At 45.4% G+C, this 108,459-nt stretch overlaps 2 protein-coding genes across 2 annotated transcripts; one reads left to right on the forward strand and one right to left on the reverse strand.

Moving 5' to 3' along the window:
- Window positions 1–18,729: 18,729 nt before the first annotated feature.
- On the reverse strand, window positions 18,730–60,198 carry LOC135400791 (uncharacterized). The gene is made up of 9 exons (XM_064632712.1): window positions 60,057–60,198; window positions 59,875–60,002; window positions 56,746–56,916; window positions 52,164–52,259; window positions 51,243–51,318; window positions 35,631–35,758; window positions 30,654–30,775; window positions 28,438–28,506; window positions 18,730–19,019 (listed from the first exon to the last, which is right to left on the reverse strand). Exons 1-9 carry the CDS (start codon window positions 60,067–60,069, stop codon window positions 18,845–18,847), a joined length of 978 nt encoding a protein of 325 aa, XP_064488782.1. The 5' UTR covers window positions 60,070–60,198; the 3' UTR covers window positions 18,730–18,844.
- Window positions 60,199–61,093: 895 nt separating this feature from the next.
- Window positions 61,094–85,249, forward strand: LOC135400801 (uncharacterized). Its single transcript, XM_064632723.1, has 8 exons — window positions 61,094–61,126; window positions 63,816–63,899; window positions 63,960–63,998; window positions 68,275–68,330; window positions 72,483–72,637; window positions 83,816–83,901; window positions 83,968–84,051; window positions 85,007–85,249. The coding sequence occupies exons 2-8, from the start codon at window positions 63,860–63,862 to the stop codon at window positions 85,150–85,152; spliced, it is 606 nt and encodes a 201-aa protein (XP_064488793.1). The 5' UTR covers window positions 61,094–61,126; window positions 63,816–63,859; the 3' UTR covers window positions 85,153–85,249.
- Window positions 85,250–108,459: the final 23,210 nt, after the last annotated feature.

Genomic DNA, 108,459 nt, shown 5'->3' on the forward strand with positions numbered 1-108,459 from the left:
TACAATCGAAATTATACCGGACTCTTTCTTGCTTCGGCGCTAAGCAGTGAACGACGCTCCAGCTCGTGCATCGGTGTTATTATGGTTTTTAGTCGAAGATGCGATAAATGTTGTCGGTGGAACATTCGCGATAACTGTGAGCTACAATTCAGTGAATCGGTAAGGGTTTATTCACTGACGTCATCTCGCCGCCATATGTAGGTCCCTCGAAGTTACCCGCATTCGTACGCTGCCATATGCTTTGTGGATGACTATTAACGTCGGAAACATGGAAATTACTTGGATATGCTACAAATCACACAGCACAATAATTTTGAAACGCCAAATATACGGTGACTGCGATGTGGGTAATGACTTGGAAGGGACCTACTATGGCGGCCGACGGCAGAACATCTGCTTGCTGGGAGAGGTTTTTCGCAGTAGCTTCCAGAAGGGGAGCCCTCTTTACTGACCTAACCGGCGGCAGGCTCACGCCCGCACCGCCTAGTGCGTGCCTGGGGGGGGGGGGGGCGCCCCCCAGACCCCCGCCCCCAATCTGTGAAACCCAAACTGACCTAACCTCACTAAAGTGAGGTGAGCCCCTTCTGGAAGCTACTGCAAAAAACAAAACAGTGGTGGTCTCCTACGGATGACGTCATGTGAATAAATCCTATTCGCGATTCCAGCGAAGCCGTGGACATTATGCCGGAAAGAATGTATCGAAATCGAAAAGAGGAATTTTGCACTACTAATTTCTTCTCAGCCTGTGGGAATACCCCACGCTTTCTTTTAATAGTTGTCCAATCAAGAAGAACGGAACGGAAGCCCCATGTGTCGACCCATCGCACCAGTTTCCTGATCAACTCTGTCACTATGATTTTATCGTAATACAGAACGAGGAACCGGAATTTCTTTGTCGTGTTGACATGTATGCAGTTTCAGACGTCAGGCAAAGTGAACAATATCACAGCGATTGGACCCGTTCCAAATCCACACATGCGCGCGCTTCTACTGCTGTCTCATTGGATGCTGCCAATCTTTGCCTCCTGGGGATCCCATTCGTTGCCGCCAAAGGCGGCTATGTTTTCATTGCGTTCTTCCTCTAAACAGTTGCGTTGTCTGAACTAATTTTGTTTGCATTATATTAATTGAAACACAGACTTTTAGTTGAGAGCAAGTTGTTTTTGCATTTTAGTGCCCCTTTAATAAATATATTTTCACCTTATACTTTTTGTGTATGATTCTTCTAGTTCACCATAACTCTTTTGCATGCTAATATCCCGGCGGGAAAAACAACGTCGGCAAAATGCCGGGCCGACGTCTACTTCCAACCTAAAAGTTGTCGGGCCAAGCTTGCAAAAAAAAGCTTGGGCCAAGGTTGGGGATTGACAATGGCCTCACTCGGGCCGACTTAGCCGGCACAAGCTCGGGCCAATGTAGATGGCCGACCTGACAGATAGGGTCGATGTCTGGCCAATAAGGAACCAAGCTTGGGTACTGATTGGGTAAACGTGGGCCCTACAATGGCCCATAGAACAACACCTGTGCATGGGCCAACCACAGCCGTTGCAAAAAAATGCATGACCCAACTATTAAGAAGCGCGCCGTACCATGCAGCTTTGGCTGCCCTCTAAGCAGAAAAACGACGTCGGCAAAATGCCGGGCCGACATGTGCGTCCGACCTAAAAGTCATTGGGCCGTCCTTGCAAAAAAGGTTGGGCCAAGCTTGGCAATGACTATAGGCTGGCCTACTCGGCCTTGGTTGGTGCAGCGGCCAACGTTTCATGATACGGGTCTGTACCCTGTCCAATGACTTGCCTTGGCAAGCCTGCATTGTGCCAAGTTAGGCCAAAGCAGTCTTGTGGGGTCGCTCGCACTCATACTCAATTGTGTCGCGGCTTTGGGGAACTGCGTAGAAGGATGAGAATCATAAAAGCTCGCAATATGCCCGAGATCACTAGAATCAAACAGCTCACTATAAAGCAAAGAAATTGCATTTCTTTCCTGAGGAAGAACACCAGATACTATACATAGGTTTGTCTCGTGAGCTTCCACAAATTTGAGAGTCCTGGATCGCGTGTGAGTCAAAATGAAGGGTGAGGTCTAAGTTTAATTTGACGCGTACACAAACAACACTGAAATGAGGAATTGCTTGTCGTATTAGCTCACCATGAAGATAATGTCTCTGTTTCTTACTGCTTTTGGTTTGAGACAATCAGTTGGCCAATCGAAAGTTGAACTTATGCAGTGCTACACCTATCCGCGTTTCCCTCTCCCCAAGGTCACACACCGAGATTGAACCAAGCTTGGCAAGAGCTTGGCTGGCCAACCGAGCCGTGCATGGCAAGGGCTTGGTCAACGAGTTTGTTTCTTGCAGATCTACCCCTAGCCGGAGGCTTGCCAAACCTCGCTCTGCCTATCACTATGGAACATGCGCCAACATTGGCTCGCCGAAAGAGTCGTTGGCCAACTGTCACCCGACTTTTTGCCAATCGTTAAATTGTCTTTTCTTTCTTTTTGTTTCAAGTAGTAGCTGCATTGTTTTCGGGTTTGTTTGCAGCGTAGGGCCGACATTGGCCCGTCTTTATTATGCCGAACTCTCAATACGCGCGCAACACGTCGCACAACGTTCTCGGCCCAACGTCGTTCACCAACCACCCAGTCGGCAATTTCCTCTTGGGATACCAGCATGTTGGTGGTGCACGTAATCTTCCCCCATGGGAGAGGGTCATCGCGGTGGGGCACGCTTCCTCCATGGCACGTGGTGGCAGTAGTAGTTACTGGACACAGACTGTCCGCAACGCTACAACGCTTCTGGGCTCGTTTAATTAGCAATTAGAGCTAATTGGGACCCCCCACATTAATCAGGACCCTACAGGGAGTCATTACACTAATTGAGGAGCATCTAAGACGTGTCCAGACCACCCTGTGCGTTGCCGACAATCTGTGTCCATAAAAAATAAAAAAATAGATAGAGATAGAGTGGAGAGAAGGAGTTTAGTTTAGAACGGCCGGTGACCGTACCTTGGCGACGGAGCACAGAGGCAGGCTGCAAAGCATCGCAGCTATGACCACCAGTTCCGGACATCCTGTGACGTCAGCTGTGACGTCATCATGGCATGTCTGGGCAAGTTAGGACAGCTCTGGACATGCAAGGAGAAAAACACTCATAATACAGAGGTTGGGAAAGCAAGAGTAAATATGCAAACCATCAATAGCTAACAAGAAAATAGAATTAGTTACACAACAAATGATCCCACCACAACAGGAGCGCAAAATGATGCGACTGCTCTATCCGACAGCCAGGCAGAGAACTGACTCGTAATGGTTTTTTTCTCCTGTATAAAGCCCTGCAGCTGCACCCCCTAGGGGTTACTTTCTCAACTAATCTCACAACAAAATTATTAAGAATCACGCCAGCGCTACTCCCGTTCCCAAGGCAGAAGGAGATAGAAAATGGTGGGGATGCCCGGACAACAGCAACCAGCACCCGACGTGCACTGGCACGAGAATCGCAAACAAAGCGGGAACAAAGTTGGCGAAAGCATTAGTTACACAACAAATCAGCTCACCACAGCAGGAGCGCAGACCTATGCGACTGCTCTCCGCGACAGCCAGCGAGAAACTGACTGGGACGCCGCTCTCCTAGTGCTCTCTGGGGCGACCACCTCCGAGAGGCTAAGAGAGAAGAGCATTCCTGCGCCCCCTGCTGGCCGTTCTCATTGGTCGTGACGTCATCCTGTTGTCTCAGGGCTACACTGTTTTTTTTTCCACTAATGCTCCTTTGGACAAGGTCAATCTACAATGAAGCCATGGCATGATGTCATCATGCACCTGCATGGCTCAAGGACGCGTACACTCTAGACAGGGGACCTATTATTATTGAATCACTATCCCAAGATTATTTCCTTTATTCTTCTATAACGATTGAATAGGAAACTATTGCAGAAGAGCACCATGCATGAAAGCTGATCGTAGGAATTCCAAAGTCTTACTAAATGTGACTTGCAAAAGAACAAAATATCCTAACACATAACTCCATCAACGGCTAATAAGAGGACTAGGCACTCAACAAATCAACACAGAGTACGGGTAACCAGGAGCGCAGAACTCAGGGCAGCACTATCGTCAAGGCAAGAATGTTCCTTGTCAAAAAAGAAAAAATACAAAGCGTCAACAAAGGAAAGCATGCATATCGGGGCATGTCAGAACACGTCAGGACAAATCGCACGACTGCTGGGCAACAGAGGAAAACAAAGAGACACTTGAACAGAGTGAAAAAGACACTCACCATCATTTTTCACGTTCACAGCATTCCCTCATTGTAAATCCGCTCGTCACAAAATCAACCAGCATGGTCGAACACCATTCACCAGTGACGAACCACACATCCGCACCCCATCAGGGGCAGACAGAACCCCAGCGAAACTAAGCTCTTCCACTGACGGCCAACGCAATTGCCAGGAGCAGAATTAGCGTGCCCACACCAGTCAGTGTCCAAGAGAGAAGTGAATCCTTGCGCCCCCTGCAGGCCGTTGTCATTGGTCGTGACGTCATCCTATTGTCTCAGAGCTACACTGTTTTTTTCCACTAATGCTCCTTTGGACAAGGTCAATCTACAATGAAGCCATGGCATGACGCCATCATGCACCTGCGTGGCTCAAGGATGCGTGCGCTCTGGACAGGGGACCTGTTATTTATTGAATCACCATCCCTAGATTATTTCCTTTATTCTACTATAATGTTTGCATAGGGAACTATTGCAGAAAAACACCATAGACAAGAGGAGATTGTAGCATTTCATTCCCAAAGTCTTACTGTACAGTGAAAAAAATGGTTCAGCAAGACATGTCCATCCCAGCAAAGAGCCATGCACCTAACTGAATAATGACGCTTTGTTCCTCCTGAATAAAGTCACACACTCTCTGAACTAAATGAATCGCAAAATTATTAAGAATAGCTCTACTCCCATTCAAGGCAGCACTATCGTCATCGTCAAGAATATTTTTTGTACAAAAAGAAAAAAACTACATGTAGAAGGAAAGCATGTCAGAACGGGCTCAGGCATGTCAGCGCATGTTTGTCAGACAACAAGGGGGAAAAAAGCGAAAAGAAACAAAGAAGAAAACCAGTATCAAACTATTTCTAAGCACACGCACTCCTCTTATTCAAAAACAGTGCTCATCATAAATCCGTCCAGGGCAATACACACCATTTTTCTATTGCTACACTTTTTTCCAGTAACGGTCAATGCATTGCTACAGACTGCGTGACGTCATCACATCATGTCTGAAGAAGAAGACAGCGGCAAAGACTCCTATTATTTATTGAATCGCAAGATTATTTCTTTTGTTCTACTCTTAATGACATTCATTCTCTCATTAAAATTCAACAAAAAAGCACCCTGCATATTAACGATTTTCACCCCAAGGGCACATCATGGTCATTAGAATTACAGTAAACTACCACTGCTCTTTTAAAATAATAAGTGAGACCACTCAACATCACCTCCAGGCTTATGTAATACATGACCCTTTCTATGCTCATACATTCGTTGTCTGAGGCTACACCTGCGAGCAAAAAGGCGCGAAAGCCGGGTGGGCAAAGTTCCATTCGCGCATTGCGTGCAAAAAGGCGCGAAAGCCGGGAGCAAAGTTCCATTCGTGCACGCCAAAGCACAAGACACAGAACGCCTTTACGGGAACATGATAACATTCCCACCATATTAATCATTTTCTACCTTGCATTGCAGTTTAGAACAACTACTATAAAACTATAATTTTAGGAGCCCATTAAAATTCTACTTTCTATGGAAACTATAATTGCCCTATTACTTGGATCGCTATTAATGAAGCGCTCCAATTTTTTCTCTCTTCCCATTTCAGCCTTGTCATGCAGTGAAGCAGACTCACATCCAAAATAATTAATTTACACTGAGGGTGCCGTGCTTCAGGAATTCCTATCCTGCGCTCAGATGCAAGCATTTCTTCACGGATACCTTTAGCAGCTGACTTCCTCAACATACCGAGCTCCTAACAACATCTAACAAACAATCAGAGAAACCCTCTTCTCAGCTGCACCATGCGACTTTCTTCTGTGTAAAATCGGTGATTTGAGGAAGAGAGCAGCGAAAAATTGCGCGCACTTGTGCTTGACTTAAAAAACCTGAAGCATATGCTAATAAACTAAGAGAAAGACACTCATGTCTGGTATCTGATAGTGCCACATACACAGATGCATAGCCCTTGCGCAAAGAAAGCACAGGACAGGGATACACAAATTTCCTTAGGTGAGCAGGGAAAAGGCTTAAGACCTCAGGTCACCACACATCGCCACGCGGCTAGCACAACATGACACCAACAAGATACTAGCAGCGGGAAGAACTGCAACACTGCTAAACAAGACCATGCAGACATGCCATGATGACGTCACAAATCAGGAAAAAAGCACACGCACGCACAGAGGACAACGGATTAAACACACGGAGCGCTCAGGAATAATCGTAGCATTACCGCACATCGCTGCGAAGCTCAACGTCTAACACAAGACGACAGCAACAAGATATTAGCGAAGGGTAAAAATTGCAACACTACCGAACAAGTCCAGTCATGCGACATCGCATACAAAACACCAGTGATGGCCAGTAGTTAACTACATGTAGTTAAACTAGTTAAACTACCAGATTGTAGTTAAAAAGTAGTTACCAACTACTTGCAGAAATGTAGTGGCAACTACTAGTTAAACTACTATTTTAAGTAGTTAACTACAGTAGTTAGGTTACTGAAGGCGCGAACTACTTCCGATTTTGTCGCAAGCTTGTGCTTCCGACTTTTACCTTGAGCTACTTGTTTGATGAGAACGGAGGTGCAGAGCAATTGTGTCGTGCATGTGTACTAAATCTTCACTTTCAATGCTTGTCCAGCAGTGTTGCGGATTTAACGAGTCAAATCGGATTTAAATCAAATCCATGTTTTTCGGAACACTGCAAATCAAATACAAATCAAGTCCGGATTTAAACTTGAGGCGACAAATATCATTTTAAATCCGGATTTGTTTTTGGTGTGCTAAATCAAATCCGGTTTTAAATCAGGATTCATCAAATCAGTCAACGAATCCGGGGGCTAAAGTTCCCGGAATAACTGTAGCATGCAGCTGACCATGTCTACAAGGTACCATTACTGAATGCATTCGCTGGATAAGACCCGTGACATGGTATAAACACATATAAATCTCACCTGTAGCGAAGAGTATGAACAGCCCACATAGCGATGCAAAGGTTGACACTGACATTTTATTTTCACGTGGATATCGGAGTGACATATTTGTCAAACACTGCCGGGAATTATGTTGTGTTAAATGTGACGGCTGCGTGCTGCACACCGCAGTTGTGTTACAGTTGAACCTCTCAATAACGAACGTCCATTTAACGAAATCCTCCGTTTAACGAAAAATTTCCGTTGCACGAGCGCGTCCCCATAGACGCCAATGTATTTTTGAGCTCGATTTAACGAAATACGTTCGTTTGGTCGCCTCTATTTAACGAAGTCCCCGGGCTCTCCTGCGCGTGTCTTTACCCCTTAACCACAAAGAAAAGGAGGAGAAACTTTCCTTCTCCGTTGGTTTTACGCGAGTTTTCGTTGGTTACTTCGGTTGTCACGTGCTGGGGGCGCGAACGTGCCGACGTGTGCTTCGCCTCTGCCGGTAATCGGTGCGCCGATGCTGTGCGCCGCGACGGTGCGTCGCGCCGGCGCGAGGCTCTCTTCGCACCCGTTTTCGGACAAGGAAACACGCATTGCTGACATTTTTTGCTCACGCCTCGCGAAGTCTTATCTGCTTGTGTTGATGACGACGACAGTACGTTGTGGTTTTGTGCCTTTTCATTGCTTTTGTTTTGTTCGCGCCGCTAATGCTGACAGTGGTAAAATGGGCATGATGCCGCTGCCGTTCAAGGTTCCATCGGCGCAGGCGTCTACGCGACATGTACCCATTTCTCGTTCTTTTCGGTGGCGTACTATTGTTCTTTCCGGACGTCATGAGTGAAAGTGAACCAAAGAAACTTCAATACGCGAGCGCGTAGGAAAAAGCAGTCGAGGTTCATCCGGAGTTACGAAGGTAATGAACGCTCAGAGCGACACTGTGCACAAATTACGTGTTACCTAGCATTATGTAATGAATAAAGCTTGATATTTTGTGCCCTTCTTACCTTAGTACCTGTTTCATGACAAATGACGTTTTGCGGAACGCGCGGCGCTGGTAGTGCGGCGGCCATCTTCGTTTAACTTGGCGTGTTCCATTTAACGAATATCTCGATTTAACGAAACAAAGAGTCAGCATTTACTAATTCGTTATATGGAGGTTCAACTGTATAACAAACTCAGTAGTACATCCGCCCAACACGCGTAAGCAGTCTTATTCTCTCAAGTTCTTGTTTAGAAAGACCAGCTACTCCAATGTAGCTTGGTGCAGCCTGTTTCTTTTCGTGGTCTTGATCAGGCTGTCTGCAGAGAGCACTCGTACAACTGCTCCAGAACTTGCAGGTACTGCAAATACATGTTTCGCTACTTCCGAAAGCAGCGGGTAGCGGGCCACTGCGGACATCCAATAGCAGAGAGGCGAAACATCATCATCCTTTACTGTACACTCGCTTAAATAGAGGATTTCGTCGTTCGTTTTTGCGGTACGAGTTCTGCGGTGGCACCAAGTTGACCATAAGCAAGCCTCTATGAAAAAGGGCAACCAACATTCACATTCCTGTTCCTGGACACAATGACCTCATACGACTGGTTCTCATGTGGACATTTTGGGACTTATTTTAGTAATCTCTGGGACACCAGAACGCGACATCAGTCGCAGTTCAGAGCCAATAAAACAGACAAAATACGTGTATGGTAGTCCTTTTCTCGAACGTACATTGTCTGAGCTCAGTGGACCAGTGGTGCGCTTTCTCCAATGCGTTCCATTTCTAAGAAATCATAGAAAGCTGTGATACCGTTGTGAATTAGACGTCGAACTGCCCATGTGATTATGTGTGAGACTATTGCATGACGTACCTTGCTCGGAAGGGAAGATGGCTATAGGCCTTGGAGGTGGTCTGTCTGACAGACAAACCACCTCTTAAACTTGAAACAGTCTACAAACAGTGTCCGTAGACTGCTTCACGCAATCAAAAAATCGTGGCATTTCTTTTTAAACGAAACACAACTTTTAGCGGGACATTGGGAACCGAGATGGCGGGATGCAAGGCAAGCCATCTCAAATCCAAACACTTTTTAGACCTTCTCCTGATTAAGAGTTGCATTGCATCATGTGTAAACATATGTGAAATGCAATTCAGCCAAATGTCTTGTAAAAACGTAATTACAGAGACGGCCTCAGTTACGACTGACAAAGAATCTGCCCGCCCGTCAACGTCAAGTTTCGTAGCAGTCAAAATCCAACCATTTCCCTTCAGGAGCTTGACCAAATACACATCTAATTCTGTCGAAAAAACAACAACAAAAACTCCAAATCCAAATCATCTGCCAAAAGTGTGATTCAATCAAAATCAAAATCATCTGTCAAAAATGTGATTCAATCCAAATCCAGATCGTCGCCATATTTTCTCCGTAAACCAAATCCCAAATCAAATTCACGAGCCCTTTGATGGATTTAAATCAAATCCCCGGATTTAAATCCGCAACACCGTTGTCCAGTGAAGCCTCATTTGCTGTGAAAAATTATGCAACTCAGTTTATCGCGTAGGCACAGAAAGAATCCCGCCGCAAGCTTTGTATTTCACGGTCGTAGCAGTGGCTTGAGCCAAAGTTTATCATTGCTTGTGATTCATATTTAGGAGTCCAAGAACACTACAAGAGATTGGTGTTGATGGACAACGTTAAGTAGTTATAGGTGTAGTTAAACTACAATGCAGTAGTTAAAGAAGTAGTTTTAACTACTCCCCTGAAAAGTAGTTGAACTACTAGTTAAACTACTCCATCACGAAGTAGTTAGTAGTTATAGTTAAACTACTGTAGAAGTAGTTAGTGGCCATCACTGCAAAACACTGCTCATCGGGGAAAAGGCCTAAGCTTGCGGCGGATCATCATAGAGCATACACAACTTCATTTTTTCTATTTTGCGTAAACTAAACGCGGTCTGCTTGGAAAACGACGTACAAATTTTCTTAGGGAGCAGAGAAATATAGAAATTTCTACTCCGTGCTCAGATACCAGCATTTCTGCTCAAAAACCTGCAAAATTAAGCACTGCTTACTTCGTCAAGATATGGAACACCCAACAAGATCAACCAAACAACCCCACTTCCACTGATAGAACACTATTCAGCTTTTATGCAGGAGGCTTTCTTCTACATAAAAGTAGAGAAAATAAGAAAAGAGCAGCGAAAAATTACACACACTTTTGCTCGCATAGCTATAAGAGAGAAAAAATAAAATAAAATATCGACGCACACGCTAATAAACTGTGACAAAGACACCCATTTCTGCTATCAGATAATTATTCCATAATGCTAAATACTCATTTGCATTGTCCCTGCATGAAGAAAGCACAGGACAGGGATACACAATTTATCTTAAGCGAGCAGGGAAAGTCACTTCTACTCGAACAGCTTAATACCATAAAGTCTGAATTTTTGCAAAGCAAATAAAGCATGAGCAGCGCTACGAACGTGACAGACACAAACAAACAAACAAACAAACAAACAAACAAACAAACAAAAACAAACAAACAAAAACAAACAAACACTTCTATTCATTTCTATTGATAAAGGCGTAAACCACACTACAAGAACAAAGCACGCTGCTTCAGGAAAGCGTATCAAATGCATCGCAACAGGACCGGCTCTCATAAAATAGCCTGCCCAAAACGAAGACTTCACCAGGTTCGCGAGGTAATTCCCATTAAAAACGCTCTCGGTCTATATCCTACAGATAGCAATGCAAGCGCTGCTACCCTTATTTTTTAAACCAATATTCCACGCAATAGTACATAAATGTATCACTCGTGTTACATGAAAAGGCACACACAAAGAACTTACTTGTCAAGTGGGATCCCTGGTTCAGGAAAGCGCGCGCGCCGGCGCGCACACACAGACACGCACTCACATTTTCACACTCACAAACACAAAGTCTATTCTCACAACCACATAAATCCATATTATTCCTCAGGTCAATAATTATCCTACCATCGTCAAAAGATGGCTCACTCTTGTATGCGATCGCAAAGCGATAGGTCCTCGTTCCGGATGTAATAGGATATCGCCACTCGACCGACGCGAACCAAAAAAGAAAGAAAGGAATGCACGTTCGCTATACCTCCACAAAGAAAACGGTGCCGTGCTTCTACGCAGTGCTCATCATACAGGAGTGAATTGTCTTCTTCGTTTTCCTTTTATTTTCTTGCACCCATATATTTTGCAAGAATACTATAGAGACCCAACAGAGCAGTGCGCTCCCATCAACACAGCTTGGGCTGACCTTACACACCCGAAGCCTTTTCTGAATACATTCTGCTGGCGCTGGAATAAAAAGATTTATCGCCAGGGTACAACAATGTCAGCTCTGCTTCCGTTTAAGTGATAAAACAGTGCGCACGAACCGCGCCACACGCGAGCCGCACGCGGGCCCGTTCTCGCGGTTTGGACACGCGACGCGCGAGATTCCCCGTGCGAGCGCAACGCGGGCCTCGCGGTTTGGACGCGCGCGATCAGTTTCCCCGAGCAGGCGCACTGTTTTATCATCCACCGGAAGCTGCCATTTACGCAATGGTCCAGGGAAAATGGCGGCCGCCCAAACCATGTGATCCCCAGGAGCCACTCACAGCGTCTCCGCTGGCCAGCGCGGGAAAAAAGCTCGGGCCCAGTGCGCATGCTCAGACCGACCTCCTCTCCCAACCTCCTTCCCCTTCTCTCCTCGGGTTTTTCGTCTCTCCTCTCGTCCCCCGACCACCCCAGCCTCGTCCGTTTGTGGTTTGTCTTCGGCGCTTGCTGTCTTGCTGTAGAGCAACGATCATGCTGTCCCAAAGCAAACAATCAAAAAGCGATGGTGTATGACAAATCAACTTTATTTGTCCTCGGGAACTGCCTCGAAAAAGCTACAGTACATATCTTTTTACGTCTTGTAACAGGCTTCACTGGAGCTTTAGGTGCTTCGACATCGAAGGGCAGTTCAAAAGCCAATGCTGAGCTATGTGCGTCGTTGTTGCCGATGGCTGCGGGATAACTAAAACAAAACAAAAATATATTGATGATCCGTAATTCTGCACGAAAATCACTGCTATGATAGGCAATCGATCTTGATTTCGTATTTGAACACCAAGGCATTCGTCACGAATGTTCGTAGATCACAGTGAATGAACGGCTGCGACGCGTATGAGGGGTAGCTAGCATAACCACACATAATTTGATTAATGGCATATCAGAAACGTACAAGTTACGGCAATGCACTACACAATGAAACGCCGCTAACGTACTGAGTGACTCGTACATGTTGAACGTATTACACTTAACGTGATAAACCTGCATTACTTCCTTCAGTCACAAAAAAGTAATCAAACTTGTCTTACCATTCACCTGCAGTACGTCGGAAAGAGTGCAGACTTCCTCTCTGACGATTTCTGCGTCCTTTGGTGGTGCAGGGATTCCATGTCATGTTCGTCTTCCCGCTGTTGTGATGATGAGGTGGATGTGCCATTCCGTTCTCACATTAGCAGTTCGCCACAATCTAAATCTAAAGCATTCAAAGCTCTAAAACTACCCCCTAGCATCTGCGTGCACAACGGTTGCAGTCCGAGAGAACACGCGTGGCCGGACAGACGCGATGTCTCCTCTGTCGTTTTTCTTTCTCCTCCGTTCGACTGCTTCCGTTGAGCGGTTCGCGCGTTCGGATGCTCGCTCCTAAGTCAAATGACTCTCGCCCAATCAGCGCGAAAGAAACTGACGCCAGTTTTTTAGACCAATGAGCATCCAAATATTTATACATATATTGCGCAGCCAATCAGAGATTGTTAGCGTACGCGCGCCGGTGGCGACATTATTTTGGAGGCGGTGCGTTTCGCTTTAGAGCCGGCGGCTGGTTTTATCACTTAAACGGAAGCAGAGCTGACATTGTTGTACCCTGGCGATAAATCTTTTTATTCCAGCGCCAGCAGAATGTATTCCGAAAAGGCTTCGTGTGTGTAAGGTCAGCCCAAGGTGTGTTGATGGGAGCGCACTGCTCTGTTGGGTCTCTATAGTATTCTTGCAAAATATATGGGTGCAAGAAAATAAAAGGAAAACGAAGAAGACAATTCTCTCCTGTATGATGAGCGCTGCGTAGAAGCACGGCACCGTTTTCTTTGTGCAGGTACAGCGAACGTGCATTCCTTTCTTTCTTTTTTGGTTCGCGTCGGTCGAGTGGCGATATCCTATTACATCCGGAACGAGGACCTATCGCTTGCGATCGCATACAAGAGTGAGCCATCTTTTGACGATGGTAGGATAATTATTGACCTGAGGAATAATATGGATTTATGTGGTTGTGAGAATAGACTGTGTAAGTGTGAAAATGTGAGTGTGTGTCTGTGTGTGCGCGCGGGCGCACGCGCTTTCCTGAACCAGGGATCCCACTTGACAAGTAAGTTCTTTGTGTGTGCCTTTTCATGTAACACGAGTGATACATTTATGTACTATTGCGTGGAATAGTGGTTTAAAAAGTAAGGGTAGCAGCGCTTGCATTGCTATCTGTAGGATAGACCGAGAGCGTTTTTAATAGAATTACCTCACGAACCTGGTGAAGTCTTCGTTTTGGGCAGGCTATTTTATGAGAGCCGATCCTGTTGAGATGCATGTGATACGCTTTCCTGAAGCAGCGTGCTTTGTTCTTGTAGTGTGGTTTACGCCTTTATCAATAGAAATGAATAGAAGTGTTTGTTTGTTTGTTTGTTAGTATGTGTCTTTCACGTTCGTAGCGCTGTTCAAGCTTTATTTGCTTTGCAAAAATTCAGGCTTTATGGTATTAAGCTGTTCGAGTAGAAGTGACTTTCCCTGCTCGCTTAAGATAAATTGTGTATCCCTGTCCTGTGCTTTCTTCACGCAGGGACAATGCAAATGAGTATTTAGCATTATGCAATAATTATCTGATAGCAGAAATGGGTGTCTTTGTCACAGTTTATTAGCGTGTGCGTCGTTATTTTATTTTTTCTCTTATAGCTATGCGAGCAAAAGTGCGTGTAATTTTTCGCTCTCTTTCCATTTGCGCACGCCAAAGCACAAGACACAGAACGCCTTTACGGGAACATGATGGCATTCCCACCATATTAATGATTTTCTACCTTGCTTTGCAGTTTAGAACAACTACTACAAAACTATAATTTTATGAGCCCATTAAAATTCTACTTTCTATGGAAACTATAATTGCCCTATTACTTGGATCACTATTAATGAAGCGCTCAAATTTTTTCTCTCTTCCCATTTCAGCCTTGTCATGCAGTGAAGCAGACTCACATCCAAAATAATTAAAATTCCTGGGGTTCTGTCTGCCCCTGATGGGGTGCGGATGTGTGGTTCGTCACTGGTGAATGGTGTTCGACCATGCAGGTGGATTTTGTGACGAGCGGATTTACAATGCGCTGAATGCTGTGAACGTGAAAAATGATGGTGAGTGTCTTTTTCACTCTGTTCAAGTGTCTCTTTGTTTTCCTCTGTTGCCCAACAGTCGTGCGATTTGTCCTGACATGCCCCGATATGCGTGCTTTCCTTTGTTGATGCTTTGTATTTTTTCTTTTTTGACAACGAACATTCTTGTCTTGACGATAGTGCTGCCCTGAGTTCTGCGCTCCTGGTTACCCGTACTCTGTGTTGATTTGTTGAGTGCCTAGTCCTCTTATTAGCCGTTGATGGAGTTATGTGTTAGGATATTTTGTTCTTTTGCAAGTCACATTTAGTAAGACTTTGGAATTCCTACGATCAGCTTTCATGCATGGTGCTCTTCTGCAATAGTTTCCTATTCAATCGTTATAGAAGAATAAAGGAAATAATCTTGGGATAGTGATTCAATAAATAATAAGTCCCCTGTGTCCCCTAGAGTGTACGCGTCCCTGAGCCATGCAGGTGCATGATGACGTCATGCCATGGCTTCATTGCAGATTGACCTTGTCCAGTTGTGTCGACTGTGTGAAAAAAAAAAAACAGTGTAGCCCTGAGACAATAGGATGACGTCACGACCAATGAGAACGGCCAGCAGGGGGCGCAGGAATGCTCTTCTGTCTTAGCCTCTCGGAGGTGGTCGCCCCAGAGGGCACTAGGAGAGCGGCGTCCCAGTCAGTTTCTCGCTGGCTGTCGCGGAGAGCAGTCGCATAGGTCTGCGCTCCTGCTGTGGTGAGCTGATTTGTTGTGTAACTAATGCTTTCGCCAACTTTGTTCCCGCTTTGTTTGCGATTTTCGTGCCAGTGCACGTCGGGTGCTGGTTGCTGTTGTCCGGGCATCCCCACTATTTTCTATCTTCTTCTGCCTTGGGAACGGGAGTAGCGCTGGCGTGATTCTTAATAATTTTGTTGTGAGATTAGTTGAGAAAGTAACCGCTAGGGGGTGCAGCTGTGGGGCTTTATACAGGAGAAAAAAACCATTACGAGTCAGTTGTCTGCCTGGCTGTCAGATAGAGCAGTCGCATTGTTCTGCGCTCCTGTTGTGGTGGGATCATTTGTTGTGTAACTAATTCTATTTTCTTGTTAGCTATTGATGGTTTGCATATTTACCCTTGCTTTCCCAGCCTCTGTATTACGAGTGTTTTTCTCCTTGCATGTCCAGAGCTGTCCTAACTTGCCCAGACATGCCATGATGACGTCACAGCTGACGTCACAGGATGTCCGGAACTGGTGGTCATAGCTGCGATGCTTTGCAACCTGCCTCTGTGCTCCGTCGCCCAGCGACGGTCACCGGCCGTTACGGACCGCTTTCTTCAAGATGGCGTTGTTGATCTTCAACTAAACTCCTTCTCTCCACTCTATCTCTATCTATTTTTTTTATTTTTTATGGACACAGATTGTCGGCAACGCACAGGGTGGTCTGGACACGTCTTAGATGCTCCCCAATTAGTGTAATGACTCCCTAGAGGGTCCTGATTAATGTGGGGGGTCCCAATTAGCTCTAATTGCTAATTAAACGTGTCCAGAAGCCTTGTAGCGTTGCGGACAGTCTGTGTCCAGTAACTACTACTGGTGGATGATCTGGGGGTAAATTGGAGCATCTGGCCGTTGCTACAGAATTAAATGGGCCCCGGCCTCCTACGACCCCCCCCCCCCCCGTACTACTCTTTTGGACTGGCCAGAGCAGGCGACCTCAAAAACAAATAGGAAGCAGAATGGTCATAATCACGTTTGTTTTACACCACGATAATAATCCGCTAGCACCCCTATTTGAAAGGGGAAGGCTGACCGGACCTAAGCAAAAATAACTGTTTCACAGAGTTCACTGTGATGTATACGTGACCCTTACCCCAAACGGCTCACCCACTGGCCCACTCAAGCAAACATCAACATGAAGTTTGGATAGTTCTGTGGGAATGAGGTGTTGAACACTCCCAGCATCCAGCGTCTGCTATGATGGGGTATTTCTGTAAATTCCTCAAACACTACTATTTTGTTATTCTGAATGAAACCTTCCCTGCAGCATATCTACAGCATGTACTCGTAAACACGTTTTTTACACGCTGTTTACGAGTCCCACTGCCCAAACTGCCCAACCTGTGCAAGGCCGTTCTTCAAGCCTACGCTGAAGTAGTTTTCCAATTTTTTTTTTATCAAGGCACTGCGAGTGATGCTAACAGATGCCTACCAGCAAAAGCAGTATGCCATCCATAATTTCAAAGAAGCCTTACTTATAGCACATGTAGTGAATAACGGCAAAGAGAAACAAAAATTCAACAAGAAATCTTTTTGAAACTAAAATCTTTTTTTTTTAATTCTCCGATGCTACATCAGGACAACAGAAAATTTCAGAAAATGCCAGCGCTCCTTGCACACATTGCATCCTGGGAGATTGTCATGAGAAAGGGAAAACAGTCCTCCACGCTTTGTTTTCGCTTGTTTTGCTTTGTTTCCTTGACAACTCGTGGACAAGAGGAGAAATCGAAAAAGTTTGGGGACCTCCTCCTCCTTCCTGATAAGCAAGCTTCCATTGTTCAAAGCGACCCTAAGCTCTCTGGGATTTTCTGAAGTTATTATGACGTTCTGCATAATTTGTAGTGCTCCTGTAATAACGAAGAGTCCTGAAGAAGTCGCATTCACTGCACAACAGCTGTATGTTATTTTTTTTAAATTCCGTGCTAGCCCCGCGAAACAACTGTGGCTACGAATGGCGTACAGACATGGACAGATGGAGAGAGGACAACAAGAAGGAGTAGGGGACAGGGTGTTAGTGTGCGTCCAGGGCTGACTTCACGGGGAACTGTGCTGACATTCGTCTGGAAAGTCTTTGGGAAAACCCCGGGAAAACCACCTCAGACAGCACAGTCGGTGACAGGACTCGAACCCGTGTCACCTCCCAGTCTCGAAGTGGAAAGCGATAATCTTAACCGCTATGCCAGGGGAGCTGGTGTGTATGTTATTATACTTGCAAAATACACAAGTACCAAAAGTAGACATGCTGGCACTGCCCCTGGGACAGATATGAGTATGTATGTATCGTTCAGTGGCGTCAGAAGGTGAGAACTGGGGGACAACCGTCCCCTGATCTCAGGCTGTGGAGGCCTCGCCCCACTCCTGGAAATCGGGAACAAGTCTGGTAGCTGAGCATGGCATCGGGCAAGTCTCGTATTTATCAGAGTTCGAGGTAACTCGTTACTGCAACTAAGTTCCTTTTTTTGGTAACTTGTAACTTAACTCGGTACTTTTGTGCCGTGGTAACTTTCAGAGGAACTCGTTTCTTTTTCAGGTAACTTTGCCAAAGTAACTTAAGCCAAGTTCCAAGTTACTTTTAATTAGCTTTTTACTCGCGTCACACATATTTTCTTGCTTTCTCTCCGGTTCTTTCATGGCATCTTATGCCATAAAACGTGATATTCAATCAATGACAGTATTCTATCCAGGAAGTAAGAACCGCTGCCATTGAAATGAAGCTGAACAATTGTGCGCCCACAGGGACTAAGATGCGAAGCGTTCGAATTGTTGGACATAAATCAAAACGATCTAAGTGGTGTTGCGCTCCTCCGTAGGCCACTCAAGATCTAACTCAACTGCTCACGCATGCTGCACCTGTGTAGTGCTATTTTGGGTCTGAAGTAACTTGGAAGTAACTCGTTCTTTTTTTAAGTAACTCTGTAACTGCGAGTTACACTTCAGGCTGAAGAACTTCGTTATTAACTTCGTTAAATTTTTCACACGGTAACTTAACTTGTAACAAGTTGTTTTTGACGGGTAACTTTTTTATCTATGGTATTTATAGGAGGAAGTTTTTACAGGATTTGCATGTTCACCAGCATGAACTTTGCATACTGCATGTGACGTTTGTTTAGCACTACACCTCTGACATAAAGCACGGAGAAAGAGCAGCCATTTCCCAAGTAACAGAGCGCCGTAAGTAGAAGTTCCTTGACATATCTGGAGTCATTCTGCACTGCGTGTACCATGCATGTGTCATTATATTACGCCGTCTTTCTGCACACAAAGTTCTGACAGTACCAGACTTTCGAACTTCAGCTCGCCCGTCCTGTGATGATGGACTTCCGATGCCCCCAATGTCGTTAACCTTTTCCCCTATGCACAATTCAGAGTTAGAAAGCACATTATTCAAAATGGGTTTATATCCAGTTGAATGAGTATAAAAATACTTTGCAAAACATGTACATAAAAAGAAACCAGCAATAACAGAGAGTAAACATACAGCCAGTTATGACTTAGGAGTAGTACGCCGCCGTGACTCTCCTGATATGATCGGCTTCCGTCTTTAAGCTGCCATATTCCTCAATTTTCTCGAAAATCCAGGACTTGAGCTGCTTAAACTTCTCCAAGGTCTCCTTCATTTCTTTGATATTTTGTTTACAGAATATCATCTTTTTTTTTAGTTCCTTTCTGTAATGGAAATTGAAAAGACATGGTTCATTAATATGATTAAAGGAGCTCGGAACAGGTTCATCAGAATCGCCAAAAACTGTGAAAGCTGTACCCTTCGTCACTCATGCCTCTGTTACGGCAAGCACTGTCATAGAAAATACAGGCAACACGAGTTGCTAGTCTGTTGCATGTTTTCACGAACGCCTCGTTAGCATATATACAATCTTGAAACGGCAACATTCCTTCCAGTTTGAGGAAGGAGTAAAATGTACACACACCCAGAACTGGATAAGACGTATAACGCGGAAAGATTTTATACGGTTCCCACTCAGCTTTGGAACAAAAATTAGAGGCCATTTTTAAGGCTCTGCATCATTTTGCCCAAGATGTAAAACATGATTTATAGCCAAGAGTTCAATATTTCACACATACACACAAGAAAGCTACAGGTATCACACGGCCGAATACCTTGGGACTGTGCAACAGTGATCCGTTCGATACAAGAAACGGTTGCTGAATATAATGAAGGACACCATATATTTCTTGCAATTCTGGTTTACTCTGGCACTCCTGGTGCTAATTCGTGTGGTTTCCAAATTATAGTTCTGACTTTGAACAAACAGAACTTGCACTGCATCTCCGCGAGATTATGAAAAAGATGCAAAATCATGGGTTTCCAGAGGCTGGAAAATTCCAGGGCTTCCGCAGACATGAAAACAGCATTTTTGAATTCCGGGATATTCAAAGACACAGAGTTTCACCCGACGGAATTACTCCATTGCCCAGCAAGGTTGAAGCCATTGTGAATTATCTACAAGTTCAGACGCAACGGCAATTACGACGTTTCATATCAACAGTTTGAAGGATCAATGGGAACCACGATTTTACTTTCATAAAGGGCAGCTATGCTAGGGAAAGGAGATCACAGCGTGAGGGCAGCAAAGGAAAAGCAGGTTGGTCGATACAGCAGTTAGGACCATTGTGGATGCTCCTAGGAGGATACAGGATGACCCATCCTTAAAGGAGCATGGAAATGATCGGAATAAAATATGACGGGAGAAGTAGAAATTACGATTCTGAGCCCTGTGATACATATTCGCATAAAAAGTTTGAGCGTAGCGCGCAATCCTGGAGCGCGAGGGAGCTTTGAATCTTGCGGCAGAAATGCCCCCTCACTCGGCTGCCAGCCGCTGACGTCATATGGCCGTGGCCGTCTTTTTCTTTCTTTTTTGCGATTTCTCCGGCCTCGCAGCGCCGGCAAGCCGACAGAGCAGGAAGCGTTGTTGTTCATCGGACGTCGTAGAAAGGACAGGTGATGAACTGAACACTCTTTAGGCGACACGTCTGCTCTTCTTGACGAAACGTTTTATGGAGTTGGACCCTAAGCTCCGCCAGTTTCGATTTCGCCACACGAATGTACCGGAGGCTGGTAAGTGATGCTGCTAAGTGTGAACGAACATTCGGATTGACATATAGTGCTTCTTCTTGGTTACAAATGCATAGTCATGAAGACGCGGCGCAGTGACCAGTGCTTTCACTTGAAGAGGTCGTCGACCATTATGACTTCTGCGTGTTGTAGTCAACACTACGGGCTCTGAACCGCATGGACACTGGCATCTCCGAGGCGAAAGAGTGGACCGATGAATGCATAGCTGTGTAACATGGCGCTTACCATATCTTACTGATACCAGGAGCGCAACGTCTCCACAAGCACAACAACACGGATACCAAAATAAAGTCAGTAGAGTTCATGTGCTAGCGATCTGTGGGAAACCCCCAAATACATGGCCAAATAAGCATTTTCTTTTTTGAATGGCCATACGCAGCATACAACAATGGAACATGGAATAAATCTCCAACTGACAGGAATGTATTTACCGTAGTCGTATCATATGCTGCACACACAGGCACAATACTGTTCACTAATTAACGACACCTCAGCACAATCGGAACAGAAACCACAACCGCGTACGATCCAGCTCAACCAGGGCCGTCACGGCAACACAGAGGCCTAGCCACACCTTTTACGCTGCCCCCAGTCTTGTTTTATGCAAAACGTACGAGACAAATCATGTAAGAACGCAAGTGAATGTCAAACGCAAATAAGCAGCAGCGTCTCAGTCGGTAAGTCGCCACGATTCCGGAGCTAGCAGACGATTCTGGCGGGGAGCGGACGCTTAAGGTAGCCAATGAAGTGGTCGGCCGCCTGACGTCACCGCACGCCAGAATCGGCTTGAGGGAGACTGTCGCCGCGGAGCGCAATCTTGCAAACTAATTTTCTCGGCAAATTCGCGCTTTTCGAAGGAAATATTTTGCGTGACAGTTTATGAAGGTAGTATGTTCATATCAAGTGGTGAAAAAATATATGTTCCAAATGATTTCCATGCTCCTTTAACGGTGTGGACAGTTCTTGTCATGGACCAGAGTAGTTTACAGTGCTTGCAGGAGTGTGTACGCTATGCATTTTGCTATTTCAGAACTAGGTAGGTTCTTTCCAACACTACAACCACATGTTCTTTCAGATTATTGGGCCTGTGCGAATAGTGATTTTTCAGTTCGTATCGAATACAAATCGAATCGAATACACGACAAATAATGCAGGGTAACCAAAACACAATGTACTTTAATTCAGAAAATACAAATACAACCGTTACTACAGTTCAAGCTGCCCGAATTCTGTCAGTCAGACCTTGCTGCCGTGGAGAAAAACCAACTGTTCGTTCAGGCAAGAGGTCACAACGACGGTTTGTGACAGTGCTGCTGCAGGTAGAGAAAAGTCGTTCGCTGTCAACCTGCGTTGCTGGTATGGAGAGGCCTTTGGGCTGCTCTTGCAAAAAGGGGGTATTTCTGTTTTCCGGTTGTACCCCACCATGATTGACCCTTAGTGGTCTCTTGGGTTTTGGAATAATAAATAAATAAATAAAAATAAAGGATTTTCTTGTCGAGGGAGAAGGGGTGACACCAAGTACTGACACAGCTGGTCATTTATTGGTGCCTCTTGAAGGTACGCACCTTTTGCGTTGCCAGTTGTTCAAAGATGCCCCCACAGCCGACTTCTCTGTGCCTTCTACATTCTCTTGGCGAGCAGGAAGTCTTGCAGGTTCCAAAGGGTCAGAAAAATCTCTCTCAACAGTTGTGCATGTCAGCGTCTTGATGTACCTCTTTTCTGTTCCCGTTAAGAAACAGATATCTTTGAACCTCAGGTCAAGTACAGTAGCTACAAACCAGCTCTGGGTACAAGACCATGACATCCTCAACTGTTCTGGGACAACGAACTTGTATCTCATGTGTAAGTGCTGTACAAGCTCTTTCCTCCATGTCGACCCTATCATCCCAGAACAAGTTCATTTTCATGGCCTTCATGTGGGGCCGAGACAACAAGAAGCTGTATTCTACGTCGTCCATTACCAATGCCATGGCGTGCATAACTCGATTTATATACGCCAGTTGCCCATTCTCGTAAATTCCGGCAAGCCGTATCGTAACCTGGACGACCATTGGATGTCCGATGAATACCTTGTTAGCCCTTACAAGGCTTCGATTTACAATGCTGACTGTTGCCCCACTGTGCACCAGGACTTTCGTTGGCCATCCATCGACCAGCATCGGGACATATACGAGCTTCTGATTAAGGAGTGGAGGAGTTGTCTTGTAACTGGGGAATTTTGTTTTTAAGGATACTAGTTGCAAGTTCTTTCCAAAGGTGGCACTTTCATTATCTCCACATGCCAGTTCTTTTTCAAGTACGTGTACACTGTGCACACAGTGCAGAAGAGGGATAACTTCTGATAGTGTGGGATATGTCGCAGAGCATGCGGACGTTGTGGCTTCGTTGATTGGCTTCAAGACAGACACATAAGCAGATGCCTTCTGCCACTCTGCAGCAGTAAGGGTCTCGTGAGCACCAGTGGAAGCAAGGTGCACAGCAATAACGGCTCGGAAAGCCGAAAGACGTCCGAAAGACGTGACAGCATGAGGAATTCACTGCTCCAGCGTGTGGGCACATCTTGAACCCCTTCGAGTTCTTTTACACCCATTGCCTTTTGAATGTTATGCAGTTTTGCTCTAGCATGAGAACTTCTCTTATAGTACCCAACAATTGCCCTGGCCTTTGAACAAATGTCCTGAAATCCAAGTGTGGTGTTCTTCGCATCATGCACGCAAGGTTGTAACGTGTGCGCAAAGCAGGCTACGCTCGTCCACTTGGTGTGGGCGATAGCGGCAACGAAACTGCGCGCATTGTCCGTGACAACGTAGCCAGGAAGAGACACGTGAATGTGCCATTCTTCGATGACGATTTCGAGTAAAGTCTTCGCTGCCGAGTGCTCAGCCTTCATATGTCGGCACGCTATCACGAAATTCCGCAGCGTGAAACCTTGTTGTACGAGGGGCGTTCAAGTCAAACCGGGACTTTCTGTCCCCTGAGTGTACAAATGGCTCAAGCTACTTGTTTTTTGTCATTTTCACGCGCGACACTCCTCCGCGTTCACCACGTGGTGGTCCAAAGTTTGGGCAAAACAGAAGACACGTGCTGGACAAGATGGCCGACAACGAGGAGAGTGCGCACATCGAACAGCGAATTGTCATGAAGTTTCTCGTGAATGAATACGTAAAGTCATCTGAAATTCACAGAAAACTTCAGGCTCAGTATGGTCACGATACACTTAGCCGCAGCGTTTGAGTGGTGAAAACGGTTCCGAGACGGCCATACATCAGTGCTGGGCGATCCCGGCCGGGGCAGCTCAGAGCCTAGTGCCAGAGTTCCTGAGAACATCCAACCTGTGGAGCACCCGATCCTCAAGGACCGACGGATAACATGTCTCGATATCAATAGTGCGTATATTGCTATAAATAGTGCATATTACTGCCAGGTTCTCGGGGATGTGCATAAGGTGCTGAAGCAAAAGTGGCCGGACCTCATCACCAAAGGAGTTCTCCTACAGGACAATGCACGCCCGCATACCGCGCATCTCACGACATGCACCTTACAGGAGCTTGGCTAGGAGTTGCTCCCACATCCCCCCTTACAGTCCAGACCTCGTTCCCAGCGATTTCCATCTCTTCGGGCCACTGAAGGCGTTCCTTGGGAGCCGCCACTTCAGCTTCGACGACGACGTCAAGAATATATGGTCCGATCATGGCTGCTACGCGCCGGTAAGGATTTTTACGCCGCTGGCATCCAAGCCCTCCTGAAACGCTGGGACATGAGCATTAGTGCAGCTGGGGATTACGTTGAAAAATAAAAATAATTTCTCCTCTGCAAGTTCATTTTACTTTTGCGAAAAATGAAAAGCCCCGGTTTGACTTGAACGCCCCTCGTAGTACCCATGAAGCGTTAGGGAAACATAACTGTCTCCGGCTCTTGAGGTCCAGCCGTCTGTTGTAATGGCATAGCAGAACACAGACTCTTCAAAGATCGAACGCAGTTCACACTCCACGCACTCTTTAGCTTTCTCAGACATTTCTGGCACGATGGGTCTTGAGAAAGTCGTACGTGCTGGCACAACATATTCGGGAACAACGCAGTTCAAAAGACTCCTGAACGCCTGTTCTTCAACAATACTGTAGGAGTGCATGCCTTTTACAATGAACGAGGCAACCTTCTCTGTTATCAAACGTGCCCGCGAGGAATTCGGTGCTAGTTTCGGTTTGAAACCACTGAATGACGCAATGTCGTCTTGCGCGTGCAGCTTCTTCACTGCGGGATGAACGGTGCAGTTTGCGACTTCAAACCTTTAAAGCATTCAAACTCGGCAGGATGTCGTCTTAAATGGTTCAGAAGCGGAGTTGTTTTCGCTGTCGGCGGTTTTAACGAGGTGCCGCACGTTGAGCACTTTGACTCTCCATTACACCGCACGAAAAACTTCCAAATGAGGCTCCTTCGAGCCCCATCCCGTTCATCAGTAGCAGTTACCGCTCAAGTCAGCAAGAAACCACCGATCACACTTACAAGTTACAGCATGCGGGTTGACCGGACACAGATGCAAAGGCAACTTTCAGCAGTCAGTGAACAGACGCGTGTGCTTGTCGCCAGACACGGCGTGTGCACAGCAGTTCTCGCGACGGCGATGAGACCATCTCGGAAAACAGCTTTGGCAGTTGTTCCTTTCAGCGATTTCTCCCCAAACATTTTGTACGTAAATTGAAGGATTGACGTGCGTTTTTCAATTGATGTTACAAAGGCAAACTGATTACATGTGCACAGCGGTCATTTTGATATAGACAACGTGCATTATTCGAAAAAGTTATTCGAAGCTATATTTGAATATCGCTATTCGATTTCGAATTTAATATACAGTTATTCGATTCGATATTCGAAAATTTTGAATATTCGCACAGGCCTACAGATTATCGTTTATGCATACATACTTATGTTTTCGTGATTCATGTATTTTTTAAAATTGGGTTTTTATTTCAGGAGCTGTACAACGGTAAAATTGGGCGATACAGTAAAACCTCGTCAAGTCAACCCCAGATAATTCCGAAATTCGGATAATTTGGACTGTCCGCACAGTACCGGCAATCATACAGAGGTATAAGAATGGACGCTCGCTAATTCGGAAGCATCTGGAGCGATTAGGGATAATTCGGCACTCCTGACATTTGCTTGCAGGTCCCATGGAGTAAAGGTGCATGAACCTGACAAGATGCTTTAAGTGGTGGCACCAGTAAACAGCAGCAAAGTGACCTGATGAAGCACCTATCGTCATCACTATGATCATTGCCGTCACGTGGTGCCTGCCCTTCGGCATTTGGCATAAATACCTCAACATGTGTTTGCACACCTTTGTGTGTTTGGTCTCTGCGGTCTCGTGAAACTGCTGTTGGCACTGCAGTTTCGTGTACCGAGCGAGCCGTGAGGCGAAAAGGCTGGTGTGGATGAGGATGACGATCGAAATTTTGAAAGTTTTCTGCCCGCTGCAGTGCAGCTTTCGGATTACTTTGCTATCGACGAGAGAGTCGCCGCAGCCGGGCTGTTGATGACGCCCTGGGCATCAATGCGCCACGCTGCATAGAACAACGAATGTGAGTGGGAGAAACATAACGTTCCGCCTCTCTCATAACGTTCCACGCCCCGTGTACTCACACGGGCGACATGCTCACAGAATATTCAGCTGGAAGAAAAAGCGAAAACACTGTTCACAGAGCCGAAGTTCCATCTGATGTTATGTTGAGCATTCATACGGTGCGGAATATCGGGACCGACGTACCGCGCATTTAGCAGACGACACTTAGCAGACAACACCGTCAGTGTGTTTCCCTCTCATTTGCTACGGAATATCTTGTGGCTGTGTAGCAGGATATTCCCCACAGTTAGCAGTGCATGACGTTGAGCGCTCGCGCTCACGTGACAGCAGAAAGCTATGACGCTTTTCGCATCTTCCGCTTCTGGGGGAATGTCGCTCATGTGAATACACGAGCCATTGCACCATCCAAGAAGCTGCAGAGGATCTTGCCATCCTCGAGGACTTTTGCAACGGTACACTCGAAAGCGTTCAGGCGCACGAGAACCTATCCGTGACTGTTTTCAACGTGCAGATTTTGTCCCGAAAGCAAACAATGATTACGCATTTTTTTTTCTAAATAAACCTGCGCTGACATAGGCAGATGTAACTTCGTTATTACGACATTCACATACTTCGGATGTTGGTCATAGGTCCAGTGAGATCCGAATTAACGAGGTTTTACTGTAATGGGTGGAAAATTTTAAAAAAAGCATACTCCTCGCATTTTAGATGAATATGTGGTGAACAGCAGCCGTGTTGAATGTGCAGCGCTTAGCATCGTCCAATACCTTTATTGGTGGCAGAATTTGCCCTCTGACAAGTTCGTTTTCGGGGTTTCTTCCTAAGTGACGATGACTCAAATCAGAGGGGCAAAACGGTTTATACCGGGCTTAAATGAGCACAGAAGGCGCTTCAGTCACAACCATTTTTTTAAACCAAGCCGTTAACCTGACTGCTACAACACACCATGCGAACTGATTCACTCGACAGATGCATACATATCGCGGAATTCGATTTTGAAAATCGCGACCGCGTGCAACAGTGGCAATGCCTACAACTAGCCGCCAGAGTCACTTTGACGTCATGGCGGTGCAACCTGCTAACTGGTTCGCTTGCTTGGAGAAGCGTCGTCTGCTACACAGAGACAGAACTGGCAGCAGAAAAGAAAAAGAAAAAAAAAACTGCGAAAAGTGCCGACTGGAGCGCGGTCTCTTTTGTAACCATGATGACATCACAATCATCCTCCTCCTCGTTTCGGCCTGCAGAGTGAGTCGAGCGGGAACGCGCGTGTCGATGTTCGGGGGCATTTTATCCCAGGTAAAATACAGAGTACAGAGAATTTTTTTTTTTTTTTGTTAGTTGTCACATCAAATTACGTCCTTTTGTAGTTCGCCAGAAACAGAAAATCTTTTGGATAGCTTTCTGGGCTCCTTTAACCCTAAAACACAAGGCACCTGCCCATTTGCCCAATGCACTGTACACAACAACTAAGAGATATAGAGTAAATTACTAATTTATTACAGAGTACAGAGGGTTGTGTATTAGGTCCTTGTTAGGATTAAATTCCTTCAGGATTAAACCCAGTAAAACTCCCAAAAAATAACTTTGCAAAGTGCCCATTCAGCCACTAATACAAACACTAGAGGACGCTAAGCACTGCACATTGAGCACGGGTCTACCACATCCTGTGTTCATCAAAAATGCTAGAAATGCTCTTTTTTATTGTCTACCTGAAAATCTGCTTTTCCACACAATTGCACCCAATTTTACCTTCTTTCACGGCTCCCGAAATAAAACCCTATTTTTACCCCAGAATTTATAAAAACACAGAAACTGAAATATAAGGCCATATAAGTATGATGCTTGCCACATACAAAAGGCGATACAGGATGCCTGAAAGAGTTGAGGGGAGAGAGCTCACGTTCCACCAAATAAGCAACCAAAGTAACCCACCTAAACCCACCTTTCAGAGAGCATGGTAGGTGATATGAAAGTACAGGAGCAGGAACTTTCCCAGCAACCCCTACCCTAAGATCTTGCAACCCCCCCCCCCCCCAAAAAAAAAAAAAAAACGTTCCAGGAAGTTTAAAAGGCCAGAAAAGCAGCACATATGGGTGTCCCCCACCCTACCCCTTATGGGACACCATTAGGTACATCAAACCTAACAAAGCTGGCTCTGTTAATAAAAATTATACATTACCCATTTTTTTTGTAAACAACCAAGAGAAGATCCTACCATGGAATGGGAACCCGATAGCTTCTATCCATAGCCCTCCTATGTGACCTCGTGAACGTACACAACATTTCTAAATCCTTTTTCATTCAGTACATACATCTTTCTTACTAAGCAAGGCAACTCAATTCAGGGAGCAGGAAATAAAACACCTTGTGCCCATTTTGTGCAGAGATTATATTACAGAGCACAATACCTTATGTGTGCAAGAGCTTCCACTTTCTCCTTGGAGTAGATGTCAACATACAGTTCATCACAGGTTAAACTGCAAAAAAGCAAGATGCAGGTTTGCTATGGTAAGACTCATAGATTGAGAAGCTACCCATGAAAAAGAACTTGAACAAGTTAAGTTACTGTGTGAAAAATGTAACTAAGTTTATAATGAAGTTCTTCAGCCTGAAATGTAACTCGCAGTTACAGAGTTACTTAAAAAAAAAGAACAAGTTACTTCCAAGTTACTTCGGACACAAAACAGCATTACGCAGGTGCAGCACGCGTGAGCAGTTGATTTAGACCTTGAGTTGCCTGCTGAGGAGTGCAACACGATTATATTGTTTTCGTTTATATCCAACAATAGACCTCTCCCTGTTTGTAAACAAATGACGCCATAATGTTCGACAGTGCCACAAATCTGGTAGAGTTGAACTATGCTCGAGCTAGAGGTGGACAAGGTCGCACCCGAAAGCCATGGTCATGAGGAGATTACAATGGTCCCTGAAAGGGACGCGACCTTCGGTCCTACTTTTCTTTCGATAGGAGGCAGCGAACAAGTGCCCTTTCGTGGAACCCAGCCCACTCCTTCAGATTTCTTTCGGTTTCAGTCTGTCTACATGGTGCCAACGTCATGATGATGTTTCTCTGGTACAGGTCGATTCAAATGCTTTGCATCTTACTCCCTGTGGGCGCACAATGGTTCATCTTCATTTCAATGGCAGCGGTTCATATTTCCTGAATAAAATACTGTCATTGATTGAATATCATGTTTTATGGCAAAAAATGCCATGAAGGAACCGGAGAGAAAGCGAGAAAATATGTGCGTGTGAGTGAAAAGCGAATGAAAAGTAACTTGGAACTTAACTTAAGTTACTTTTGCAAAGTTACCTGAACAAGGAACGAGTTCCTGTGAAAGTACCGAGTTAAGTTACAAGTTACCAAAAAACGGAACTTAGTTACAGTAATGAGTTACCTCGAACTCTGGTAAGACTCCCTTTAAGAATCCCATAAAAATAACTTGCATGAAATTGATATGCAATGGAAATTTTGTATAGTAAAGTTGGTTGGACTGCAAGAAAACTTTGCTAATCAGTAGCTCATGGTTGGGGTTTCAACACATGGGGCCACATTTTTACATTACTACAGCTCTATCTGCATGCAGGTTCACTGTATAAAAATTCTACTGGCATGAGATATTCCATAAACATCCTTACCATGAGCTCATGCAAGCTCTGCATTGTTAAAGGGGCACTAAAATGCAAAAACAAGTTCATTTCAAATTACGTTACACACTATGTTAATTTCATACTTGTTATCATAATTCAAAACTTCGACTCTGTTACGAAGCTACAATCAAAATTATATCGGACTCTTTTCTTCGGCGCTCAGCAGTGAACGACGCTTCAGCTTGTGCATTGGCGTTTTTAGTCCAAGATGCATGTGACACGCCATGGAATAGTCCCGGTGAAAAATGTAGTGCGCATTGCAAAGTGGACTGGCGTCGCTGTCCGAAAGACGTGAAGATAAATGTTGTCAGTGGAACATTCACAAAAACTGTCGTGGGCTACAATTCAGTGAATCGTTATTGAAAAATGCAGCAGTGTGCATCATGCTGCGCATATATGGAACACTACGATTGGACCCGTTCCAATCCACACACACACGACAGGTTTCCATTTTTCACTTTTGCCACTGGCAGTCATGTCTTTAATCCGCTTCCTGTTCTTGACTAGAACTGACGTCGTTGCTGGCGAGACACCGAACTCATCCGCAATTTGTTTTCGCATTCATGACACTTTCATTCTTTACAAAAAAAAAAAAAAAGAACACATGCAAACCGCACAGCACAAGTGACACAAACGTGCAGAGGCGCCATTGAAGGCAGCAGTGGCAATGACGGCACATGCAGCACCACCACTAAACAGAGTTCTCTCCATGCCTTGTTTTGGCATTGTGGTCTGTTTCTCCTGCTCCCATGCCTCTTACGGTAGCGACCACACCAAATAATATTTGTTATAACCGGTATCTTGAGTCGTTGTGGTTTACGATATCCAAGCCATACACCGTACAATAATTCAGCCAGGACTGGTGCTTGCATTTACAATAACCAGGTTTTTACTAAAAGCGGAGTTACAATAACGGGGTTCTACTGTAGGTGTGTGTGGACAGCGCATACATGTGGATATGATCCCAACTGACCTCATTTTGGCTAAGAAGCAGACAGTCTCATCCCTCAGACATTCTGCCTCAGTTCCTAGACATTCGAGAGCTGCGGAGGAGACTGGGGCCTCGACATTACTCTTCAGATGGTCTTCCAACACCTGTTATTAACAAGCCAGAAGTAGTAAATAAAATAAAACAGAAAATAAAGCACATACAATCGTGTAACTTTTGCGAAGTATCTGAGCTGTAAAATTTTATAGCATGCACCATTTGTGGCTTGCAAACAGTGTGACTCAAACTTTGTGGAAATATGCTTCACTGGAAAAAAGAAAAGAAAACGGGTAATTCAGAAGGTAAAGACCGCTTACGCATAATTGCTATGCAAATCATTCTCTTTCCCAAATTGAAGGTTGATCTGTTTTCCTAACCTGTGTTCATGGTGTTCTGAAAGTCATGTGCCTTTTCTGCATTTTTTTGTGAATGCTGCATGCCATTAAAATGAAGTCTACTGTACAAAATCCTGCCACCCATGAAGCATGGAGTGCTATTCCATTCTTGAATCTCCAGAAAGTGGATGCTCGGATATTGATCGGCAGTATTAACAGCTGACATGCTGTGATACAGTAATTAATGAATGGGATGTGGGAAAGTGGTGTGAAAGGTTTAGTATTGGATAAACAAACATGCATGACGAAGTTCGACCAGAGCACCCACTACTTGTCACACAAGACCTGAAGCATGCTGTGAACGACAAAAACGTGCAAGACAAAAACGTAACTCTTGATGAGTTGCATATTGTTTTCCCAAACGTTAACGTATTGTGTTTAAAAATATAGAGGGTGTTCATTTTTATCAGTAATATATTTTTTATTTAAAAACTTACATAAACTAGAGAGATGCCATTTATGCAGTTCAGTTATATGGCCAGGCGGACATCCTCTAGAAGAGAGTATGTAACTACAAGATGACTAATTACACCTAAAATTCATTAATGAACTCTTTCATTAGGGTACATCAGGCAAAAGCCATATACTAGCAGAATGGGGCACAATCATCACTGAAAGCCATTCCATCTTTTAAAAATGGTGAAACGAGCATGTGCTGTGAAATATCCATAAGATGATTTCACATCAGAGTCAGGCAAGGTGGTCCAATTCCTCTCCGATTTTTGTCTTTGAGACATATATCAAAGCCTAGCCTTTAGGAAGCCTATTGGCAGTGAAAGTAATTGAAAATAGTTGGCAATTATTTTTTAATGAATTACCATTCAGATGCAGACGTTTCAACCACAGCGCTTCTTATGAAGTTTGATGCTGCATATCTTCGAAACCATTGAACATATTTAGCCAAACGTTTTTTCGCATACTGTCAGCGGTGGGCCGTATTCTATCTTAGGTTCAGAATATTCCAAGGTCTGCCTTTGTCCAGTTAAAAAATCGCAAAGTTGCCTCATTTCTAAAATTTGGCACTTTTTTGGCACCCCACTGATATTCTTTCAGTTATGATACCTAAAGGTAATTTATATCATTGTGTTCGCTTCAAAGTGCCCTTTCTTCTCGTAGCAAGCACATCATTTTGTGATTTGGGGATATGCGCCCAATGGCCGTTTCGTGAAGGGTGCCTCGAAGCGTTCTGGCGCATCTACTGGCACTAGCAAAATCGAGTTTGAGCACAGCTTCGCAATTCACCGTCCAAGGGCCTCGGGCGTGTATGATTACTCATTTATGATGTGGAATGAACGTTTTCCATGCCCAGTAGCCATTCCATGCCCTAGAGCTGTTCTTTATTACCTGGAGCTCGCTCCAAAGTGCACTGTTACGTGAAAAAAAGGCCAAATAGGGCTTTGAGAACATTTATTCAACAAACGATATTCACGTTAAAGAGAAAACAAATTACAGACTGTACAGAAACATGATATGTGTGGGTTCTGTATAGGAGGAGGAGGAACGTACAATTTGTGACTGGTGAAGACGGAGACCGAAGAGAACTGCGAGTGCGACAAAGAAAGACTCACTGCCAACATCATTGAAGTCTGGCTGGATTGAAAATTGGCCCATCGCATCAACAATTACCTACATGTCCAATGGGGCAGTTGCCCATTTGAAGAATCTGTACGGGCTGTACAAACTTTTAAATACACCAAAATGGGTATTCACTGCAACCAGGTGTGACAAGAGTGCATGCGACGGAGTCGGAGGGGTTGTTAAGAGGGCATACCAGTCCAATTTTTGAACAACCAGATGGTGCCACGCATTTGCTGTGCCAGAATATCCAATCCAATCCAATCCAGCCTTGCCACGACATTCAATGTCCGCAACACTGTACTACAAGCTTAGGTCCAATGCAGCAAAAGCTATCAGAAGTGCGCCCAATTTCGTTACTTGCCTCACCCTGAAACTCACCAACATCGGCGTGCTTCACCTGTCATCATGAAGCATCAAGACGTATCACATCACCAAGAAGGAAGAATAGAAAAACCTCCCACTGGTGTCAGGCATACACTCGTCTCATGTCTGGATATAGGTAAAACAAATCACGATGGCGTCCATAAACTGTTCATAGCTAGGACGTGCAAGAGCCAATAGAGAAAGTGCTTTTGTATCGAACCTTCTCTGTCACGCCCGCAGTCCTGCTCGGTCTCATCTTCACCAGTCACAAATTGTACCTTCTTCCCACACAGAACTCGCACATATCATGCTTCTGTGCAGCCTCTTCAATCTTTTCTCTTCAAAGTTGAAGTCGTTTGTTAAATAAATGTTCTCAAAGCCCTATTTTGCCTTTATTGCACATAACAATGTACAGTGAAACCCGCGTATAACGATATTGACGGTAATCGCGAATTCCATCGTTATACGGGGTACATCGTTAAACGAGGGCTGACCTCAATAGCGCGTCCCCGAAAAGTCGAGCGCCACCCGGCGTGTAGCAAAAGAAAAAGAAACAGATGCTAAAAGAAAAAAAACGCGAAGCTGTGTGACATCGCAGAGGCTTGGGAAAACAGCGATTAGAACTCGTGGAGGGAACCAGACAACATAGCAGGACAACTTCTGGCAACACTACACGTCACCATTCCGCAAGTCGGCTTCACCTAACGCCTGCGTACTCTAGGAGAAGCTCGCTTTAGAACACGGTCGTGCTACTCGCGTTTGGAACGCACGTGCTAGGCCTTTTGAATCATCTAGCGAATTTGAGCAGCATTGGCCAAATGCGGAGACATAAAAGCGTTACCACCTACCTCTTTCACTGACAGTATTGGAAACTGAACAGACGCTGCTATTTTCTTGCCTCAATTTTTATTTTGGTTTAATTATTTTGATGTGAATTTCGGATTATACGAATTTTTTCCGCTACCCCGTGAGATTCGTAGCATCGAGACTCTACTACATGTTATCGCGGCGAAAATCGCCGCGTGGTTACGCGCACGGGACAGCGTCCAACAACGTTATACGATTACTCGGAACCGCGGTCTCCATCGCTACACGCGGGTCGTTTCCCCATAGAACCAATTTTGACGGTATTTTGACGGTAAAATCATGAACCATCGTTTTATGAGAGATATCGTTATACGCGATATCGCTATCCGCGGGTTATACTGTACTTCTGAGTGAGCTGCAGGGGTACTTTGCACCTCTGAAATGTAGCTTCGCCCATTTCTGAAGCCAATTTTCGTTTTATGTACTATTTTGAGTCGTCTAACGTGAACGACGTCACGAGTGGGCATATATGGGAAGCGCACTCTTGAATTTTGGTAGACCACCCCTCACACAAGACAACCGTTGGGAGTGTTGTCCTAAATCACAAAATGACGTGCTTGCTACAAGTAGAAATGGTATTTTAAGGTGAACACAATGATATAAATTACTGTTAGGCATCACAACTGAAAGAAGATCAGTGATGTGCCGAAAAAGTGCAAAATTTGATAATGAGGCAACTTTGCGAATTTTTAACTGGACAAAGGGAGACTTTTGAATCTTTAGTACCTAGATACAATAAGACCAACCACTGACAGTATGCAGAAAATTTTTTTTTGTTGTTGACTATGTTGAATGTTTATGAATGTGGGGTCAAACTTCACAGGAAGCGCTGTGGTCAAAACGTTCGCATCTGAACTGCAATTAATTAAAAAAGAACTACAAACTCTTTTCAATGACTTTCACTGCCAATAGGCTTCCTTGCGACTAGGCTTTGATATATGTTTGAAAGAAAAAAAATAAGAGAGCTCCACTGAACCACCCTGCTTGACTCAGCGTGAAAGCACCCCATAGCCAAAAATTCGCTACGCCAATGAGCCCAAACCAAAACCGCGCACCTCAGGAGCACATGACCTCGCTGACAGAGGCTTATCCAGGCCGGAAAGCAGTTGATCTTGCCAGCAGATCAATACCTACTCCAATCATCTCCATCGCTCCAAAGCATGTGGCCCTCTGGCATGGAATGAGTGCTGTGCTCCCTGCACTCCCAATCGGTGCTGTTTCCGCTTTGATTCATTTGCATAGCAAAATTCGGTGATGGATATTTCAATACACCTGCCAATTCCAGGATTTAAAAAAAAAAAAATGAAACTGCTCTGAATGAGGATCATCCCCCATTCTGCTATCTTGCGTTTGCCCAAAATCCCCTAATTAAAGAGTTCATTAATGACTTTCGGTTAATTTAGACATCTTGCATGTAGTTCCATACTCTCTTCGGGAGGATGTCCGGCTGGCCATTTTACTCAACTGCAAAAAACAACATCTATGCTGCTATCGTAGCTTTTTTTCTTTTTTGAAAATCTGTAATGGATAAAAATTAAACCCTGCATGTGTGAAAAGGACGATTCCCGAGACAAACAGAAACAACACAACATACACAGTTTCTCTGTGTCTCTGGTATCATCCCCTTCGCAGTTATGCACCAGCTGGTCAGCACCCTTCTACTCTTGTCAACCCTGCATGTGATTGAATAACAAAATGTTTTCTTAATTTTGTGCTACACGTTTACTGGCTTTGTCTTCTAGCACAAGGGGAAAAACACCTGTCTGAAGGAGAGGAGCATCCGTGCATGTTCCAGCCTCAAGATCTGAAGCTGTTGTCGGAGGGACTTCATATCTTCCACCATGGAATTGACGACATGTTCCACTTCATCGACGCTGTACAGTGCATCTGGCAGGAACGAAACAAGCACTATCAACATGAGGCATGCACCTCTAATTTCAATTTGCGAACAGCGAAAAACCGCATCTTGTGTGAATGCTTATATATAGTGTTGACTGAGAGCTGGAACCGGAGACACGGAATTTTCTCTGAACACAGCAACTGTTGATTATGAACCAAACGCTTATACTCCTAAAAAAAACTCCGAAGTGGGGAAAGGGGTATGAACGAGGGATTACTTACACAGTTTCCCCTCGTGGCAATCTCCCAAGATTCTTCCAACCTACTCATGGATGCTTAATATTTCCTGATCTCACACTGATGTCCCTAGATGGTCTCCGTTGGCGGTATGCCAGAGACAATGCGAAGCGTCTTCTCCCGCATTCCAGTTCCCATTCCAAAATTGTAAAAATGATATTGTGTTTTCGTTGTTGAGAGCTGCCACCACAAAAAGCTGTATTCATTGTATAACTTCTAGCTCAGAAAAGCAGTGTAATAGATTGCTCCAAGCTGGTTACGATTTTCACATGCTTTCTTCTCGGGCTCTCTTTGAAATATGGCGACTTTCCTCGTGTTCTTCCATGCCACATGAGAATGTTGACAAACCGATGACAACTGTCGTCACTCTCTATGATCATTCCATCTCCCATAATATACTGGCTGCCACGAGAATTAGAATTGTATTTTCTAATGCTTTTAAACTGAGCAGGTTGTTGCCTTTTAGTTCTGCAAAGACTGGTTGTCTGGTCACCCATAAAAAACATTTTGTGTGCTGTAAGGAGAATGTCGTATACTCAATTCCTTTGGAATGTGGTTTTTGTTGCGTTGGTCAAACTGGCCATTGTATCAATGAGGGTCTTACAGAACACATGCTTAGCACCAAAGGAAGACAGTCATCATTTCCAGTGAACTTGTGGGCCACCTTCAGGAGTGTAATGGCTGTCAGCCTATTTTCAGTGATACTTCTGTTTTGCATACAGAAAGGAACAAATGGAAACAGTTGTTGTTGTTAGAAGCTTGGGAGATTGCCACAAGGGGACACTGTGTGTGTTCTGTGCGAGGGGAATCCCTCGTTCATACCCCTTTCCCCACTTCAGAGGGTTTTGGGGACATAAGCGTTTGGTTCATAATAAATAGTTGTTGTGTTCAGAGACAATTTCGTTTGTTCTTCCGTGTCTCCCGTTCCAGCCCTCAGTATGCACCAGCTTGTCTGCGCTCTTTCACTTCAGTTAGTTATGTATAGTCTGTTTCTCTTTCATGGCTGCTAACAAAATTGCAGTGTATTAACACTGGATGGGTATTGTCTCACTTTTCTTTTTCACCATGTAAGGTCTGACCTCTCGCAAGCATCGTAAATGAGTACTGTGGAAGGTTTAAAGCTAGGGGTGTGCGAATCCGAATATTTTAAGTCGAATCGAATATCGAATCGAATTGGGGGGGGAATTCCGAATATCGAATATCCGTGCAACATTTACAATATGTGACTTTCGCACTAAACATTTCCATTTTGTGGCCCGTGGCTTTAGTGTAATTTTTCTGGCATTAACTGTCACAAGAGAGACATGCAATTCTTCTGTTTAAAGCCCCTACTCTTTAATTTTACATCAGAGTGCTTCCTGCTTTTCAGGTGAGCCTACACTCACTGGAGTACTGCAGTGGTTGCCTTCATTTCAAAATTTTATGTCATGCAGTAGCATGTTATACGGATGAGGCTGTAATTGTTTCAGACAACCACAGGCCATTTGTGAAACAAACGAATTGGCATCCTGCCTCAGCTTTGCCATGAACACCCTTTAGTTTCTGTGCTCTCACCCGAGGAAGTTGCACAGCTGAAATTTTAGACATAAAGGACATCTTTAAAACACTCTTCTTGTTTGTGGGCTGTAGTCATCACTCAAGAGGGTTTTATTTCAGCATCCGTAAAACAGGGCAAAATCGGGTGATATCACGAGGAAAAGTACATTTTCAGGTGGAAAATAAAAAAGGAGTGCTTCTCGCATTTTAGATCGCCATACGATGTGAAGCAGCTGTGCTAAATGTCCCATGCTTAGTGTTCTCCAGTGCCCGTACTGGTGGCTGAATTGGCCTTCTCAAAGTTCATTTTCGTTTTTTTTTTTTTTTCAGGTTTTACGGTAAGTGATTATGCACAATGGGGGCAAAAACGGGTTTTACCCTAAAACAAAGGCCTTATTTATGAGCAGAAGAAACCCCTTTCCCGCTTCTTCTTAAGAAGCACGATAATGTGGAGAGGCCGCAGATTGGTTACCTCAAATGATCTCCCACGATGGTTAAACCAGGAGCTTGAGGAGGCCAATGAGAGCCCACTCTGCATTGCCAGCATAGGGAAGGGTCATTCCATTCCAGATGATCCAATGACTGTGTTCGACCCCCGCCGGTTTGATATACAAAAATCGTCATGGATACCTTACGCTGTACGAAGTCACTTCCCGGAGTTTTCCAGAAAAATATTAGACTGTTTCTGATCTACGCGGGCGTGAATTTTGACCCAAGCGCAAAAACGTTACCTTGAAGAATAGTGTCTGGGAGGCGAACTTTTCCACTTGGCCAGGAGATTATGGCATCGAATAAGAGTATGAGGTCCAGACAGTCAGCTGAAGTCCATTTTTGTCCAATGTTTTTATCTTTTGCCTTCCAAAGCTGTCCATGTTGCAGAGTTATTTCAAGAATGTTTGCAATATTTTCAGAATACATTGCAGGCATGCTGGAAACCCACGAAAATTTTAATACAGTTATCACATTCCATATGAGAACAAAAAAAAAAAAAAAACATTATGTAAGGTGAACTCGCATTACCTTTTAGGTTACTGAGCTTGAAATATGCCACTTTCATCAAAATAGGACATTTTCGTGGCCATTTTTTAAATAAATGAAACGGTCAACGGAGAACAACCGCAATGAATGCAGGTGACGCATCGAAACTCCATCTAAAACATTCCAAAAAGGCACAGGTGAACCTTTCTTGTAGCGTGAGAAAATAGTTTTTATGTTGGACATGGTGTCAAGCGGTCTCTGACCTTCGGCGCATGCCGCTGGGCCTGCTGGGCCTAACAGCCACAGCGCTGCTTCAACAATATAAAACGTCGTTTTTCTGTTTTTTTATTTTATTTTTCAAATTAAAACTAGCACATTCAACAGCTTTCTGCTGAGAGGTCATCAGATTTGTGGGAACAGCTTCGATCGGCAGCACGGAGGGCATAGAATAGCACAGTATGACATACAGGGTGTTTCAGTTAAATCCCCGGGCTAAATAATTCACGAACGGGTGCACCAATCAAAGAACTTTCTTTTTACGAGTATCAGTCTGATACCACCTACAAGCTGCACACTGTGTGAATGTGTGGGAGGAGCTCAATTAAATAAAAATTCAAACGAGTTTCGTGGAAAGAGATTGATAGCTTATAGCACGGGACACCAGCAGAATTTCGTCACCTTCCATTATCAGAAGTCTGTATGAGTTTGCTGTATTAACAACCAGTGACCCAGGTATATACAGGGACTCCAAGCAAAGTGTGAACATATTTTTTAAGTATATATATATCATTTTTCCAAGATGAAATCAATTGCAGTATAGTATATGCTGAAGGGTACTCCTTAGGAGGGCATTAGCAAACTCCTAAGACAACAATGTCTTAATTAACTTTCAATAATTTACTTTTTAATCACAAAAGCTACAAAGTTGTCCCAATGAGAACATCTGTTCCTTTCTGTCACCTGATATCGTAGCCATTTTCAGAACAAAAATCCATCGGCAGATTGTCCACAAAAAAATTGTGAAGGAACACCGTTGCTTTCTTTATTTTGTTCATTGCGCATCTTTGGAGACGTGCATTTCCTTCATCCCCAATGTGAGAGGGGGAAAGAGCACACTATCGCCTCTTGCGTCCTGGAAAAAGATTAAAAGAAAACAGAAAATGCAACACAGATAAGGGCAGCTGTCTGTAGAGTCACCCGATACATTTGTTTTTGTTTTGTTTCCACAAGTTATAGCTCATCTTCGACGCATGAGGCGGCACTGTGCTCCTTCACCCTCTCACATTGGGGATGAAGGAAATACTCGTCTCCGAAGATGTGCAATGAACAAATTTAAAAAAAAAAAACGGTATTCCTTCACGAAATTTTTTGCGGACGATCTACCGAACGGATTTTTATTCTGAAAACGGCTACGATATCAGGTGACCGAAAGGAACAGATGTTCTCATTGGGACAACTTCGTAGCTTTTGTAATTAAAAAGTTAATTATTTAAAGTTAATTAAGACATCGTCTTAGGAGTTTTTGCTAATGCCCTCCTAAGGAGTGCCCTTCAGCATATGCTATATTGCCATTGATTTCATCTCGGAAAAAATGATATATATATATATTTAAAAAATATGTTCATACTTTGCTTGGACACCCTGTATATTCCTACGTTTTTATTCAGGGTGTCTATTAAGCCGTAGCCTTCAAATTCCCTGACTTTTCCAGGTTTTCACTGACTATTACAAGTGAATTCCCTGACCAAAGCAAAGAAAACTTGGTTCCTGCTGCTACATTTTGATACAGATCCTTCATAAAACAGATCATTTATTGAAAAATTAGTAAAACTGCCCTACTTTTCTGCCTCTGAGCTTGTCGGATTGGAAAACTGCTACTCGTAGCAACGTTGCTGGGGTGGGGCACTCAACTACTCGTCAGCACTCGCGATTCACTGCGCATCATGACAGCACATGTCTGTGATTTTCCCTTACTTCAGCTGCCTTTTTGGCAAATTCCCTCACAATCCCCCGACTTTCCCATTCACATCACAATTCCCTGATAATTCCCTGTTTTCCAGATTGGTAGACACCCTGTTATTACATCAGTCACAAAATTAATGCACCAAAATGCAAAAGGAGAGCGATATCTATCTCCCAGAACCGCATGGAGCCCCATAGCTTCCCGATGGTTCCCCTTAGGCCATGCTATGCTGCTGCAAAATATGTGATCTCGACGACGTACACAAACAAGTTTACCCTTTCAGTGTTTTCTTGTGACTGCTCTACGTGTATAGTGTAGGCACTGCGTGTACCGGAGAGCCAGTCATAAAGTAACCTGAAGTGCCCAAACATGGACTTGCTAAGCCAGCTCCAATGCCACAAACATATTGCTGGAAACATATTAGTGCCAGTCCTTCCCTTATACAAAACATAGGAAGCACAGTATGGCTGCACGAACTAATTTGCAACATAAAAATTGTTTTCTTGCACCATTCGAATGGAAGAATGGGACTTTTTCTATGCGTTTTTTTCTTTTTTTTTTGATCCACCAGAATGCTATTAAATGTGCAAGCTTTCAATAGCAAAAAAAGAAAAACATGAGGTTATCGCAGCACGGTGGCTGTCAGGCCCAGCGGCGTGCGCAGACGGTGAGAGACTGCGCAACACCGTCAAACAATGTCCAACATAAAAATTATTTTTCTCACACAACAAGAACGGTTCAGTTGTGCTTTTTTGGGGGATGTCTTAGATGGAGTGTCAGTGCATCCTCTGCATTCATTTTCTTTGTCCTCCGTCGACCGCTTCATTTAAAAAAGTGGTTGCAAGAATGTCCTATTTTCATGAAAGTGATATATTTAGAGCTCAATAACCTAAAAGGTAATGCGAGGTCACCTTCTGTAATAGGTTTTTTGTAGTATGGAACGTGGTAACCTTGTAAAAAATTTTGTGGGTTTCCAGCGTGCCCGCAAGGTATTTAAAAAAAATCGCAAATGCACTTGAAATAACCCCGTAACCAGGACAGCTTTGAATGGCAAAAGATAAAAACATTAGACAAAAATGGACTTTGGCTGACTGTCTGGACCTTATACTCTTAATTGAAGTCATAATCTTCTGCCCAAGTGGGCCTTCAAGGTAGGGTTTTCGCACTCTTGTCAAAATTCATGCCCATGTAAACAAGAAGCAGTTGAATATTTTTCTGAACTCTGAGAAGTGACTTCCTACAGTGTAAGGTATCCATGATGATTTTTGGATACCAAACCGGCAAGGGTCGAGTACAGTCGTTGGATCATCTGCCATGGAATGACCCTCCTGAGAAGAAGAGGTAGAGGGAAAGTGTAAACTGTGGTTTCTTTTGCTCATAAATAGGGTTCTGCATTTGTCGAAAAATGCCAAAAGGCACCCGTCGAATATTTTTTCGGAAATTCAGCATATTCCGAAAAACTCCGAAATATGCTCTCTGCTTATGGTGCTACACGCCGAAAATGCCGGTACACAATTGCATTTTTTTTTCCTCCGAGGAATCAAGTTTTCGTGTTTCCTTCACCTCATTCCCAGGTGGGACGCGGGAAATACCGCCCTACGGAGCTGCTGGCCTCTAGGCCAGGGAAAGAAAGCCCTTTAGTGGAAAACCTTCCCCTGTAACGCTTTTATCAGAGGGTCAAGAGGGTTCAAGTACACATGGTACACTCCAATAAAGGAAAGGATGTTCTTTACGTTCTCGATGTCCTTTGACTAAGCTGCCCCACGAGTCATGAGCCATTCCATGAGTCACGCCTGCACCTGTCATCGGTCAACGAGTAGTGACGACCGTACATGCTCAGATCAAGAGTAGGTGTATTGGGTTGGTTCGCGTGAAATGGGAATGAAGCTCTGAAATGGGATGCAAGAGGGAAGCTCCTAAAGATTATGTGAAAAATAAGAAAACGCTGATCTTGAAGTATTCTCTGCAGAAAGAATTGATAGTTGGATATGCAAGTATTGTCGGAATACGCTTAAGAGCTAATCTGGAAAGACACTCCTGCGTATATCCGATCACCTCAGCTCTGCAAGACACCGCGCACAGAAAAAAGCACAAAGAAGCTCCGCCTTATCTGAATATATATTTTTTAGTTTTAGCGCAAATGTTTGAAAGTGCCGAAAATATCAGAATTTGATAAAACATATATAAATGCTGAAAAGCACCTGCCAAATCTCTCCAGGAATAAATGACGAAAACGTGGAACCCTACACATAAACCACAAACTACACAATCGTGGACCCTGTTCCTTTTGTGTTGGTGTCAAAGTACAGTCATGTCTCGATTATCCGGACACCTCGGGAGTCGTCCCTTTTCGTCCGGATAACGAATTTCCGGATAGCCGGACCAAGCAAACTTCAGCGGAAACCTGAGAAATTTGTGACACCTCTTTACTAAAGAAAAGGAAACAAGGAAAAGATCGTCACTTCAAAAGTTCCCGCAAAGTGAGCTGCTTCAAATTAGCTGCCACGCGTGCGACAGAAATTCGGTCACAGCCAGGGCGCTCGCTGTGTCACCCTGCTGTTCAAAGAAGGGTAATGTCTTAGAAAGTTGGTCCCGCACATGTCTTTGCCTTTTTGCAAATGTATTTGGCATAGGCCAAAAGACAAGCGAGGCTTTCGGAAGGCCTGGACATTGATGTTCACGTGTGGATTTCTAGCGCCCATTGGATACAGGGTACCTCTTTCGCTTATCGTCGACCATCTGTACCGTGCGCCTGCACACACCAAAAGGGAGTGACCTCCGAAGAAAGGGGAGTCAAACAGTACAGAATGCCCCAGTGATATGTGACCCTATTCCGGAATAATGCGAACACAGCACATGCCAGACACTAAGGACGTTCACGCTTTTCCGGATAAACGAATCAGAATGACAGTACAGTTGCCCAGATAGATAACACGTCAACAGAAGCCAACAAGAAGTCAAAAAGAAGTCAACAACGCATAAACGCGTGTACCACTGTCAAAAGTCAAAATAAAAAAATGTGATTCACCTATTTACCACGAAGGATTACCTATTTTTCTGATGTACTGATCAGCAAGCATGTATCACTTTAGAGACAAACTTTGAAATCCACTTGTTTTTCTTTCTTTTTATTCTTTTATTCCGTGTTAGCGCCGCGAAGCAACTGTGGCTATGAGAGGCGTACAGATGCGAACAGATGCCGAGAAGACAACACAGACAAGGTGCTAGAAGGTGCATCGTACGCTATCGCCTTTCATACGTAAGGGAAAGCGTTGGTGGTCCCGCACATGCGCAAAACGTAAACAGAGCCTCGTACAGTGCTCAGAACCACCAAACTCTTCCTTAGTACGCTCAGGCAATAGCCAACATTGCACTAAAACTCACTATTATCTTCGGACGGTGCCCTTGTTTGGTTGTGCTTCAACACTTATAGAAGGATGACCTGGTTGTGAGGTCTGCTATCGCCAGGAAATGTTTGGAATTCCCAACGCTTCCAAAAGGCAATCACTGACTCCCTAGCCTTTTAGCTCGACTTTATACTTTTTGAACTCTTCTGGCTACACCCCTCCAATAATGACTTCGACTCATCCTTGTTTCCGTTTCTGAGGCCCGTTAGCATACAGTCAAGCCAGCAAGACCTTCGTCTGGAATTGAATAGATGCCCGCATTTGGACATTTATTTTCAGGGCGGAATATCGCTGCCGAAAGAATCCGATCCTTAGTGAACCACGTAAATGCCGACAAACACCCCCTGAACTGTCTTGAAAGAAAATGCTGAAAACCACAAACCCTAGTTATAATGGCCACACTTAAAGGAAACATACAGTTATACTGAACAAGTAGGGAACGACCATCAAAGTTTGCATTAGTCCTATGGGACCAGCAGCATGGCTGAGTGGGTTAGAGTGTCCTCTCGCTGGTCGTGCTCAAGGTTGTGCTGAAGACTGGGAGGTAGTGGGTTCGAATCCTACCACCGAGTGCTATCTGAGGTCTTCCCTGGGTTTTCTGGCAGACTTCCCAGATGAATATCAGCTAGAGGTGTGAATATTCTAAATTTCAAATAATGCACAATTCTAAGTGCTTTTCGAATCGAATAGTCATATTTGAAAAGTATTCGAAAGTTTGTATAATTTTTCGAATATCCGCTCCAAGGCACGTCCAGGTAAAGCTGGTGTGGACCCCGCTGGCACTGGGAAGCAACTGTCACGTGGCCTGCCAGCACCCTACCGGTCTGCCGGCCAACCGAAAGAACAAAATTCTCCACAAGACTGACACGGACGCAGGCCACGTATGCGCTCCACATGTTGTATCGGCATTAATCAGGGACAATGGAACGTGACAACAGCAGCACGGAGACCACTCCCCAAAAACAGCAGAGTATTTTGTGGGATTTCTTTGAACAAACATCGTCATGTAAGGTCAAATGCAAGGCCTGCTGGCAACGTTAAAAACACTGAAAGAAACCACTACACCTCTGCTCAATCATCTGAAACGTCATCCTGCTGCCTCCAAGTCGTATGAAGCGACGCTGTCATTTGTAGACACAATAAAACCCAAAAAGATCAAGACAAGCCAGAAGTCACTGAGCCCCTACATGAAACCAAAACTGAAGGCCACGCATGCCAGTTCAGAGTTGCTGACAAAGAAAATTGCACTGTTCACTGCCAGAGGCCTTCATTCGTGCTCCATTGCTGAAAAACGTGGGTTTCTGGACCTAATTGGGAATGCTGCACGGGAATATGTTGTTCCGAGCAGGACCACATTTTAGCGCGCTGTCATCCCAGAGTTGTACGAACCAGAAGTGCAACGGGTCAAGTCCGAGCTATGTCGCTGTTCACGGGTGGCATGAAGTGTTATTCCATTACAACTGACGGCTGGACTTTGTGCGGCGGAAACAGTTATGTGTCCATGATGTGCCATGTGTTGGACGCGAATTTCGCCGCCTGCAACTACACTTTGACTTACGAGAGTGTACCCCAGGGACACACCGCCGGTAATTTGCACATTTTTCTTGAAAGCGTCTGTGTGGAATGGGACCTTCCTGATGACCTGTCGATTTTTGTGCTCATGGATAATGCGTGAAACTTAATCGCAACCGTCGCGCAGTGCAAGTCGTTCACCGGCATCCCTTGCTCTGCCCATACACCGCAGCTCTTCCACCCACTGCAGCTCTGCATTGAGGATGCTAAAAAGGGGACATACGTATTTAATGAAATTTGCGCCCGAGCAAGGTCAGTGGTTGGATATTACAAGCACAACTCCCAAGCACAATAGTGTTTGTGGAAAATACAAACAAACAATCTTATACATCTTATCTTCAAACCTTTTCAATCAAACAATGTTTATGGGAGCCGGTTGCTAGAAAGTTACGGTATCAGATTGTGGAATATGTTGCCATGCGACTTAAAATACAGCAACCATTCTGCGTGCAGTTTATGTCGCTATGTGACGAACACCTCAACCGTGTTGTTATCTTTTTAATTATTTAGCTGTAAGAGTATGTGAGTAGTAGTTCTAATGTTGTTTCATTGCTTCTCAGTGTCTTTCTATGCGACTGTAAACTTACGTTATTGAGGATGAGCTTCGGGGAGTCAATACTAGCACGTGCTAATGACACCCAAAATTCCATCCTTAATCTTTTTTATATAGTAATTTCAATTTCAATAAACATGGGATGTGCACCGCTGGAACGACGTTCCAAGACGTTCCCACAAGATGGAACAGCGAGCACATGACGATTTCCTGTCTCTTCGAGTTGCGGTCAGCAATTTCACTGGACCTTTCAGAAAATGACAACATTGACAACTTCAGCAGCAATTAATGGCATCAAATAGCGTCAGTGACTGATGTGCTAAAGTGCATCGATGAGGCAACTACGGAAGCCTGCATTGAAAGCAGTCCTACTCGCTCACTTGTCATTCCTCTGGTTCACCGCATGTCCTCACTGCTACCAAAAAAGGCCCAAGAAGGTGGCACAGTGTCATTTGCTTCAAACCTTCTTCATAGCATGAAAACAACGTTTATAGACATAAAAATGATGGACACTTTTGCACTTGCAGCACTGACAGACCCAAGATTCAAGAATGTCTGCTATATAACTCAGACAGAGAAGAAGCAGTGGGCTCGGAAACTCTTGGAAGCAGGAGTGGAGAAGCAGGTTCAACTAGCTTTCACTGTGATACAACGGAATCATCTGAGGAACTTGCATCAGTGCCCTCTACATTATGTGCTGTGTGGAGTGTGTTTGAAGAATTGGCATCTGCCTCAGGTGTTCCCACTCAAAGGACCCAAAGGCTGCCAACACTGCAAGTGGAGGAGTACCTTCGTTGTCCCGTCTCACCACACTCAGAAAACCCACTACTCTGGTGGTGGTCTCACGGCAAATCAAGGTTCCCCGCAATGGTTAAGGTAGCACAGCCATACTTGTCCATTTCTGCAACTCAGGTGCCTAGTGAGGGACTGTTTTCTATTTGTGGCCTTACTGTGTCCACAAGATGGCAATCTTTGTTGCCTGAACACGTTGAACAGTTGGTGTTCCGGCATGATAACATGAAGTAATAAAGCCTATGCCTAACTAGTTCCTGTTACCGTATTTTCACGCGTATTAGCCGCGGCCTATGCGCGATTTATATTTTTCGCGGACGCTCTGCGGCTTTATCTGGTGACTATTTTTCCCTGGTACTTTCCCCGTACCCCGGGTTAAACGAAAGGGCCAACAATGCCTCATGTTTTTCGGAACAGGACCGCCCTGCCAGTGCACGAACAGTACCGAACAGGGGCGGGTCCACTCCACATTCGAGTGGACTAACCCGTCAATCCACGAAAAACACACAACAAGGGCACAATCCGATCTTAGTAGAACACTAGAACTGACCTCCTTTGTTATACATCATGCCGACACCGGAATGTGGACAGGGTTTATGGCCTTCCACACGGTCTCCTTTGTCGGCAGACCCACAGGAAGGGTTCAATACACCTTGATAAAACGTGGTCAGCTAAGCGTCAGTTCTCATTTGACGAGAGCAACAGCATTCGTGGACACGGGCGCGGCAGTTAGAGGTGAGGCATGGCTCCAACGCCGAGGCACAGCCACGAGAGCGGCTTCAAACTAAAAGTCGTCGACTTCGCGGACAAGTACAGGAACAGGGCAGCTGGCAGGGAGTACAGCGCTGACGAGCATTGAGCGTCTCTGTTGATTTTGTATGTGCATCACTGGTTTAGCGCACAAAGCAGTCGCGTCGTATTACCCGCGGCTTATCTGCGAGCGCGGCTTATCTGCAAAAATATTTTCAAAATGTATCTAAAAACGAGTCCTGCGGTTTATCTGCGGTGCGGCTAATACGCGTGAAAATACGGTACATCTCATTTAAGGTTCAAGTTTAAGAAGCACCATTAGGCTGCTGTTTCACTACATCTGTGGAGTTGTTGATGCAGGCAAAATAATAAATGATTCGTTAAGTATTCGAATTTGACAGTGGCACCATTTGATTCATATTTGATTCGGTTATGAAAACCACTATTTGCACACCTCTAATATCAGCACAGTTCCCCTTTAGTCAGCCCAGGACGCATACTAAATCCCCCTTGTCCCACACTCTTCGTCCTGTCCTCTATCCATCTGATGACTAGGGCCTGGATTTTTAGGCATTTGCCTAGAATTGCCTATAAATGCCTAAATGCGACATTTTTTGGGTTGCCTGCCTTTGTATCGACTCTGTTGAATTGACGTCTTCTTTAACATTTTTAGACGCCATAACAGCCTTTTTTAGAGGTGCAAGTGTGAGAACGCCTTTCAGGATCGTGCTGAGTGCTGCGTTTTGCGTTTGGTTTCCTTCAGTACCTTGGTTTGCTAAAGGGGTTCATGTATATTTGATCAAAAGATGTGACTTCTCTGAGCCTTTCAGAGTCTTCCAGGACGGAGACGTGGTTCCAGGCCACCTCAGCATTCGTGTATTAGACGTCAAAGCTTTATGGTACCCTAGCCTTTAAACGAGCAAGTTTACCTTGATGGGGCATTCTGAAACACCAAAAAAGCCAACAAGCACACCAGATTAACGTGCCTATTTTTGCATTTTATTGGCTATTTCGATATTTTTAAGGGCCTAAATGCCTGCCTATTTCCATAGTTTTTAGTGCCTAAATTTCTGGGCCCTATTGATGACGCCCGTACACCGCTCGTAGCCACAGTTGCTTTGCAGCACTAACACTAAATAAAAAAGGAAGTCCTATGGAAATCCCCAACACACACAATGAACGACTCACCACGTACAAACCTGTTACTACGAACGCAAAGAGTACAAGCTACAAATCATTAAACCTTCGACAGAGAATTGGCGCACAGATCTGGTTGATCATGTGTTGAAAATTAGACATTGCGAAAGCTAATCCGCGGTTGTGATACGTCCATAGAAAAGCTAGTGTATACGAAAGTGGGCATAACAGATAAGCTCTCTAGCAAATATGAAGTTGCCCACATCAATGGCTGCCCAGATGATAAAACGGCTATGAATGGAAATCAAGCGTAAAACTTTGAAAAGGTGCCTCAGGGGGCTGGATTTGTGGAAACACCCTTGACCACCACGGCTTGTGAGGCCGGCTATAATACCTAGAGAACTATTGGAATGCGATAATTACAAAAATCTCTGGGAGAAAAGCTGTGGATGCTAGACTTACAGATCATTGCAACTCTTTTGAGGACTTTATGACTGCCACTGATGATGTGCAAGTAATCACACATTTAAACGATGAAGCCATCATTGCTGAGGTACTGCCCACATTTGCAGTTTACCAGCTCCCGTGGCATAGTGGTTAGGATGATCGCTTTCCATGCCGAGATTAGGAGGTGACATGGGTTCGAATCCTGTCACGGGTTGTGCTGTTTGAGGTTTTCCCTGGGTTTTCCAAAGACTTTCCAGACAAATGTTGGCACAGTCCCCCCCGAAGTCTGTCCAAGACGCATACTAACCCTCCTGTCCACCACTCCTTCCTGCTAACCTCTCTCAATCTGTCCACGTCTGTACACAGCTCAGAGCCACAGTTGCTTCGCGGCGCTAACACGGAATTAAAAAAAAAAAAAGATCTGCAGTTGACAAGCTTTCGGACAACCAAGAGACACTGCCATCATCTCCACCCAGTATCACAAAGTGGAGGCACTGAGCTATGTTTGCTCTCTTTGTGGCGCTTGATGCGGCCCGTGCCACCATCTACAGTAGCTGACTGATTATACGGGCCCTCACGGGGAACGGTGACCTTCGCCTTAGGACTAATACATTTTCGGACTGTTTTTCCAGACATATCAAAGTCTAAAGGATCGATTTTGAGAACCAAAATGCTTGTGGAGAAGCACCGACACCGCTACTGCGGTGGTAACCTCGAAACCACCATTTTGGATTGTGCACTTGGAATGGATTGGTAATTGGAATCCTAGGCGAGACTGTTCTAAAACTTCCTAACCGCTCCTTAGGTGACGTCACGGCAGCGCCGCTACTTTCGCCGCTGGCACTCTAGGGACTCAAGATGCTCTCTTGAGTTTGTTTGTGAACGCTGTTGCTGTTGGTCAGCTCTCACGCCATGGGCTCTGCAGACGGTCACCCTGACCATCCACAACAGTCAATCGCAGGGATGGTGAACGTTGTCGCTATTGTCAAATATGTGCGACGAACATATAATGCTCATGCAAATGCAAGCAGATATCATGACACGCAGGCGCCAGACGCAGCGGGGCACAATTATGAACTTCTTTGGTGCAGCTGTGATGAAATAACATGTATTATTAGGACGTTTTTCTGGTCACCGTCAAATCCAGAAAATCAATCTGTTACCATACTAACGAACTGATATAACAATGTACTTTTGATACAATATTTGATAAGTTTCACGTAACCTTGTGGCATGTTCACAGTTTTGACGTAGTTACCATTTCCTACCATCACCACGTATAACAAACTTCGGATATGACAACCACAGTGCACATGATGGTCGGGTTCGTGGTAACAGAGATTTACTGTACCTCAACAACAGCAACGACGAGCCAAATGCTAGATTACCAACATTGAGCAAGAATGACACAGAAGAAACGACGGTGCAGAGCACTACTACGAGGCACAGCTGACCCTCACTTATCTGGAAATGGCCATTTCCAGCTAAGATGTCCAGAGAGTGGGGAATCTGCACAAAACTCGACAGCAGACAAGCCATCAGTAGTCAACAAACCGTGTTTATGGAGGACAGAGGGAACAGTCCATCACAAATTGCGTAAAATTCAGCTCCTACAAACTCTTACTGATGGCGTTAACTTGAGACATTATCCTTTTGAGCAAAAAATGCCAGAGCCGTTCTCTAAATGCTTTGTTGATTCCCAAAAGTAATGACACTGCCATCGAATTCATGCTGGTCATCAAGTGGAAGCAACAATGTTAATGACATCCTCATCTCCAACTGTGGAGCAAATGTCACCATGCCTGTCAATGTTGATATACAGTACTCCAGTACTATGATGTTATTGCACTGTTATTGCATGGAGTGAAATCTGTCCCCATACTTTTTATCCGGATAGCACATGATCTCGATAAGTCTTTATAAATCCCCCATGAACGATTTTTCGAGATATGTTAGCTATTCAGAAATCGAGGGTTGACTGTATTAAAGCTTTTTGTTTGTTTCCCCCCCTTACCCAGCTGGTTTGCTACGCTAAACATTTCTCACCACCACTGTATAGCAGGCACTGTGTAGTGAATGTGTCCGGTATCGAAAACTCACCTAGAGCATCTATGATTGCCTGGCTCTGCCTTTCAAGGTCAGCTTCAATCAGCGGAATAACTGTCGTCTTCACAAACTAAATGGGAAGCAAAAATATCACCCACTGCACCCCAAAAACCAGTGTGCTGGCAAAGGATATGCGTAAAAAAAATAAAAATAAAAAACCTGAGCTACAGTATGCCAACTGTCAGCATGATAAAACAACACAATTTTGAGCAAAGCCAGCAGAGAGAAACATATCAAATGTTATCTAGGTTTTGCAAGCAGCACCCACTATGCTGTCCCATCACAAACACAAACATTTTGGTAGGCAAGATTCACTGTAACTGGACCACTTTGTGTTTTCAAAACTTCTGCAGCTGGTCCCCCTGGTGGAAATGGTGTGCAATCCCAAGTGGTTTATGAAACCTTTTCCACTTTAAACCACTTACGTACAAAGTGGTTCAAAGTAGTTTCAAGTGGAAAAGGTTTCATAAACCACTTGAGATTGCAGACCATTTCCACCATGCCTCCACTTGCTAGGGCCCTAGCAAGTGGAGGCATCAGTACCAATTTGCACAAATGTTTCATCTAAAGGAACAGGCCATTGCCATCCACTAGTGATGTGTTTTGGATTGTTCCAAATTCTGTACATGAGCAGGTACAGTTAACGTAACTTTCTTTGGCATGTAAGCTTTGGAGATAGACATGAAACACAAACCGTATATGCACATCTGGCTGTTTTTGAAATGACGTAAAAATTAGCATTTGCACCTTTCCAGATGTCACGGGGGTGCGCAACCCAAAATAAGAAAAACAAATGACTGCTTCAAAAAAACTTGATTCACAGTAGCTCCCTTCAAATTGGTTTGACACACCCTTAGCAATATAATTCAATACTGTGCTATTTGAAAGTACAAAACCTTATCTAAAGTTACTTACCTCTTCCTTTACTGGAGGCAGATTGGGAATTTCAAACTTTGTAATTCCCAGGGAGGCACAATCTCGAAGACGGATGTGGTCATACCAGTTTTCGAACTAAAGGAAATTAAATGTAAACATTCCACATTACTGGAGGGTCTTGATTAAGCATTCACGCATCATTCTTTCCTGGTACACCTCCTTTGTTTTACAGCAAAAGACAAGTACCATGCGCTTCTCTGGGTGTGCAAGCAAAAGTTATTGAACCGGGAAACAATGCACTAAACGAAACAGTCTAGTCAAGTTGAAGAATTGCTAAGTAATTCCTGTCGTGCGGGTATCTAATGCCGATGTCCAGACCAGCGCATTTCGTCCCCTAAGTATACCGGCTACCGTGTACCAGTCACCATGCCAGAGGCAAGGCGTGCTGGACTGTTTCCAGAAAGTTGCTTATTATTTAAAGGCCTTCACATTCTGGCAAAAGTGTGATCGATCCTTGGTATGGCAGGAACACGTTTATGCCCAAAGGGCCCTTAACATGAATAATAGTAATAATAATATGCACATTCTATAATTAGGGCCTGATTTTTTCGGTTTTATTTTTCAGCAAAATCGGGGGGTAAATATCAGGTTATATTTTGCTTCAATAATTGGGGTACTGTATAATCGGGTTGAACTGCACCTGATTCAACCCAATTCTGATCGACTTGGATTGAATCGGGTGTAAATCTTCGGTTTACTCGGCATAATACACACAGCACACCAATAGACACAGAGTACGTGCATGTAAGGGGCAGCAGGGTCTCTGCTTTGACGGTTTGTAGGAGCATATTTATGCATTTACAATGACTTCGGACCCCCTGGTCCAGCAGTATTCAGGGAAATATACCCTGGGTTAAACCCTGTTTTGAATCAAGGGGTAAGTATATCGGGCGTAATCGGGTACAACCTTAAAAAGTCAGGCCCTATCTGGTACTGGCATGTATGACAGTCACTGGCATGTTAGGTACTGGCATATATGACAGAGAGATTATGTTATGAGTTATACTGTAGACAAGGAGAAGCCGTACTATATGCACCGAGCCACTTTGACTTAAACCCCTGCCATACGACAAATTGAACTGCAGCAGCAATGAACACGGCTTGAACGCCAATTGAACGGCACTGAATGACATTTGTTCTGTGAAACCGTATGGCAGTACGTGTGAATGAGTTCGAGGAACTCATTCGCACGTACTGCCATACGGTTTCACAGTTCAATTGCCTTTTCCCTCTTGCATCGACTGCATATCCTCTTCAGTAGAGAGGTAACAAAAACAACAACGATAAACTGTTAGAAGAAATTAAGCACGAATGAAAAGTTGTAGTACTCCAATATTATGTCAGGAATTTCATAACTTTCGACACAAAAGAAGGAAGGCTGACCGCTGTTTTTCGGACAATTATCCTCGTTCCGAGTCGACTCCCACACCCGTGCGATTGACACATCGCATACAGGCTTCCTGCTTGTCTTGTCTTGTCATGCTTACCCAACTGAGCATAGTCCAAAACACAACGATGTTCAGAAATATAATGTTTCATTAGGTTCGAGAAAAACAAATAAAAATATAGCGAATGTACATGTAGATAGCTTCATATGTTTGGCCCAGATGTCTTAACTTTTGACAGTGACACCATTTGCAAATGGCATTTGGTACGAATGTCATTCAATTTGCTGCACAACACGGGTATTGTCCTGTAGCCTCCTCCGTACAAGGGGGCAGTTTTAATGACTGTAGATAGTTTACCGTATTTTCTCGCATATAATACGAACTCGGGTATAATACGAGGTGCAATTTATAGACTCCTATCAAAAAAAAGTTTTCTGACTCCCGTATAATACGACATTTCAGTTTCACCCGCCGTTCGTTGCGATGCCGTCGTTTCTGGCGAGCTGCACTGCCTTCACTCGAATTGCTTGCCCGGTTACGGCGATGTGCCGCGACCGGAGGTCTTTAACGTACTCGATGAGTTGCTTCTCGATCTCCGGATGATGTCCCTTCTTCGGGCCACGAAACGCTTTCCGTGTTGCTGAGCACTGAAACAACGACGCCCGCCGACGACGCCAAACACGAATGTTGGCTTCGTTAATCCCAAACTTTCGTGCAGCAGACATATTACTAAACGCTTCGGCCGCCAGTACAACTTCCCGTTTGTACTTGGCCGTGTACGAAGCCCGGCGTGGAGCCATGCCCGCGCGCGCGGTTACTTTCGGAAAGTTGGCGGGTGAGATGAAATCACGTGGGTACGCGCGCATGACCAGGAGAGCCAAGGGGAGAGGGGAAACGTACACTCTTTCAAGAGAGGAGCAGCGCTCGTCGCCGTGGCTCATACAACCCGCAAATAATACGAACTCGCGTATAATACGAGTCCGCATTTTGGGGGTCCATTTTTCGGAAAAAAACCTCGTATTATATGCGAGAAAATACGGTATGTCTTCCTGGAAGTATGATACTCCAGTATAAAAACATTACTAATGTAGAAATATAAAACAACTGTGCTAAAAGAAGGACTTTGTGTCCGCAACCCATAGAGTTAAATTATTAGCACACAATTAGTTAGTATGCCCAAAATGTATGCAGCGGTAGGTATGGTGCTTGGGGTCGCTAGTCCAAAGTCCCTACCAAAAATACTCTGTTGATATGCTTAAAGTAGAGGAAAAAAAACTGCTACAAAGTGTGTTTTTGCTACACATAACCATTCAGACTGTGAGTGAATAGAGTCAAAGCAAACCATGGATTCCCCTTGTCGGCTGCTCGACATAAATTAATCAGATCTCTTTATGTTCACTGATCCAAGCAAATCCTGTATAAGCAGTAATGTTCGCGAATGCTATTTTGTCATAAAATTAAAGTCCCCCAAAGTGACACCTCTACGAACTCTGTCATGCAGAAGCAACATACCGCAAAATCAAGGTATCGGTAAATATTCCCCAAATGCACCACCACAGGGTTGGTACAGAATACCTGAGCCAAAATTTGAGAATATTTCAAGGACTTCGAGGTGCAAATGGCTGAAATTCAAGGATGTTTGGAATGGCTTTCACTGTCCAGGTACATACGATGATAAACTTGAGCAGCGTTTGCACAAAAATTGTAGGAGCAGTGGAGGACACTACTTTCAATGCCCACATTATCTCTTCTTAGTGCTTCTTATTGGCCACGTCAACTGCTGGAGGGTAAGATGAACTCGCCTTGTCGTCACACTGATATCCAAGTGCTCCCAACGCTTGACTCCCCAGTTACAGTGTCACTTAACTGACAAAAGAAGAACCAGCTTCACTTAGCATTGCTTGGGATGCTTGCTTGGAACTTTTCAGATGACTCCTCAAGGCAGATTCAACCATCGTGGCAACGTCTATAATTTGTTCATATAACGTGCACTTTGCTCAGCGGAGGTTACTAGCATCTGGTTTCAGCCACAAACAATAGTTTTCATGATTAAGCCAGGCAAGTTGGAATTTGCACCTTCCTGCATGACGCAATGAAAGCAAAAATCCAACGGAGACGCGGAAAAAAAAACCTGCGCACTTTCGCATGCGCAAGTCAGGCGCCTGCTGATTGCATATTTTTCTGATGTCCCAACACACATCCAGATTGCGCCACGGTGTGCCCTCCCACGCGGCAGGAAAAAATGCAAGGATGAAAACGCAGCGGGGCGACCAATGCGGAGAAAATGCAGCGGCCAAACATGCCCCTTGGTGATCTCAGTTACTGCATTTTCAAGGAATACATGGACTAACGCTATGTTCAAGGAGTTTCTAGGGCCCTTGAAAAGTGTTTTTAGAAATCAAGGGTATTCAAGGTTTCTAGAAATCCTTACAAACCCTGCTCCGTCAAAATTCCTAAATTATTAAAGGAGTACAGAGGGCCATACAAAAAAATCTCAGATTAAGATGTCTGATGAAAGGGTGTGTGTCATTTTACCGATTAGCACGAAAAGCTTTGATGTGTGAAATTTGTTTCCTAGAAAAAGAACTCACATAAACATGGCTCCACACGTTTGCCCTTAACTCACAACCCTGGGTATAACGAGGAGGAGAAGGTATGATGGCACGTCACCAATGACGTTACAGGGGTAGCTCGTTCGGGTCTGCTGGTCAGTGGGGGTCAGCGCCATGCCCCTTTGCCGCCGTAAACCAGTTTTGCCAGTTCGCCCGGAGAATTGGGGATAGAAGGAGCGGCGGAATCATGACCGAGCCAGGAGCAATGCTCTTTCGGAATCTCGAACAGCCGAGTAGCAGACAACATTTCTCTAGACCAATCAGCGATCGTGGCCCCTGTAGCGTCAGCACGGGGTACAAGGCAGATCACAGGCCGGTACTGCTCTCCACCGCAGTTATGCACGGTGGCTTTTTGCGGCGTACTTTAAATTCAATATCTGCGCTTTAAAATAATTATGACACTGTGCTGTGAATTACTTCTCATGGTGCATCTTACTGGCCTGCTTAGCAATTTTATACAAAGGAAACAGGGTGTTAAAAATGACTTCTGTTTTACTCTAAGACCACAAAATTAGCCGCTTATACAGCATGCATTGAAAGAATGCAGCCTGTTCCACCTACCTGCTTTTCAAAGGCTCCCTGCTCCTGCGTCAGAGTGTCGTTTTCTTCATTTTCATTTTCACTGTTTTCACCTTCTACCACATGATCTTGAGCCATTATGTTGTTGCACGCTTCTTTGAGGACAAGGGCTTCGCAGTATTTTTTCACCGCTTGCTCACGTTCACAGCTCGCCTGAAATGGTTCCATCCATTATAAACAAACACCACGCTTAAAATACATGTGATGTAACAAATTCCAGGTCTGTGTGTGTTCATGGTGATACTATGGCATAGCAAAAGGCAAGAGCTGTTCTTTCTTTTGATTAGTAGAGATGAACTGTCTTCAGTATGCATGTTTATGCATAACAGCTGAGAGCACAACTTGGGGATAGCTCTTGGGGTGCTGGAGGAACTGGCAGGAGTACCAGGGCATTGTGTCTCATCACACACACACAGACATGAGAATTCAAGTTCCCAGTATATTCCTTGAAACACGGAGATTGGTATACTGTATAAGTAGAGCCTGAAGTTTTCGGGAAATATTTTTTCCAACATTCGGGGGGTAAAAATCGGGTAAATAAACATGTGCACTAAATTCATGCAAATTCGGGTGAAAAAACTTCCAGTACGCTAAATTCGGGGAGAAATCGAGCTCAGTTATTCAAACTAACTGTAGCGGTTTGGTACAAATGGTGATGTAACTGCATTTTTCTGCCAAACAAGTAAGTTAGTGCATTCCTACAGACATCCCAGTGAGGGCAATTTGTCGAGTAAAAATTGGGTTTCACCCTAAAGAGGCAACCTTCAATTCGGGATGCAAATTCGGGTAAAACCCTAAAACTTCAGGCTCTACACAGTATAAGTGGTTAAATTCGCTGGCTCAATAATCGCGAATTTTTAAGGAGCCTGGACCAGGCAATTATTCGCGGAACCTTAAATTCGTGACACCGTGGTGCGTCAACCCTGCATCAAGGGTTTAAGGTGCCCATCACCTTGAACTTCCAGGAAGAAGTTAACAAGAGGTACCACAACTGGGTAAATAACCCGCTGCATTTGTCTTTGTTTTGAGCCCTTCTGACTGAGACGGCTGCGATTAGGGGATGCTTACTCGGCTGGTATCTGGGTTGCTGTCGAATTGCCCTACCTCCCGACATTCTTGTCACCACATCAAGCAGGTACGACTGAGACTCGATATAGTGAAGCGGCAACTTTCACAAAGGCCGATCCTCATGGCAACGTGCTTAAACCCATACACGCTTGCTGGATGATCCGGGCTTACAGGGAGCTGGAATCATGGGACGCGGACAACAACGCGGGATTCCTGAGGGCTGGACTACTGTCTCCACTTACAACGGATAAGACCTGAAGACATTGTGAGACAATGCAATGTAATGAAGTAAAAAAAAGGAAAGAAAAAAAAAGAACGCAAACATAAATCACCCCAGCGTTCTGGTCAAATTTCTTCCATATTTCGTTCGCGCATTTTTCTGTCCTTGGTTCGAATATTCAGCGGAACTTTAAATTCAAGAAGAAAAGAGGGCTCGCAAATTTCGCGAAAATTACTACAGTCAAACTCCTTTACAACGAAACTCAGGGGACAGCAAAAAAAATTCGCAGTAAAGGTATTTTCGTTAAAAAGGATGTCCATTATTGGACCTATAGGGCTCCAGCGGGACCGCAAAAAAATTTGCTGTAGTGGTATTTTCGTTAAAAAGGTGTTCGCTATAAAGGAGTTTGACTGTACTTATACAGTATCACCACAATCCCATGTGACACACTACCAGGTCCTAAAATGTGTGGATTAACCAGAAAATGGACTACTACCTGGAAACTAACCAGAAAACAAATTATTGTTTAAAGCTTGTGATTATGTTGTTGCTTTCAAATTGGGGGCAGAGATTGGGGGCAGAGATTGGGGGCAGAAACTGGGGTTTTTCCTGAATAACTCTAAAGCTGGTTAAAATCTGGCGATATCATGTGAAAGAGCAGATTTTCTGGTGGAAAAGAAAGACGTGAAATGAAGAACATTTGAGATGGTGAGAGGCTGCATTCAGTGCAAAACTATTTAGTCTTCACCCGAGCCCACATAAGCGGCTGACCTGGTACATTGGGGAGTACGGTTGCCACGTGGCACCAAAAGGTTTACCGTTAAAATACAAGGCGCTGCAGTTAAAGGGTTAAGCACTGTCACAAGCAGGAATGCCATACTTGGCTACTTCCAAACGACTGTGGCGCAGAAATGACGGCGATGGCGGCCCAGCTATTTTGTACATACTCCTTGGTGCCATACTCTTGGATGGACTGTGAGCTATTGGCTTTGACCTCTGGTCCTTCCTCCAGTCCGCGTTTTCTCGGAGTGCAATTTCTCTCCTGGTTCAGTCTCTACCACTATCTACTCATGTGACTAACCTGTGAGTGCTTCTCCATCACAGCTAATGTCGGCAGGTTTGCAAATGCAAGAAAAACTTTCGTAAAGAACGGCCGAACCATGAGAAGCTCAAAGGCAAGTGACAATACACCCCACCCTGACCTCATTTTTTTGGATTGCCTGACAGTGTGAGTCTGCTGTTTTCAGATAAGAAAGCCACGCAACTTCCCTGAATAAACAGCTAACTTGCATCTTTTTCTAGGAAGCCTCGAAGCCAGCTAGATACAGCGGGGCCTTGCAAGGTTTCGTGGGTACACCTGACGATGACTGTCGAGGCTGGGAAAACAACTTGTGCATTGCCTTCTTAAAAGCGGAGAGGGTATTATTCAAACAAGAAGACATTCCTCTATGTCAAGCACAGTGACAGGTGATGAATGTCATCTCCTCTTGTCTCTTTAATTTAATCTTCTGCTTGCACCTTGATGTGCCCATAGGCACAGTGTGGGACCAAAACTGCGAAAAAGAAGCTTTCCTAAGGTCGTCGCCATAGATGTCGGTACTAAGATGTCATCTGCACGCGGCAGTGGTTGAAGAACACAGATTTGTCATTGGGTTGAGAAATGTGTAAATCACGTAGGGATTCTTCCTGTGTGACGACATCCGCCGGGAATCCCAATGGTTCGAAGATGGACGAACGTTGTAATTCTCGTGTAGAGTTCGTGTCTTGCTTTGAAAACCTTTCAGGGTTTAAATTAGTAGCAAACAAAATCAAAATACGCTTACCTGGTGCAACTCCTTATGCACGTCGATACTGGTGCCATCAACGATCATTTTCGTGCGAAGTTTGCCTAGTAGTTCCATCAACTGAGGATGTTCGCGTTCATCCTTGTTCGTGAAGTCGACGAGCGCAGCTGCAAGAAATTTCTGCTGAAAATGCTTTCATCGAAGTCTACCGGCTGTCATACCTGCAAAAGCCATAACTGTCGCTGCAGATTCACCAGTTCTTGCACGAAAAGAATATCGAACCCTGAAGGCTGTAGTAAATAACCTAAGCTGAACAAAAACGTTTTGAAAACTGCGGAAACGTGACGCGAATGTGGACGCGCTTTATTTTGTCATGTGGTACACTTAATAGCGATGACGATTAGATGTAGTGGAAAATGAGACATGCAGCACAGATTGAAACAGTTTCGGTTTCTTTGTAGAAATCCCACGCGTACAGAATTATTCGAGAAATTCGTGGTTTGCTTTCGTTGCGACTTTAGGTATCTTTGACCTCGCTAAATAAATTGTACATTGCATCAGATTGCTTTTTCTTCTCACGATCAGGAAGTAAAAGTGTTCTTACATGACCAGGAATGGCTACGCATATAAACAACGAAAAAAAAGAAACAAGAAAACCGCTTTATCGTCATCTGTCTGCCATGCGGATGAAGCCTGTATGTCGAGAAAACTCAGCCATATTAGGTATTTGGGCGAGTGAGCCACTGAGACGCTCTTTTCAGACCATTGGCGGAGGCTCGGAGGAAAAAACGTCCGGGCCACTTTTTTTTTTTTTTTTCCCTTCTTCCCGTTCTAACAATTAAAAGTCCCTTTCCACACTCATTCACTGACTTATGCGCATTTGAGCCACTACAGAGGTCACTCTTACATAATCCGCATGTTGGCCTCTGCGAGATAGCACCCATATAGTAGCTCGGTGCTGGAAAGTAGCTGTTCTGAAGCTGGAACGCACAAACAGACAGACACAACAGAAGCCATATCGACGACTGCCATATTTCTACCCATGTAGCCCATGAACGAAATTAAAGGAAATTTAAACACCCGAGCGAGATTTGCGGATAAATGTCTCGCGTCAAAGTTGATTTTCGTGTAGTGCTTGCCCTTTGCTTGTGCGCTATCTCCTGAGATAACAGTAAGAACTTTTCCTGTCAAAACCCCCTGCCATCCGCAACCCCTTCCGGCTGTTAATGAGATAAGAACGGCCAAGGACATTATCGATTTGTGTTCAGTGTGGCCGTGACACTTACGGAAGGTAAGTCTTTACTGATACTCTGCTACAACACGATTTGAAATGTGGTCCATATTTATTTGGGAGTTACGCAGGGTAAACAACAACTAATATCGAAACCCAGTGAAGCGTACCGAGTGGAGTACAAAAATACTCACCGTAAACTCGAACCTGCTAGCTGAACATGTACGATTTCACAAAAGACTTCTGCGGTGGCGGGATATGCACCAATCGCGTCACAATTCGGAATTCACCAGACTATCAAAATAATGATACTACTTTTCGAATAATTTATCAAGGCCTACCGTCTCCTCTCATTAACAGGCAGATGGTTAATGATAGAAATGTTATAATACCTGCAAAAGATTTGTACTGTGCTTGTATGAAATTAGTGTACAGAGGTAAGTAGAAACAAAATACCCAGAGGGCCGACAGTGTCTCTGGAACAGCACCGCCCTTCCAATGCACAAACAATGTGTAACAGGGGAGCGTCAACATCCAAGTACACTCTTAAAAATGAATTTCACCGCACAGCACTCTCCTAGCCAACCATTATCTCGAATGATATCGTTATTTGCCCTGATTTGTTGAAAATGGGAGGCGTACGCCTTTTCTGTGACACTTATGCTGTTCACAATTGTCACAGAAAAGGCGTACGCCTCCCGTTTTCAACAAAATCAGGGCAGATAACGATATTATTCGAGATAATGGTTGGCTAGGAGAGTGCTGTGCGGTGAAGTTCATTTTTAAGAGTGTAGACTGACCATCCTGGTGCCTTCTGACTCTTAGAAACGAACTTCACCGCATAGCACGCTCCTAGCCAACGATAATCTCTAACGCTACCATTATCTGCCCTGATTTGTTGAAAACGGGAGGCGTACGACTTTTTTTTTTTTTTGTGACAATTATGAACAGCATATAAGTGTCACAGAAAAGGCGTACGCCTCCCGTTTTCAACAAATCAGGGTAGACAACGGTATCGTTAGAGATTATCGTTGGCTAGGAGCGTGCTATGCGGGAAAGTTCATTTTTAAGAGTGCCTTCATGTCTTCTGGAAGGCCACTGACCAGTCGATCCATGAAAAACACACAACAAGGGCAGTCCGATCTTGGTAGAACACTAGCTAGAACTGACCTCCTTTGTTGTACACCATGTCGACCCCGGAGTATGGACCACAGGGTTTATGGCCTTCTCTATGGTCTCCTTTGTCCCACAAATGAGTCAAGTCGTACTGCCCGCGGCTTATCTGCGAGTGCGGCTTATCTGCCCGAAAAATTTCAAAATGCTCCTAAAAACGGGTCCTGCGGCTTATCTGCTGTGCGGCTTATACGCGTGAAATTACGGTAATCTAAGCCATTCAACTTCGTAGGTTGGAATGCACGACGCGATATTGTTAGCGCATTGGCTTCATATGAGATTATAGCACGTCCAGGCATGTAAAACAATTAATTACAAATTACTGTACATTTCGCATTATCATGAAGTAATTAGTCCTATCATTGCTTTCGAACTGTATCTTAATTAATTTGCAAGTAACTTATAACGCAGTTGCAGTTAATCTTGTAATACTTTGTCTTACTATGCTTTTGGCGCGCTTTGAATGCGAAAATGCCTCTTTCTTTTACCGTTTTGTGGTTTGTGTGTTACGAACTGTGGCATTTTCTAATGCATTCACCAAATTTCTGCTAGGCTTTCGCAGCATCACTGAGGCTGAACGGTCCAGCCTTGTTCTGATGTTTCTGCTAAGCATTGCTTTCTAGTCATTGTATTTCAGCAGTCATGTCATGTGTCCTTCTAATGCATATTTTCATATTTGTACTGCGTTCCTCAGGGAAGTATAATAAGGTCATACATGAAAACTACATACTCAAAGAAGTGTAAAACGACTTAACTCCATTGCTTTTCGCAGTAACTGGAATGGTAATTAGCTTACAATTATGATTTTACAAGTGTAACCGTAATTTAATTTCTTTAATGAGCATCTTGTTGTAATTGTAATTCAATTACTTCTGAAGAGTAACTTTGCAGGTATGATGACATCACCAGACGTTGACTTGAACGAAAAAGACATCATTACGCTGAACGTAACAGTATAATATATATATGCAAGTCAAATATTTGACATTGGCAACATGTATTGCTTGAGTTCGAATTGTGTTCTGTCGTTTCCCCAAACTCAGGGGCATATTCCTAACGTTAATCATAACGCGTACTATTATTTTTACGAGGGATCGTTTGAAAAGGATTTAAAAAAAAACGATACAGGTTGTTAGTCTTCGTTCTCTATGTGCTCAACGCTCTGGCCTTTCTTGAGTATGCAGCTTCTCCATCATCTAGCTCGGCGTTTATGGCATATATTATCAATAAAAACCCCTAGGTGTCAACTTGTAGGGATTTCTCGCATTCGCATTCGATTCGTTGAAGTTGCAGGAAGTTGGAACTCAACAAAGTATAATGTTTTTCTCTCTCTTTTTTTTCTGTTCTTTCTGGCATTTCTGCAATCCCGAAATATAGTTCAAGGATTTATTTTTCCAAGAAGTAGCCTGTGCACTCTAAGAGAGAGAGAGAGAAAACTAAAATTTGTAATATTGAATTTTAGTACAACATTACGGACTGTATTGCTGAGCTGAAAAAAAAAATCCTAATCAAAATTCTTATATAATTTGGCTATTTATACCCATAACTCTTTGTCCGCACATCCTGTTGTTGCCAGGAGCCGTTGTTTTACTTCCTCCCTGTCACCGGGAGATAACGAAAATGAAAACCAATCTGGTGACCGTGCTCCTCATGGCATCATGTAAGTATTCTCGTTCACTGGCGGCCTGACGGTGAGGCCATAATGAACCGTTTTATGCAGGTGTTGTTGCCCTCGATCTGAACCCTCTCAACCTGGCAGGTGAGTCCAGCAAAATACCCCCATAGCGATTAATAAATGAGTATAAAAAAGCCTTTCCCAAGCCGAATAGATGTTATGAACGAGATGGGTTACAGAATGTAAAAGGCAAAAATAATGTCAGCAGAAATATGTTCTGCATGCAGAGTAGAACATGACTTTGATGAAAGATGAAAGTCACTGAAAAGGTCAGCCAGCTGTAGGATACGAACCCCCGTCTTCTGGATTACCGGTCCAGGGCTCTACCAATTGAGCTAAGCTAACACACTTCCCCAGCCACTTCCAAGGGCGCGTCATGGTAGAGCCCTGGACCGGTAATCCAGAAGATGTGGGTTCGAGTCCTACAGCTGGCTAACCTTTTCAGTGACTTTCATCTTTCATCGTTAATTTCTTAGGCAGTTTGAGACTTTTTTATGTATTTGTTCTTTCTATGTTGTTCCAGCCTCAGAACAGTTTTCTCATGATTTTGATTTTGATTGATTTTTGAAATGGACGCGTTGTTTATGTGCTGGCCCAGAGCAAATGTCTGCACGGTAACGCATTACAAAAACAAAGAACATGCAGTACAGGTTGTGCATCAACCAAAGTGACATTCAGAGCATATTGAAAGCAAGAGTTTGTGAGAGAATAAGTAAAAACAAAAACAAGAGAATATATCCGCACCATGATCTTTTAAATCATTATAAGATCATCGCACAAGAACAGGCGGATAGGATAAATGACGAGATGGGAAGTAAAACGAAATCTGCAAGCCTGTGTGAAGCCTGAAAACCACACTCTTAGAAATGAACTTCACTGCATAGCACACTCCTAGCCAACCACCATCTCGAATGATATCGTTATCTGCCCTGATTTGTTGAAAATGGGAGGTGTACGCCTTTTTGTGACACTTATGAACAGTATAAGTGCACAAAAAGGTGTACGCCTCCCGTTTTCAACAAATCAGGGCAGATAACGACATCATTCGAGATGGTGGTTGGCTAGGAGTGTGCTATGCGGTGAAGTTCATTTTTAAAGCATGCAGTCGCAGATAATGGATAAGATGCACCTATACTACGCCGTGTAGAATTTTATGAAGAAATGTCTATATTCTGTTTAGTGGTCAAGAGCCTTCGGGTCAGAGAATAGCTGACTGCGGGCCACATGCCGCGTGCGTAAGACGCCGATTACTCTCATCTAGGCATTGCTTCATCTTCATCCACAAATAAATATTGTACTCGAGTGTGCGTAGCACTTGTTTAGCGTAAACTCCAACGCTCAAGAACAACTTTATTTAGACGATGGTTGTGGTGTCTAATAGCCACAGGCGATACTATACCCTGTTCCAGCATTACTACCCTACACTATCTCATGTCGGTCTTTATACCATGGATCCATGCAAATGGGTATTGGGTTATCGGAAATCGACAATAAAGATTGGAGACCCAGTTTAAAGCTGCAATTGAACGAAGGGGTCGCATTATCAAACCGCGTTTCTTTGTTTTCTTTCAGGCTTATCTAAACTGGCTGGTTGATATGCAATTTAGTTTCGGAGTACCTTACATTTTATTAATAATTAATTAATAATAATTAATAATTGGGCGTTTACGCCGCGAGACAACTGAGGTCATGAGCGACGCCACAGCTGTCGGTCTGTGGATTGCTTTTGCCCACCTGAGGGTTCTTTAACGTGCAATGAAAGCTCATCACACGGCACCCCGTATTTACCGTCCCTCGCGGAAGACGGCGTGTCTAAGCGTCGTCGGCCGGGTTCGAACCCGCGATCTCGGGATCAGAAGGAGAACACGCTACCGACTGAGCCACCGAGGTCGGTCCTTACATTTTCCACGCATAACTATAGTACTGAGTACAACAAGTCTCGCACGATGCATCCGATGCACACTACAATCGTAATTGTAAGTGACAAATATCGCATCGGCAGAAATACTTTCAGTTGCTGGATCATGTCACGGGAATGTTTCCTTTCCAGGCGGCAGACGTGCACTCTTAAAAATGAACTTCACCACATAGCACGCTCCTAGCCAACCATCATCCCGAGTGACATCGTTCTCTACCCTGATTTGTTGAAAACGGGAGGCGTCCGCCTTTTTGTGACAATCAACATTTCTACATAAGTGTCACAAAAAGGCGTACGCCTCCCGTTTTCAACAAATCAGGGGAGAGAACGATGTCACTCGGGATGATTGTTGGCTAGGAGTGTGCTATGTGGTGAAGTTCATTTTTAAGCGTGTGTGGTGTCGTGTCATTCAAAGATAGCGATAACACACGGCGAGCGCATTTCAAAATGAACTCGCCCAAAAGGCTCATTATCTTGTTATTTTGGTTTCGTTACTGACTTTCCTTTCTGGTGCTGCTGATGAAAGGGCTCGACGTCGTCGGCCTCACAGAGGTGGAGAACGACTGACTTTCCTTTCCAGCACTTCAGCCAATCAAAGTTTCCGTACCTCCGGAAGACAAAATCTGACCTATAGGGCTTTAAACCCGTCTCAGTCTTGGATACGAGCACCTGGTGATGCAGTACACTCTTAAAAATGAACTTCACCACATAGCACGCTCCTAGTCAACCATCATCCCGAATGACAACGTTCTCGCCCCTGATTTGTTGAAAACGGGAGGCGGAGCCTATTCTGTGCCGTGCATAATGAACACAAAATAGGCTCCGCCTCCCATTTTCAACAAATCGGGCGAGAACGTTGTCATTCGGGATGATGGTTGGCTAGGAGCGTGCTATGTGGTGAAGTTCATTTTTAAGAGTGTACTCACAGGAAGGTGTGCAATCTGCCTACTCCTCTAGATAGCTTCTCATGTGTTACCCAGGGGCCCTATTCTCGTCAAAGTAATCGACCTCGATTACTTTGTGTCTCGCCTGTCATTGGTCGTTACGTGAAGAAGGCGTGAAGAACAGAATGCCACGCGCCCCAAATAAATAGGTGAGCACTTGATCCTGCATTCTTCGTGTTTTATCTGTATACTTTATCCCGAAGATTGCAGGATCAAGAGCTCGACTATCGGTTGAGGGCGCATGACATCTTCACGCCTTCTTCACGTAACGACCAACAATAGGAGAGACACACAATAATCGAGGTAGATTATACTTTCACGAGAATAAGGCACCTCGATTTTCGCTGCTTTATTCCCTCTCTTATGAGTCATTCCTGTCTCATTGCGCCAGTTTGTTCAGATTTGCACGGCGTCCTCTGGTACTAGCCCTGCGAGTGATATTAGTAAACTTGAGGTGGTTCAGTAGACAGACAGTGAAATCATTTATAACTCCAATAGCTTTGTCTGATGCTCGTAGACATGCCTTTCTGTACCACTTCCGGTTTGTGGCCAAAACGACATCCGGTTTCGCAGCAAACACGCTCTGCGCCAACCACTATGCCGATTCATACAGTTATCGCTTCTGATTTGAAGAGAGAGAGGGCCGTATACGCCTTTCTACTGCAATTTAAATTGCCACAAAGAGGAGTACGCCTCCCATTTTCAACAAATCAGAAAAGGGACAGATATAATTCTCCATGGTGGCTGGTTCCGAGCGTCTTTAGTCGCGGAAAGACTGGAAGTCTTCGTGGAAGTTGTGGCGGGGACTTGTTTATGTTTACCCGAGAATACATCGTACAACGTGAAAAAAACAATGTGCAAGTTTCCGGCGATAACGTTTCACCTGCTACAGATAGTCAAGAATTCTTGACTATTTGTAGCAGGTACTCAAACCTGAAGAAGTGCAGCCTACTGCACGAAAGTCTCGTTTTTCGCAAATTAAACTGTTTAATGCTCTCAACCGTGTTCTCTTTACCCGAGAATGTCATGCACACCCGAGTCCGAATCATTGACGTCACTCATATTGGTTTCCTTGGAACATGGTTTGGTTGTTGGCGTCCCCATCAAAGTATAGGGGCAGGGGCAACTGCCCGCACGGCCCGGTCACGTTCAAAGCTTTCTTCGATGTTTCGGAAGGTATTTCCGTAGATTGTGAGGTTGACGCAGATGAAGGTTGACAGATGAAGACACAGATCCGTTAACCTTGGTACTTTCATTCTTCCACACCCATCACAGGGCTGTCACTAACTGCTCTTGTCCTCACAAATAGGTGTCTGATTTTTCTCTTAATCGTGCATACTATTTGACACTGTTGTGTGTGGCGCTTTAGGTACATACGAGCAGCAGTATCACCCGTTTATTCTGTATATTTGTTGCGTAGGTTGCATCAGAGTGTTGAATAGGTTAGTTTAGATGGAAGTTAATAGAAGCGTGATCATACCTCTGTATTCTCCCCCAGGAGACCTCACAGGAGACCTCGCAGCAAACGCGGTTGATCTCTTAGATGCTGTCAAGGTAGGTGATCGTGTCAGTTATAGTGCGTGAAGGCTATTTCTAACGCACGGAAAGTTCTAATATATCCCACTCTAAGAAATAAAAAGATTAAATGCAGAGTAAACTCTGACTTTCGCGCTCATTTTGTTACTTTAATCCTTCCTGTCTGTCTTTCCTTTTTACTGATTACACTTTTTTGCACGTAAAAAAAGTAAATGATGCCCTTCGAGAGCGTAAAGGTAAAGACCATTCGTACACCTATAGTAAAGTTACTGAGCGAGAAGGTCTCCTCCACTTTAACTTGATTGCCCTAACGTACTCTTCTCAGATTCCTGTTCCTAGCCGGCAATAAAAAAAAATAAAATAAAGGAAAGAAAACATTTCGGAAGTGCATTTCAGTGTACATCACGGATGCATGGATTATCTAATGTATTTCACGGATTCAATCCATTAAATAGTAGCAAATGTGTTTGTTTGAAACGCAAAATAATTTCTTTAGTTAAACCGGTTTCTTAGAAATTCCTCCTTAAGTTGATAATTGACGTCGCGAGAAAAGTATGATACTGAGCACCACCTCAGTGGTCGGTCTGCGGATTATAGTTTTGCTCTGCTCGGGGACCTTTAACGTGCGACGAAATGGCAGCGGGAAATGCCATATCTAAGCAAGTTGTACCCTGCCATCAGTTTGTTAATGCGGGCACCGTGTATACGTGCGCGTCAAGCTCCGACGTCAAGAGGAGCGGGAACTATCCATTCCCAGTAGTAGTCCTAAGCACGTGACTACTCCTAGGCTGGCTCTTTGCCGGAGACGCATGCAGTGATGTCAGAGCGTGATCAGTAGAGTGCGGGAGTTCAGGCAAGATGCACGTCTTTTTTTTTTTTTTTTATGCGTTCTAACGGATATCCTAACGTTTCTCCACACATTACCAATCACAACAACACAGGTCTACAATGTTTTGTGTGTCATAATATTGCATATTTCGGCATATTTATTCCTGATCATCCTGTAATATGACGGTTGCATATTATGACATATTTCGGCGCCCTTTGAACCATTTCTTAACGTTTGCCGTCCTCTTTGTTTTGCCACTGCTCACGCCGTTTCAAAAGGGAGATCAGAGGGGGTCACAGCCATTGGTCCAAAACCCGTGTTCCAGCTACACACCTAAGCTACTACGCTGCTTTGAGGCTGCTTCGTGCCAGTAGTTTCCCCAGCAGTCGACCTCTGAGGGGGTACCGAGCTTCGAGGGGGGGGGGGGGCGTATGTTTTACATGTTCATGGGTAGGTGCATCGGTAGCCGAGCTGAATTGGGCAATCTCAGAAATTTCAGGGGGGGGGGGCTGAGGTGTAGGTAGGGAAATCCCTGCTTCGTACTACATTCTAAAAACAGAGCTTCACCGCATAGCACGCTGTGCCAGCCAACCATTGCCAATAATGATAGGGTTATCGCTTCCGATTCGAGGAGAGAAGGTGGCGTACGCCTTTTTGTGGCAATTTGGGTACAGTGATTTATCTACACCCCCCTAACACGCCCAAATGTTCAGTGACACCCTCCTAACTTTTTCAGGTGTGTACCTACAGGGGGTGCCCTTGCGATTTCAGCTTTCGACACATGTCGGTAATGATATGTTAGTCTGTAATGACGTAACTATAATAATGCCCCCCGCCCCATTTTTTTCAACACCCCTCCGTGCTTGGGATTCTGGATAAACTACTGTTTGGGTATATGGTAATTGCCACAAAAAGGCGTACGCCTCCCTCTCTCCTCGAATCAAAAGCGATAACCCTGTCGTTCGCGGCAATGATTGGCGCACTACGTGCTATGCGGTGGAGTTCTGTTTTTTAGAGTGCATACGCAATCGGTGGAATCGGCTAGCCCCACACTATTAAAAATGACACCGCATAGCACGCTACCTAGCCAACCATCATCTCGAATGATATCGTTATATTCCCTGATTTGGTGAGAACGGGAGGCGTACGCCTTTTTTGTGACAATTATGAACAGCGTAAGTGTCACAAAAAAGGCGTACGCCTCCAGTCACCAAATCAAGGCAGATAACGATATCATTCGAGATGACGGTTGGCTAGGTAGCGTGCTATGCGGTGAAGTTCATTTTTAAGAGTGTACTAGCACCCAGAACCAACTTCGGAAAATAGAACGCGCGACAAGTAGTCAGCGAGTTCAAGTTGCGCTTAATAAAAAATAAGGTAATCGAAGTATTGCAGTCTGTGAGCACCGTTCTTGAAGGTAACTAACAGTACAACGAGGAGCTGTTTGCACATGGCGTACGCTCTTGAGAATTAGTTTCACCACATAGCACGCTCCTAGTCAACCATCACCCCGAATGACAACGTTCTCGCCTCTGATTTGTTGAAAACTGGAGGAGGAGCCTATTTTGTGCCCATACGTGCATAATGGCACAAAATAGGCTCCTTCTCCCGTTTTCAACAAATAAGAGGCGAGAACGTTGTCATTCGGGATGATGGTTGGCTATAGGAGCGTGCTATGTGGTAAAACTCATTTTCAAGAGTGTAGATGAGCTATAGCTAGTTAATTCGATGGAATAACATCCAACAAGATAGCGCACATTTTCGCGGTTCATGGCTTTGTTAACGAGCAAAATATTTCATTAATTGAAGTTTCATTGAAGTTTTCAGGTTTGGCGAGAAGTTTTTAATTGCCACCTGTAAAAATGCATACAGGGTGTCCCAGAAAACGTGTCATTGAATTATAATAAAAAAACTACGCCACCTAGAATCATGCGGTCAACGGCATTTGTTCATATTAGGTTTTTGCCACCTTGTAAAGTTAATGTCATGTACCCCAAGTTTAATTATGCAAATATTTGCGAACTGAACTCAGAAATTTGCCAAGGGAAGGTCACTTTTTTACCCCACCAATATGAAGAGCGTGCCGAACTCACTCAAATTCATGATAATTGGCAGTGATATTCACGAGCTATCCAATCGGAAAAAATAGCCGAATATCATGCTTTTCGGAGCACCGGACCATAACGCGCGATGTCTTTCTGAGCGCAATCGCTCGCAGTCCGACGAAAGGAGGTTCCGAAGCCAGCCCACAGAGTGATAGTAGAAAAAGTAACAGTTCCTAAAATTGAGAGAGGGAAAGCATTATCCCAGCGAAAGTCGGACGTGATAAGCCATGCCTGCGTTATCTCTTTCTGCGATGCCGGGGTGGGCTGGGTTTCCAACCTCCTTTCGTCGGACTGACAAAGATTGCGCTGAAAAATTCATCGTGCGCTATTCTGTGCGACCTCCGTACAGCATGATGTTCGGCTATTTTTTCCGATGGGATAGCTCCAGAATATCCCTGTCAATTATCATTAATTTGAGTAAATTAGACACGCTCTTCACATTGGTGGGGTAAAAAAGTGACCTTTACTAGGCAAATTTCCGACTTAAGCTCGCAAAAATTTACATAATTAAACTTACGTCACACGACATTCACATGAGGAGGTGGCAAAAACCCAGTAAGAACAAATACCGTTGACCGCATGACTCTAGGTTGTGTAGTTTTTTTATTATAATTCGTTTTCTGGGACACCCTGTATGTATGTCTAAGTGCACTTTTTAAAACATCAGCATGGCTATGGTGGCCTATACTGCAGTCACCCACTATGAATACCTGAGTGAGCATGCGTGAACGTACATCCCAACTGCCAATAACGAATGTGCATTTATTGAACGTTTCTTAGACAATTTGGTTATCTATACAGTTCCCAAGGTAAGCAAAACATTCCGGAGCAACGTTTCCGGCATCACAATATTGCTGCGTATTTCAAGTTGTGCATATTTAGACGTTTCGCGATGCATATATGCATGCATATTTTCGAATATTTTTGTGCATGAAGTGGCGGACCCTAGTGATCAATTTCGGTATTCGTGGTGATAATTTTCTACGCTTCAACACCCCTCACCCCTTGCTATCAAGCTTAGAATTCAGCTTCGTATCCATGCAGACAATTGTATTTTACATTTATCTGGAATAACACGACACGATGTGTCGAGGCCAGAAGGTAGATGAGGACATGGTAAACCGGAGAACGACGAAAACCTATTGCGAAGTACTCGTATGTTCCAATCTGAACCGTGATATTTCACTCGTTTTTTATAAGCATGCATTGCGTGAAAATATATTTCTTATTCTACAGTGCTTACAAACCCCAAGGACGTACTACGGCTATTACAGATCTCACCTGGATGACCCTGTGCTAGTAGAAGATATGTGCTTTATGGCGAAACAGCTGGGTCCCCCAGAAAATGGAACTGTTGCGTTTGGCGGAGGATATTTGAGGAACGGCAACGTGTAGGTCAATTTGAATCATTCACTTGATTTTATTCACTTATCCACCCGCGGCATGGGAACACTTACACTCTTATTATACTACACTCTTAAAAGGTGCTGGCGGTGATATAACTGCTTGTCGTAGTCGGCCACGCTTAGGTGCGCAACGTCCGCAGTAAGGGGCGTGCGTCCTGGGCCAACTTCACAGGGAACTGTGCCGCCATTTGTTTTAAAGTGTCTGAGGAAAACTCAGGAAAAATGTAGAGGATGTGGTCTTCCTCCACACGAGTCCTGCCCGGCGATGATGGAATGTCCCAGCGGGCAGATGTGCGTGGCATTACGCTAGGACGGTGCCAGTAGAACTGAGGAGCGGGTGCTCCAGGCGCGCGTCCATACTTGTCTTTGTCCACGGTTCGCCACATCACCCCCCCCCCCTTCCCTCAGACGCGGAGCGGCGATAAAGCGGAAGAAAACCACGAGTTTACTGGAGGAGGACACGAGGGCGACAGTGGATGACGGGCACGGTTGAACAGGCTCACGGCTAGGCACACGTTGGCGAAGCATCACAGCTGGCGAGCAACGGGAACGATGATCCGTTAGACCGAGAAGAGCGGGGTAGAGAGTGCATGAGGCGCTGTCGAAGTCACGGTCCTGCACTCTAAAAACTGAACTTCACCGCATAGCACGCTCTGCGCCAACCATTGTCACGAATGATAGGGTTATCGCTTCTGATTCGAAGAGAGAGGGGGAGTACGCCTTTTTGTGTCAATTTCGATACACGATAATTGACACAAAGAGGCGTACACCTCCCTCTCTCCTCGAACCAGAAGTTATATCCCTATCATGAGTGGCAATGGTTGGCGCAGAGCGTGCTAAGCGGTGAAGTTCAGTTTTTAGAGCGTGGGGCGCCGTAACCGGCACGGGAGCCGAAGCTCTGAGTCCCAGGGGAGGTAAGAGAGGAGGCTCTGCAAGCCGTGTTGAGATCATAGGTGGGCATTTTCCTGCGGCCTCACTCATCCTCACCTCACGAAGCACGGACTTTATCAGCCTCACTCACCCTCACCGAATTTTCCTCATCACTAACTTAAGGTCAGTCACCCTCATCCTCACATTTCATTTCAAATTTCGCCCTCACGAACCTCACTTCAGGGCAACGAGATCCCGAAAGGCCTCACCATCCTCATCCTCACATGCCTTCATCTCATGAGGCTATTCACGACGCTCATGGCCTCACGTATCTTCACCTCATGAGGGCTCTCATGGCCTCAGGAGTCTTCATCCTCACGTGCCCTCACCTCATGAGGGCCCTCATATCCTCACGGCGCCTCACGTACTTTCGCCTAATGAGGACCAACATGGCCTCACGTGTCCTCGTCCTCACGTGCCCTCACCTCATGAGGGCTGCCATGAGGGAGGCCATGAGGGCGCTCATGGGCTCACGTACCTTCACCTCATGAGGACCCACATGGCCTCACGTGTCTTCAAGTCACGAGGACGCACGTGAGCCTCAAAAGAACTTTCCGTCATGTTCACATGAGACGTCGGCGTTTATCTACGGTGTCGGTAGTTGGTACTAGTGATACTGCGCGGCATTAAACCGTTTACAGGGTTTCATGCTGTGCTTGGATAAACGTGTTGACAGTTGTTACTGTCACAGTGAGGTTTAACGTTAGTGTTTGGCATCAGTAAAGTGGAGCCCGAAATACTACAGTGCAGATGTACCGTTACGGAAATGATCGGGTGGTGGCGGGGAATAGTGCTTGCAGAGATCCTGTACTCGATTCTCAGAACTGTATGACGCTGATGCCAGAATGGGAGGATACGCTCACAGCTGAAGTGTTTGGGCACAACGATGGTACTAATCGCACCTGCAATCAGGTCGTGCCTTTTTGTTGTTGTTTTTTCTTCTCATTCTTTTACATTTCAAAGGCGCGCTACAGTCACGAAGATTCCAGTTTTCCTGGCTTCGTTTTGAGGAGGCAAAGAAAGATTTTGAAAATTCTTACAACTCCATAATGAAAAACTCGAGACTGGGGAAAAGACGAAAAACAGACGACGCGTACAAACTCTCAATTTCAACGTCTGTTTTTCGTCTCTTCCTCAGTCTCGGGGTTTTTCATCATAGATCTTTTTGATTGTTATTTGTTTGTTCTGCGTTGTTAGTTCCTTCCTTAGTATTTCCTTCATTATTGCTGTCACACGGGCTTTGGGGAGCCCTGTAAAAGCTGCATTATATTGAGCTTTATGCTGTTAAGAACAAGAGACGTCAAAATAAAAAGTGAGCCTCGTTACATTCCCAGCAGCGGTAACATTTGTTTAAAAAGAAAATACCAAAATACCGCGCATGGCGCCTTTGGCACGACACAGCATTCGAAATTAGCGGGGAAAAGCAGCTGCACGCGCTTTCGGAAAACTCGGTACAGGGCCTCTCCAAACGAGGCTGCTATTCCAGTAAACAGGCAGAAAAACTAATCCACACGAGGTAATGTGGCGCTCAAAACCATGGATCGGAACCGGTATTTTTTTCGGTACGGTTCGGGTTCGGGTTCAGGCATATTCGTTCGGTTCGGGTTTAGCTCCACTGAACCGAAATTATATGCTTGAACCGGTTCAGGTATGTTGGTTCGGTTCGGGTTCGGCTCAGGGAGAACCTCCCCCCCCCCTAAAAAAAAAAAAAGAAAGCAAAGCGGTCAGCGGCCGGGACGTTTACAACCCTTACCTTTTTCGGTCCTGGTTTAACGGGTTCTTCGGCAGTAGTTTTGCTCCATGAAAGCGAGTTTACCCTCGAAATACACGGTTGTAAGAGTGTGCGACAACCGTTTCAGGTGAAAAAACAAAACAAGTAATAGACACATTTATTATTTACTTGATGTTTTGCTGTATTGTACTCTCGTGGTCGTCTGCTGAAAACGAAAAGCGAAGTGCCTTTTGGCAGAAGCTAGTCATGGCCATCTTTTGCTCCGACAAAAAACTGGCATCACAAAAGTCACAAACTTGTACTCGCATCTGGCATCATACAAAAAATAAATAATCAAAGAAACAACAACAAAAAAGGTCGGTCGGTGGCACAATTATTTCACCTCTGAACCGATTCCCGAACCGGTAACCGTATAAATTTTTTTCGGTTCAGTTCCGGTTCGGTTCAGGACAAGCAAAAAAATTGTTGGGGTTCGGTTCGGTTCGGGTTTGACAGAAAATAACGTTTTCTTTCGGTTTTCGGTTCGGGTTCAGTTGCGGTTCCGATTCCTGCTCAAAACACGACTTCGAAATCGTGTTCCCTATTCTCGGGGTTGCACCTTATGCAACAACATAAGGTGACCGCCTAAGGGAGTCATGACTTATCTGTAAGGTCCCTCATGAAAAAGTCGTATGCCTTCACCTGTGAGATTCTTCATGGTAGCCTTCATAGAGGGTAGTCCACCAACCATGATGGAAATTCATAGTAAAAAACGTAGGCCCCGGAGAGACATGCTGTCAAGGGAGTTTTTTCTGCCAATAACTTTTGTCACATATTTATAATATTTTTATTTCATTTCGATTGACGGAAAGTTAATTTCTTGAATTGAATTCCGAAATTTCCCAAGGCAATCTCACGAATTCTTTGCGGTAATGGGTTTCCCATCATGATTTTACTCAATATAGCACATAACCCCACTCGTAATGCAATGGCATTTGCCAAAATAAATTCGCCGAAAATCCGTGGAAATAAGAGCCCTAGGCACCGCCTCTTTTTTTGAAGTTTGAGTGCAAAGCTGCGAAGAAAGGAGGTTACATTGACACGCCACACGAGGAGGAAAGGGTTACAAACCCAACCAACCGAAGAGTTCCACTTCCAGGTATCAGCTTTGCCCACGTCAGTTTCAGAATCGCGCTCTTTTTCCTTTATTCGCGTTTTGCTCAGTGTGTTTGTTTGCTTTTGGGTGCGTACGCGGCAGTTTTCACTATGACCGCTGATGGCGGTCTCGCAGTTTTTCTGCACCATCTTATCGTCATGAACCTGTGTATCTGTGTGTGTGAGAGAGAGAGAGTATGCACGAACGTCTGTCAGCTCTCTTCTTTTTTCAATTCGTTTGTTTCAACATGCTACGGGTTTCTTCACATTCAACACACTTCCTGTGCACTTTTATTAGGTTATCATTAGCGTAAAAGTGTTCGACGTGTTCGCCATCTGCTGCAATGCACAGGTGGGCTCTCCGAATTGAATCTTCCGCGGCCCTTTTTATGTCGGATCTGGAAAGCGACGAGCAGAAAGCAGTGATTTTTCCCTGCTGGTTAGCCGGCCATCCTGGTTCGCTTTTGTATTCTTCGTCTTTGATGCCACCCCAGAGGTAAAAGTCCATCGGCGTCAAGCCAAGAGACCTGGCGGGCCATGACCAGGGGCGAATTTAAGGGTCTGTCATGGGGGGGGGGGGGGGCAGTCTTAAGAAAATTTCGTCCTTTGCGCCACAGCAGGAGATAGGGTTTTTACATTGGCAACACACCCGTATAGGGGCGGTCGCCCCTCCCCCCTCGCCCTCCCCTTAAATCCGCCCCTGGCCTTGACACTGGACCAAATCGGCCAGCCCACTTCTCCCGGAACATGTGACGGAGAAGCTGTACTGCTCGCCGCGTGCTGTGAGGTGGAGCCCCATCGTGCTGAAACCACACGCGGGTCCGTTCAGCAAGAGGCAGGTCATCAACAAAGCTGAACACGGCATCTCAAATTTCGCTACAGTAGCGGTTGGCATTTAGGGATCCTATGAAAAAGATTGGCAAAATAATGGCTCCGTTATAAATCCCGGCTCATAGATTCAATCCCCACTCGTACTGATGCTTGCTGTCCCGTAGCCAGTGTGGGTTTGTTTGGCTCCAATAATGCGCGTTGTGGCGACTCACTTGAGCGCTATCGCAGAAGTGGGCCAGCCCAAATGACCCTGTTCACAAAGTTCTGCTTTCCTAGGTCTGACATCGGATCCAGTTACAGAAATCCAGCCGTTTCTCGTTGTCGCCCGGCCGGAAATGTTGATGAAGGCTCACGTGGTACGGGTGGAGTTTGTGCTTGTGTAATATCCTCAGCACACTTGACTTTGATGTCTGTACTCACTTTGCCAGGGTGCGCAGACTTTACGAGGAGATCATCTCCTACTTCATTCAGGGCCTTGTCTGTTTGTCTCGACTCACTGGCAGTGATTGGGTGTGCCCGGCTATGGGTACCAGAATGGTACCAGAACGGAAACTTCCTGTTGTGGACAGTCTCAAAAATGCATGCCTTGTGGTACAAGAGCTCACCACCCTAGTTCCTGGAAGCATTTCACTGTATTCGAGGACTGCTCTGTCATAGTCCATACCTGCAGCCCCCAGAGCAATGATCATACTTGTTTTTTTTATTGATTGGAATACACGGTGCTTGCCATCGCTGCCATTTACGTGTTCACTGCATTCACTGAGACCAGAGTGCCAAACGCTCCAAAAATGTATTTCCTTCCTTACCTGTCAACACGTCGGGTGACATTATTTTTGATAAGATAGCTCTGATTCCCGCACTCACCGCGCGTGTTTGTCCGTGGGTAAGGCTTGTAACCCTTTTTCCTCTCGTATGGCGTGTCAATGTAACCTCCTTTCTTCGCAGCTTTGCGCTCAAACCCAAAACAACCAAAACAAAGCCGTCAAAAGCGAGGCCGAGTCAAAGGCTCATCTCCGCGGATTTTCGACGAATTTATTTCGGCAATTGCCATTGCATTACGAGTGGGGTTATGTGCTATACTGAGTAAAATGACCACGGGGCACCCCTTTCCGCAAAGAGAACGTCAGGTTGCATTGGAAAATTTCGGAGTTCAATTCAAGAAATTAACTTTTCGTCAACTGAAATGAAATAAGAATGTTACCAATATGTGTCAAAAGTTATTGGCAGAAAAAAAAATCCCGTGACCGCATTTCTCTCCGGGGGCGAACGTTTTTTTAATATGAATTTCGATCGTGGTTGGTGGACCACCCTGTATTTGGAGGAATAAAACCTAAGAACGGAACATGGCGATTCACAAAGATCTTCGAATTTCCATTGGCCCTTCGCGCAGAGTGATGTCATCTGCCGCACACCTTCTCCAAGCGAGGGGATACGGTGGCTCCCCCTTCATCCGTGAGGTTCCTCACAAAGGGCCTCACGGCCTCATCGGTGAGGCTCCTCACGGAATACGTTGTACCCTCACGTATTGATGGCCTCACGACGACTGGCCTCATGAGGGCCCTTACGGTGGGCCTCATGAGGGACAATGTCTCACGACTGTCCTCATGAGGAACATTCAGCGTGGTCCAGGCCGGGCCTCCATAGTATCACTCACCCTCACCTCATCGTTGTGAGGTGAGGGTGAGGCGTCCTCATGAGGGTCCTCATGAGTGAGGCCGCCCAGCTATGGAAATGTCGAGACGACTGCTGAAATGTGCCGTGGCGTCGGCTGCAGGCGACTGCCGCGACCTGCAGGTGAGCGCGAGGCTCGAGTGTTCCGGCGGGGAGTGAAAGAGCGGCGAACATCGGGAAGGAGTGAAGGTTGATGAAGCTGTGAGGGCGCGTGTGTGCCGGTTGGTCGTGCTTTTCAGGAGAGCGTCAGTAGGTCAGCGTGCAGAAGACCACTTGCCGAGCTCAGAAAGTCTTTCGGGAACAAGCACAGGGTGCTGAATGCAATGTACAGATGAGAGTCGTGGCAGTGGGTCTGGATCGGTGAGGTTGCGGATACGTAGACAGCATTACGCTTGATCGGTTGCCGTGTCAGAGAGCTATCGTAGCGGTCGGTCAGGTAATGGTAGAGGGGCTTCCAGGCTGCGCGGCCGCGTGTCAGCGTTGCTGAACTTGCGGGAAGGTTGCCAAATTTGGAATGGTAAAAGGATCGAATGACGCCGAATGTGGTTTTCTGTGTTGGGGTCAGCAAACGTAGAGAAGGTGGTTTTGCTTCACACGAGTCCTGACCGGCGATGATGGAATGTCCCAGCGGGCAGATGTGCGTTGCCTCAGGGCAGGACGGTGTTGTTGTTGTTGCTGCTTCTCAAGCGGGATAGCGCTTATCCGCAAGGGAGATTGGCCAGGACTAATGAGGTGCGATCAACAGGATGGTAAAACAGAGAACCGGTTAGAGCAGGAGATGAATGAGATGATACTATGGAGAATAGCGCGGTCCCGAACGTCATTATGGGAGGCTCCGAGGGACAGCAGAGTTGTCAGGGAGAGCTGAGCACCGATGGAGAGAACAGGAGGAACGAGAAGGCGACGACGAATGGTGACATAGGAGGGGCAAACAAGGAAGAAGTGATGGACGGTCTCGTCTTGATCACAGTGCGGGCACGCAGGTGACGATTCGAGGCCAGTACGGTGAAGATATAAGTTTAATGGGAGGGAGAGGCACCAAGCGCGCGTTACAGAAGTTTCGGTCTCACGGCGGCCACATTGTTCAGGTTTCCAACGGAATAACGGTGCTCATAGCCAGGACGTGGACGCGACGCCGCGCGAGAGAAAGGAAGCGTCTGTAGCGCGCCCGGACGATGTCAACTATTGGAGGAAGGACATCCAGGACTGGTCCAGAGAGTGCCATATTAGCCAGGGTGTCAGCGGCTTCGTTGAGCGGGAGACCGCGGTGGCCAGGAATCCAGGTGACAAGGAGGTGGGAGATGTGGCTAGGTGCAAAAGCAACTCAGGTGGCGAGCAAAGTGCTTGTGGGGCTCTCAAGGGAGGAAATCACAGAAAGAGAGTCAGAGAGAATGAGCACCATTTTGAAAGCGATGGGAACCTTCAGCAGCGCTAGAAGCATGGCCAGAAACTCACTGTGAAAGACCGGTGTGTAGTCAGGGAGGCGAACGGGACAGTGCGAGTCGAGCTGGGGAATGACAATGCCAACTCCCGGCCGTTCCTCAGAGACAGATGCGTCCGTGGCGATGACCAGGTGATTGGCAAAGTGAGACATGTGAGTGACAAGCTCTGCTTTCAAGTAACTGAGAGGGGCATGCTTGGCATCAGAATGAAAGATGCTGAGAACCTGGACACAGATTGGCGCAGGAGGCACAACCGGCTGAGGAACATGGGCAAGTGAAACTTTCAGCGGCGACAGGAGAGATTGGGCAAATAGCAACTGGGGAATATTGGATCTGCGCCACCGCCTGCTAGTCCAGGAACCCAAATCTCTGAGTGATTCAATGTGGTGACAAGCAAGAGGGCTCTGCGCCAGAGAGGAAAGTGCCCACTGTTAACAGATGAAAGCGGGCTTTCAGTGGGAGCACACCGCCCCAAGATACAGGGCGTCGTTTGCAGTACACTTGGGGAGACCGAGACACATGCGGAGCGCTTTCCTCTCTAGGACGAGCAGCTTGCTTATCCGGTAGTGAAGGAGATGAGAGAAAAGGACACAGCCATATTCGAGGATGGGACGGACACAGCAACGATAGACATAAAGAAGGGCATTCCTGCGCATACCAACACGAACGCTGGAGCAACTTTGGATGCAACCCAGTGCCACAGAGGCTCTTCTGCTGAAGTGGTCAATGTGGCGGCCCCAATCCATCCTGTGATAATACCACACACCCAGATATTTGAGAGACTCAGCTTGGTTGATGCGGTCATTGCCTTTCAAAAGATTGATGTTGGGCACCACCCCATGGAAGCCCGCAGGCGGAAATAGGAGCACCGCACATTTCTGGACCTTGGTATTCAGATGAACGGATGTGGTCCAAGCCACAATAGTCTCGATGTACTGCTGGGTCAGCGTGTACAACAAGTTAAGCGATGAGGCCGACGTGAAAAAGGCGATGCCATCTGCGTAAGTGATGGTCAGAATATTAACGTCCAAGGGGAGGGAGCTCATGAGTATGTTAAAGAGCAGTGGGGAAAGGACAGAGCCTTGAGGCATCCCTCTAAACAGCTGTTGAGGGGAAGAGACGAGGTGGCGGTCCGAACATTGGAAAGATGTTCCAGAGAGAAAATTCCTGACCCACCAGAGAATATAGGCAGGGGTACAAACAGCAGACAGCCTGTGCAGCAGAACGCGGTGCTCAATGCTGTTGTATGCCTGTGCAATGTCCAATGTCACAAGAGCTGAAAAGTCCCCATCCTCCTGTGCGCGGCATATGGCTCTCTAGGTTGACGTGGCCCATCCAGACGGAACAACGCTGACGGATCTGGCTACAGTTGTAAATATTATTGGACTCAACAAAATCAGACAACCGGCGGCGAATCACTCGCTCCACAGTCTTGCACAGGACAGACGTTAGTACGATCGGCCGAATACTGTCAATGGCAAGGCCCTTGGACGCAACCTTCTTCAACAGGATAACCCTTGCAACTTTCCAATCAGGGGGGATATATAACAAACTCAGAGAGGTGTTGACAATGTCAAGCAAGACGTGGGGGTGAGCAGACCACAGAAATTTCATCATTCGAACAGATACGCCATCCGGACCGGGAGCAGATGAAGGGAGCGCACGGATAATGCAGTCCAATTCGTCCCATGCGACTGCTACGAATCCAGGGTGTGGCGATACGGAGAAAGGAGGAGCAGGAAGTAGGAGAACAGTGTTACGGAATCGCGCGGCGAGGTCCTTTGCAACATCTTCAAGACGAGACATGGCGTCTGCAACGGATAAAACGTGGAGCTCACCACGTGAACATGAAGACTGGCCCCGGATAAACGAGATGTACCCGTGAAGAGCCATCCGTTGTTTCGGGAGAGATTGGAAAGAATTGTGCTCGTTGTGAAATACACTCTTGGAAGAAGAGACAGTCATCTTGAAAGTGGCCTTTAGGATCTGGTAGCGTATCCAGTTGGCATGGCACGAGTTGGACAGCAGTTGCTTCCATGCAGTTTTCCGTCGGCGATAATCCTCAAGACCTCCTATGGGAGCTCTCCCATAGGAGGTCTTGAGGATATGACGGGGAGTGTCACTTTGTCACATTTCTAACAAATTGCGGGCCTGGTAGGGAAGTCCTGGGGATGTTATCCCTGTCCGCTGATGACTTTCCTCGGACGTACACAGGAGGTCATTGTTTTCTTGGGGTACTCGTCGTTGTCCACGGTCCGCCACAAAAACACCCTAGACAGCACAGCCGACGCCCGGATTCGGACTTCACCAAATAACACGCTGAAGGCAAACCATTTTACAGAATGATACCGTTATCACCTGACCAGCGAAAAGCGCGAGGCGTACGCCTTTTTGTGACATTTAGCATAACTGCATAGGTGCCATAAAAAGGCGTACGCCTCCTGTTTTCAACGAACGATGTCATTTGAGATGATGGTCGGTTAGAAGTGTGTTATGCGGCCAAGTTCTGTTTCAAGAGTTTAAAATCCATGTGCAAAAAACAGAGCTTCACCACATAGCACACTGCTAGACAACCATCATTCCGATTGATACCACTATGTGTCCAGATTTGTTGAAAATGGGAGGATGCGCTATTTGGGAATCATTATGCATGATCCTCCTGTTTTGAACATAGGACACAGAATAATATCGTTCAGAATGGTAGTTGGCTAGGAGCGTGCTATGGTGGTGAAGTCCTGCTTTAACTTTTTTATTCCGTGTTAGCACAGCGAAGCAACAGTGGCTATGAGCGGCATGCAGATGTGGACAGATGGAGAGAGGACAGCAGGAAGAAGTGGGGGACAGGGGGGTTAGTATGCGTCCTGGGCCGACTTCTAGCGGAACTGTGCCGACATTTGTCTGGAAAGACTTCGGAAAACCCAGGGAAACTTCAGACAGCACAGCCGGTGGCAGGATTCGAACCCACCATCTCCCAGTCTTCAGTACGACCTTGGCTTCCACCAACGAGCGGGACGCCTTAACCCGCTCGGCCATGCCGCTGGTCCCTGTTTTAACTGTGTAGGACAGCTCTATGCGCAACATCATTCACTGTGGTGCTAAGGTGCGCAGATTCGTTAAACCCAACAAAATGAAAATAACTCAAAATTAGGTACTTTTGCGTCTTGCATAGGTGAATAGTATGGAGCCAACGTTGCATTTCACAGTGTGTGGAAGGAGAAACCGACGAATACGTGTACTATTCGTGATCTCAGTTGTCTCGCGGCGTAAACACCCTATTATTATTATATTACTGTACTATTCGTGTTTGCATTCCACAACGAGGATCGATCGAGAGCACACACATAATACAGGGAACTGTGCATTGAGAAACGCTTTTACTAGAGCTACACACAACGATGCACGTTGCTTCTGTGTCGCTTTCAGCGTAAAGAGACCAAGGGTTGTTACAGAGCTGTGTTCTATACCAGGGACCAATATTATCAACTGCCTCCGAATGCCAATTGAAGACAGTAAGTGCGAGCATATGGGTCTACTGTTGTCGACAACAATAACAACGCCTAACGTTTTGTCAACAGGTCCAGATAGCGAGTTTGAGCAATTAAACTTCTTGTACTTCGTGTGTGGAAACTGTGTGGTCATAGGGACTCCTCAAATTGCGGGTGAGTTATCGCTATTACGTTTTGTAATATTTTCGCTGCTCAATGCAGCGATTCCTTGTTTGGGCTGCCATAGATATTGTAACACGGGCGGCCACGGTGGAATAATTCACCACCGGTAAACCATTACGAGCTCTATCGGTTTCAAGTTTAACGGCACAGCTACAACTTTTTCCAGTTGTAGCTGCCCCGACGACCTTTTTATCGGCCGCGCATTCAAAGACACGACCCACCCGGGGGCGGACCGCGTTATCAAGGGGCCCCTCTCCGGTATATCAGGGACCGGCTCCCATTTGCCCCCCTCCACCGCTTACGCGGATTTGAAGGGAGATCAATAAGATCTCAGAAAAGATCTTCCCGGAACAGCACCGCAAGCGATAAGATCCAAGAAAAGACCTTCCCGGAACTGCACCGCAAGCGGTACTGCCCCGACGACCTTTTTATCGGCCGCACATTCAAAGACACAACCCACCCAAGGGGCGGACCGCGTTATCAAGCAACCGCGACCGCGATAACATCTAAGAAAAGACCTTGTATCGCCAACTGTAGGATGGGACAAGCGTGAGCTTGCCCACATCACGCTTCAAAAATAGACCACAAAATAGCAACCGCCTGAGATCCCTCAGAAGCCTTCATTGGGATCGCAAGCGACAGCCCGACGACCGTTTTAAGATCCTCTGTAACGCTAATACACCATATTACACCTTCAAGCATTACGAGACGGCCAGAGGCAGAGGTAGAGGAAGAACAACAACATTCGCGGTGTGCGCAGCAGCATCGTCAGTCAGGGTAAACCATAACCGAAGCAGACGGCAGAGCAGTGTCCCTCAAAGTTCCCATGCTGCATTGCGCCGCACGCTTGGTGGCGCGCGCATATTTTTTAAGTCTTCTATTAGTGACGACTGCGGATAACAGTATGCACAATATGCAATTTTACACGTGAATGTGTTCCTTTCAGATAATGCTTGCGTTTTGAGAGTGACGGATCCAAATAATGTTGACCCATCCTGCGAGCTCGCTTATGACAGTCTTTGTGGGACGGAGAAGTTTTCTATCTACGATGAAGACATATGTCGTGATGTGTACCTGGAACTCCAGGAGTAAATATGACGACTAACATTGGCAACGTGCCGGAGCACGTCAACACGTTCACTGTAGGTGTTCAGTATTAAATGTGCCAATAAAAGGTGTCTCATTCTGACATGGCCTGGCGTGTTCATTATATTAACATTTATTCAACTGTTTCAGCATTTTTTATTATAGATCAAGTATGATGCACAGTGTGTCTGACTGTAGACGTCAACTGAGATGAAATGCAGCTACTTCAGTTCTAGAAAGAGGAATGTTCCTCCAGACTCTTGAGGAATACTATCAGAGTCTGGAAGACAGCATGGCGATAGACACCTGGCCAAAATGAGAGCACTATCACGAAGGGTCGTTGATGAAAATGTCCCAAGCACTCCGCAGCACCGCCGGACCAGTAGTATAGAAATGCGTCCTATAGCCAAGAGCTTTCTCTAATCGAAAAGAAGCCTGTTCTAATCCAATTCTAACCCTATTCTAAGCCAAAATCCAGTCCTAATCCAACACAATCCAGTTCTAAGCCAACACAATCCAGCTCTAATCCAACACAAGCCAATTCCAAAGCCATCTGATTGGTCGCCATTAGCTCCGCCCACATCACGTTGATTGGCCCATGCTAAGCCTGCTGACCATTGATTAGTTAACTGTAGCTCCGCTCCTTTATGCTAATGAGTTGGCTTGGCTCCGCCCACTTCACGCTGATTGGCCCATGCTAAGCCTACTGATTGTTGATTGGTTGACCACAGCTCCAACCCTTTATGCTAATACCTTGGCTCCGCCCACTTCACGCTGATTGGTGCATGCTGATCGCAGAGCCCTTATGCTAATTAACCGGGTCCGCTGATTGGTCCATTCTAAGCCTACTGATCACTCTCCCAGACTTCTAGGCCCTCTGATTGGCCGTCCCTATTCCGATTGGCCCGACCCACTGATTGGCCGACTAACATAGCCTTCACCAGCGCCCGCCCGCTCGGCAGTGGCTCCACTGCGGCTCTATCTCAGATGTCCAAACTTACCTCGTTAGAGTGCCACCAGATGGCGCAACTCTTTACTAGCTCTGCAAACTCCACGCTGATTGGTCCATTCTAAGCCTACAGATCCACACTAAACATACCGATAGGCCCTTCACACTGATTGGTCAATTCTGAGCCTACCAATAGGTGGCCCTGATTGGTCCACGCTAAGCCTAGTGAACAGTGATTGGCTGGCATCTAAGCCGGGCCGGCACCAGGCAGTGGCTTCAGACAAGACACACGACAATTGTTGATTTAAACCTTTATTTGGCACAACAGTGTCCAGCCGCATCATAGAGCATGGGTTGGTCAACTGCATCAGAGAGATCATTGGTCACTCATGTATCGATCCACTCATTCGTCCATAATTCTATGGGGTTATTTCTTGCACTCATTGCTAACCGGTCACTCAGACCCTCGGTAGACTCCAACTGCTATTGGTTCATCTAACTGCAAGTGGTCTGCTTGTTGGCCCATCTGACTGCAAGTGGTCAGTCACCCAACTGCTTATTGGTTCCTACTTCTATCCATTCACACATCTCTAGAGCTCCGTCATATGTTACAACTGCGATTGGTCCGTCTAACTGCAAGTGGTCACTCACCCAACTGCTATTGGTCCATTGAGCTGCAAGTCACTCATTGGTCGTTTAGCCAGGGTTATTGGAACTTTTTACCCAAATTGGTTCACATTTCTAGATGGTCACTTCCATCATAGGCTCCAAATGCTATTGGCCCATGCTAACTGCATCCCACTCACTTCCCACCCCGCTGCTCATTGGTTCACATGCTCTGCACATGCGCCGAAGAAGGTTCCCCCTACACATTTAATAGAAATTATGCTATTAGGCCAGCTGCGTCATAGGGCATGGCTTGGTTCAGCTGTGGCTGGCCCTGATTAGTCCACGCTACTTACCTCATGGCGCAACTCTTTATTGGCTCCACCCACTTCGCGTTGATTGGTCCATTTTAAGCCTACTGACTTCTAAGCCGGTCCCCGCTAAGCCTACTGATCACTCTACCAGACTTTCTAAACGCTCTAATTGGCCGCTACCGATTGGCCCTCGCTTGCCCACTGACACCAGATGGTGCATCTCTTCACCAGCTCTTCCTACTTCATGCTGATTGGTCCATTCTAAGCCTACTGAGCCGAACCACGCTAAGCCTACTGATTGTCCCTTCACACCAAAGCCTACCGATGTCTGGTCCTGATTGGTCCACGCTAAGCCTACTGAACAGTGACTAGCTGCCTGCATTTGTCGCTCTTAAACTACAATGCAGCGGCTTCAGACAAGACACACGACAATTGTTGATTTCAACCTTTATTTGGTACAACAGCCTCCAGGTCCAGCTGTGGGTTGGTTCAGCTGCATCAGAGAGCTCATTAGTCCCGGTCATCTCTTGCGATCACTGGTCACTCAGCTCCCTCGATAGACCCCAACTACTATCGGTTCATCTAACTGCAAGTGGTCTGCTCATTGGCCCATCTGACTACAAGCCTCTAATTGGTCACTTATGTCTAGAGCTCCCTAACAGGCTTCAACTGCAATTGGTCACTTCCACTCATCGCTAGACCCAACTGCTATTGGTCACACAGATGAGATAATATAAGTTTAACTGTGTGATATTGGAACTTTTACCATAAGATAGATTTAGCCTGGGGCTGGTAGGCTTCAACTGCTATTGGCCCATGCCTCCATCCGGCTGCTCACTGGTTCACAATGAAACTTTTTCACATGCTCTGACGGCGCCGAAGAAGGTTCCCTACACATACAAGAGATGGCGCCGCTTGAGATTACCCTCTTTGCAAAGATGGACAGCTGCGTCACAAGTGTGAAAAAAAGTCCATTACATTGGTGACTCATTTCTATCCAACTGGTTCATACTTCTAGAGAGCCAGCGTTAGAAGGTTGAAAAGTTGGCTTCACACGGTTGCATGCATTCGTTAGGTGAAGCCCACCCCATCTGACTGCTCACTGTCACTGGTTCACAATGAAACTTTTTCACATGCTCTGACGGCGCCGAAGAAGGTTCCCTACACATACAATAGTCGGTTGTATACCCTCTTAGCAAAGAAGGCTGAGTCTGGACAGCTGCATCGCGAGTGCGAAAAAAAGTCGATTGCATTGGTGACTCATTTTTATCCAACTGGTTCATACTTCTACAGAGCCAGCGTTAGAAGGTTGAACAGCTTACATGCCGCCGCCTCCCGCTGTTCACATATCCACAATCAGAAATGGGGAAAAAACGTGTTCAGGGTACACATCTCAAAACACGCTCTACACGAGTAAAGTTGGCTTCACCCGGTTGCACGCGTGCGTTAGGTGCAGCCCACCCCTGGGAACAAGCTCAGAATTGGCCAATCAGTATGCTTAGTGTGAATCTGTAGGCTTAGAATGGACCAATCAGCGTGGAGTTTGCAGAGCTAATAAAGAGTTGCGCCATCTGGTTGCACTCTAACGAGGTAAGTTTGGACATCTGAGATAGAGCCGCAGTGGAGCCACTGCCGAGCGGGCGGGCGCTGGTGAAGGATATGTTAGTCGGCCAATCAGTGGGCTGGGCCAATCGGTATGGGGACGGCCAATCAGAGGGCCTAGAAGTCTGGGAGAGGATCAGTAGGCTTAGAATGGACCAACCAGCGGAGCCGGTTAATTAGCATAAAGGCTCAGCGATCAGCATGCACCAATCAGCGTGAAGTGGGCGGAGTCAAGGTATTGGCATAAAAGGGTGGAACTGTGGTCAACCAATCAACGATCAGTAGGCCAATCAACGTGAAGTGGGCGGAGCCAAGCCAACTCATTAGCTTTTCTGTGACACTTATGCTGTTCATAATTGTCACAGAAAAGGCGTACGCCTCCCGTTTTCAACAAATCGGCAGATAACGATATCATTCGTGGCAATGGTTGGCGCAGAGCGTGCTATGTGGTGAAGTTCATTCTTAAGAGTGATAGTTAAGGAACGTATACAGGGTGTCCCAGAAAACGTGTCATTGAATTATAATAAAAAACTATGCCACCTAAAATCATGCGCTCAACGGCATTTGTTTTTATTAGGTTTTTGCCACCACCTGATGTGAATGTCATGTATTGAAGTTTAATTACGTAAATATTTGCGAACTGAACTCGGAAATTTGCCAAGTAAAGGTCTCTTTTTTACCCCACCAATATGAAGAGCGTGCCGAATTCACTCAAATTCATGATAATTGACAGTGATATTCACGAGCTATCCCATAGGAAAAAATAGCCCAACCTCATGCTTTTCGGAGCAGCAGACCATAACGCGCTATGACTTTTTGAGCGCAATTGCTCTCAGTCCGACGAAAGGAGGTTCCAAAGCCAGCCCACAGAGTGATAGTAGAAAAAGTAACAGTTCCTAAAATTGGGAGAGGGAAAGCATTATCCCAGCGAAATTCGGACGTGATAAGCCGTGCCTGTTTTATCTCTTTCTCCGGTGTCGGGGAGGGCTGGGTTTCCAACCTCCTTTCGTTGGACTGACAAAGATTGCGCTGAAAAATTCATGCGCTATTCTGTGCGACCTCCGCAGAGCATGATATTCGGCTATTTTTCCGATGGGATAGCTTCTGAATATCCCTGTAAATTATCATTAATTTGAGTAAATCAGACACGCTCTTCACATTGGTGGGGTAAAAAAGTGACCTTTACATGGCAAATTTACGACTTAAGCTCGCAAAAATTTACATAATTAAGCTTACGTTACACGACATTCACATCAGGAGGTGCCAAAAACCTAATAAGAACAAATGCCGTTGACCGCATGACTCTAGGTGGTGTAGTTTTTTTATTATAATTCAATGACACGTTTTCTGGGACACCCTGTATGTGACTTGTGAGACAGCGTGTTCACTTCTGCGGTAATGCTTGTGATACCTGGGTAAATTACTTCTAAGATGTAATTAAATTACATTACTCATTACTCCAGTTAGAATTAATTTAAATTACATTACTCATTACTGCAATTGAAATGTAACGAAATTACATTACAATTACTACAAAAAAGTAATGACATTACAAAGTCATTACTTTACCACTTACATGTTCCCGAGTTTTGTGGAAGGCACAAGGGACAAAAACACAGAAGTTGACGAAACTTGCCTTCCCCCAAATTCGGGAAAATGCATGCTGTCAAAGTAACAACCGATAGCTTGTACTGTTCTATTTGTCTCTTCTACGTGTCAGGCTAGTGTGCAACGTATGAAGTACCGTTCCACAATGTAGAGACGAAGATGACACAATGTATCACGACAACAGGAAGATTGTCCGGAGGGTGGGGCCCGCAAACAATGATTCTCCAAGGTTACAAACCGTTGCCCTGAAGAACGGTTGTTTGTGGGTGCCCTAACTAAGGCAACTGGCTCATTGAAGGGAACTGACGTTCCACGTGCCGATTGAGTGCATCAACGTTCATAGTGGGCGTTGGAATTCTTTTAACTCGCCAGTCCCCAACTCTCTTTCTGCCAAGTGCCAACACAGAACACACACTCGGTTCCTTTGTAAAAAGTAATGAGTAATGTCATTAAAATTACTGCCCAAATGTAATTAAATTACATTACAAATTACATATTGTTATAAGTAATGCATTACATTACAAATTACATATTGTTATAAGTAATGCATTACATTACAAATTACCAGAAAAAGTAATTCATTACTGTAATTTCGTTACAGTAATGACATTACTACCCAGGTATGCTATAGGGACCGTGCGACACCTGAAGGGGGAGCGCTGCTCCGTCGCGACAGCGCCGGTCTTGGGAGTGTCCGGGAGTGTTCTATGCATTCGATCGAATGCATAGACAAAACGCCAAAAGGAGTGCCAAATAGTGCCAAAACGACAAAAGGATTAAGAGATCTCACATTCCTTTTGTCGTTTTGGCACATCACTGCGCACATACCTTCATCACTGAAACCTACATTGTGCGTCCGCTCTACCCATACAAATAAACAGGTCACAACGTATTGTCGTAACTTGTGCTTTAGTTATTTTTCGACATCTTCAGAGACAATAACCTCAAATTTCAAACAATAACAATAACCTCAAACAATTCACATATACGTATACATTTCAAATAATAACCTCAAACTTCTATGAGGATTATATGTCAAAGGGTCCAACGTGCTGGAGGGTCCAACGAGCAGGAGGATCCAACGTTGGATCCTTACACTCGTCGTATACTTTAACACATTGGGTCTTCCAGCACGTTTGGACCCTCCTGCTCGTTTATACTCCAACACGATGGATCTTTCAGCACCTTTGGATCCTTTCGCTCTTTGGAAACTTCTTCACGCGTTCCCTTATACTTTGCGCAACGGCGCGACTGTGCGCAACGGCGGTGGAGAGCCTGTGTACAAGCATGCATGTGATCTGCCTGGAACTTCGCGCTGAACCTAGAAGTATAACGCTTGCTAATTGCTCCAGCGAAATGCATGTTGTCTGCTACCCCGCTGTCGTCTACTACTCGGTTGTTTGGGGTTCTGAAAAATCATTGCTAAAATGTACACATCAAAACCTTTCGCGCTATTCGATATAAAATGACACATACACTTTCTTCAGACTCTTCACCTGAATTTCTTTTTCTTTTTTATGGCCCTTTGTACTCCTTTAAGATAACATTTTATATTGATAACTTCCGACAGGCATATGCGCTTTGTCAGTATTTTTGCCCCGTTGAGCAACACACTAATTAACACTACACGCTTAACACACACAGTGAGCAACACACACTTAACGCACTACACAACCATAACTTTCGTACTGCCAATTGCGTGGCACATATTGCATGAACGTGTAGAGTAATAGAACATATTTCCTCATGGTGCTCTATGCTACTGGTCTCTTCTATATATCGGGATATTCTTGTTATGTCCGTGCTAAATCATTGTCCACGTCGGATTAATTTCAAACATCCCAATGATGTCTTTGGAAGATATCCATGAAGGACGACAATCGGACGATTACTCTGACATCCTCTGGACGTTCCTACGACATTACTGTCCGACCAGGACGACAGGACCATTTGGGGATGTCCTTCGGACGTCGATGGTTATATGGGTCTATGCGAGAAAGACAGAGAACAACAAAGTACTAGCAGCACATAAAAATGGCAGCACTGCTCAACAAGTCTAGGCATGCGAGAGAAAAGGCCTAACCACAGCGTCACAACACTACGCGGCTAACACAAGGCGGGAACCACTAGCCACACGACGGTAAACGTGCGTCAACAGGCTTGGTATGGGACACCGCTATACAAGTCTAAACATGCGCGTACAGCGAGAAAAGGCTTAACACGAGCACGGTAAAACAACGCGCAAACACCGGTAAATCACTCACCTTTTGCCCTGCGACTGCTCATCAGCCAAGCAGAAACTGAGGGGGCGCGGGGACTGCGGAGCAACCGAGCGCACGTCTGCTCTCCGCGACAGTCAGCGAGCAACTGACTGGGACGCCGCTCCGCGGCCGCTACGCATGCGCGCGCGCTCTTAGCGCCCTCTACGGCGACCACCTGCGAGAGGCTAAGAGAGAAGAGCATTCCTGCGCCCCCTGCAGGCCGTTCTCATTGGTCGTGACGTCATCCTATTGTCTCAGGGCTACCCTGTTTTTTTCCCACTAATGCTCCTTTGGACAACGTCCACCTGAAACAATAGCAGCCCCCCATAGTTCTCGCAAAATCTGTATCAAAATCCGTGTTACTGCGCACGAAGCAATCCGTGCCTCTCTATTGGTCGGGCGCCACAAGCGTGTCCGGATTGGTTGCCGGAATTTGAAAATGGAACTTCGCGCTTCCTCGCCTGCGTGTTGTGTACTCCCTCTACTCCCTCGGCGGTTTCATTTGAAATTTGAACGGCGCACGCTGGGTCGGCGGTGTCTTTCGTTGGGAGGCAAGTGCGTTCGCCGTCTTATCCGTGTATTATGGGTGTCTTCGATCGTATTGTACTGTTCCTCAATACAAGCATCGGTCTATGAACAGCCAATCGGATTTCAAAGTGAAGTGTTGTCGTGAATTCTGGCTCGATGAACATGATCGAGCGCCGTCAGATCTGCATAGCGGTGACAAGAAAATAGGATTCATGAAGCAGCAGCATTTTATGTTTGACGTGTAGCAGGCAAGGACATGATGATCAAGAGATTATGCGCAAGTATGTGACAGTTGTTCGTTGCTGGGAATAAGCTGTGTCCATATGCGTGTTTTGCAAGTTTGAACTTTGTTCCAGTGTGCTAGGAAGCGCTACGCAATGGACTCTACGCTCAGTGCATGTAAATGCGTCAACCTGCCGACTGTGTCGGTATAATGGCTCAAATAAATTTCTGTTTATTACGACACTTTTCACAGTTGTTTGGGGATCACGGAATAACTTTACGGCGTGCATGAAAGCTAGTAGACTTAGAGGTCAGGGGGAGCCGGTACAGTATGGAAAGCAGAAATCAGCAACAGCCAGAACCGGTCGGGCTGCGAGCCGGACGGAAAGACTTCTGTTTGGAGGATTGAGGAAGCAATCGCTGCATTCTCATTGGTCATGTGCCCAGTGTTGTGTGAATTTACCTATACTATGGGCTCTATGGGGAGTTGGTGAGAGCTGACAATAGTGCCACGGTATGACGTCATCATGTACCTGCGTGGCTCAAGGACGCGTGCGCTCTAGACAGGGGACCTATTATTTATTGAATCACTATCCCAAGATTATTTCCTTTATTCTTCTATAACGACTGCATAGGAAGCTATTGCAGAAGAGCACCATGTATGAAAGCTGATCGTAGGAATTCCAAAGTCTTACTAAATGAGACTTGCAAAAGAACAAAATATCCTAACACGTATGAGCGTCAGATAATGAGAGGACTTCGTATTGAACACGATCCACACACTCTAAAACCAGAACTTCACCGCATAGCACGCTGCGAGCCAACCATTGCCACGAATGATAGGGTTATCGCATCTGATTCGAAGAGAGAGGTGGGTGTACACCTTTTTGTGGCAATTTGGATATATGAAAATTGTCATATTCCTATTGTCCTAGAACTCCATCAACGGCTAATAAGAGGGCTAGGCACTCAACAAATCAACACAGAGTACGGGTAACAAGGAGCGCAGAACGATGCGTCTACTCCATCCGACAGCCAGGCACGGAACTGAGTCGTAATGCTTTTTCTCCTCTATAAAGTCATGCATCTGTCCCTCTTGCAGTTGATTTCTGAACTAATTTAATCGCGAAATTATTAAGAATAGCACTATTCCCATTCAGGGCAGCACTATCGACATCGTCGAGACAAGAATGTTCCTTGTCAAAAAAGAAAAAATACAAAGCGTCAACAAAGGAAAGCATGCATATCGGGGCATGTCAGGACACGTCAGGACAAATCGCACGACTGTTGGGCAACAGAGGAAAACAAACACTTGGACAGAGTGAAAGACACTCACTATCATCGGACACGTACACTACATTCCCTCATTGTAAATCCGCTCGTCACAAAATCCACCTGCATCGTCGAACACCATTCACCAGTGGCGAACCACACATCCGCACCCCATCAGAGGCAGACAGAACCCCATCTAAGCTACGCTCTTCCACTGACGATCAACGCAATTGCTAGGAGCAGAATTAACGTGTCTACACTCGCCAGTGTCCAAGAGAGAAGTGAATCCTTGCGCCCCCTGCAGGCCATTCTCATTGTTCGTGACGTCATTCTATTGTCTCAGGGCTACACTGTTTTTTCCACTAATGCTCCTCTAGACAAGGTCAACCTGAAACAATAGTATCACGGTATGACGTCATCATGCAGGTGCGTGGCTCAAGGACGCTTACGCTCTAGACAGGGGACCTGTTACTTATTGAATCACTATCCCAAGATTATTTCCTTTATTCTACTATAGTGATTGCATAGGGAACTATTGCAGAAGAGCACCATACATGAGAGGAGATTGTAGGAATTAAGCGTTTCATTCCCAAAGTCTTACTAAATTAGACTTTCAAAAGAACAAAATATCCTAACACCTTCAATGCCTACATACAACGAGCTAATCGAGACATGTCCATCCCTTCCGAGAGCCAGGCAGCTAACTGAATAATGTCGCTTTGTTCCTCGACTGGATAAAGCCATGCACCTGTCCCCCTTGCGGTTACTCTCTGAACTAAATGAATCGCAAAATTATTAAGAATAGCACTACTCCCATTCAAGGCAACACTATCGTCAAGAATGTTCCTTGTCAAAAAGAAAAAAAAACTATGTGTAGAAGGAAAACATGACAGAACAGGCCAGGGCATGTCAGCGCATGTTTGTCAGACAACAAGAGACACAAGAGAAGACAAGACAAGAGAAACACTTGAACAAAGCAAAAAACCAACATCAAACTATTTCTAAGCACACGCACTCCTCTTATTCAAAAACAGTGCTCATCATAAATCCGTCCAGGACAATATATACCATTTTTCTATTTCTACACTTTTTTCCAGTAACAGTCAATGCATTGCTACAGACTGTGTGACGTCATCACATCCTGCCTGTAGAAGACAGCGGCAAAGACAAAGACTCCTATTATTTATTGAATCGCAAGATTATTTCCTTTGTCCTACTCTTAATGATATTCATTCTTACATTAAAATTCAACGAAAAAGCACACCAGTAAACTACCACTGCTCTTTTAAAATAATAAGTGAGTCCACTCAACATCATCACCAGGCTTATGTAATACACGGCCCTTTCTATGCTCGTATACTCATTGTCTGAGGCTACACCTGCGAGCAAAAAGGCGCGAAAGCCGGGGGGCAGACTAAAACCAGAACTTCACCGCATAGCACGCTGCGAGCCGACCATTGCCACGAATGATAGGGTTATCGCATTTGATTCGAAGAGTCTAGACCAGTCAAAGACGAAGAGACAAAGGACTAGACAGAACGCCTTTACGGGAACATGATGGCATTCCCACCATATTAATGATTATTGCAATGCAGTTTAGAAAAACTACTACAAAACTATAATTTTAGGAACCTATTAAAATTCTACTTTCTATGGAAACTATAATTGCCCTATTACTTGGATCGCTATTAATGAAGCGCTCCAATTTTTTCTCTCTTCCCATTTCAGCCTTGTCATGCAGTGAAGCAGACTCACATCCAAAAGAATTAATTTACACTGAGGGTGCCGTGCTTCAGGAATTCCTATCCTGCGCTCAGATGCAAGCATTTCTGTACGAATACCTATAACAGCTTACTTCTTCAACATACCGAGCTCCTAACAACATCTAACAAACAAGCAGAGAAACCCACTTCTAAGCTTTACCATGCGACTTTCTTCTGCACAAAAGCAGTGATTTGAAAAAAGAGCAGCAAAAATTGCGCGCACTTGTGCTTGACTTAAAAAAACTGAAGCATATGCTAATAAACTAAGAAAAAGACACTCATGTCTGGTATCAGATAACGCTACATACACAGCCGCATTGTCCCTTCGTAAAGAAAGCACAGGACGAGGGCAAACAAGTTCCTTTAAGCGAGCAGGGAAGAGGCTTAAGACCTCAGGAATAATAGCACAGTCACCAGACATCGCCACGCGGCTAACACAAAATAACAACAAGGTACTAGCGGTAGGCAAAATTGCAACACTGCTAAACAAGTTCAGACATGCCATGATGACGTCACAAATCAAGAAAACAAGCACGCACACTCAGACAGCAGCTCAGGAATGCAGAAGGAGACGTGCTTTATAGGAATTTCTACTCCACACTCAGATACCAGCATTTCTGCACAAATACCTATAAATGCAAACAGCTTACTCCATCAACATATCAAGCGAAGTGAATACTGGCACTCAAAATCATATAACAAAAACAAACAAATTCAATTCTTATGAACTCGCCTTTGCCAAGCAGCATTCTTCTGCTCTACCTGGATTCTGACTTTTTCCCTACACTACATTCTGAGTAAAAGTCAAAGGAAAAAAGAACCGCGAAAAATTATACGCATTTGTGCTCCAATAGCTGTAACTGCAAGAAACCGTAGCGCACGCTATTAAACTGAGAAAAAGACACCCATTTCTGCCACCAGATAATTCTTGCATAATGCCACAGGGTGTAGTTCCGTATCGGGACCACTCGTTTTTAAAAATTACTGAAACGGTTAGGAAAGTAAATATTGCATAGAAGTGGAAGAAGATCATATACTGAATCTAAAAATGTAAGAATTATAAAATTCTGTGGACTAGAAGTTTTTTTATATGCATTTAAACAACCCCATCTGATTCACTTTTAGCGCATGGGAAACACGGGACCGCTAAGCCTAACGGAGTCGAAACTTGCCATCTTGCAAGAGGTAGAGTTGTGAATTGGGCTAAATCGCCCCCTCACTTTAGTGAAGTTAGTCTAGGTTAGGTTCTACAGATTGGAGGGGGGTCTGCCCCCCCCCCCCCCCCCCAAGCACGCACTATGCGGTGCGGGCGTCGAGACTGTGCCTCGGGTTAGATCAGAAGGTCCTCAGTGCAGATGGCGGATCGCCCTCCAGAAACGGGCGATAAAATTAAATTGTTATACGTTTCATGCAATATACGAGGGTTATTCCTGTTTAATTTCGTTACTAATTAGCTCCTCTGTCACGTAAAAGCGTTTGATTTTTGTTTTTATTCTTTTTTCTTTTAAAAAAGCCTGTGGTCCCGATACAGAACTACATCCGTAATATATTACGAGGAGCATTTTCGTCCACCATATACTTGTCAACATCGGGACAGAGACTGGGAAGACTTAGCAGCCAGGCTGAATGTTGTTGGAGGTGCCGTGAAAACCGTGCCGGCGAAAGCGGCCCCACATTTTCCGAAGCCATGTATTATACCAGTATCTGTTCTCCATTAAATCCTCCCAGGAGAAACACGGGAATACTAAGCCTAACGGATTCGAAACTTGCCGTCTTGCGAAAGGTAGGGTCGTTGAAATGGGCTAAATCACCTCACTTTAGTGAGGTTAGGTTAAGTTAGGTTCTACAGATTGGGGGGGTCTGGGGGGCGCCCCCCCCCCCCCCCCCCCAGGCACGCACTAGGCGGTGCGGGCGTCGAGACTGTGCCTCGGGTTAGGTCAGTAAGGTCCTCAGCCAAGATGGCGGGTCGCCATCAAGAAACCGGCGATTTTTTATACGTTTTACGCAATATACGAGGGTCATTCTTGTTTAATTTCGTTACTAATTACTTCCTCTTTCACGTAAAAGCGTTAGATTTTTGTTTTTATTCGTTTTTCTTTAAAAAAAGCCAGTGGTCCCGATACGGAACTACATCCATGCCACATACACAGTCGCATTGCCCTTGCGTAAAGAAAGCACAGGACAGGGATACACAAATTTCCTTAAGCGAGCAGGGAAAAGACTTAAGTCGAACCGCTCAGGAATAATCGGAGAATCACCGCTTATCCCTATACGCGGCTAGCACAACATGACAGCAACAAGATATTAGCGAAGGGTAAAATATGCAAGACACTACTGAACAAGTCCAGACATGCGACATCGCATACAAAATACTGCTCATCGAGGAAAAGGTCTAAGCCTGCAACAGAAAATCATAGAGCATACACAACTTCATTTTTCTATTTCACGTAAACTAAACGCGGTCTGCTTGGAAAACGATGCACAAATTTTCTTGCCGGCGTCAAGCACTCATAAAATACCCTGCCCAAAACAAAGACTTCACCAGGTTCGCGAGGCAATTCCATTAAAAACGCTCGTCCTATCCTACAGATAGCAATGCAAACCCGACTAATACCCTTATTTTTTAAACCACTATTTCACGCAATAGTACATAAATGTATCACTCGTGTCACACGAAAAGGCAAACACTTACATGTCAAGTGGGGTCCCTGGTTCAGAAAAGCGCGCGCGCGCGCACACACACCGACACACACTCATATTTTCACACTCACAAACACAAAGTCTATTTTCACAACCACATAAATCCATATTATTCCCCAGGTCAATAATTATCCAACCACACTCTAAATATTTTCACACCTTTAAAGGTGTAAAATTGGTGTATTCTCATGTATTACACCTATTTTACACCCTAGAACCTTGGCTTGAAAATTTTCGAGGGTGTAACTATGGTGAATTACACCCTTTTATGAGACATTGTCAGGAGGGTGTGATGAGGGTGCAACAGAGGGTGTATTTGGAGGTGGGACAGGCTCCATTACACAGCTAAATGTATTCCTGTTCCTGTGCAGTGTTGGAGTGCTTGTGGTACTCAGAACTTAAGCTTGTGATACAAGTTGTGATATAAAGACCAAATGCACAGTTACTCAACATTTGGTACACTGTCATCTAACCCTCAAGGTTAGATAAAGATGGTTAGGTTAGATGTGATAAAGCTGTATTAAGTGATACGTTTGAATACCTTCATGCCTACGTTATGTAGGATATGTATGCTGCATGGCATAATGTCAACCTAATAAAAGCATAACTATTCAGTTCCTGTGATTGTGTCATATATGTATGATGCCACCATATACCCACATCAATCACCTATAACATTTGTGTGCTGTGCAACATATGTCTGCAATGTCCTATTTTTGACTTCACAGAGGGTACAGCTGAGTAGTATACCTGGGAAGTATTACAAGTTCAGTGTGAGAAAAGTATATTCTTGGCGTTTTAAAGAATATTTTGCATGGCTGTGATCGAAGAGTGATGCCAAGATAGCCACAATGACACTCCAAAGTATGCGCCTTTTGTGAAAACTAGAAACAGTATACTTTCGCAATGAAGCTGTAATTTCAACTTTCCTTTCTTTTTTCTTAATAAACATATTCCCCCCTGTGGTAATTTCCAGCTGCCTCTTCTATGGTTTGCAGGTTACCCCCCCCCCCCCCCATTACACCCTTCCACACAATTACACCCTTGATGTCTTGAGGGTGTTTCGTTACACCTTAAAAGGTGCGCGCCATGCACATGTTCTTTTACACCCTTTAAGGTGTAAAATTATTTAGAGTGCAGCGTCAAAACGGGGACAACGCACATATGCCTACACAAAACAATAGGTCTTCGTTCCGGATGTAACAGGATATCACCAGTCGACCGTCGCAAAGCAGAAAAGAAACACAGCATCGCAGGAATGCATGTTCGCTATACATCCACCAAGAAAACGGTGCCGTGCCTCTGCGCAGCGATCATTATACAGGAGTGAATTCACTTCGTTTTCTTTTTATGTCCTTGCACCCATATATTTTGCAAGAATATTATAGAGCAGAACGGGTAAATGTGAACATCATTCGCTACACACTGTAGCTCTCATCATTTTTAAACCAAACCACTCAACATGTGTTCATACGCCTTCACTAAATAGGTGAGCCGATAAGGACTCAAAATAAAATCAATTCAAATAATCATTCCACCATCGCTGGCTGCAAGTTTGGGTACACAACAGAGCAGTGTGCTCCCATCATCCAGATAACACAAGCAAAATGACCAGCGAAAATTTCTAAGCAAGGTGTCAATCATGCGCTCGAAGGTGGCAGGCGCATTGCAGAGTTCAAATGGCATTACTCGGAACTCATAAAGACCGTCTGGTGTCACAAAGGCGGTTTTTTCGCGGTCTTGTTCGTCAACGGTTATTTGCCAATATCAGGAGCGTAAGTCTATAGAAGAGAAATATCTCGCTCCATGGAGGCAGTCCAAAGTGTCATCGATCCGTGGCAGTGGGTATGTGTCTTTGGTGGTTATTTTGTTCAGTCTTCGGTAGTCCACACAGAAACGCCATGTGTTGTCCTTCTTGCCTACCAAGACCACAGGAGACGACCAGGGACTCGAGGACTCCTGGATAATTCCCTTTCGTAGCATGTCGTCAACGTGCTCACGTATAATACGGCGCTCGCTGTGTGACACGCGATACGGACGGCTGTGTACCGGGGTAGAGTCTCCGGTATGAACCCGGTGCTGAACGAAGTTGCAACGACCGAGTGGTTGGCCAGTGCAATCAAAGATGTCGGAGAAGCTGCGGAGGAGTGTCAAAAATTTGGATCGTTCAGCGCTTTGAAGATGTGAAATAATCTTTTCGGGGAGCTCATCATCCGCATTTGACTTTAACGCCTGCGGCTCATCTGTATTGTCCATCATAGCGAGAACGACAGGGTCGGCGTTGAAGTGACCCACACTTGAACCTGCTGGTAGAATATGGGGTTCAGCACTCTATTAAGAAGCCACAATGTCGTTCGAGAGTTAGTGAGCGTGAGCAACGCCTGTGGGGTAGCAACCGACGATCGGAGTAAAAGATCGCGATTCGTCGAGAAAAACACGTCCCCAGAGGTTGGCTTGTCGGCTGTAACCGGCACACGAGGTATGCCGTAAGGAGGAAGGCAAGTTGTCGCGCTCACTGTTGCAGAAATATCATGCGAGGACACGTCTTGGGAATCAGGGAATTCTGAGAACGTAGTTAAGGAAAGTCGATTTTTTCCACAGTCGATGATTGCTTGACTGGCGCAAAGGAAATCGCAACCCAGAATAACGTCGGCAATACATCTGTACAAGACAAGGAACTGCTGGATATACATATCGTCGCAAACATCAATCCTTCCAGTGCAGTAACCTAAGGGACAGACCGAAGTGGTATCTCCAAAACGTACAAATCTTGTCTTTTCCAGCGGTGTCACGACCTTATGCAGTTGACGGCGCAAAGACTCAGAAATTCATGAAACACTACCCTGTTGAAAAAACTCATATAACTTTCTATGTGTAAAGAAATGAGCAATATGTGTAAAGGAATGAGCAATATGTGTAAAGAAATGAGCAATATGTGAAAGGCAATGAGCAATATGAGAAAGGCAATGAGCAGTATGAGCAGCGCTATGTGCAGTATGCCAACGTTATGAGCAGTATGAGCAATGTTATGAGCCGCACGGCAAGGCCAACGAAGCTCTATATGCGCAGATATAAGCAATACGAGAAAAGCAGTGAGCAGTATGAGCAACGTTATGCGCAGTATGAGCTGCATTTCGAGCAGTGTGAGGAAGATATGAGCAGTATGAGCAGTATGAGAAAGGCTGACCGTTTAGTTAACCAGTTATTCACCTAGAAGTGCTGGCGCCACAGCGTCTGGTGATGGCCTTTCAAGAGACGCTCGTCACAGTCGGCGGGCCGTAACGGTCGGAGCTCCATTCCCCTTCGTCCGATTCTGTTCAAATTTTAGGTGCATGTTTCCCGTTCCGACCGTGTCCTACAACATTCTATTTGGCTCTTGGATTCTCATCCAAGCCGTTGCGAGTGCCATCTCAGTGCTTGGACGCTTACTTGCTTATTCTACCCTGCTTCTCGGAGCCATCTGGACGTATTTCGCTCCGCTCTGCGTGGGACTCATATTTTCGTCGCCGTCTCCATGCTGTGACAGTGTCTTTGTGCCGTTTCAGTGATCACTGAAGGTGTTTTGTGTGTGTACCTTAGAATCAACCTACAGAAGCCGTGGCAGGTGTGTGCGCATTACAGGTATGTTGCAGTCCCGTTTTTCCGTTACCGCTCGTTATGTCTGTCGGGTTAGCTGTCTGCAACTACCATATTCGTGCTTTTTGTGACTTTTTGTGGAAAGCGTTCGCTGATAGCCTTTGCATGTGTGTATAGAGTGTTTAAAATAAAGTCGTGCACCAGGGCATACCGAAATCGCACGTTAGCATGCAAAAAAATGTGTATTTGGATGCCTCAAAGTGAAGCAAGCCACAAACACTCTGTGTCAGTAACCCGTTGCTGCAGCGAACAAGTTTTGCAAGCATAACGCAAACATACTCAGATGTTTCAGAACCGCGTTCATTGGACATCACCAGCATTAGAGGAAGGTTACGTTCAATTTTAATTGGCAAAATGACCTTGTGCGTTATTCTGACTGACTAAATACAACTTAATGCTTTGAAGGTGTGATCTACGCGTTGGGATGAAAAACAGGCCCCCAGTCATGTCCATTTCAGCATGAACCCATACGGTTGTATAAGTTGTGGGAACTGGAATACTTCTAGGCGCAGAAATTTAGCGCAGTTCTAATTTTGTTCTTTCTTTACAACAGATACCTTCGTCAAATATGCAGAAAAAGAAACTATCGACATCAAAGGTGCCTGGACAGAAACGGAAAAAGCTCATCAAAAAGCATTTGGCAAACTTTCTGAGGGACCTACGTCGCTCCAGTACCTGAATAAACCGGTATTTTGTAATCACGTGTTGTCATTTTAGCTTAATCACGCCATGTTGCACGTTTGCTAAGACGGTTCATGTGCTCATATAGCTCATACGCTGTTTGAGAGAGTGCTCATATAGTTCATACATGCTCATATAGCTCATACATGCTCATATAGCTCATACATGCTCATATAGCTCATACATGCTCATATAGCTCATACATGCTCATATAGCTCATATGATTGCTCATACAATAAACACAAATACGAGCCTCATGTGATTGCTCATAGAGATGGCTGTATGGTTTTTTTCGACAGGGTAGCTCCCGTATCGACCATAGCATCGAGAGTTTGTCCATCCAAAATTAGCGACACATAATTTGCTGCGGCGGGGGGATTTGTCAATGAAGATGAGTATGCAGCCTGACCTCCAGTGGAACGACAGGCTGCCGCATCTAGTTTTGCTGTAGTGTCGTGGAAGGCATCGCCTGATGAAGCGGCGAAATCGACCGGCGCCGCGGATAAGGCGAGGGCGATCGCGATGGTCGTGGTGGGCGACGTCCAGTGGGTGAGCGTGATTTCTCATTAGCTCGATTATCGTAGTTATCCGTGCTCGTGTCACCTTCATAGCGCTGGCCGTGGTAGACATTACGATCAAATGGCGTGTTTGAAGGGGGGGTGTAACGCTGAGCAAAACCATGACCGTTGTGCGAAGGACTGTATTGCTGAGGTGAGTATAGAGTGGAGCGCCCGTACTCGACGTCTTCCAGGCGTTGATAGCAGAAGCGGGCGATGTGACCCCGGCGGCGACAGTAGTAGCAGATGACCGGTCGCCGATAATAGGCCGGCTGCATTCGTTGTGAAACTGCTACTGGCCGCGCCTGCATTCGTGGCCGCGCGGTGTAAGGCGTTGCGGTGACAGGAGCAGAGGCGCAAACGCTCGCGTACGTTCGAACGGGCACCCGAGCGGCCGATTTCTCTAGCTCAGTCTTGACCATGTCCCTGACCAGATGTGCCAGCACGTCGTAGTTGGGCAGAGTATGGACGTCATCTGGGCTTCTTATCAGCTGGCGGGATTGCGAGTCATCGAATATACGTTTCTTGTGACGTTCTTCAATTCGTGTGCAGGCGTTTGCTAGGTCTAAAACGTTGTCGTACTCGTTGGCAGACACAGAATTGAACAGGATAGGAGACAATCCTTTGAGGAGAGTGTCGATCTCGTCTCCCTGGGACATGCTGGGATCGATGCGGCGACATAGAGCTAAAACGTCCTTCATGTAACTGGTGGACGGCTCACCGTACGCTTGTTGTCTGGTGTTGAGCCGCGATGCCGCGTCGGTTTTCTGGTCTCTCCTTTAGCGAAGGTTTGTTCGAGTAGTGTCTTGAAGGTTTCCCAGGTCGGGATCTGATGCTCGTGATTATCGAACCAAACTTGTGCCGTCCCCTTCAGGTAGAAGACAATGTTCAACAGTTTGGCCGCGTCGTCCCACTTGTTGAAGGCGGCTACGCGGTCGACTTGGGTGAGCCAATCGTGGACATCGCTGTCACCCGAGAAAAAGGGCGGGTCCCGCAGACTGGTTAAAAACCTGGTGGTGCCGGACGGCGGGGTTGGCTCAGATGGAGGCGGCACTGTAGCGGAGATTGTGAGTCCACTGCGTAATTTCAACTTGAACTGGTTGTAGATGGGGAGAGCGCACCTCCGCCAATTTGTAAGGAATGGACAGGCACAGACGAGTCGGAAGAAGGAAGACAGTTTAATGAATGAGGTGGGTCGCGAGCACTTCGTCCTCCCGCCTTCCTCTATCTCTTCGTAACAATATTTAAACCTGCACAATCCCTTTTCTATAGCTGCATGCATTTGTGGTAAAAGAAATAGGATGAAATTGGAGCAGCGACTCTGGACGAAACTTGGTGCCGAATGCGAAATATCTGTGCATTTATTTCGACAATAAAAAAATAGTGCGGAAAGGGACAACACTACGTCTGGGACGGTAAGATTCCTATTGCGCCTATATTCTCCAGGTATTTCAGAACATCACTGAAAGTTGATTGGTAGTTCTCCAGGCACGACCCAAACATCGCCATTTCTGATGACAGCTTGGTGTTTCTCTCCAGGATTTCTTGGGAGGGCTGCCTTGCGACGGCCATGTGGTCGCGAAGAAGGGCCTGGATCCGGTGCTGCGTAGCATGCTGCGATACCTGCAGCCACTGTATGAACTCTGCAAGCGTTGGGTGACGATTCTGCAGGCGGCTGTGCAGGCTGTTGTGCCAGCCCTCGACGTAATTGGTCGTCCTGGGGCCTCTATTGCCGTACTGACCCCAGGTGTCGCATATGATGATATTTTCCACCCAGAAGGATTCGAAATACCTTGCAAAACTGTTCGCAAAACTTCGCTTCTTCTAAGGGTGTAGACACTGGTCTTGCTTGGATGAGGTGCTTCACAAAGCTCAGACGGAAAACCTCAGGCACAGACGGGAGGTGCCGAATGCGGCTCAGCCATTCGTTTACAGCAGGGTTGCTTTTGCAAAGGGTTTTCAAGCCCAGTTGGTCACGTTTTTGGTTCACGGCCTTAGCAAAGTGAAGGGCACATCCTCTGACCTGCAAATATTAAGATACGTTAGGCTGCTGGCGAGGGGTCACATTGAAGGTTATCGTAGGTTAAAATAAGTCCGGTGTGAATTGCATCCTCACCATTAATGAACTCCGCTCACATCCAAACACATTCTTGGCAGCCTGAATAGCGGCGCATTCAAAATCGAAGAGCCAAGTTGCTGTTTGGAGCCCACGGGTGATTCCAAACTTTTGCTCAAGCGCATTCTTGAGTGTCGTAAACAGCTTTTCGTAGGCCGCCACGTCGAATGCTTGCATGAGAGCCTACAGGACGGGATGGGCCTCGCCCTCAACCAGGATGTGAAGCGTGTAGGCTGACCAGGGTTGGTGAACTCCAGCGGGCTGTACTTGTAATTTCCATCACCGAGCACAAAGTCTGCGCGAAACACAGCCTCCAAGTCTTTTTCCGCAAAGAAACCCAACATCTTGCTTCCGTCGACTTGATCCTCAGCTTGCAAGAAGAGCTCTCCGCCAGCAGTTAGTCGGAGCTGGGGTAGCAATGCTTCCAGCGAGTTTCCTCGCAGGTCAGTGAAATGACGATTTGATGATGGCGCTCTCCGCTTAGAACCGAAGCCGTAGCCCGTCGTCATACTGTCTTTGATATCTTGCCAGACGTTGGTGTCACAATCTGAAAAGCGGACGTCAACGGCCGACAACGCTTCGTCGTACGCCTGACGGGGCCACTTTCGACTTCGTCGAATTTCTGTCCGAACTTCATACAGATACCTGTTGGCTGTTGCACAGAACTTGAGAAGCTGTGGCATCCTCTTGTGGTGTGCAGCTGTGCGGTGTCCTCGGATTGTCAGGGTCCGTGACGAACACCACGTTCTTAACTGTGAGGTGGGCAACCGGGCATCGCTCTCCTTCCTCCCTGGCAGATTTGCTGGCCTTGTAGCATGCTATGCACCGATAGTAGCTGATTGAAGGGTCTCTCGGATGCTTTGATTTGAACGAAAACTCCAGTACAGAATTCGTCCATCTCCTGCGTTGGTACTGAATGATGTCGTGGATCCTATTGTGGGAGGGCAAATACGTCGGGGCACCCCAGTTGGAATCCATAGAGAAACGGCAGATACGCACAAGCCGACCACCACAACCAAACTAAGCGGAAGGGCAGTGGTTGTAAGGAACCAACGCGGTGACCTGCATAGGTGACATGTCAGACATTCGGGAAGAACACTGGGATGAAAAGGAGGATACCGACCCGGACTTCGAAAGTCGTCTTGGTGTTCGTGTACGTGTGTATGTTAAACAATACGGGAGGTCGGTTTCCAAGTTGTTTCTGCAACAGTTAGTCAGAGGACACTGGACCCTGTATATGAGGCAGGGCCGACCCATTTATTACTGCAGAAATATTCCAAAGGCCAGAGGGGCCGACATTGTGAGGAACTATTGAACTCCAAAAGCTATAGGCTCTCGCATACCCTGGCACTAACGATGTCTATCTCATGAGGGACGAAACTTCTAAGTAAATTTTGTTACGTTATGTCGGAGCTCTCTACTTTACCATATTATTGTTGTTACCTATGATTGGATCCTTTGTCTCGCATTGTATCCTTCCTCCCGTTGGATCCTTGTTCCCGTTGGACCTTCCGTCTCTGCTTGCACCTATCTTCACGTTGGATACTTGTTCACGGTGTCACGTGACCCGATTGGATCCTCCTTCTCGTTGGACCCTTACGCTCGTTGGACCCTGGAGCCACAAGGGCACAAATATGCAGCGCACCATTGACACGAGTTTTTTACCTCTGCTACTGCCGTGGGCTTGCGGCACGACGGTTGTGAAATGGTCCGTGCGTCAACACTACAACTTTTTGGACAACGTAGAACTTCCGTTCCCACTGTGAGGCTCGTCAACCAAATTGCTGGGAGCAATATCGAATTGGGCTCTGACAATGAAACACCCCAATCATTGTGTCGAAATAAAATTGCTGTTTGGTCGGTGCATCTGACGGTGACACTGTATCCAGCGGCTTCTCACCGTCACGAAAACGGCAAGTGTAAATAATTGATAATTTTGCAGGTCCTCATTGAGTTTCACCGAAACTATATAGAACAAAAGAAATAGAATATTCGCTCATGTTGCGCACACCTGATGCAATGGCCGAACGCGCGTCACAAACGGAACGCTATTCGCTGAGAGTCTATAGTGTCCTCGGTGGTACTGAAAGCATAAAAATCACGATAAATGAAACATCTGGCCCTAGTGAAGAGTTATTTTAGGTGTTTGCACAGTTACCAGTGCAACAGTCCCAGAGCAGAAAAAAAAGAAAAAGACGCTTGCACTTTGCTTGCACGCAAGGTACTTTCACCAGCGGCCGCATCGCGGCGCCAGCAGTTGGTCGCACAGTCCCTATATGCTAGCGTGGTGACTTACGTATAGCCGTTCGCAACATAACAGTTGAAGCCACCACTCAACTCCAACGCGATTGGCGGGCCACAACAATATAACGCAGACATTACATTTTATTTTGACCACTAGGAGAGCTTGCGAAAATGTGTTCGGATGAGGCTACGTCGGCCGTTTTCGAAAGCCATTTTCCATCAAAATGGCTGTAGCTCTGGAATTAAATTAGACT

The sequence above is a fragment of the Ornithodoros turicata genome, chromosome 1 (genome assembly GCF_037126465.1).
Source record: "Ornithodoros turicata isolate Travis chromosome 1, ASM3712646v1, whole genome shotgun sequence".
In the NCBI taxonomy this organism is placed as follows: Eukaryota; Metazoa; Arthropoda; class Arachnida; order Ixodida; family Argasidae; genus Ornithodoros; species Ornithodoros turicata.

Excerpts from the sequence above, each read along its gene's own strand:
- LOC135400791 (XM_064632712.1), bottom strand. Across the intron at positions 56,917-59,874 it reads TGCATAAGGAGTTGCACCAG|GCGAGCTGTGAACGTGAGCA; the intron begins GTAAGCGTATTT and ends GAACCATTTCAG. Across the intron at positions 51,319-52,163 it reads TGCCTCCAGTAAAGGAAGAG|TTTGTGAAGACGACAGTTAT; the intron begins GTAAGTAACTTT and ends CTTCCCATTTAG.
- LOC135400801 (XM_064632723.1), top strand. The coding sequence starts at position 63,860 with ATGAAAACCAATCTGGTGACCGTGCTCCTCATGGCATCAT. Across the intron at positions 72,638-83,815 it reads TATTTGAGGAACGGCAACGT|CGTAAAGAGACCAAGGGTTG; the intron begins GTAGGTCAATTT and ends TGTCGCTTTCAG. Across the intron at positions 83,902-83,967 it reads CCGAATGCCAATTGAAGACA|GTCCAGATAGCGAGTTTGAG; the intron begins GTAAGTGCGAGC and ends TTTTGTCAACAG.